Below are 144,179 nucleotides of genomic sequence, written 5' to 3'. Positions count from 1 at the left end.
AGGTCCCTGAAGAGGTCAAAGTCTGCTCTCCTGAATTCCAGGGTAGTGAGCTGGCTGCGTGCCCTCCTCACTGCCCTAAGGATCCTGAACTCCACCATTTCATGGTCTCTGCAGCCAAGGCTTCCCTTGAGCTTCACATCCCCCACCAGCCCCTCCTTGTTGGTGAGAACAAGGTCCAGCATGGCACCTCTCCTCGTCGGCTCCTCTATCACTTGGAGAAGGAAGTTGTCATCCACACATTCTAGGAACCTCCTGGATTGCTTGTGCCCGGCTGTGTTGTCTTTCCAACAGATGTCAGGGTGATTGAAGTCCCCCATGAGGACCAGGGCCTGTGAACATGAGGCTACATCTATCTGTCTATAGAGGGCCTCATCCTCTTGGCCATCCTGGTCAGGTGGCCTGTAGCAGACGCCCACTATAATGTCTCCTGTCCCTGCCCGCCCTTTAATTCTGACCCATAATCTTTCCCTCAGCTCCTCCTCCATCCCCAGACAGAGCTCCATGCACTCAAACTAATCATTGAGATAGAGGGTGACACCCCCTCCTTGTCTCCCCTGCCTGTCCTTCCTAAAAAGCCTATATCCCTCCATTCCAATGCTCCAGTCGTCAGAGTTATCCCACTATGTCTCTGTGATGCCAATAAGGTCGTAGCCTTGCAGGTATGCGCAAGTCTCTAGTTTCTCTTGTTTGTTCACCATGCTCTGTGCATTTACATAGAGGCATTTCAGTTGGGCTTGGCAATAACATCTGCCAGCTCCCTGAGTACTCGTGGGTGCATCCCTTTGGGGCCCATATATTAGTGGGTATCCAGTTTGCCTAAGTGTTCTCTAACCCTATCCTCCTCAACCAAGGCGAAGTCTTCCTTTTTCCAGACTTTCTCTCTTACCTCCAGGATCAGGGATTCCTGAAGGCTGGCCTTAGCAGTAAATACTGAGGCAAAGAAGGCATTCAGTAATTTAATTCCAAATTGGCCTTAGCCTTCCTTATCCCATCCCTGCATACTCCGACAACGTTCCTATATTCCTCCCAAGTGGCCTGTCCCTTTTTCCACATTCTGTAAACTTCCTTCTTCCATTTGAGTTTTGCCAGAAGCTCCTTGCTCATCCATGCAGGTCTCCTGCTCCATTTGTTTGATTTCTTGCTCATAGGAATTCACCAATCTTGAGCTTGGAGGAAGTGCTGCTTCAATATTAACCAGCTCTCTTGGACCTCCCTGCCTTCTAGAGCCCTAACCCATGGGATTCCTCCAAGTAGATCCTTGAAGAGGCCAAAGTTAGCTCTCCTGAAGTCCAAGGTCATGATCCTACTTATTGACCTGCTTCCTTCATGCAGGATTCTGAACTCCACCATCTCATGGTCACTGCAGCTGAGGCTGCCCCTAACCTTCACATCCCCAATCAGTCCTTCTTTGTTTGTTCGTACAAGGTCCAGTATGCCCGCTTCTTCCTGCTGCCTGGGACTGGAGTGTATGGGACTATATGGTTAGTTCATAAACCACTTAGTTTGTACAATCAGCTGGAAAAGTAGGACACGCTCAGCAAAGAGTGAGTTTTCAGTAATTCTTAGTTTCTCAACTCAGGTAAGTATCTACAGTTTCTAAATGTATGTATTTTTAATAACCGTGGCTGAATAACTAAAGTTCAAAGGCTAACCTGCACTTCCTATTCCAAAGAACAGAATTTTTCTAATGGAGGTCTTTCAGTATTTATCAGTCTTCCCTCTTGTCCCCTCATCTCAACCTTGCTCTTGAAAACAAACATGAATTCTGTCAGGCTGATAACGAAGACAAATGCATCCCTTTTCTTCCCAGACCTATGCCCCACCCACCAATTCTCCCTAGAACTACCTTAGACAATATGAACAGAATGACTGAAACTCGGCAAAGTCGCTAGCAAATGTAAATAAAAACCTGTAGTGAAAAACATTAGACAACACTAATAGATGGAGTTCAGCGATCCAGCTGCGAAAATATGTGAATTGTTTTGTTGTTTTTGGAAATATATTTGAATTATTCTATTTGAAAATCTGTATGATAACTGCTGTCTTGGAACCACATCACATTCTCTGTCTTTCTCTTATGACTTTTTTCCACCATAGGAACAAAAGTGCTTAATTCTTTGTCCAATTCTGTCAGTTCAACTTAAAAAAGCAATTCACACCAACAAGTTATGTATTTCAAAATACCAGCCCTCTGCCTCAGGTCATAAGCACTTTTCTGGTCACAGACACTCAACACTCTTATTATGTTACTTGTTCAGAAAAAAAAATGGCAGATTGATCCAACTTGCTGTCATGGAAAGAGAAATATTACTTCAAGAGACTAAATAATAAATATGTCCTTAATGAGTTGTAAATAGTAATTATGAACTGTCTTTCTTTGTTTCAGTAGAATACAGAATACAAAACTGAGACTTGGCCTCAAAGCAGCTATCATCGAAGTTTATGTCAAGGAAACAAACTTTCTCTGCTATCTGCTTCAGAGTGATGGCTGTAGCCTTTATTGTGTTTAACTGCAGGTCTTTCATTTCAGTTGACAAAAATGGCATCAAATTGACAAAGAGGGTACTTTATCTATTTTGAGATGAAAGTAGGTTTTTTTTTTCTTGATCTTATAGGAAAGGTATATCTCATGCTAAAGCATCTCATAAATTCACTTTGCCCTATTCATGTTTTGCTATAATATTTTAAGGTAAGTGACATTTAAAGAGTCATATCTTATCTGCCAGCACAGATAAATTAGTTCAGAATGTACATTGAGGAGTTAATTTATAAAGGACTGCCTGTATCACTGAAGAAAGGTGACTGTCATCCAGTGAAGCTATGTTCCTAATATTAACTGGTATATGATGAAGTGTCTGATATTCATAGCACATTGTTTCATGTATCATTCAACATAATTCTCTTTTTTCCTAACAGTTATAAGGATGTGCATAGGCCTTCAAGGTATAGCTGTCAATTTTCATAGATGTACAATGTATGGAAGAAAGAAATGGGAATGTATGGCTTGACTGAGGTTTTCAGTCACTTGTGCCATTTAGAGAAAAGGTGTTGTGGCAGCTGGTGTGTCTAAGTCAGAACAGTAAGAACAAACCATGAATTTTGTATACATACATAGGAAGAGCTGTTGTATGTCTGTTTTTTTATTCTGCCTTGCAGAATAGAAATATGACATTATTTTCACTTGAGTGGCCCCTACTGCAATTTGTGTGCTGTTTGATAATCTAAACCCTGGAAGATGAAATAAAGCCAGGTCATGCCTGAAGTTTTGCCTGCTCAAGTGTATGTGAGGGTTATAGTATAATCTTGTCCACGTTCTACATATATTTATATACATACGTGTGTTTATTATAATTGAGAAAAATAGTCACATTAATCTTAAAGTATGTCTTAGATCTTTCAAATATGGAGTGATAGCTACATGACACCATTCATTTACTTTTCTTTGACTTTTACACACAGTAATTGATCTGTCTTTATTGTCTATATGGTCTTCACCCACACAAAATAAAGCATGTTTAAACCATCAAGGCTGAGCTGACTAGAGGAAACTCATTAAGATGCCTGGAACATAATCCTTCATGAATACAGATGTGAAAAAACTGGTGCTTGATGGGAGGGGTTATGGATTTTTTGGGGCATGGGTTTAAGTTTCCTCAGCGACTTCCTCATCCTTACCAACTGTCATTTTTTTTCTGCTAAAATAAAATAGAATCCTGCTTCCCAACACACCTTTTGCATGACTTCAAAAATTTGTTATGGACACCTAAATACAGCCTGAAAGTGATCACTTCATAACTGACTCTTGCTTGCTGCCTCTCCCTTTCAATAAATGTTTTGAAATTATGTTAAAGTTTCTTTTTTTTTTTTAGTAAGAATGGCTGTTTTCATATATTATTAAAGAGAAAATTATTGTTGGAGAAGAATTACTGTTTAAGATTCTGAACAGTCAAGGAATGGCACAAATGCAAGAGTGAGAATCTAAAGAGGGCAATACAGAAATCCATGCTAAGGTTGCTTAATGTTACTTATCAACAGAATAGGTGCACACCTTTGCCATAAACCCAGTAACAGTTGTATTGTTTTTGAGGATGTCTCTGACATATATCTGTTTTCAAGGAAAAATTGCCATGTGGATGAGGATTTTAATCAATTTTTGCTTAAATTGTTGAAGTTGGAGGACTAGTTACTCTAGGAGGTGGAGTATCCATTTCATTGTAGCTGTCTAAGAGTGGTTTTTTTGGCATGCTAGGACAAATAAGGCAAGTAGCTAGTCTACTACTTGTAAGAAGGTTTTATTAAGTGAAGTCAATTTAACTCCTATCTCTGGTAGGTTTTCGGGATCTGCATTGTCTTATTGGCTAATTATTTCCTTTTTCCTGCCACAGTCTTCCCTGCCCACTCATACACTTCGTGTTTTTTAGAGTTTGCTCACAACATGCATTGTTATTAAAAGCCAGCATTTACAGCTGGAGACTGAGGAGTAGGCTAAATTCTTTCACTGCAAGAGGTACAAAATAATTTAATAACTGATGTTACATTTTTCCACCTAACTGTTCTGATTTCCATGCAGGAAAAAAACTGGTTATTGCATTCAGTAACTGAATGCAATCCATTATTGGTCAACAGGAATCCTATCTACTGCAGAGCAAGATATTTTTTATTTTATTGTATTTTCAGCTAAACTGTTTAATGACAAAATCAGACTCTTTTTGGGATAGCATCGTGTGATGCTTATACTAAGTAGTCTGTAATAATGAATTTTTAGGCAGTACACACATTTTGAATGCCCCAAGAGAAGCAACATTGTTTGGTCTCAGAATAAATAAAAACTAGCACACTACCCTAATCAAATTACTTCAATATTGACCTTCAACCTAGTAATAATAAGTGATCAGATTATTGAGACTGTAGGTTACTTACACAGTCTAAATGAAGGGAAATAAAAATTTTCAGTGCAAGGTGCCATCCTTGTTTTGGTCTCTGAATACTGCAGAGAACTTTGAGAATGCACCTGCCAGTGTTAAATAATTTATGCCAATCCGAACCTATATTGAGCAAATGTGTGCCAAGGTCCTTTCTGTCATTAAGAAATTCTCCATGCAACTATTGGCAGTGCAGTGTTTGAGGTATCTCCTCTATTTCAAAGAAGCCAGCTCGGGAATGAAAAGCATTGTAGCCATGGTGCAGAGAGTCTGTGGTTAAATTACCCAGGGTTTATGTTCACACAACCATGGCTAAACTACTTCTAGTATTCAAGCCAGCTGGTTTACAGCAAACTCTGGTATCTCTGTCCTACAGTCAAAATTGCCATGTGGGGCCATTAAGCTGTGACAAGCTGATCATTAAGGCAGTAATTTGCATCAAAGACTGAAGAATTTTCATGACCTTTTTTTGCATGATACTACTTGGAAACAGCTGAAAATAAAGCCCAAGCTATGTGAAATTTTTTAAGGAAAAAAATGAAAAAAAAACCCTATTGTGTTTTACACAACTCTTTCTCTCTATATATGTATAAAATGCTACTTGTAATTTATCTTATTTTTTGCAGGTCTTCTGAGAGGCTTTACAGGCATGTATTCATACGTAATTGAACATATAAGTAGCATTTTATTGAGTAATTTCCAATTTGCATTTCTTGACAGTTTCGCCTTTGCTGTAGAAGATGTTTTTTTCTGAGTAGTCCATAGCTATGCTCATGAAAAACTGATTCTGTTTCAAGGTATGTAAAGGTTAATTTGTAGATGCTCTGAGAGGTAGAATGAGGGTTGACTTTTTAAAGATGGCTTGAAAAAAAATGGAAATGTATTGCTTATGACACTGACTTTATAGCCTGTTTACTGTATCCTTTTTTTTTTACTGTAGCATTTAGTTTATTATCTGCATGTGTCTTTTAATTCCTTGACCATATTCTTTAGTGTTGAGTGACTGCTTTTTAATTACATTTGTCTCAGAAAAATGAAATTACTTGAAGATAATTATAGACTCTAATTTTAAAACTGAAGTGATCGAAAGTAATTCTGTTCATTATAGCCCTGATGTTATATATCGCTTTTCAGTATTGGAAGTGATTTTTCTTATGTTAGTAATTTGAGTCCAATGCACTTAAAAATTTCCATGTTTGCAGAGAAATTTCCACTTTTTTGTTATGCTTATTTAGAAAACGGCTTTGGGATTATCTGGGTCTGGAAACAACTTAGTATACTACCTTTTTATATCTCATTAGCTGCTGTCCTGCTTGATGTGTGTATTACCAGGTTGATTCCATTAGTGACAGCTATGGTAAGCATTTGTTATTTTGTTGTGCTAACGTCTGTTGTATTCAGAAAGATTAAGGTTTTCCTCTTTAGATAGATCTAAGATACCTTTCTGCCAGGGTTTCAATTGCTGCAGTTCTGCTATTGATACTTGATACAATGTACATGAAGAGAGGGACTGTTTTTATTTTCCCCATGTTTCTAGTTTTTCTCTTAAACTGCAAACACCTGCTCCTAAGTAAGGTCTTGTAAACTGAGGGAACTGAAGGAAGAGGTGACGCAGCTTTCGAAAGTTATTACTGGAATGAACCTTGGTTTTGAATTCTCTCTCTTTCTCTCTCTTTCTCTCTCTTTCTCTCTCTTTCTCTCTCTTTCTCTCTCTTTCTCCCCCTTCTCTCTCCCTCTCTCCCTCTCTCTCCCTCTCTCTCCCTCTCTCTCTCCCTCTCTCTCTTCCTCTCTCTTCCTCTCTCTTCCTCTCTCTTCCTCTCTCTTCCTCTCTCTTCCTCTCTCTTCCTCTCTCTTTCTCTCTCCTTCTCCCTCTCCTTCTCCCTCTCCTTCTCTCTCTCCTTCTCTCTCTCCTTCTCTCTCTCCTCTCTCTCCTTCTCTCTCTCCTTCTCTCTCCTCTACTCTCTTTCTTTTTCTTTCTTTCTCTTTCTTTCTCTTTCTCTTTCTTTCTCTTTCTCTTTCTTTCTCTTTCTTTCTTTCTCTTTCTTTCTTTCTCTTTCTTTCTTTCTCTTTCTCTTTCTTTTTCTTTCTTTCTTCTGTTGCATGGAATGTAGCAGTATTTCTTTCATGGTTCCACAGAATTTCTTTTTTTTTTTTTTTTGAAATGAGAGTGAGAATTATTGGATTTGGACATCTGTAGTAGACAATTAGGACTAGTAACTGCCCGGCCAAGTAATCTGATTTTATGGTAGAGGTCTATTATAAGATGTTCATTGATGTATTTGCCAACTGCATGTTCACAGACTAACATTTTATATTTGGTGGTGACCACAGTTAACAAGAAAAAGTTCTTTTCCACACAAATGTTATTTGAAAGTTCTTCTTAAAAGATCCACTCATATTCTGCAAAGTGTTGCGTTTAAATATTTGGCAGTGACATTAGGATACAGCTGAGTAACTGATGTGAGAAACAAACTACGGTGTCTGAATGTAAATATCTCTCCTATCTCCTCCTAGCTGTTTTTTCTAGACTGAAGAGTCCTCTATGATTTCTCTGTCAGTTGTACAGAATCTCTTTCACCTTTGGCCATCCTTTTCCACTCTTCTCTAAGCTTTATCCACTCTGCTACATCCTTTTGAAGGTGGGGGAGAGAATATTGAAACTGCACACGATTTAAGGGTGGTGGGTCCCGGGAACTTAAACAAGGCTGTAATGATGATCTATCTATCTCTTACAAAGTTCCTTCTTAATTATTCCTAAAACCTGATTTGATTCTTAGACTACTTCTGGACTCTGAACTGATGTTTCTTTATCTATTGTACCCTAAAGTGTTTTCCCTGAATGCCAAGGGCTAGCTCAGGGAGAATAATTTTATGTCAGGGTAGCATGGTTTGTTTTTTTGGTCTGTGAGTATTCCCTTCACATCTATCTGTGTTATATTTAGTCTTCTACTGAATCCTGCAGAAGTTCTCTGCAGTTCTTCACAGATGTCTTTTATTTTTACTGTTCTGAACTACTTTTCATTATCAGCAAATATTGTGATCTCACTCTTTTCCTTTCTCAGTTTCTTTACCAGTCTATTCAACAGCACTAGTTCTAGCAAAAATCCCCACATAACCCCACTGGTGACCACCTCCACTGTGAAAACAGATAGCTTACTCTCACTTTCTGTCTTTTCAACAATTATTTATCCATGCAAGATCCTTTCCTCCTATGGCGTAGGTACTTTATCTCCTAAAGAACCCTCAGTGAAAGCTTTCAATTAAAACCTTTTATAAATTCAGACTGCCTCAGTTATTTTGATCTGCATTGTTCATAGGCTTGCTGAAATTTTCAGAGAAATACAGTGTTTCTGTGGCACATGATTTTCCTTTTAAAAAATCCTTCTGCTTTCTTTCCTAGTATATCATACTTAGTGTTTGTGTGTGTCCTTATCCACATTTTAATTTGTCTGCTTATCTCCATATTTTTGATTGTATTCATGTAGGTTTAAATGTGGTTTTATATCAGATGCAAATGGTACTGAAATCCAGTTTGAGATTTGCTGTGTTTCTTTTGTTTAGGCAATAATTTATGCAAGAGATGTAACAGATTAGTCTAGCATGTTATATGTAAAGCCTTCATGGATTATGTTATGGTTTTTTCTATGTATTTGCACATTATTTTTTTCAAAATATGTTTAAAAGTATTTTATGCCTTCCATTTTCCCTGCTCCCCTCAATTTGTTATTCTCCAGTCACCTGCTGGTGACAAGTTGCATTCTTTCCAGAGTAATTTGTGTTATTTGTTCCTGAAGCATAAGTTCTATGCAATGGATGCAAAGTGATAACTTGATATTAATAGTTATATTAATACAATTAATCTTTTATTAGTTGGTAATTGAAACATTCTTCAGCAACCAGCTTCAGTGGTCTCCTCTTAACTTTTCTAAATTACTACGTTCTAAAACTCAATTCTACATCCTATTAAAGCATCCATGTGTATTGTCACTGGACTATATTAAATGGGTTGATTTAGAAATAAGGCTGATAAAAGATGGACTAAAATGTCTTATTCCTTGACTATTTAGAAAGGAGCAATTTGTGGAGGAGAAAGAAGAAACAATGAATATGTCCATCAGTTTTTCCTTTAAGATTCTCTTTTAATCTTCTGTAACACCTTGAAACATGGCTATTTAATCTGATTTAAAATTTAATGTCATCATAAAATGCCTAAATGTCCAGTAATTTTCACTGAATTTACATGGCTCTAACCAGGTCTGCTTGGCCAGCCCTATTTAACAACTGCACAACTGGCAACTGGAAGATATCCATATTTCAGCTCATTCTGCGTAAACATTCATCTTCACATCACAAACCAGTATTTCAACAGGAAACAAAATGCAGATGAATATAGATGTATCCTTGGAAGGTTTCTGAGTGAATAATGCAGCACTGTGACAGAAGCATGGAGTGCTTTCAGGACTTAAGTATGTGGCTGTGTGAGCCGACACAGGCAGGGTGCAGGAACAGCCACAAGACCACGGAAAAAATGTAAAGAGCAAATTTATTCCCGTTACCTCGCAAACAGGGGGATCTCCGAAGCAGCACCCGGGGCAAGGCACGCAAGCGGGGATGCAGGCACCGCGGAGCTCGGTTCCTGCTAGACAGAGAGTGAGAGATTCTGGGCCTGCTGCTTTCGCCTGAGATAAAGGATTTCTAGCAGGCGGTAGTTTTCCACTGTGCTTTGATCTTCTTGCAGCAGGGCCGGAATCTCCGGCCTCAGCAATTAGGTGCCCCTGAGTCTTATCACAGGCCTCTATTATCTAACTGCAGATGTTCTACTTGTCGGGCACACAAGACTAAACAACCGTTAGTAGTATGATATATGTGTTTTTCGATACCCCACGTGCAAGTCACTTGAGCATGTTTACAATCCTCCTCGCCAATCTTCCGTTATATTCCCATAGTGGTGCATGTTGTAACTGAATACATGTTTGTGTATGTATTTATATATATACATCAGGGAATTAGGGTTTGCCTTGATGGGAGTGCTTAAAAGTCTGACAAATGAAACCAGTTAAAAACGTTAAAACAACACTTCACTGGATTGACATTCTTTAAGAGTACACATGGGCAGTGGTTAGTTTTTAATGACTATCAATCATTACATACTCAAACAATTAGTCCTTAACTAGCTTGTCTTTGATTAGTGGTGAGTATACAACACCAGGGGGCTGATGCTGGCTATCACTGCCAACTGATGGCCTCAGTCCTCAGTGGTCTTAGTCATGGAGTTTGGGGTCATCAGGCCTGAGAGCTGGAAATAAAGCTCACATCATCTTTCTTCTCTTTCTTCATCCATTTTTTTTTATATTGTTTGCATCCTCAAAAGAAAAGGGGAAGATCCACCTGTTTTAGGCCTGGTTCACGTCTTTTTCTGCTTTTGCCAGACATCTTTCTTGCTCCTTCTAAATTTTTCGTTCTTGAATTGCACATTTTACTGCACACATGTTTTTCTGCACTCTCTTTGTGCAACTATAGTACAAGTCCTGTTACTATGAGCAAGTAGTAATTACAGCTTGCTTAATCAATATCTGCTTTACAGGTGCACTAGCCCCCTGCTTTAGCTACACATGTGTTATGGAGCTCCTTCTCTGGGTTTAAGGGCAGCCGGGGATGCCTGACATGTCCAGACTGCTGTGCTGACCTTGTCCCAGCACTCCCGGGTCATAGCTACTCTGAATATTGACACAGAGGAAGCTTTCACTCAGTAATGAAATGAATATACTCAAAATCATCCACAGATTTAGAAAACAATAGCTGGTCAAGAATTTCTCCTACATTATTTCACTGGAAAGAACAATCGTTCTGCCTCCACCTGCGCCCCTACTTCTATACTTTTTCTTCTCAATTTGCTTTTGTATTTACGTATCCCCTCTATTTTAATGACTTCTCTGACATTTGAATAAAGTTGCAAATAGTTGAATAGACATTCCTATATACACATATAAGATATTCTTTCCCAAAAAGACATGACAGATTTGGAAGTGAGTAGGCTGACCTTTTTAGGTCATAAATTTAAGAAACGTTTTATCTGCAGAAGTTGGTTCGTTACTACTGGTACTACTGATAACTGTGTTTCCTCTGTCTTTTTTTTTTTTCTTTCTTCTGGCTTGCTCCTACTGACCACTATCTCTGGTTAGTATCTAAGAAAGATTATAGAACTTAGATATGAATACACTACAGTAAAGCACATTTTACAGTACTGATTTCTAAGTATACATTAAATAATGATCTTATTTTAAATGTTCTTCATTTTAAGGAATGTTAGACTGACTTAATCCTGGTGTAGTTTTCTTCATTCAGGAAAACGTTTTGCCTTTTATGTTTAGTGATTCTATTGTGGGTATATTATCCAAAAACTAAAATATGTTTCATATATAAGATTAACTTTATGAAAGCCTGTTTACATTTCTCCCAATGTTTTATAATTTAGTCCTTTGGAAATGTCTGACTCCTACAAAGAGGATTTTATGTTGGATCATTTTGCCAGAAACTTGTTTTTCTAAGTTTTTAACTTTCTAACGTGCTACTCACTGCCAGAACTTTGCTGTTGATTTTTAAAGACCATAAGTGTCATTTATGTTTCTAGTAGCTCATATTTATTTCATGAGTGAGTAGCAGAGAAAATGTTTTGGTTGATTCAGCATTTGGAATCCAGCGTTGCTGGCATGCATACTGTGGTGACTTTCATTAAAGGTTATCCTAAAATTCTTCAGAAAGCATGTGGATATAGATAGTAGATTGGGTAGTGGGAAGGAGTGTTTTGAATTACAGTACTCTAGATGAGCAGAAAGCAGAAATTACCCTTTTCAATATATACTCAGAATGCTTTTGGCGCTTTTTCAGGTATATTATACACAGCAAATGCTAAGTCAGAAGCCTGAAGAACTCTGTGGATCTTGCCAGAAATATGAACCTATCATGTCCAGAAGATTTTTGTGAGGAGTCATACTGCTATAATCATATTAGCTGGCAATGTCATGTTTTGATTTGCCCCAAGCTGTGAGAGGACAGGTTTAGCCTATCAGTGTCTTAGGGCATTGCTGCTTTTCTTCTGTTTTCACTAACAATTTTACAGTCCCATAATGTGTCAGATCTGTCCAGTCATCTGGATGAAAATTTACATAAGAAAAGAAAAAAAAAATAAAAACAACCCAGGCTGGGTTGCCAGCTGGAAACTGTTCATGATTGGCTTTGACAGACTGTGAAATTAAGTGTCAGAGTGTGATCTGAATTTTTCAAGGCATCATTAAAGTGGTATTCTAACTTTAAATTCCAAAAAGCTCTAAGGAATTCACTTTTAAAACTGACACACTTCAGTCCCGAATCAGTTTATGAAACACTTGATAGTATGAATGAACTAAGCTTTAAATATATTTAACTTGAAGTTTTTCCACATGGCTTGAAATTTCTTTTTTCTATTCTCCTATGAAAATACACAAATTTCAGAAATGAGCCATAAGGTCTGATAAAACTAAACATATCAAAAAAAGTAGTTTTAATAAATGAAAATTGATCTGATTAAGATCTAAAGACTAAGGATAAAATCCCAGAGAGATTTATTTCCCCTGACATAGAACTCTAAAAATTTGCATGGAGAAATTCCTTTTAAAAGTATTTTTTAAAGATTGACCATACACTCCTTAAGTTACTGTTGTAACTGATTGTATACAGATATAATATTGCTATTCTTACCCCATTTTTGCTGGTTTTATTCTTCTCTTTTATCTACTGTTTCTTGTTAGTCAGTGTAGTTATTGTCTTTTTTTTATAGAAACTGGCTTTTTAGATGGAATGATAATCGTAATTATTATATGTTATCATAAGCTATTATTCCTCTCTTAAGGAAACAGAACTGGAGCTAACATTGTTGAAGGGGTAATGGCTGTGTATTCCTAAATGTAACATAACAATGTATATACTTTAAAAATGTTTACATCTTTAATTATCTAGAAGACTAATCCACAAAAATATGGATTCTTCTCCCCTGTCTGTTTAGAAAAGTCTTCTCATGTGAAATGACTATAGAAATGCTCTAGTTAAGGTAAAGAGGAAGACACCTCCAGACTGGATTCTTTTCATCCCAAAGTATGGACTTTCTTCTGTTGTCTTCCTAAGAGTGGTCCTCAGTGCATTTTATTGGTTTTACAATGGGATGTGTTGTTCAACAGTGAAACAGGACAAAGACTTAAACTATCAGTTTTAATAACAATAGATTTGTTCCATGACTCTCATGACATGCCACTGCTCATAGTTGTTTTCTCCTGCTATTACTAAACCACAAATGCAAAATAGTATAACAAGCAATGGAAACATAGGCAGAAATAGTTAAATGTTCATTTTGTATGACATAAAAATATAAAAGGGGATAATTAATCTTTTATAAAGTCCACATATTCTGAATTAGGTTCTTCTTTAATTCTCATTAAATTAAAAATGAGGAGAATTTAGCTATACAAAATTCTATGGTACCATTAGATCTTAAACTGAGACAGCAGTCTTTAGATATCTATCTTTTTAAGGAAACAGAGGGTACTGAGCCCTGTAGAACTATTACCTCCAGATATAATTCCAGGTATGTTTTCTTCCTCAAATACAATTGCATATAACATGTACAATCCCAAGCACAAATACAGGCTGGGCAGAGAATGGATTGAGAGCAGCCCTGAGGAGAAGGACTTGGGGGTGATGGTTGATGAGAAGCTGAACACGAGTTGGCAATGTGCGCTTGCAGCCCAGAAAACCAACCATATTCTGGGCTGCATCAAAAGCAGCATGGCCAGCAGGTCAAGGGAGGTGATTCTGCCCCTCTACTCCACTCTCATGAGACCCCACCTGGAGTACTGCATCCAGCTCTGGGGGCCCCAACATAAGAAGGACATGGAGCTGTTGGATCAGGTCCAGAGGAGGGCCAGGAAGATGATCAGAGGGCTGGAGCACCTCTCCTATGAAGAGAGGCTGAGAGAGTTGGGCTGTTCAGCCTGAAGAAGAGAAGGCTCTCGGGAGACCTTCTAGCAGCCTTCCAGTACCTGAAGGGGGCCTCCAGGAAAGCAGGAGAGGGGTTTTTTACAAAGGCAGGTAGTGATAGGACGAAGGGGAACGGTTTCAAACTGAAAGAGGGTAGATTTAGGTTAGATATTAGGAAGAAATTCTTTCCTGTGAGGCTGGTGAGACACTGGAAGAGATTGCCCAGAGAAGTTGTGGATGCCGCCTCCCTGGCAGTGTTAAAGGCCAGATTGGATGATGCTTTGAGCAACCTGGTCTAGTGGAAAGGTATCCCTGCCCATGGCAGGGGTGTTGCAACTAGATGATCTTTAAGGTCCCTTCCACCCTTAACCATTCTATGATTCTATGATTCTATGTACTTTGCATTAAGCACGTTCCCATGGAACAAAGGTAAGGTTTTGTGTATGGGAAGATTTTAAATCATGAAAAATGCAGCTACCAAAATCTGTACTGTTGGAGGAGATATAATAGTAGAATAAAGAAGTCATCAGTGTCATTGGAAAAACATCCTGGGACAGGTAGATAACCACATTTTTGTTGAAATATGTATAATACTGTTTTATTAAGAAGTCAGGCCTCTTATCACAGTACATCTATAATGGTTTTTTCCTTCTTTTAATGAATAAACATCAAAAAGTACACACTGTAATTTGTTATAGTTAGTATCACTTCACAATTTCTTTTAAATCAGAGAGGTGATTTTTAGAAATATTTTATTACACAGAAAAAGTGATGAGTTTTCAGGCAAATTGCTTAATAAGTTTGCTCCTTTTTTCTTATGCAATTTATTGCTGAAAAAAATGATATTAACAAATTTCTTACTAGCACATTTGATATAATCTTTAAAAGCATATAATCTTATAATGCTTGGTTCATTCGACTTTTGCCAGTCTAAATTGTTTATAAATCAGTATTCTATTGTTCTGTAGAGCGGAAAACTCTCTACAAAGCCCAAACCTGTTAGGTTTGTGTGTTTGTTAGTTTTATATACTATCAAAATTAATACCCTTCACCTTAAAGGAGATTTCCCAGTCCTATATTAAATTACTCATGTTTATTTCAGTAACATTTTCAGTCTGACTCAGTTGAATTAATTTACAGTTTCTTTGTAAGGTAATTCCTGTAATGTAAAAAAATTATATGGATAAAAACTTCATTCTTACTCTGTGCAAAAGGATATTGCATTAATTTTTTTCCTTGAAATTTGTATTACATATATAGTACAGTTTCAGTACTGTTTATAGCAACAACATGCAACATAAACAGTAGTGCAATAATTTTGATTAACTTTAAATACTTGTAGGTCTTTGTTTTTTTAAAATAACTGTATCTGCCAACTGTTCTCTGACTTAGAAATCAACGTAGTTTGAACTTTATTCAATATGTTGAATAGCTGTCTCAGCAAAAACATGATTCAAGAGTGATTGTATTTGCCTCGGAATCGGTCATCTGGATTTGCACAGAAGTAACAGATACTGTTAATAATGTATGTTTCTTAATGTAGATTTCTGGCTCAACTTGTTCAGGTATTTATTAGACTTTTGCAAGGAACTTTGTGTGTATCTGAAATTATACTAGTCAAACAGAAGGCTGGTGTGAATTTGTATTATCCCTATAGGATGGATGAAAGTTTGGTAGCTATGCAAAACTCGATTTTAAACAGTGACCCAGTGTACTACCCTTACTATCTATAGAAACAGCCATGTGCCATTGTACACATCTCCAAGACAAATACGAATGACAGATAGGGAAGAGTGATATGCAAATTAAGATGCAGAACATTGAAAGAAGTTAGCGTGATGATACTGAATCTGCCCCAAGGAAGAAAGCAAGGGACAAGGGTTACCTGACGATCAAACTCCTATGCTTTCACTCCCTACTCGTCATGTTGTTTAAAATAGCCATTTCTGTGGCAGCAGCTGAACACTGTCAGTGGTGAGGCAGGTTTAGGTGGGGAAGGACTCATATCCCTAGGAAATCTTACTGCTCTAAATGACATTATGCTGCTACTTCTGCCCAAAACCAGTGTTGCAGGTACCTCTCTTCCCGCACCCTGGGTTGTGTTATCCTGCTTGTGTTCTGATGCCATTACGATTACCTGAATATTGAGCAAAATGCCTGTTAAATGCATGCAAAGTATTTCTACTTTTGCTACAAGCATCAAACAGCCTTTCTGAAGCAATAACAGCTCAGTGGAAAAGTTATAATCATAAAAAATATTTCCATTTCCCACTGCAGGCAAAACACAATTGTAAAGATATTGTATGTCTTTAAATCTAAGATTAAAATTAACAGAAAAATAATACAACTGTTCGTAAAAGAACCTTGGATAAGTGTTTTTTAGTAGAAAGAGTCACTGCTCCTTTTACTCTTTATTTTGTTTGTCTTGAGGAACGTCCTTTATAGTCTATTAATGTTACATTTTTAATGTGCTTTGGGAAAGCCTCACAAGGCTGTTTGGTTTCTTTGTGTGTGTTTGTTCTCTAAACTTTTTATATTTAGTGACTGAAAACCCAGAGAGAAAGTAAAATCTATTGGAAGGGTAATAGAAATAAATTGCACATTGAGCGGCTTGCTCTTTCCTAAAGATTTCAATGAAGGTTTTGTATCTAGCCAGAAATGATTGCTTCCAAATGGCTCACAATATCATACTCCTATTAATGCTAACTATGACAGCCTTAATAACTCAGGCGTAGTTGTTTGTGGCCTTTACACCATTTACTGCCTAATATGACTGCTCATAAGTCTCCTGGCTTTAAATAACTCCAGGGAATCCTAATGTCTTTGCAATTTGGAAGAAAATAATGTTTCCCTGAAATGACAGTCAGACTCACGTTGCGTGCTTCTACTGTTTTGTGAAAAAAATTGATTAGATATACATTTTTGTAATGTTTCATGCGTTGGAAAATCATGGGTAACATCTACGTCTATGATTCACACAATGTCTATATATTTGATTCTTTTAAAAGGTAAATTGCTCCTGAAGTTTCTTGTAAGATCATGCCTTCTATGTTTTTTAATTGGAACATCTATGAAAATATTAGAATATCTGAACCAGAGAGAGTTAATGAGCATGCATCTTGTCCTCTAGTTAGCAGCACAGAGTTTTATTCCAACAGTCTTCTCCTAAACAAGACATTAAATGACCATTACAGTAATCCTTAATCTTATTTTCATCCTGGTGATGTTGGACAAAAGTAGGATTTGTTCTGCACGCAAGACGTATTGTGTACCATTGTAGCCTGCAATATTCTGGTTCTGTAAAGGTGCCATCTTGTCCCTCTGAGCAAGTTTTAAACTCTCCTTTGTATTAATTTTCACACTTGCTGTATTTTGTTCTCTTCGCTTCACTGTTTTTCTTTCGGTTTTGATTTTTCATTTTCTCGTCTAAAAAGTGTAACAGGTATTTTGGAAAAGACAGTAACTGTGTAATGACAGCCTGATTTGGCCACTTCTTTGCTGTATTGTGCCTGACTCTCAGAATAATTTGATTTGAATTCGAATAAGTACTGGCAAGGAAAGTTAACATTTATGAATTTTAGGGGAAAAGCAAATGTCGCCTAAGGGTGCTTTCTTCTCCAGATTTGAATGTTCATGGAATAATTCTGAAGGAATTACCTATATTACATCAGGACTCAAAAATTTGAATATTTTTATTATATTGTTTCTTTAACTGAAAATTGAGAGACAGGGGGAAAGTATGAATGTTTAAAATTCAAATCCTAAAAGACAAACAAAAGTGACTACCTATCCTTGTAATTGAATCAAGAGAATAAAGTTATGAGTCCTTGCCTTTTTGTTGAGGTTTAGGGATTCTTTGTATTTAAGCACTGTAGTATCTAACAATTTGAGAAGCAAGGCTAGACTACTGAAGCCATAGAAGGAATCAAAGTGTTTTGCAGTGCTGGCAAAGAAAATGTGAAAACAAAATGATCTGGGGTATGTGACTCCATTGCCCTTCTACTACAGCTGTTTTTCCCAGGGAAAAGTTGTAGTGAAACAATAGTATTCTAATTAGTTTATCTATTACTTTTTCCTTGTGCTGTAGTCAGGACCTGACCATTCTCACTTCTTTACTCCATATAGAGTCATAAGGCTTCACAACAAGTACAGAGATCTCTTCAAACATGAGAACTTACATTTTCTGGGACCTTATAGAAGGAATTTGAGTTCAGGGAGTCTGAAAGATTCATTATAGAGTTTTGCGTTTTTTTTGGCCTCCTTATTAAAAGAATCAATGAGAATTTGGCATAAATGTAAATTCTAATTGGAGAAAATAGCACTCTCTTGTATAAACAAATGTTTGTTGAAAGTCAGGCCCTCTTTCTCAGCTGTTGAATCTGTAGTATCTCTTTTTCACAAATGCCTATCGAATCATGTATGTATTTGGATACATGAAGACACTTTCTTTCATTGTATTTACCTTAGTAGCTTTAGCATCTTGACTAAAGTGAGGGAACTTTCAGAATGTTTTATAGAGGAGAAAAGTTGTTAGGAAGCTCATTTCCTAAGCAGGAAGTAAGGTAGTCAGTCATATTGAATCTGGGTATTTAATATTAAATAAAATTATTCTTAACTATTGTGATGTGGACAACATTTATACGAAAACAAAATGTAATGATTTTGCTTCCTGACACACTGGATGAGGTAACAACTTTGGTGCTTTCTTTGGCTGTAGCTGTCAATTAATATACTGAGAATTGCCATTCTGATATACAATTTCACTCAGGAGGCGGAGGGGGGGAGAGAACAACCTGCCCTGTTTAAAGTCTCTTTTTCTTTATTTCCTTGTTGAAAAGAAAAATTCGAACATAAATGTCTGTATAATCTCAGATAGCTGAAGGTATCTAGATTAAATACTCAAGAAATGCTGAGTTTCATTTTGTCAATCCATTCATGCAAGCTGACACAGATAAATAATATTTCATACAAATGAGAAACCCTATGAGCACAGAAAATGTATTAATTTAATTTAGCATAAGATTAAGGTTCTCAGATAAATCCTTTTAATATATACAGTTTCCATTTTTCAAGGGAAGTCTCTAACTTCTGATTCACTTTACAGAGTGGTATTGCATATGGTCTACTGTAAGATAAGCTACTGTTCAGCTTTGGCTTGGCATAAAACAAGTTTACTTGTTTTAAATAATCAAAACCTAGTAAACTGTTGTCTGTTTAAAGTCATCTTGTGTGCATTTGCAGCACTTAAACATCATTGTATATAATGATTTCCTCTTGGCATTTTGCCACTGTAGGCTATTTAGTAATTCTCCCTCCAACCATTTGCCAATGGCAGCTGTCATGGTACTTTACTGTAGATGGAAGCTCCTGAAAACTAATTCTAAAAGGTAAGTTGGTTCACCTCCTTGGACCAAGAGCTATTTGAACAATTGTAGAAAAATTACCCCTTCCCAGAGCTTTGGTTCAGGTTCTGCTCCCTCTTCCTGGAGTGGTAACTATCAGCACTCACCTCTTCACTTTAAAACTTTTATGTCTGTTTCTAGCTGAAGTAAGATCAGCTTGTGCTTATTGCTTCAATTCTTCCACTTTCCTGTGCTTTCTATTTAATTCTTAAAATAATTTGCAATTTATTAGCAGAGGATTTTCAGGTGGGGTGGAGGGAAAGACACGAAGGAAAGGCAGAAAGAGCTCAACTCCGTTGTTGAACCACAGCTGCATCGAGTGGTAGTTGAGACAGTCCAAAGTAGCCAAGACCAAAGGAGAAAGCTAGGAAGGCTCAGACATTTTTAATTACACTTTTTTGCTTAAAGTTGAAAAATGGGTATGTTTAGGTTGATGCAACACTGCTATTTTTTTTTGCATAATATCCCCCAGGCTACAGAATCTGACAGTTTTTAGAGTTATAATTTTGGTTATCTATTTTTTTTCACAATAGACTCTTTATTGATAAATGTTCAAATGGCAACCAGACTCTTCTGTCCCTCCTTTTAACAATAACGACAAAGAGGAGGTGGAGGAAAAAGTACTGAGGGAATAGTTTGAGGAAACGTTTTATAACTGTTTTGGGGATATCACAGTTTAAATCTCGGCTGGCTATTACACCAATGGCAGACACCCTCTAGTAACCCTCCTCCCCCCGCCAAGAAGGGGAAGGGAAAGAGAAAAGGGTGAAAGATTTATAGGTTGGAAAGTTAAAACAGTTTTAATAAACTATAATAATGAAAAAGTGTATAATAATAATAATGGAAATAATTAAATATGTACAAATATATAAATATCCAAGATCAAGCTCCCCCGATGTCGGTCACGTCACCACCGGCACTGCAGGGCAGGCTCTGGGAAGGCCCAGACTGGGCCCAGCAACAGACAGGAACTGGATTCAGGAATGCACGGATTGGGATCAGGGGCAGGAGAAAGACAGACAGTCCTCTTTGGAAGCTGGCCATAGAAGAAGAGGGCGAGAGCTTTGTGATCCTCCCACTTTATACAGAGAATTATGTGTATGTGATGGAATACCTCGCTGGTCAATTTTGGGTCACCTGCCCCGTCCACTCCTCCCTGGAGGTACGACCCTTCTATGGCTCTTCACTCGTAATTAGTGAGGAATTTAGCAGTGACTTTGGTTCCTCTAGGAATAAGGACAAGCAAGAGCCTTTCTGCATAACATCCCTACCGTTAACGTTAGTGATAACTATAAACTTTGAGTGTTATCAGTCCTAGAAGCAGAAACTGTCCGTAAAACATGCAGTTAGTTTCAGAAAATGCAGTTACTTAGAAGAGACTTAACTGAAAGTAAAAATCACTGAAAGGAAAATCAGTTCTGTTTTAGACCAAACCAGGACAGGGGAATAACCTGAAACTAAGACCTTCTCAGACCATCAGCTTGGCACTTTTCATGAGCACTAAGAATTGCTACAGTAGATTGAGTGCTGATTATATTTGGAATGTATTACAGCTTGATTACTAGAAGACATTACGCTAATACAAGTGGAAATGTTTTAGGTTATAAATGTTGGAATCTTTGATAGTAAGTAATTTCCTTGTAGGATGAAATATTTTACATCTCCACTGTTCAGCCTAAACATTTCTGCCTACGTCAAGAGCCTTTTCTGATTTTCCTAAATCTAGAGTTACTTGGAATATTTCAGTAATGCTTCTAGAGGTATTTAAAGAGGGTGATATATTTAATATAGTAAGCTCCCTTTTGATCGTTTTTCCCTAGTATTCGGTAATACTCAACGAATCATGGATAAACAAGGTAGTTGCAAATCAACAGGCAGTCTCTAACGAAACTTGTTTGTCAGATTTTCACATATGTTCCAAAGAAGCATAGGGTTTAAGGAGGTGTCATCAAGTAATAGAAGTCAGGTGCTAGTGATGTCAATATGGACACTAAAAGCTGTGTCTAGTGAAATGATTTTTTTAAATGAGACCAGTTGGTTAGAAAACATTAGATCTCTTATCCAAAGACTAACATACCATAGAGAAGGAATATCCAGACTATAAGAACACAAGCTGTCTTGCCACTGAGCAGCTATTACAAATTTCAGCAAAGTCAAGGAGAGTTTTCTTGGTCATCCTTATGATTTTCTTAGGCTAGGAATCATGTATACTTGTTTTTGTCTGTGTTCTGTAGTAACAAAGAAATCTTTTTTTTTTGTTACACTGAGAACAAAAACTGGAATAAAGAAACCAAACAGAATAAAAACAAATGTATTGGCAGTGATGTAGAAACCAGAACAGCAGGTAACAAAATCAAGCTACCAATACCTATAAAAGTGGAAGAAATGTGTACATTTTTCAATTACTCGCAGATTATACCAGGCTCAAGGGAACAACAAGAGAAATAAAGTAGTTATTAGCCTATCAAATCATATAGAGAAGGAAAAAACTGCAATAAGGTGTTGACATTTCTGTTTAGCCTAGAGCTGGAGCAGTTTTTGATTGTTGGTAAGAGTCAAAGGAATGTACAGTAGAAGCTGATGAGAAAGCAGAGTACTGGAAAAGTTCAAATACTTCTACAGTTGACAATCTACAATATGGGGTAACAGTAAGAAAAATGTGCTTGTTATGTTGCTGGACCTTTATCTTAGCATCCTCACTCCTTTGGTGACACAGACAAAGTGTTAACAGAATATATAGATCAGCCGGTAAATGTGTGAGAACCAACACTGCATCTATCACTTTCACTGAAAGCAAGTGCAGGAGGAAACGGGGTGGGGGTGAGGACCAGTCTTGCAGGCTAGCACTGAAGAATGAGTGAAGCAGCCTTGCCATGCCACTGGCAAGTTGGGATGTTTGTTCCTCAGCTTCAGAGAGCTTTTCCAATCAAAGCAGTGACAGCTAGGTGACTCAGAATACAGACCTTATTGAGCTGATATCTATCAGTTTTCCAAAGGCTTGTCCCAAAATGCAGTGACTAGTTATAAAAAAGCTGAAAAGAATTTGTTAGAAGAGAGATTACTCCTGACTCTACATCAGGTATTAGAACAGGATATTTTCAGAGAGTCTGTGTGTGTCTCAGGACCAAACATCTGACTTAGATGAATATGTTGTTAATAATTGCAACTGCTTTTACAGTCAAAAAATCCAAGGATATTAAATGGCTTTATAATTGTGTATTCTGCACTACTGGAATGCATATTTTTTCTGTAAATGTCAACAGTAGAAATGGGTTTGGTTTCATTAATCTTATTAATTCTTTAGAGTATAGTAATTATCATTATCTCCTCTAGGACTAATTCTGATTCTGACTATGAAAATTGTACCATCAAAAACATTCCTTCTGAAGAATGGCTCACACTCAGATAAAACTTTCTTAAACTGAGATATTTAAATGAATCTCCAGGAATGCTGGCATCATAAAAGACTTTAATAGTTGCCAATCCTTATTAAATTGAGGTGCTTCTGAAGCTGATGTAAATGTGAGCTTACTACTATACAAGAAGATAATAATTGTTACCATAGGATTTTTTCCCACAAGGTCCTCTGATTTTAAAATACCTGGGGGAAGAATACATACATATAGAGAAGTCTGAATCTGACATATTTACCATGGAGTTCCTCTGCATGCCCATAGCAGCCAGCTAAGAAAGGTTACTCAGAAGAGCAGTCCCAGGGGTTTGCTCCATATGACTTTATAGATAAGACTAATGTTTTTTACTATGTAGGGAGCCTGCAAAATCTAGCTGGTTCAATGAGGTGCATAAAATTGAGTGATATGAAACTTCTGGTTAAAAGAAAAAAAAGGTGAGAATGCAATTAAACCATGGCAGTTACCACCATAGATCTCATTATGGAAGTCACAGAGAGCAGCTGTTATATTTTCAAGATACCTAAATAATACTGTATCATTTCTGCTATTCTTCAGTTTAACAAGTGAAAATGTTAAACAGATTTATTTCTTCAAGTACACTACAGACATATCCAAGTGTTTGATATAGCAAGAAAAAATTGAAAGGTCACTAATAGAAGTTGGTAATGACCATTTGAATGGTCATTTAAAATTCTGAGTTATGATTGTGAATGACTTTCAGAATATTCAACCATAGCTCCTCATTCTTTAGTCCTGCAGGGAATCGATATTTTTAAGCTTCCTTCTCCAAAATGGAGAATTCTATCTTAAAATATTACATATATCTAGCAAATTATAGTTAAATAAATAGTACATTTTCCTGTAGTAAAGAATTATTATTAGTTTGCACTAGTGGATCTGCAGGTATTCCTGCAGGAACCTATTTTATTTATGTGTCAAAAAACAGTGTTCAGATTTCTCTTGTGTGTTACGATTGCTTGTCATAGCTAACCCTGGCAGTTATGATGTATTTGCACTTACTCATAGACGAAACGTTTTCTAATCTTACAGATAGTACTGAAGAGCCCTACTGCACTTTCATTACTTTAATTTCTTCATTGTAGCTAATACTTTTTGTCTTTCCCCTTACTGAAACGTGTATTGATCTGACAATGGCAGTAAAAACAGACATTGGTGTATCAGTGTTGTGAATGTGTACACTCTCTTCAGTTCCAACTTAATTCTTAACGTTTTTTTTGTCATTTAATTTACATGCCCTTTGTGACAGACAGAGTTTGTATGCCTTAAACAACTTGTTTGACAACTCTGGCTGGAGGAGGGTATGTGTACTACAGAGGCCTGCAAGTCTGGCAAGAGATAAGGGCCTTGGGAACAGAACAATACCCCTGCTGTGCCTTAATTGTTGCGATTTACAACTCTGGCTGGAGGAAGAGATAAGTCCTGCGGAGGCGGGATGGTATCTTTTCCTTGGGGCCAGCCTACATATGCAACAACTTTGCAAGGTATCAACCACGCTTGTGAGAAGTGAGGTCATACAGCAGACACTACAACTAGGGGGGATCACGACCACCACACACCTCTTGGGGGACCACCGACTCATTTCGAGAACAATCTAAGACTACAAAGCGCAGGAGTCTCAGCATGAGAAGCAAGCAGGGGAGGGGAGACAAGAGGGATGTTACCACCCTCTCCTATCTCGCATGCAAATGACCTAAAGTATTTAGACCTTCTCGCTTGGGATGGTGGTGTGTGCTCCCGCCCGCCACCTGAGGACGGATCCTGCAAGCGATTTACCGGAGGAGCAACTCTGCAAGCAGCGTACCAACTCTACAGATAACTTACATCGCTGGGTCCAAGGGCGGTCATCTCTCTTTTTCCTCTCTCTCATAGTCTCTATCCTCTTTCTCTTTTCCTTTTTCCTTTTCTCTCTTTTCTCAATGCCTTTAGAAACCCAAGACACTTACAGCCATGCAACTTTCCCTGTATTAATAAATTGTTCTTAATTTCATACCAGTTATTTGGTGTTGTTTCACCTTAATTTACTCCAAGGGATTTATGAACTAGTTGCGACCAGGTTGTAACACCCTTGTAGTAACCCAAGTAGGGAGGCTGAATTCTTTACAACTCATGGACAGGATGCACAAAACAGTGGATGCCATCAACGCACTACAGTCAACAGGGAAGGAAGAAAAAATGGAGTTGAGACATAATGTCACCCTGACCCAAATCACAAGCCAAGCACGGCTAAACTAACATCATAATTTTTGCCACGAGAGGTCAATAGCAAATTTACTACCTACCCAGAGAAAAAGGAAATCAGAAATGAAATTTCAGAGGCACAATACTTCCCCTGTGTTGTTTTCAGGGCAGCACAGCTACATGAAGACAATTTATATCAGGTTTGCTTCCATAGGCTTATACTGACTATTTTAGCAGGAGAAGGAAAAAAGAAAAAAGTACTTACCTTCCATTTTAGAAATAAGTTGCAAATTAAAATGAAGAAAATGTTAATATGTTAACTGGGGTTTTTTGGTACTTTGATCCTCACTATGCAACTTGAATAACGCAGAACTGTAATGGGAAAATTGTTTGAAAGGCAGCTTTCTTCATGTCTTTATAACAGTTCTAATTTAGCATCATTTTGGCTTTTGACTCTCTTTGACTTTACTATAATCAAATGTGATGGAGTTGTGTCCTGGTTTGGACTAGGACAAACCTTTCAGTTAAAATTCTTTTAAGTGGCTATACTTTCTGAAGTTGACTACACACACTTGTTGCCATGGAAGCTAGGGTCCCTGTTGGGTCAATTTGTTCCACAAAGGAAAGGACCGTAAAAGTGCCGCACCTGCGGGGAGGAGCGAACAGGACAGGTGACCCAACCCTGACTGACGGGGTATTCCATCCCACCCATGTGATACTCAGTTTAAAGCTGAGGGACCACAGGGGTCATGGTCTCTTCCCCTATGGCTGGTATCCGGGGAAGACTCTGCCCACGCTCCTGCCTTCACTCCTGAATCTGGTTCCCACCAGCTGCCATGTCTGGTTCAGGACTCCCCAGCGCCTGCCCTGCAATGTCAGCAATGACGTGATCATCGCCGGGGGGAGGTCAGTGGTGGTTTTGTATATAGTTCATAATTTATTATAATCTTTTCTTTGTTATTATTTATTAAAACTGTTTTAACTTTCCAACCCGTAAGTCTCTCTCACTTTTCTCTTTTCGTTTTCCTCTCTGGGGAAGCAAAGGTTTAACAGAGAGCATCTGTCATCTGCTTAACTGCCCGCCCAGCCTTAAAGGGTGACAGATTGTTTCTCTGTAGTATTTAGGTTTGATTATTATGGAAATCTGATGCAAAATAAGACCAATCTGTCTCCTTTTCCATTGACTAAAAGTAAAAATAAATAAGTTTTCCATTAAAGGTAAAACTTTAAGTTCACTTGTTTCTCTTTCTTTGTTTCTTTTCATCCCTCCATGCCCTCTGGCAGGGCCTGCACTAAATTAATAAAATGTTTTCATTAATAGAAGATCAATATTTGAAAACTAACTTAATTTTTCTTTTGCATCACAAAATGATTTGGGATGAAGTTGGTTAAGACTTTGTATGAACTGCATTCCAAAATTTTAATGTGAGCAAAAGTCACAATACACAAACATCATTCCTTGAGAAGAAGAGATTAAATGTTTTGGTGGAGCTAAATTCTGGAGTGACTTAATAAGCAAACCAGGGCAGTTCTTGAATTTGCCTTACTTGTTCTTAAGGCTAGAGATTTAGACAGGTCTGAGCAGCCTGCAGCACCACAGAACCATCACTGGACAAATGCAAGGGCCCTAGGATGGGAGCTGTGCTTGGTCTGCTTGTAAGGTCTAGCTCCTATATAGGACATTACGCTTGGTTTTATTTGGGCACTCTTGGGGTGTTGTTTTTTTTTTTTTTAATGTTCAGTCTTAGTAAACACTTATTGTCTGTCTCACTATTGATTGCTAAATGTCTGTCTCTCTTTTTTTCTTCCCCAAACCAAACAGATTTTAACTGTCAGATGAAAACCAGAAGAAAAAACCCCACATGTTAAAAATATAGTGCACAAGTATGTGTTCAATAAGCAGAACAACTCATCTAACTTGACAAATTCCATGTCTGCATTTTATAAAGTTTAGACTTCAAAGGAAATTTTGTGCCTTTGGGGAAACTAACTAAAGTCTAGAATTTCCTCTTTTTCTCTAACTCTTAGTTCTTAAACTTCTCTTTTCCCTTGGTTGATATTTTGGGGCGAGTGAATATTATCTAAAATATACATTATAATATCAAACAGAATGTCCTTAGGCTAATGTTATTTAGCTTCACATTTTGCCATTCCCATGTGCCCATCAAGACACACAATATTCAGTCTTTTCTTCATTAGCTTCTGATTCTTTCAAGTTTCACTTTGCAGGAAAGCAAAGATACCCTAATGTGATAACTGTTATTATGTTCACAAAGGTGGAATGTTTTCATCCCTGAAACATGGTAGATCTAGTAGACTGTTGATTACGATGGCAGCTCAAAGATAAATTTTTGCTTGTTTCTACAGAAAAAAAAATTATGAGAGCACCAAACTAGAGTAATATTTCTTATTTACATGCTTATTTGTAATGCATAAATGTTAACCAAATAATTGTGTATAGTACCTATACACATAATTATATTATATTAGCATGCACCTATTATTTGTCGTCTATTGAGCATCATACAATAAGATGAGAACTTCATTTGAGAGACGTTCCTCACAGTTACTAACAATGGATATATGTAATGACTTCTGAATAAGTTTAATGTCCTCCAGGCTTTTTCAGAGTTCCATTTCAGAGTTCTGAATTGTAAACCATCCACACTTTTCTTATTTGGTGAGCTGTGAATTGCTGTGTAGCAGATGTTTTCCACACTTGGAATTATAGTCATGTTTACCATAGAGCATTGTAGCACAGTATGTATTCTGCAAAAAATGTCTTGTTGGGTGACTTTGCTTAAAATAAATGTTACTTTAGTATCTTCTCCCTGTGATGGATTCAATGCAGAATAAAAGTTCTGGGTAGCTAAACAGTAAAACACATATACACACAGACACGCTCATGCACGTGCACACATCTATTTTGAACCTGATGGGTGTTTACAAAGCATTCCGAAGTTGGAGACTAAGATATGACTTGTTCTTGTAGAGCTGTGTATTTGCTATTAGGGTAATTTCTGTATTGTAAATAACTTTTTATTAGGTATGACATGTTTTAAGAACTCAAGTAGTCATCTTTGTATTATGACTGAAAAGTTCCATGTAGTTATAAGAAAATCATTATTCAGAGAAATATCATTCATTCATTACAGGTTCCTTCCTTCAGTTATGGCAATGGCATTATGTACCTTCTGAACATGAAATGTGTTTGAGGTTCATAACATTGAAAAGTTGCATTAAGTATCTGGCAAAGTGTTTGAAAGAGTTTGTCATAAGATAGTGTCATGGTTTAACCCCAGCTGGCAACTAAGCACCACACAGCCATTAGTCCACTCCCCCCGCAGTGGGATAGGGGAGAGAGTTGGAAGGGTAAAAGTGAGAAAAATCGTGGGTTGAGATAAAGACAGCTTACTAGGGAAAGGAAAAGCCACATGCACAAACAAAGCAAAACAACAAATTTATTCACTACTTCCCACGGGCAGGCAGGTGTTCACCCATCTCCAGGAAAGCAGGGCTCCATCACGCATAACGGTGACTTGGGAAGACAAAGGCCATCACTCTGAACACTGTGGGGTTCTGCTCATTGATACGCCTTGCCCCACCCTTCGGCATTGTCTCAGAAACCGTCCTATCCCATGTGCTCGGAGGCCATCTTCTGGGAGGAAGGACTACCTGACCTGGACGCCATTTTCTGAGGCGAAGAATTACCTACCGGCTAAGGGTGAATGATATATGGTGTCACCGCCCTACAGTCCTCCACCCCCTCCGAGAGATCCATCAAGGAGATCAGGCGACAGCCTAGTGACAAACCAATCCTACGGCGCAGGAACCGCACGTGCCAATTCTTCATGACTGTGAGTGGTGCGAAACGATAACCACACCTTTGTGACTGTGACTGGCGGCTCTGCATCAGCATGACTGTGCAAAAATTCTCTATAAAAAGGAGCCATTTTGTCACACCATGTGTGCATCCACCACCGACTGCTGAGGACTAACAGAGGACCCAGGGGATGCCACGGGATCCAGGGTGGTGACTATCCTTTCCCTCTCAACTGATCTCTTTTCCTCTCTTCCTTTTACTTACCTCTCTGTCTCTCTCTCTCTCCCTTTCTTGTTCACTATATCCTAAGAAGTTGCCTTGTTGTTGGAATCAATAAAGTCAAAGATAGGTTTATCGATACCGTGCCTCGGCTGTGCTTTATCCGAACTCAAGGATCTCGGATCTATTTTATTTTGTGTCAAGATTTTTGGGGATGCTTTACCTGCGTACCGTGAGATTCAAAGATGGGTTCCATGTGGAACTGACTGCAGTAGCTTTACTTGGGGTTGCTGCCAAGAGCCAAAGGCCGGGCAACCATTAGAACTCTAGGTTTGCCGCGGTAAGTGACGAACTTGATTCGGAACCTGACAAACACCCCCTTTCCTTCTTCTTCCTCTTTATATGCTGAGCACGATGTCCTATGGTATGGAATATCCCTTTGGTCAGTTGGGGTCAGCTGTCCCAGCTATGTCCCCTCATGGCTTCTTGTGTACCCCCAGCCTACTGGCTGGTGGGGTGGTGTGAGAAGCAGAAAAGGCCTTGACTTTGTGTAAGCACTGGTCAACGATAACAAAAACCTCTCTGTGTTATCAACACTGTTTTCATCACAAATCCAAATCATAGCCTCATACTGGCTACTATGAAGAAATTTAACTCTATCACAGCCAAAACCAGCACAGAGAGTAAAAGAATTTTGTAGAGGAACAAAAGTTTTTAAATAAAGGTGGAAAAAACTACTCTTTTTAATGTCTAGAAACATTTGAAGGTAAAGGTTACAGCAGGACATTCTGATGGTGATCTTCAATCATATTTCATAGACAGGACATGATGTGTTAAATATTGTTTTTCAAAGACACTTGAATTACAAATGAAATATTAAATTGGTTGTGTCTTTACGCAAATTATTCTTCAGATCTTTCAAATGGTAATATAGGTACATTTCCTGGCTGACACTTAATAGAAAATTTACATGGTTTTGTGCTTGTATGTTCAATGCACACTGAAATGAGCTGTTGGTCCTGCTAAATATGACTAGAGCAACAGCAGGAAAATGTTTCTGTACAAGTTGCCATCTAATTACAGTTTTCAACTTCTTGCTATGTTTTGCTTAGATTTTTCTCATATAAAACATAGTATTACCTGAAGGAATTTGCTAGCAAAATATTTTTAATTTCCCAATTGAGAAAATATTGCTGCTGCTTAAAAATACATATTGACAAATATTTTGTTGATTTCTCTTTCATTTCTTCTTTTTCTTTTTTTTTTTTTTTAGTTTGTAAAAATTGTACAAAGTTTCTGAAAGATAGCAAGATTTCTGTCACCGAGGTTTAAGTATAATTAAACAAGCATCCATTGGAAGGGATTTAAGTATAATTGACGGCAGCTTTGGCCAGGGGAAGGCTAGTGCTCTCTTTTAGAAAATGTTCTGTTTAAACCATGCAGAGGAAGCCAGTGAAGAGATTTATGCCTGCATGAGGGGCAGGTTGTGCAACACAGTACTGTAATGACTTAACAGTTCAGGTTTTTTAAGCAGAGTAGCCACATAATTTGATTTGGCTTGACCACAATCCTTCAGAATATGTTGCTTCTAAACTTGATTTGAACAGCTCAGTAATCTGTAGGCAAGATGTTACTTAAGGTAATTATTTTAGAAACTTGCTCACTTATTTAAGTACTTATTTAAGTACTTGAACGGAGTAATTTTAAGACTGTGTCCCTAGTGCAAGGTGTTAGCACCTTTTGAAAGGGCTGAGTGGAAGAACAAATTTTGTTAATATATTTTGCAATATGAGAACACTCCCTTCCTGAGTCCCTAATAGTGTGCAACTTTGAAATTGATAAAGCAAAAGGAAGAATAGAAATGCTTTCCTGAGGAAATGTTAACAAGGGATTAATGATGTAGATGCAGTTCTCAGCCTTTTAGCAGCTATCTACATGCTGTTGCTTCTAGTCATGTGAATGTTTTGCAAGGAGTTTTAGCTCATTCTAAAACATGTATCTAGGTTTTTCCCTTCCATTTGCTTCATCTCAAGCCTTTTCTCAGCATATATGGCCTATATATGCAAATACTTCAGATGGACACACACGTGTGTTGTTAAATCCACATCCACACTTCCAAGTTAGGGGTTCTGAAAGTAACTCTCACTGCGTTCATGAACAGATCCAGACTGTTCCAAAACTCAGATAAACTGTTGACACTCAAAGTCTTGTGCCCAGGAGTTCTATGGCTCATCCACGTGTTGCCTGAATAATCACCTCCTTTTATTTCTCTTCAGTTCGGATCTTACTGGGTTAATATAGTAAGTTCTACTATTACACTATTAGAGAGAAAACTAATTATTATCTGCCATCTATTATCTGTTTATGATTGCTAGTCACTCTGCCATCTGTTATCTTTTTTTCCAGGCTGAGACGTACAGACTGCTTAGCCATTCTGATGAGAAAATACTCCATATCTTTGATCATCCTCATTGCCCTGAACCTCTCTGAACCTGTCCTAGTTCTGTTGCACAATTTTTGAGATAGAACCAAGCTTCACAAAGTATTCAAGAGGCAGGCGAACCAGGGATTTATTATAAGGTGTAATTATATTCTGGTTTTTCCCTCTGCCTTTTGAAATAATTCCTAGCATTTGATTCGTTTTTTTTGATCCATCTTGAACAGTAAGTTGACTTTTCTCATAGAGCTCTGTATTATAATAATAAAATCACATTTCCAAGACGGTCTCAGAGTTGTCTTTTTCTGCATGAAGTAAATATTTTTTTTCCCATGTGGACATTTCTTCATAAATGATGACTTTTACTTCAGGTTTTATTGCCTAGTCATTCAATTAATAAGTCTCTCACCTTGAGTTGTTCACACCTGTTCTCATCCTTTTTATTCTGAAAAAAATAATTTTAGTAGAAAACTTTGTCACTCTGTTCCGCACCCTGTTTTCCAGGTGTTAAGCAGAACAAACCCAAGTGAAAATTCCCCAGTGGCCCTTCTCCACTCCTGAACTTTGCTTCCCTACCTACTAATCGATTATCCATCTGTACAGTGACATCTTTTTTACCAGAGGGCTGTTTAGCTCACTTCAAAACCTTTGGTGAGCAACTTGTGAAGGCTTTTTAGAAATCCAGGTAGATTGTGTGAAATGGATGATCCTTGTTCCTGCAGCTGTTGGCCCATTCAAAGTGTTCTAGTAGGTCTGTATGGGTGACTTCCTTTTATGAAAGTCATGTTGAGTCTTCACTTTGGACATTTTCGTAGAACGTTTTAAAGATGTTGAGCCCGATGTTGCATGCTGTTCAAGACCAAATCTGGGGTTGTATCTGATCTCTTTAATCTAAATTCTCCCTCAAAAAGGTATTGCTATTATCTGATAATCTGGTCTTCTGGCTGTATTTATTATTATATTTGCTCAGTCTACATAGGATAATTAAGATTTCTTCTTTATTATTGCAGTCTCTTTGATCTTCCTGCAGTAAGAATTGTTGTCCTTTTCAGGTGGACAGTAAAGAAGTCAGTATTGTACTGTTCCCATTTAAGCTCAGAATTTCTGTCCATGTAGATCCTGAGCTGCTTGTTGAGTTGTTAGTTTGTCCACTTGATTTGATGCTAACTTCTGTTTTAAAATGTAAAAATCATGTTTAATGTATTTCTAATCTCTGTTTAGACATATGATTTAACCCACTAGCACTTAGGTACATCTTTAAGCAAGGTGTTGAATCAGACCACCAGGTGAGGGCTTAGTAGCTGAAGAAAAAAATGGTGGTTGTGATGATTATTGCTACTACCCACTTTATTATATAATAATTCAGTCATTGTCATATTTGCCCCAGAAAACTAGAAAACAAATATTCCTTGCCATAGAAAACCCTTACCTTCTTTCTTCTCCAGTAGCACCTATCACCTAACTAAAATCAAGTCTTGAAACAAAGGCAGTCTTACTTTGCTGCTGAAGCAGTGCTATTAAGAATATGAGACTGATGGACACAAAATAAAATTTGTGACCTAGTGATGCTTTTTCAGGGCTTTCACCCAGCAAAAGTCCTAGATTCCAGTGCTCAGCTCCAGTACTTGCTTACATTTATTGCATTTTATTCAGTGGCTGATAAGTACAAGATGTGTAAGCACTCCTTGAAGCAAACAAATTTTCCCTTTTACAGCAGAGACGCTGTCATCAGTGGGCCACAGAGTCCTGTTCTCTGTTGTTGGTTTATCTTCCTTTGCTGGGCTTTGAAATGACTGGGGCTGCTCTCCTTATGCATGGTGCCAAAATCAGAGTTATATTTATATACTAATTTTGCTCTGAATGTATTTTCTAAATAGGGCCCTGCGGGGGACTTAGATAAGTGGAGGCCTGCTTTGTGCATTTTGAATTATTTTACTTATGCCAAAGTAACATCATCTTCAATACAACCAGTAGTGCAGCTTTAGTTGCTTACATAATTAACGCAAATGGAGGTAGCAAGGGCTTTTAAAGCAACTAAGTTTTCAGGTGAGGAGTCTGTGTTTTTTTTTCCTTTGGACTTTGTCTAAACTCCCCATTAATATCTGTTGGAACTTGTTCTTATTCATCATCAATTAAATGTAAGCTTAACCTCCAATTTCCTCTTGTATTTTTAGAAACCTAACTTTTTGTGCTTCACTTCCCCATCTGAAAAATGAATGCACCATACAAATGCACAGATTCTTTGCATCTATTAATTTACTATCAGAATATAATGCAAATAATAATGATGCCACTTGTTGTTTTACACAATACAGCACTTTTTGACAGTTCAGAATTTTAAATGCATTGATTCTGCTGAAAACAGAATAATTTAGGTTAAAAGAAATGTGCTGTTCTATTAGTTCTGTCACAGAAGAAGAAAACTGTCATGATGTGATTTTGAGGTGGACTTTTTCTTGTCTTGCACCAATGGTTCCATAGAAATAGTTGATGTTGCAGTATCTCCCACACTTGTTCCTGTCCAATATCTATGCCAGCCATCTCTCATATTCTTCTGCACACAAACTTCTATTTTCTCTTCTGATCCACCTCTAATTTAGAGTGTTTTTCATACTCATATCCTGAATGGTCCAATAATAATGTGTTGATGTTTATCAGATTCATTGTCTCTTACATGACAATCTCGGTAGAAGAAATTTCTTCAGAAATTGCTTTTAGATGGTACTGATTTTCTTCATGTATCTCTCCCCGCGGGTGATCAAACATTACAGATGCTGTGAATTAATTTGGTACTCTGTTGTGTATTCAGCCACAGTGATACTGCAGCACTATTTTAACATTATTTTTTTTGATCACAGCATGAATGGAAAAATCCAAATTATTTTAAAAGCCTCAGGAAGGGAGTAAGAATAAAAACATGTATTAGATATGGGGAATCATGAGTTACAAATATAATGGTCTAAGGTCAGGGAAGTTAAAGTGAAGGACTTGAAAGATCTTTTTCCATGTCAAAGGCACAGAATTAGTCTCTAGATTCTGACTTCAGTTAAATATTTCTATACAATCTTGAAAAATGTGGGCAATAATTATAGGCAGAATGCAATATCAGTAATGATAATTAAGAAGCTCTGAGTGAGCTGGGCTGTTTGCAAGACCTTCATCTAGCATGTGTGCATGAACAAATTGTTCAAAATGAAAGATACATTTTGGTGCTTTTCAACATTCACTGAACTGCAGTAGTCCATTCAAAATCTCTGGGTCTCAGGGATTAAGACATCTTTCTGTATTTTCTCATACATCATGGCATTCTAAGTAAGAATATTTTTGACACACTATGATAAAACACAGAAAAGAAATACTTCACCGGGGTCTCAGGGTAGCACAATTTCAGGTTTTTTGTAGGGCTTGCTTTTGTCAAAGTAGATGATGTTTCATCTAGCCTTAAATATAAAAGGGAAAATTTTACTTACTTCCTCCCTTCTTTTCTGTTTACCAAAAGCTGAACTGAAAGAGAGATCTTGCCACTTAACAGGTACGATACCATTTAAAAGTAGTAAGAGACCACCCCTAGTAATTTGCTTCTTTTTCTCCTTGTTTTCTATTTGAGCTCATAATATTTTTTAAGTGATAGAGAAGTGATTAAGATCCTTAGCTTCTTGTTTATTTTCTGCAATCATTTAGCTTCTTGTTTATTTTCACTGTTCAGTACTAGCAGTTCACTGTGCTTCTCTGTCCGTTTGTTCTTTATGAGTATGAATTGATCGAAACATTGTTCCCCAAAGCATCCCAGAACTTCTTGATATTTAAAGCACGATGCATCACCATTTCTCAAAATTTTGAATACTCTATTTTATTGCTTCTTTTCATGTTAATAAGACAAAGCTCTTATACATCAGGAAGTTTTTAAATCTCTCTCTTTCATCTCTGATCATAGTTCCATACAAAAATAAATAAATAAATACAGCCCAAACCACTGTTACACAGCCTTGATTCTTTTAAGTTCTAGTTTTGCAGAACTGAAAACAATTATGGGCAACTCTCTAGAATCTGAAAACTTGAGGAGTAATGGTAGATTTTTAAAGAATATTTTCCTACTAGGTACAAAAATCTGCAGTCTAATGCATAAAAATAAGACTGGTTAAACACCCCCCTAAATCATCCCAAAACAGGAGAATTTGGAGGAAAAGCCAAAGCAGCAATAAAAAAAAGTGATCAGCATGAATGAGAAGATAAGAACTGTGGAACAGTGATAAAGGGATCAGAACAATTCAGAAGGACAAATTATGAGGGCACTTAACTGTTAACTTTGCTGTTAGCTATTTATTAAGTTAACTTTGTTGTTAGCTGTTAACAAGGTTGATGATAAAATTGTTCGAAAAAAAATCCTAACACTGCTGTAGAATCACTTCTTGAGTTGAATAATACAGTCAAGAAGGGGTAGATTTTTCAATAAATTTTGATTTTGAGAAAAACAGCTGACACAGTCATAATAAAGGATGATTAAATGCTTTCTCTTTCAACAATATTTCAGAAAGTTCAACAGCACTGATTATATTTAAACATAAAAAAATCAAGACACCAAGGCAATTTCTATCCACAATCGTTTAAAGATCTTTATGATTATAAAAAGGTCTGCAATTCATTAAGATTGATTTTTAATAACTTTTGAAACACTAAGTAGAGTCAAATTCTTTATTCCTGGTAGATATCAAACCATGCAGTCCATTTCTGATGTTCAAATAGGATATTCACAAGTATAACTGAAATAGGGGAAAACATGTTATACAGTGAAGAGGTCCAGAAGGTCTGTCATGTCAGCCAAATCAAACTCAATAGCTTAGTGTTTAAGGCTGAAGAGCTAAGTTTGGATGGTAGGCTGATTGAACTAGGAGACAGAGAGTTTGTGTTGTCCTTGGATGCAAAAATATAATCTACTGAGCATCAAGGATAGAAACAAGGTGCAGCTTTTCAACACTGAAGTAATTTAATATTTGTCACAGTTTAATAATATTTAGAGTGTGTTCTCAGTCAATGGCAGCTTGCCTATATTTCAGACAGTTTCTGTGAAGATTTGTTTGATTCAAAGAGATGAGAGAATCACTCATTTCTTTTTTTATTTTCTTCCCAGACCTACTTTTTTTTTCTTATGCCACCCTTCCAATTGTTTCTTCTCCTCTCTTTTTACTCTACAGAAGCAGCACCAGGTACTGTCATGCAGCAGTCCCAATCCCAAACATCTCCATAGTTTTTATGTCTCAGAGAGAACCAGGAATGACAACGTACTTCAGATGCAGTTAGAAAAATAGAAAGGGAAATGATAGGTTTGCAATGTCTGTTTGTAATTCAGCATCTTAGTCTGTTGTGATCTAATCAGCTTCACCTGCTTACTTGGTTTAGATTTAGTACCTAATCTTGCTTTCTCAAATATCCTAGTAGTGTGACCTCTGTCAAATTTTGAATGACAGCAACACTCAAAATTCATGATTTTGTAAGCATTCTAAAAAAAAGAAAATACAGATGATCTCTTGAAACTTTGACTGAATTCTCAGCCAATAAAGAGTGATAAAGTACTTATAATTATACTTTCCCTGTATTATTCAACAGACTTTTTATGAGAAAGCATAGGCTTTATGCAATAAAGATTGCTCTGATTGCTACCTAAGACACCACTGAAAAAATTAATATAACAAGTTAGTAGAAGTTGCTGCTCATAATGGTGAAATGAAGGGAGTATTGATAACTTTTAAATTGGCTCTTTGCCAGTTATCTGCCTGCCACAATAAATTAGGTTAATACACAGGATGGATATACCATGTCAGGAGCACCATTTGTTGTGAAACACTGTGGAGAGAAGGACTTCCTAAAGGCAATAGATCAACTCATGTCAGGGCTTTTAAGATCTAATGTAGCTATTTACTTTAACTGCCTTATCCTCATGAGGACTTTTAATTAAATCTTTATTACTCTCAACTCCTAATGGGGGAAAATTTCAGACTTTTTAGATTGGCACTTTGTTTGTTTCTTTGTTTTTTTCCCCAGGACTGGTTTTGGCAGCTTAAAAAGGTGATTTTCTTTTCTTTTGAAACCCCATGATTTGTTTTCAGCTTGGATTGTTTGAGTTTTTTTTCCTTGTAGGTGAACAACAGAAAAAAATGGCAGCTTGGAGTAGCTTTGATTTTTTTTTTTAATACTTTTGCACAGCTAGTTCTCGTTTTCTTTCATCTTATATCATATCTTATAATAAAAATGTATTGTGGATTAAAATCTAAAATCACATGCCAAAACAAAATTAAGTGGTTTCTGTCTCTTGTGTAATTCATTGTCCTACAATATTGTAGGTCTTACTGTGGATCTAGTTTTGCTCTTATGAAATCTTTGGAAAAAAATGGATTCAGGAAAGTATTTTAAATAATTTCCTGTAAGTCATTCCTATGTCTACCCTTCTCCAAACAGCAAAAAAATTATAAAAACTATGTTTTTTTTCTTTTTCAAGATTTCTGGTTTCTTCTGAAAGCTATTTTTGGATGGAGATATAAAGGTATATTATCAGCATGGCTTTTATCTTACAGTGAATACACAAAAACACCTGTCTATAATCTTTAGAAAAGGTAAAGTTAGTAAAGTTGAAAGTCCAACACCTATGTATTTCTTTGCTAACACCTATCTATTTGATGTTTTGTGACCCTTTTTGAGATTAGAATTAAAATATTTACACTTAAAAAAAATAAAATTCTTTTTGAGATAATGATGTCTTATTTTCTCACAACCTTCTCAATGACTTTTTTTTAACTTAGAAAATTTATTTACCAATTAAACCAAATTGAAATACATCTTTAAATGTCTTCTATTGTAGATTGTTTTCCCATCCCTCCCAATATGAATGGTCAGTTTGAAAAAAAAAATACAACTTATGCAGTTGGAAAAAAATAAGGTGTATTATAGATACAGCAAGCCTCCTATGAAACTTCTTCTGTGCAACCATAGCTCAATCCTTTCTCTCTTTTTTTTCCCCCCCATACCTTGTTATTATATCTGTGGCTGTAACCTGTCAGTGGTCCTTATTTTGTTCTTATGACTGTTCTGTGCAACAACCTGGACCCAGTTTTGTAGCACATATAAATTAATGCAGCTCTACTGATTTCAGTGCCAGCTAAATGGCATGGGTATTTTCTTCCATCTGTCTGTTCAACTGCCCATTTGTTGGTGCTCTTTTTTGCTTCCTTATTTACACTCTGAATGTATGCAAAAATCAAGAAGACGCCAGCTGGAAAAAAGCCAAAAATTTATGTGTATGTAATACTAACTGTAATTCTTTCATTACATCATAAACGTCCTTGTTCATGTTTTATTTAGTCCTCAGAGGACTTCATCCATTCTCCCAGTCAGAAAACATGTACTTACTGAAGTCCAGTCTCTCTATTTTATTTTCCCTGGTCTAGTCTCCATGACTAACTTATAACAATAGAATCATACAATCATCTAGGTTGGAAAGGACCTTTAAGGTCATCAAGTCCAACTGTTAACCTAACATTGCCAAGTCGACCACTAAACCGTGTCCTTAAGCACCACATCCACACATCTTTTAAATACCTCCAGGAATGGTAACTGGTTAAGGTTTTCCTTTTATGCTAAAAGAAGATGAATAGAAGGACATTATCAGCAAATAACAGGGATTGCTTCTGTTTAAAAAAAAGAGGGAAATGAGCCAATGAGTTATTTCTCCATAAACTGCTTTTGTACAGCCTCAGTTCCTATTGTCTTTGTTGTTAGTTATCGTCACGGTGTTTCATCTTCAGCAGCTGGAGAAAACTCAGTCTTTAATTTCTGTTTTTGTGCTTCCGTCCCTCTTGAACAGCAGGTTACATTTCATCCTCTGGTCTATTCAAAATGGTGGAAAAATCTTTTTCCTCACTTGACTTAGACTTCTCTCTCTGAGTCTTTGTTCTTGTTCACTTTTGTTTGCCACCTTTTATTTGTTTTCTTTTGACCTTTAGAGAGTCCAGTGCATATTTTTAACTATATGTAAAGTATATATAGGAAAGCTTTATGTATAACCAATAAATTGAAAAGATCAATTCATTTCCATTAACCTCAGCATGACTTTTGTACGTGTTAGGTCAGATATCAGTAGCAGTGCAGCTGCACCTCTAACAGAATATAGGCATCAAAATGCACCAAAAAAAATCATTAAATACTCTGGTGGTTGACTTACATTGAATACTGTGGTTTCAGCTTGATTGCTACTGATATTTAATATGCTAAAGTTAGCTTCCATATTAATAATTCATATAAACAAAAGCTAGGAAGTGTAGTGCAGTCATTTTGTAATTTGGTCTAGATAGTTCCAAGAGACAGGTTAAAACTGAAGATTAATTCTGAACTTGATCCACATGGGCAAAGTTGGAAGATGCTCTCAACTCATTTAGAAATACTGGCGTAATTGAGATATGAACTACTTCTGTGACACTGACTTTCTCTAGTGTTCTTTTCAGATCAATTCTCAAGCCTCTAAGAAAAATCTTGTCCTAAATGTTAAAGTACAGGAGAACAATGAATCATGAATGCACTGTAACTAAAAAAAATTCAGGAAGAAATGATGACAAAAAAATGTAGTGAAAATTATCTAGAGATTTCAAAAATAATTTCAGACTCTGTGTAAGAATCAATTTCTGGTTCAGGGCCTTTCTCCTTGAACTCATTAACTTGAGAGCAAGTGAACCATGGTCCTTGGGAGTGATTTTATAAAAATGTAGTGGCTATGAGCAAAAAACCATCTCAAAATAAGCTGTTTTTCAAAAAGAAGTGTCAAGCTCTCTGTATTCTAAGTCAGCTTGGTCTCAGTCATGAGAACACTATAGTGATTACTAGAGACTAGCATCAGAAGAGGGGTACTTTCATTTATTAAATTCTTCTGAGTGTTGTAGTTTAAATCATATTATCACAGCACAGAATGTTTTCTTTGTTGTAGTTCTTGAGATGAAGCAAGTATTTTTTTGTTATGCTATTACTCTAATTGTCCTATATATCACATTTTATATCTAAGTGACTGATTGGTTTTTCTGTTCAGAAGGACATTACTGTACCTTGGCTGTTGCTTAGAAGATGAGTTTTGCTTTTCGCTTTAGAGAAGAACAAATTTTAGTTCTTTCTGTATAATTTCTGACTTGTAGGATATCTTATGACAAAGGCTGTAATAACAGAGCTTATCTATTCTGCAATACAAACCTAACTAAAAATACATCAGGGAAATGAGGGCTAGTGTTGGTGAACCTGAAGGATGGTGATGATAAAAGAAAAATACAGAAGAAAACTGGCAATGGCTTTGCCCAAATGTTTGGTATTTCCTTGCTATAAGAGCAGTGACAGTCTGGAGCAACTTTGCAATAGGAAAAATAATACTGAGAAGCCTGGATAACTTTAAAATTTGAGATTGAATAGAGGTCAACTCGTTTCCCAAAGTGATTTTATAAATCAGTCTTGCTGGTGCAGATTTCAAAGACCCAGGAGTCGTGGAATATTAAAACCTAATTTTCCTAACCAACTACCTAGTTAATTACTCTCTTTTTACTGGAGATGTTTTATTAGAGTAGTAGTAATATGGAGAGTGAATAACCCCACAGAAAGGTAAACACTGTTTCAATGTTTGGTACATAGAAAATGAGACCATGAAACAAAGTTATTTTGTAATCTCAATTTTGCAGCTGACTTTATCTAAATTCTGTTAATTATGCTGTTCTCAGTGACCCCTGAGTGGCATCACTATTACTTTGATAGCCATGATTGGCAGTTTTAACAAAAAGGCTGAGAGTTGCATGCTTAATGAGACTGAACTTTTTCCATCTCTGGAGGTAGTCCCCTTCAGGTCAGGACTGAGACACATTGATGGGCTAGTCTAAGGGAGCTTGCATTATCACTCCTAATATAATATTCGTTCTCTGGATTTATTAGTATAGAAGTTATTCTCCCAGGCTGTCAATCTGACAAGTCTCATTAGTACTAAAGTTTTTCTACTGTGCATAGGAAAAATATAATACCTTTATTTTCATTTATCCTCTTGATAATATAAGACAGAGCAAGGTAAATACTAAGGACAAGAATGTCCTTCCAAAAGGTGCTACATTTCTAATTTCCTTTTTTTTTTTTTTTTTCCAGATAACATTTTTAGACTTCTGAAAGGTATATGAATCACGTTTTTAGCTATTAGAGCAGGTGGCAGGTTTGGCACTCAGAAGACTGAAAGTCATTGGAAGGACTTCACAGTTTAACCTTTGTACGCAGCTACGAATCAATTTTTAATGTAGTGACTATATCTCTAACTACTTCCTGTTGTACTGGATGATAGGATCAAAAATGCAGTCTCATCTCTCTCCATCACCAAAATTTTAGTATATCCTTTCGTGATGATTAGAGCTAGCATTAATAAGAGACTCCTAAAATCTTATTCTGGTCCTTCCAGCTGTCAATCCTGTAGCTACATCCTGGCAGAACTCTTACATGTACAGACAATTTCCTCTTTCTTTTTAATCATTAGAGACCAAGCAGTAATCTAGGATGATCTTATTTTTCTGTACTAACATCTGCCCAGTCCTACCCTATCATTCCTACATTTGCCACCTTATAGCTCTTTAGGATCTCGCTGACACTTTCCTCACCCACAGCCTTCACAATCTCAGAATCGATTTCACACATTTTGTGAAGCATCCCTAAATCACTGCATTGCTTTACTCAATTTACAGTATCCTCAGCATAAGTTTACTCCATGCAAATTTTTTGAAACTGTTCATTGTATATTTACCTGATTGAGGAGAACAGTTTCACCAAAATATTTTGGGACAGCAGTTGAAGAGATTAATTCAATTTAATTTCTGTCTTTAACATGTATGGTTTCAATTCCTGAAATATCTATAGTAGACAGAATGGGATCAGAGAAAAAAAAAAAATCACATCTCATTTCATAATTTCTTCAAATTAATTTTATTGACTTAGAACTGCTTAAGAAGAGGTGAGAATCCACATGTGTTAAAAACCTAAGCAGTCTGAGGAGTCCTTGGTGCTGGCAGCCACAATTAGAAAACTAGGAGAAAAATTATTTCACTGATCTCTGAGGCTTCTGCAGTGGCCTGAAATGGGTTGGTTGTGGTTGGCCCAAATAATCCTAGCAAACTACTTCTGCTCTCAGTACTGAGAGGACTGAAGGAATCAAAACACTTCAGAGAATTCACCTAGTGTCACCTGGCAGTCAATTTCCCATTGAGAATCAGAGCAGGTATCCTCAAGGTAAACACTAGTAGTCACAGGTCCCTAATGTCAGCTTACTGGCTTCATCTATTCTGGTTTCCAGTAGTAGCTGCGATCAGAATCTGATGGTTTAAAACAAGAGAGGAACGAGACACATAACTTGTCTAGCCAGATTGAATTACAGGAGAAAATGTCCTTCCTGATCTGAGTATGAGTAGGTATCTGCCTAAATCTGGAGTATTTAGTATCTGACAGGGTTTTTTATCTCACCTGCTGACAAATCCTTTCTCCTTCCATCACAAAGAAGTAGTGCAATTGTATTAGAAAGGACACCAATTCATCTTGTCTGCTATTACTGATTCAGTGTAGCATCTTTTTGTATATTTTTCTTTCTGATTAAACTGCATGATGCATAACAGTCCAGTGACAGTGGATAAGATCATTCAGTGCTAGTATGTGCCATACTTATTCATATGCAAGAGTATTTTAATGTACAAGCAATACCATTCATACAAATCACATCTGCTAAGAAGTATGGTGCTACTCACTGCATTTAAGCTTCAGCATAAGAGTGACCACACGTTGATAGAATGGAGTAAATTATTTGTATAAGTTGCATTGCCTCAGGATGTATCCTGGGCTCTCCGAATCTAATTGTCTTATTGTCTCATTTTTACCACATTTTCCTTCCTTCCTTCTTTCTTTCTTTCTTTCTTTCTTTCTTTCTTTCTTTCTTTCTTTCTTTCTTTCTTTCTTTCCCCCTTTCTCTTTGCTTACGAACTATAGGACATGTACTTTTAAAAACAAAACCACTTGTGTGTTACAAATGCTGACTGTGTCAGATGCTGCCTGGTTTCCAGTCTGATCTCAGTGGGGAGAGAAACGAACAAAACAGTCATGTAAGTAGCAGTAGCCTCAATATTTCCACTGTAAATATTCTTTTTGTTATCCTATTATGGATTTATTGAACTTTCCTGCTTTTATCTGAAAAAGTACAAGGTTTTACACTGTCTTTATTTCTGGTATATGTCTAATTTTTATTACATTTATGACTGAGCATTCACTGTCACAGATAGTCTGGAATTTCATTATAGCAAACACATTTGAAAAGAGACAGTACAGTTGAAAGTAATATCTGGGGCTCCAAAGAAACTATGGAGATTGTTAGAATGTTAGATTTAGATAAAACAAAGGCCAAACCAAAAAAAAAAAAAAAAAAAAGATGGAAATCTGTTGAAAATATAGAGATCTCAGTGTCAGCCTAGAGCCACATATACTTGCATTATGTGCTGTGTCTGGATTTCCAGCTATGCTAGTTAAATAAAATGATTTATGAACCTAAGGAAGGACTAGAATTGTCTGCCACTTCTCAACACAGGGAGAAAGTTGAGCAGACGTAGTGAAAAAACTCACCTGAAAACTAAGACTTGCACCTACCTGTACATCTGTGGATCATGTTGATTAACAAAGGTTTCCTTTAACCATATCACTATATCATCTACTGAAAATCAGTGAGTCAGGGAAGCAGAGGTGGGAATCCTGAAAGAACAAATTTGGGAGATGTTATGAAGCTCCATGGACATCTGAATGTCTTCATGAGCACTGGACGACCAAACTGTTCTATCAGAGCTGATCTCATAATTCAAGTCCTGGCCCTGCTTCCTTCATCTATTCTGTTCTCAGCTTATCTCAATTCTGGCCACCCTCCCTCCACTCCCCCTTCCCCCCCCCCACCCCTTCCCCTTTATTTTTCTCCCTTCTTGGCAGGACATTTAGATATTTCCATTGTTTCCACTGTTTCCTGACTCTTCTTGCACCCTTCCATCTCTGTTGACATAGAACAAATTAAGCTTTCTGCTTTTTGAACCAATATTGAGTCATTTTTGTGCATACTGTATGACATTTTCCCTGCACGTCTAGATGACAGCTCCCCGTATGTGACAGGAGATGCTCACATATTAAAAATCTAATCCACCCTGCTGACAAGCTTTTATGCTGTAGCTGTTACTACTCTGTCTTTTTAGGCCATTATTCTCTTTGATTTCTGTTGCTAAGAAGTGGCTGTAGCAACCAAGCTGTTCATGTATGTGTGCTTTAAAAGGGAATCAGAACTGTTAAAAGCCTTTATTGTTTAAATCCTCCTGTTAAATATAATTCAGATCCTCTCATAATAGTGAAGGTTACAGGATCTGATCATAACAGTATGGCCATGAATCTCAGTCATGATATATCTTGTAGCTGAGCTGCATATGTCTAAGAAGCATTCAGCTCCTGGTGTGTTTGTGCTCAACATCTGAGCCACAAGAGAACTCCCCATAATTCATATCGCTACTGTTATCATTACCAATATTAAAACTTGATGATTTTAATGCTCAGATAATGATTCTTCATCGTTATATTGCCATTTGATATACAGTTTCTGTCATCATAGATTTAGTGTTTTTTAATCAAATAAAGGCTTTTCTCTCATCTGCTGATTCTGGTATAATTAAGTAGTACATTTGCCTTTGGATGTTTTACTGCAAAAATGTGACGGGTAGTCAAGTATGCCATTTAAGAACATTAAATAATTCACTCTTCTGAAATTTTATCTAACAGCAGTCATTTTGAAACCCATTAGAATGGGCTGCATCAATAAATAAAGAGCACAACAGCCACGTTTGTTATTATGCTGAAGTAACTGTTATATTTTAAAACGTTCAGATATATCTGCTTTCTGAATTCCATGCATCAGAGATCTTTATGTTCCTCCATAATCTACACTGCATTTTAATTTACTAAATTTCTTAAAAACAGAGAACTTTTCCCATGCTTTGTCATTGCAGACCCTTCCTTAACTGGTAGAATTATTTAGCTGCCATTTCTAAATAGCCTATGCTTTTTATTAAAATCATTAGTGAAAAAAAGAACCAAACAACTGTAGACCCCCAGGGAAAAGGACCAAAAGCGACTTTGAAAGGTCATCTGGTCCAGTCCTCTTTCACTAGGAAAAGATTTTTACAAGTTTTCACTGGTGCTTGCTCCAGGTATGAATTGTGCCCTGAATACTGCAGCAAAATTGGAGTTTTCACCAGTCTGTCCTCCTCCTCCTCATAGACATATCTACACACACACATTATGTACACCAGAGTTTCAGAGGTTGTAAGACAGCTATACATATTCTGAACAGGACCACCGACTCTATGTCTGGAGTCTAAGCCTCCAGGGTATCCTGTGGCATGTTTGTGCCCTTGGTCAACATCCTTCACGGAAAGGGAGTAACAGAGTCAGGGATACAGCAGTCCTCGACCCACCCATCATTCATATCCTCTCTTCTTTGCCTACCAAGGCAATACCAGTCATAAGAAAGAGTCAACGGGAACTGGTTAGCCTTAGATGATATGTCATCTCTTTTTTTTTGCACTGGAAGGTGATCAGACTTGGGTTGAGCTCTCCTGCATAAGAAGTAAATAAGGGGATAAGGAGTATGTCACTACTTTTCCTGTGCTGAACTTGTATTGTCAGAAATTTAAATATCATCAGAGGAGGAGAAAATGAAATTAACAGTTGTCTACAGTTAAAAAATTGTCTTCTGCATTGTGCTTCACCTGGGGATGTCCAGGTCTAGGGTTTTATTTTGCATGTATTTGTGGTATGAATCTGTACGACTCAAGGGTGAGCAGAAACCTCTAGTGAAAGTGCAGTGAGAATTTGTTAGGTAAAAGGCAGATAACAGAAGAAAAATTTGGTCAGAATTTCTAACTTCTCTACCCTTTCAAAATGAAATATTATACTGACCCTAGTGATGATTAAGTGCCTTTACTTCTCCTCTCAAAAATGGTGACCCATAAAAATACAGCATTCCTTTAAACACAGGAATAATCTTTTGGCACCTGTGACACAAAAGCTTGTATTACTGCTGCAATACCTAAGAACTGAAATATGCTGAGAGTCTTTACTCTCCCAAAAGTACTGGTAAGTTTCCAGAATCTGGGTTTGGATTTCTGGCACTTGGATATTTTTGTAGAAAAATTACTAACCATTTTACAAGTTTGTAATAGTCCCTTTGAAGTAAAGCAATACTCTGCACATTCTGAAATGATAAGAACAAACTGGGTTGTCAGAGCTTTTATTAGTCTTTCTCGCTGACAACACATCTCACTGACTGTTAGGCAACCTACAAAATAATTTTGTGCATGATCTGAGACATAATAAACTATCTCTCCATGTTATTGCGGTTCTCTCTCCACTCAGAAAGGTGGTGTTAAATCAGTTGGAATCTGAAAGGCAAGCTACTCTTCAGCAGTACTAACACTTGGTGTGTCAAATGGTGCAAATTATGTGGTATGAATAAGAGCATGACAACAAAAGGGAGTTCAAAGCATATGCAAGGGAGAGAAGATTTGTTGCTCACTCAGTGAAATCTCTTGGGGCTACTGGTGGTTTGCTTCTGTGGAGCCACTGAACAGTGTCAGAACTCTGTGGAAAAGTAAATTACTCATTCAATGAGGTTTTAAGGTACCAAAATGTAGAGAGCATTCCGGGTCTTGACCGCAGAGAGCCTGATGTACATTGGCTACATGGAGATGGAGACATACATTGTAACTTTAGGACCAGTCATCTCTGTTGCTGTAGATCAAGCCTTTCTTTTCATATGCATGATGATTTCCTTCCTTGGAGGGGGATGGGGGTGGGGTGTGTGTAAGTAAATTGATTTATGTCCTGTCTTTTCTTTTTTAGATGGTGGTAGCATTTACCCCTGAGGCTTTGTAATTTTACTCTCCACTTGTAAAAACTGGTAATAAGGCATTGCCTTCCAGATTTTCAGAAAGTAGATTACAAACGACATGCAAGTTACCACAATGTACAGGACATTTTGAAATTGGCCATGCTTTACTCCTACACTGAATCTGTGTATAGTGCTGCTTTTGCCATGGCTGTGCTATCCTTGCTGTGTAGCTAAATACCATTAGACAGATGTGGCATATACCAATAAATGTCACTCTGCTAATGTGGTTTATACCAGCTTTCTCAGTGATATACATTAAACCAACAAACTGCCTCACTGATAAGCTTATCTCTGTACATATAAGCATGTTTTCCAGAATAAGCGTGCATGAACTTCTCACATCTACCATAGCTGAGTTTCATATCATCAAAACTTCATATTGCATAGAGCACGTAGCACAAATAGTCTTCAAGAAACTAGGTCTCATTCTACCTAATGGATTGGGGCAGTAAATCCAATGTTGCCACTTCCGAACTCGTGCAAGGACCAGAAACACACAAGCTTGTGGGCACAGGTATTTGCTTCGGTGAATCTGATCCAACACTTCTGTAGCTGATAAGCTTATATGTGATGTGTCATAGGTTGCATTTTTCCCTTGGTTAAACAACATTCAACTGTGAGATTATAATACCAATACTTCTGGCAAGAAAGTGGTTTGGGTTTTTGTTCTTAATTATTATTGGCAATGGGATATGTTGTAACATTGATTTCTGTAAAAATCTTCAAAAGGGGGGTTTTGTTAAATAGCTAGCATCATATGGTTGAAGAAAACAGCTGCAATAAGAAAGGACAAATGGAAGGTTAAGGGTGTGAAATACTTTTTTTTTCCAAATAGAAAAAGTTTTTTTAATCTAAAAGTGTATTTACCAAATAAAAGTTCTATGGATGCCAGATGTAAATAAGAACATAGTCTAACCTATTAAAATATGATTGTTTCAGATAAAACTGTTTCCCATTATGACATTATTTTTATCACATTAAGGAAGTGATCACAGAAATATTATAAATGCAACAGTGATTGAAAATACTAATAGAATGCTAATATGTTTCTTTTTAAGGCCTGTTCTTGCTAAATGACTTTTCATGTTTCCTTATAGAAACAGCCAAAAAAAAATTAATTTTACTTTACTGATTCTTGTGGTTAAGCAGTGAATTAGAATTAAATATTACAGAACAGTAATTAAATCTTTTAAATACAAACCGGTTTCTTTTCCTGGTCTCTGTAACTGTAACATACACTGGGTTGATGTGGAAATGTACATGATTTCATAAATACTTGTGTCTCCTCTCTCCCTGTTTGCCCCTATGGATTTAACAGCAGGAAATGCCAAAACTTCGTTCAAGATTTATCTCATTTCATATCATATTTGTTTGAAGGTCAGTGTGTCCATATTTACTACGGAGATGTATGTCCTGTAAGAAGAGATTTATCCAAATTCTCTATAATATAAACCTTGTCTTTGAGCTGTGGAAACAACTCACCAAAATACCAGCTATTCTGATAAGAAGAAAATTTGGAAAAAAAAAAATTCTTCAGATTTCAAAACCTGGGCAGAATACAGTGCTCATGCACTGTAAGTATTAAGCAACATGATCCTACAAGTCTGACCTTACTAAGTTGCAAGCATATGCATCTTATGCTCAGATATGCAATGCCCTGAATGCCTTTGAGAGCTTCCTCTGGCTGTGTGGTGGCTCAAGGGCAGGCAGCAGAACTGGTTTAAGGGTAGAGTTAGGCACCCTGAAAAGACAGTCAGTAACACAAAAGGGGTTCCAAGCTGGATAAGTGCTGCTCAGTGGGTACATCTTTACTTTCTTCTGTAGGTTTGGTTTGTCCAAAATCATTACTTTAATGCATGTTTGCTATGATTTCCTGCACATCGCTAGTCACAACTTCCAGCAGTATGGTAACAGTGAACACGCAGTTGATAGCTTACTGTAATAAGTAAATTTTAAAAGTCTGAAAAATCATATGGAGAAAAATGTAACTCTATAGTATATGTATCAGTAGAGGGCTCTTCATAAAGGCAAATCACAAGGAAGCAAATTGTTCTTAACAAGGCATTTTGCAAGCATGTGCGTAGTCAATTCATTTACAGTATATCTTTGATATAAACCAGGTGTGTCTTAATTAAACTCTTTCATGACCACATTTTCATTTTAGTGTCAGTGTTCCTATTTATTAAATAAAACAATAGAATTTTAATGTACTGCAGTTCTACAGATGCACCCTTGTAACTCTCTCATATTCCTGTAGTTAAAATTCCATTACTAGTTCTAATGTAATCTTCTAGTTTACACAAATGTTCACAAAATATTACAGTTTAGTGTGCTGTCACTTAAAGTAAATACAACCACAGTAAAAGCTGCAACTGAATTCACCAGTTACAGGGAAGTTATTTCCACCTCTTTTTTTTTTTTTTTTAGTACTTTGCATAAAAAACAAGTATAGAAGTAGAGCTCCACTATTAATAGTGTTGCCCCAACAGTCTGAGTAGTTTTTATGAGGTAAGTTGTCATACTCTGTTGTGTGATCCTGCTTATGACTGAGAAGTATAAATGTTTTTTTTTCCCAGGAATGGCGAAAGAACAAGCAAGCAGTAGGCAGTTACTGACTTTGATCACTCTATTAATAAAGTTCTGTCTGTCTTCTGCTTCTCTTCTTGTTTACAACTACTTCATGTTTTCCAGTGTATTTCTCCACTTATCGCACACAGATTTCATCCCATATAGAAATCACTATTACGGTGTCTACATTGGAGGAAATCCACAGTGTGGTGCTACCTTGTCATTTTGTTTTTATAGACTATAAGTTTTTTTTATTGCTCTGAGTTCATTAGCTGAAAAGTAGTCAAGATCCTTCATGACTTTAAGGAGGAGGGTGATTTGTCTTTGGATGAGAGCTAAGATAAATTCATTTTTCATATATAAACAACATAGATATTTATTATATTATATATAATATAATATTCCATATAATTATTGCATATTATATATCATAAAATAATAGGAAATAATTATACATAGTATATAAGATAATTACATATGAATTTATACACAGTATAGTACATATGATATATACATGTATCATATAAAAATATATCTACATATATATAATATAGAAATATATGATAAAATCTAAATTCCCAAGGTGTTATTCATAAGACCTTCACACAAAAATATGATTTTTTTTTGTCAGATACTTAGTATTGTAGAGCAAAACAATTTCAAAATATATGAATAGTGGTGTCTGCTTATAATAATAAATATTCTAACTGTAGATTAGTTCAAAAATAATCCGCTTGACTGTGTCTCTTAAAAACCCCTCTCAGTGTTGCACAAGAATAGAAAAATGTGAGCTTTAGCCAGTAGATAATTAACTATTCAGAAGTTAAATGAGGAAACTATGTTTTCTTTTTCTATGTTCTTCCATATCTCTTCCTGTTTTTCTATGTTTACTTATTTTTTACTGTCCTCTGTTAATTATCATTTACATAGAAAGCAGTAGGTTGTGACTTTGAAGAGTTCAACTGCCAGCTAGCACTGTGCTCTAGGCATGTTCACTTTTCATTTTTCCATCTTTTTTCCATTTCAATGACTGATATGTGTTTCCAATACTTTTATTCTAATCCAGAAACAGACAAGGGCCTGTTTCCAGGGAAATGAGCACCTCCTTTTAATTCATTGGTTCTTAAGGATGGGGAATCAGCCTAGACATTTAAACCCTGGCGTGGGTGTGCTTTTTCAGATCTCTTCTATACGTTAGAGTGAGATGTATGACCTCAGCAGATATTCTCAGCAGCTTCCTTATTTACATTGGTCTATTCCAATGAGACTGGAGGCTTGAAATTCCTCTACCATGAAAATAAATCTAGTGTTTGGGTTTCGTTTATTTTTTTAGTTAATGGTAATAGATATTAGTTCTTTTCCAATACATATTTTATTCACAGATCTTGCCAGAATGGCTAGATTCAGCAGCCTTTTAACTTACAAAGTAGTAACAAGAGGAAGAAAAACAATTATCTAAGGTATCTTGTTTGGGAATGTTTCATATATGGGATTATACATTTTAAGAAAAAAGAAGCTACAACTTCATAGCTACAGAAAGCAAGAGGTGGTGATAAGAGCTAGGAATCCAAGAGGGGCAGAAAAGAGGTACAAGGAAAGAGTGCTACTCCATATACCAAAATAACTTGTAACTCTTTTGTTAATAATATTGTGTTGAAACAGATTATTTGGGGTCTGTTTTTCAATTTAAAAATTAAGTGAATTTGTGCTATAGAATGATAATGAAGTTATTTTGTATTGCAGTGTTGTCCTTTGAACCTGCAGGAGGTTCCTCTGAGCTACCAATGCTCTTATTGATGTCTTTATCAGGGCTGTAACATTGCCGATTTCTTTGAAGTCTTTCAGAGTGCTGGAACTCAGTACCTTTCATCTTTTTCTGTCTGCTGAGCACTGGCATGGGCTTTCCTGTCTAACAGCCAAATGCCCACCCAGTCAGTTGCTCACTCCCCCTCCTCAGAGGGACAGGGGCAGAAAACAGGATGAAAAAGCTCATGGGTCGAGGTAAAAAAGGAAGATCACTTAGAAATTACTGTCATGGGCAAAACAGGCTTGATTTGGGGAAAATTAATTTGATTTATTGCCACTAGAGTAGGATGATGCAAAACAAAGACGATCTAAAACACCTTCCCTCCACCCTCCATTTTTTCCCCATCCTCAATTTCATTTCTTCATTCCCAATTTCTCTACCTCTTTCTCCCCAAAGGGCACAGAGGAATGGGGAAATCCCAGAATGGTTGAGCTTGAAAGGAACCTTTGGAGTTCATCCAGCTAAATACACCATAAACCTATGGAAGAAGGCAGCTTATCACTGAATCCATGTTTGGTACCTATGAGTCATAAAAAGAGAGAAATAGTAGCATAAACCATCCTTATTTTTGTTTTTTTTTTGGGGGGGGGGTAGTTTTTTTGGGGAGTTGTTTATGTGGGGTGGGGTTTTGGGGGGTTTTGAGAGGGGTTGCTGTTCTTCTGAGGCTTTTAACAACTCTGTTCTTTTATTTGGTATTTTCTTTCTTCTTTTATAGTCCTAGCATCATGCTGACTTCAGTGAGCACCCAGTGCTTAAGGCTCTGGCAAGAGACCTGCTTTGCTCTCTGCTGTATGCAGCCATCTGGAACAAGACAATAAAAATTTTCGCAGTTCTCAGCTAAGAATACGTCTCTTAAGCTGAATTATTAAAGCCATAGATGCCAGTGCAGCAGAAAAGAGAAGACAAGGAAGAAGGGCAGAAAGGAGGAGAGACAGAGAAACAGCATGTAGTTGAATGATGGATGAATAAATAGTAGAGCTACAACTGAACATAGAATAGCCATGTTTTGCAAATATATTGGAGAAAAGACAGCAATGAAACTGGGAAGCCGAAAGATCTTGGCTTTGGTACTAAAGCATTTCTGGTGCAGTGTCCTCCTGATGCTCAATGAGTTGTTGTTGATTGTTCTCAAGCTCTCTGGTTGTTAGGGACACAACTTGTACAGTGCTGATCCTCCAGTCTCAAGCCATGCTGGGAGTCAGCTGCCAATGGTTAGAACAGGGATTTCATATCAATTTCTGTCCACTGTGATATGAAAAATCATCCCTATACAATCCCTTTCACTATGAAAAAATGAGTATAGTGAAGTGAAAAGGCAAGCAGAAATCTGACCCTCCCACTCTCTCTCATCCAAGATAATTAATGCGTCTATCACTGGGACCATGTAGACTACATCCAAGGAGTGAACATCATGATTAAGATTAATGTTTCCATGTCTTAGTCATAGTAACTTTTTTTTTTTAACCAACTAATGCGATCTGGATGGATTCCCTACGTATAGTTTCAGAATCCCCTCTTCACAGTATATTTTGGCTATTTATTCTTTATTCATCCACTGAAGTGACATAATGTCATAACATTCATGTTGTATCTCCTCAAAACCTAGTCCACCATCAACAGTAGTTTCATGCAAAGTATTTGTACAGTTTTTCTTGACATTGAATGTACAATTCTTTGACATATTTCTAAATAATTTCATATAATTTTGTTTCTATGCTAACTAGTATTAAGCTTTACTTTCTTCTTATCTTAAGTGCTTTCAAGGACTTTCACTTACAGATGAATTTTCCAAGTCACTGGTGTAATAATTCACCTGCATAGCATGCATCCAGATGAATGAGTTATATTAAGTCACTCATTTCAGAGGTCATCAAGTGTTGGGGAAATTTCCTTGAATAACTGTCTGTGACTATGTTGCTGAAATTAGCAATGAATATTTCTCACAACTAATTATTTAGAAGTTGTACTTTATGCTTAATTGTACTATTCCTTCCGTATGCAATAAAAAGCAAGGCCCACAGCAATTTGAGGTACTTCTCCCAACATAAGTAAAGAGGCACAGGGTCTGAGTCTGTTCTCACACATGATAATGTCAAGCAACTGAAAAATAAGTCTGGGTTTTCATTTGTTAAAATTTTCACAAATACAAATGGCTAGTTTCCCTGACACAGAACCCACTTACCTCCTAGAGCAAGACTTGGGAGAAGGGAATAGGCAGTTTAAAATGATTGTCCTTGTAATCTCAATATTTCACTCACTTTTGCCACCAGCCAGTAACTTCCTGGTTTTTATTCTCAAGGGAGCACTTTTTCCCCTTTTTCCTGTGGGTGTAGTAAATTGAAATAGGAAATATTCCTTTGGAATACAGTAAGGTACTAAGTTACCACAGGTTGTACATTTGAAAATAAAGTTTCCAGCAAGTGTGATGAGATTGCTGATGTATGTTATTAGAGGAGAAAACAACTATGACTGATGATCTCCCTAGGGCGACCCGCAAATGGCGAAAACAATCAGGCAAGACTACTGGAAGAAGTAGGAAAACTTTTCTTTTTTTTTTTCAGGAGGTCTTTACATAAAACAGAGAGAAAAGAAAGAGGCAAGTCCTCTCAGCAGCCCTCTTTTTTTAACCAAGTTGTCTCTTTTGAAACTGATGGGTCAGATTCTCTGTTCCTTGCTTTCTACACTTCCACAAGTATCTCAAAAACACAGGGAACCACAGTACCACCTGCTCCAAACTGCATGTTTAGGAAGAGGGAGGACAAATGCATAAAGACATCGGAGGAGAGGCAAAGTCTTAGACGTGAAAGACAGGGAATGGAGTAGATCTGACATATGAAGGTAAAATTGTCTGGGACAAAATGAATAGGCTGATTTGAAGCTGGCTGTGGTGATCATGGCACACATAATTTTCCATTTTCTTTAAGCACTAAGAACAGAAGAACTTTTCTCCTGTGATTAGCCTTAAAGCTTTCCATTTTTAATGAAAGTAAATACAATAACTAGGAGCATGGCCTTGAAACGTAAGCTACAGATTGTTACAACCTCATTTCTATAGTTAGAAAAATTGATAAAATGGAGAAATGAGACATTGCTCACCAAATTTAGGTTTCTAAATTCAGTTGTCTTGAGTCTAAGTGAGTTGTCTTTGTCTCCGTCTGTTTTCAGTAGAGAGAAATGGAGTTGTTCCTGAGCATGATTCATGTTATTCTAAGTATCTAGGATACATAAGATGAAACCTCCTGGAGAAAGCTTTTCTCTCAGATGTCTGTAAAGAAAACACTGGAACAATCTGACTTTTAGTCTAGCTTTTGAATGTTTAAGTGAAGTGAGGTGCAATCCACTCCATCTTTTTCAAGATGTCCAGGTAGACATCAAATTTTCTCTCCAGCTGACTGGTTCATTATGTACATTAAATCATTTTCCCAGAAGCGAATTTTAGTAACACTTTCAAAAAATACAGATTTTGGAAACAATGGTTTGGAGATTTGTCTGTAAAATTTTAAAAGCCTAAGTAAATGAAAAGGAAAAAAATATTCTTGTCTCTGGCCAAATGTTAGTTAGACAAAGCTAATGTCAATTAGACATAACTAGTGAGTACCTAGATCCCTAAGTTTATGTTTTTACTGAGGATGAGTTCTAACATTCTTGCAAAATACGTATCACCAGGATTTAGTTCCGAGTGAGAACAACCTGTAAGAAATTATTATTCAACTCCAAATGGAATGGAAGGCTTCTTTTTTTCCTCAAGTTAAATGAACTCTAAACTTTAAAATCTAAACTGAGAAATGGAAAAAAAATCTTTTTTCTGTGAGTAGTACACTTTCCCACATTCAGTTAAGAGAAATAGCTATTTAAATACAACTGTCTTTATTTTGCAATAAGGTGGAACCGGAATTTTTATTTTGCATTTCATATTTTTGTCACATCATATTTTAAATTAAGTATGGCATTCGTCATCAAAATCACATGACAATCTGCCTTTCTTGTGAGAAGTGATAAAGGTGGATTTAGGTCTGTAGTTTTATATTGTATGTTATCTTAAAAAAAGGCAAAGGTAATTAGACTTGAATGTTTCTTTTAGAATGTACAGTCTAAGAAAATCTATAAAGCACTGGCTTTTGTTCCAGGGGAAGAAAATTGAGCAGATGTCACTGTAGACTGACATAAGTAATTCTAATGCCCTATAAAACTACATGCAAGAATAATTTAGATTCATATCTCTGAAGCCCTAATAAATTACATGCAAAAATAATTGTCTCCCTCACATTGTAGGAATACAGATTTACTGAACTATTTTAATAGTTGATAATAATCTCTCTTAGTTTAGTCCATATGATAATTCTGCTCATTGATCTTGGCATGTGATGTAGTTTTGCCAGGTGGATGATGATAATGAAAGGTTCTTCTTTCTTGTTTTTGCTACAAATTTTTTATTTTATATTCCCAGCATAGTACTATTGCATTTGACTCTGAATGGTAATGTGAAAATATCATTTGTGTGACTGAGTTTGTGATTTATAGTTCTGTACTGATTCTTCAGAATTTTTTTTTTTCTTGTCGTGGAGGTTGGTAGGCTGTTGCAAGCACTTTTCCTGTTTTACAAGAAAGAGTCAGAGGCATAAAATCATAGAAAAGTCACACACTAAGACACAGCTGAGATGAGATATAACAGGAATAAAACTCACTTTTGGAATATAACAAAGTGAACAGTAATATATTTGTTCTGTGCAGAATATTCTTTTTATTCTTTTTATGTTTCTTTCCCTTTTATTACTTTTTGCCATTTTGCATAGAAGGAAATGAGAACTAAAAAATCCCCAGAAAACACTTTTGAATCCTCTAGCAAAGCATCAAGAAGATGTATTTACTTTGGAATTTTAAACTCAAGTTGAAAAAGAGAGGAAAGACATAACTTTGCAGTGGTGACCTTTGTTGTAAGCAGAACTAGGAGGACTTTCTTGGATTATATATTTTAGATTAAGATCTGCTATTTTCTTCCTTAGTTTTTGAGCCTGCTCTAGTCTCAAGTCTCTTGCATAGCTGAGGCAATAGACTGAATATACTCTAGACTGGTTACACATAAAGGACCAGACACACGTTGTCTTAACTTTTTTTTTTTTTTTTTGTCTCACTTGTAATAAATTTCCTTTCTTCTGATTATAGCTGGATCTTTTTCCATGTGTGTATTCTCTGGCTCTACTGCTGAAGAGCTGAGCCATGTTCTTTTTGGATTGCTTGAGTCAACATGGATATATCACAGGAAGTTTAAGAACTGCTTCATCTGTGATTAGTAAAATCAAAACTCTCTGAAATGGATTATTCCCTGTATAAATTGTCAGACAGCAAATGGAGAATAAACGGCAGTACCATCTGCCATACCGCAAGCAGCATCAAATGTGGGTGACTAAAGAGTGTGAAAAGCAATTCATTTGCTCATCTTAACTTAGCTCCCCAGTAGTAATTGTCAACCTCTTTCTGCTGAACGAAGTTCCTAGATCAAACTGAGCAACTACAAGAATTGTCCAAAGAACAGTCTTTTCTCATTTGTCTTACATTTCTGTACAAATTTTTGCATATAGTATTTAGACTGGAATTTGGCATGATGAAACCAGTGGGAATGGGCATCTTCCTTTCTATCTGTCTTCATTAAATTTCCATTAGTTTTATATTATTTAAGATAGGCCCAGTCCTCTTAAATTAATAGTAAATTACTACAATTACTACTACCCTCCATGGAATTTCACATGTGAAGTACTAGCAGAAGCTTCACTTATGCATTAGAATACTGGTAGAAAGAATTAATCATGGAATCCTGTCAATAAAGAAAAGTTTTTAAATGTATATGGAGCTTCCCAGGAATAGCCTATGCCGTAAGTACAGAAGAAAATCAGGATCACATTTCAGCCGAGGCTGAAATGAATAACTGTATGTCAAATGTGCATTCTTACTTGGATATTTTAAACAATAGTGTTATGTTTTCTTAGGATTGTATGGCTATGCAAGCTGTGATTTTAACATGGATAGCAGGGATTTATTTGGGGGAATCTTGATTAATGCTGATGATCAGAACAGGAGACATTTTTAGAAGGAACACTTAGGCTGCTATATTACAGATATCACCATCAAAATCATGTTAGAAACCTATCAACTAGAGAAATGATTCTGGGAGAGTGGACATAAGAAGCAAAATAAACATTGATCTCAGATTTGGTTCAAGGCTTGAGTTTCAAGGGAAGGTTTCTGTTGACATAAGAAATGAGAACATAGTCATTCATATGGTTTATGATGAGCAGTAGAATTGTAAGGCTGACATAGTTTTGACGTGATGCTAGAGGTTTTAAATTTAAAATCTGTCAAGGAGAAGGTTAAAGCTTATGCTTTATTAGGAGTGAGGATAAGAGGGTACTGGAAAGTATCATGTGTATTAGTGGGCCTGTGCATGTCTTGTATGTTGAACTTGTTTTTCTGCATAACTTTTGCAGAAGTCTGACATCATGCATTAGGGTTAAATAAAATGTGCCAGCTATTCTTTTCAATGACAGCCAGCATAAAAGTTGTCAGAAAGGAATTAAACCCTGTGACAAAGACCATCAGTGATGTACCATTATGTAGCAAACTTTTGAAATGCCTTGTGAATTTTTTAAAGTTACTGTTGTGGGGTTTTGGAGGTGTATTTTGTTTTGTTTTGGTTTTCTTTAAGAGTAATGCACTAATTTTTTCTGTTGATTGTGGTTAGGCTGATGTGTAGAAATAAATAAGTACAAAGCGAACTCTCCACATTAGGCGCTTCTCACAATGGACAACTCAGTGACTTAAAAATTTCCTAAAAATTATTTTACGTGGCACAGCACATATAATTTTCTAAGTCCATAATACATTCCTTTCTCTCTTTCTCTCTTTCTTTTTCATAGAATTATCATTCTTCATTGCTAGAATGCCAAGCAGTTGAGCTGAAAATAACATTTCATAGAAAAGAGGATAAAATTTCTGAAGCTCTCCCTTCTTGCAGCTGTCAAATCTGAAAATCTGGTGGAAAGTATTGTACAATTCTTGAGTTTAAACGAATAAATAAAACAAAGATGTTTGCATTGTCATCTTCACTAATATCTAGATGAACACAGTCAGTATTATTTCAAGGATAAATCCTTTGTAACAACAATAGCTATTCATTTTTATTCATTAAAATAAAAAAGCATACATAGAGTATGATGTAACACTTGGACTTTTGGATAATACTGTATTTATTCATGAGGGACAATGCATATGCCAGATGTACAAAATAACAGGACTTCTTTTTTTCATGGATTTGGAAAAGTATTTTTATAAATATAATGCATGCTTATGTGTGGTTTTGTTTGTCATCTGTGTGTGTATAAATATAAAGTGTGTGTGAGAGTATTCTAAACACACTTACATGTGCTTGCTGTCTGTTCATATGTTTTCAGTCTATTTTGATAGTAGAGTCCAGTATATGTTGAAGGTTTTATAAACACAGATTTGAAAGCAGTTAGCTGGACAGGTGGCATAACAGCTGAAAAATGCTATTATACAATGTGAACAAGCCAACTGCTCTTCAAGTGGATACTTAAAATCATACTCAATTAATCTCATGAATTAACTGTTCAGAAAAAGCTGTGGCAGTTATTATTTTGTAGTTCTTCCTAAGTGCTTCTGCTTTTCATCAGTGCATAAGAACCTCAGATGGCGTTACATATGTAGAGATGATGAAAACAGTAAACGGTTTAAAAATCTGAGTTCACGTTGTCTGTATACTGCCTAGTCTTCCAGTATACACAATATCTGCCCTGAGACAAACCACAGAAGAACTATAAAAAGCTCTGTCATTCTTGTCTTAATAGACTGTAAGGCATCAGAATAACAACATTAAACACAGTATTCTTCCTGAGAAAATGGCTTAAGCCTCCACTGGCGGAATTAAAGCCTTTCCATGGCAAAGGAAGCTGTCTATAAACTCTGTGAGTTTCTCTCCATTTTTCATATTGGATTTGAGATTGTGATTGATTTCTAGAAGAAACATTACAGCAGCATATGGCTACATTTTCCATCGCTTTCACAGCAAGAGAATAGAAATCTGAATTCCAAACTTCTTTTCAGAATAGATATATACCGCAACAAATGATGCTTTCTTCTTTCTCACACATTTGTTTTCGAGTGTGCCGCACACAGACTGTTCAGATTTGATATTTTGTCTGTCCTTTAGCCTGTAAGGATAAGCTACAGAAACGTACTCACATGGGATATCACTGAATGAGGTGTTAGACCAATACATTCTGCACTGAAAGCCTATGTGAGTTTGAAGTTGTAACTCCCACTGTTCAACTGTGTTGTTTTACCCACAGATATTGGTAGCAGGCATTTGGATAATCCTTAGGAGTACAAAAGCTCAACAGCTAAGCTAGGCTTAATCTTTCATTTCACTGTTCAAGAGTCTAAACTTTGTTTTGATTTTTTTTTAAGCTAGATGCTATTTTAGCTATTCCACAAGAAGATATCATCTGTGAGATAATTTCAAATAATTCTTTCTTGTTCCAAATAGCTCTAAAATGCTACTTCAGGAGTCTCCTAAGACTTCCATTGTTTCTTTCAGACCTGGTTGATGTTAGACACTCAGATAGATGTGGGAAAGGTGATTGAACTATTTTGAACCCTAAGTGCATTTTTATTTAGTGCACTTGTTTTGATTACATATTAAATGATTCCACAGCTTACGAGTAACAGTGAGTATCTTATCTTCATGACCTACCTCATCTGCTCATTTCAGAAGCTGCTTAGACAAGTAAGTACTGCAGTAATGTGTCCAAGTGTACCTGTCCTGCACTCCTACTGTTCACTTATTTCTCACCGCATACTTGCAGAGCTGTTATTGTTCTATACTCAAATGGGGAATTCTTTGTGAGATACAGCCTTTGTCTTTCCCTGAAACATTACTGTCATGTTATTCATTAGGCTGCTGACAGTCCCTCTAGCATACACACATCATGCCTCTAGTGAACAGACCTACACTATTGAATTCTGGAATGAAGCATTCCTTATTTGAGTACAGCTGAATTTCTTCTTATTATAGTGTTAGTTTTGCAAACAGCCCCATTTCATCTGCCTCACTTTACATGCAGTTGCAGCACTGTGCATCTGCAAGTACTCATTCTGGAGCACAAATATGGAGAGCGCTGCACATCCTGACTTGTAATGTGTTTGCTTTCAACAGCATCATCCTTACCTGACTATTTCCAATACTATCTTCCAGCTAAGAAAAGGTAAAACTGTCTTGTAAGGGTGGTATGTTTACTTTATCCATATATTAATCTACCTTCTGCAATAGGAAAGGGTATTGGGCAGACTGAGAAACTGTAATTAGATGTAATTCAGTCTGGGGACAACTAATACAGATAACTTAAGAGCAAACACAGGACTTTGACCTGCTTTACTCAAAATCTGCATTGTCATATTGATTATTTTTAATGCTTAAAGTTTATGTCAGATTTTAATCAAATAGTGAGTAAGAAAATATTTTGAAATCTGTCTTTAAGAGCACATGGGACAAAGAAAAGATATATTTATTTTTAAGATCTCTTGCAACTCAGTTCACTTGTAACTCTTTCCACTTTACATCCTGCATTATCTTACAGTTTATCACACAAACATGTGCCCAGCACTTGTCTACAAGCCCATCACACTAAGCTTCTTGCAAGGTGAATCGCTTTAAACCTTTGACCTTATTGCACTTTACCTCTCTTACCTATCCCATTCTTACATTCACCACCATTCAACCTCCTCTCTCTGATCACATTAAAACTTAGTTGGCCATCACAGTACTCATCCTTTTCTCTGCCATACTTGACTGAAATATTTCTATATATGTATTGAATTGGACTTCCTCTCTCTCCATGAAACGTAATGAAGAACATCATAATATCTCCAGGTAGTCTTTAAATACCTTGTACATGTAGTCCCCTCCAGTATCTTCTGTGTGCTGTCCTCCTTCTTTCAAAGGAAGCAATTTACTAGTGAACTAAGAAACTCTCATTTGAAGTCTGGCTGCTAATTCAGTTTTGGACAAGGATTCATTGCAATCTATTTTAAATAGTCCCAATGACAGTCAGATTTGGGAAGACCATCAAAACCATGTCATTAAAATTATTAGATTGATGTGTGTAACGTGTAAACTCAAGCATAAATTCAGAGTGAGATTCAGGTTGGCAAACAAGGGATCCACTCCAGCCAGATACCAGGCAGCAGAACGTTTGTCAAGCAGCCCTCTGTTCTTTCTCTCTTCCCTCATGCCCCTCACTCCCTCTCTTCCATTCAGCTGCTCGAGGAAGATCGCGAACTGATTCTATACTTACCCAGCATTTAATTCTGTAGGACGAATGCAGTATACTGTTTCTATCCTTTTAGCTAATTGGAGATTTACACGTAAACTTGGTTTTTAATATTTTGTCTTTCCTCTTTTAATGCTTACAACACATCAGGCAATTTCTTGAATTAAACTTTCTTTTTTAATACCAGTTTGTTTATACATAACTTGTTCCCTCCTCCCTTACCAAAATCCTGCTTTGTAATTATGCACATTCCTGTTTTCTAGCGGTCCAAATAATGATAGAGTGATGATAAAGGAATCTCTCAGTGCTTCATTTTATTGTGATATGATTAAATCCAAACCTTTTCAGTAAGATAATCCCATAGTAAGTAACAGAAAGGCATAAGGAAAAACAAAGAGGTAAGTTGTGATCTCAAACTGTTTGACATGTAGAAGCTCAATGCCTCTTTTTGCTGAAGCAACTGATCTCAGAGATTGATTTCATGTGAAAAAAAATTGGGTACAAAAGATTTATAGCTTCAGGTCAGACTGGCCACATGATACAACCTGAATTCCTATTCTTCCTAGCCATGTTGTGGAGATATCCCACAAACTGCATTGACTAAGAAAACAAGATACACTGCTGCTATGGGAAACAAGTTATGATCATATCGTGTACATTAACTGGTGGGTATTGAGTAGATGAAGTGGCAGATGGAGAGAGAAGGCTCTTATCTGCAAGGGTAGAGGATAGCTGTGGGTCATTTCTGATCTTTAAAGTAGAGCTAATATTTTCCTCTGCAAATTTCTTCGGAGTCCCTGAGTGGTAGCGCCTTGTTCCTCTGGAAGTTCTGCTACCAACCTGCCTTTAGCAAGTGTACAGAATGTTATGGCAAAGCATGGCTAATTGCCACAGAGTGAATACTTACTGCTTGCTTGTTTCATAATATATATTGGAATTTCTAGTAGCTATTATCCTTCAGATCTTGGATGTGTAGGTACATTAGTACCTTGTTAAAGACAGGAAGCACATATTTCCAGGTTATAAGGAAGAAGGAGAATTAGACAGTTTTCTGTCACTGTGAGTATCAGCAACAATAAAAGCTTTATTTGTGGTAGTTTATGGGTTTGAACATATAAATGCTTCGCTGGCTTATTACACTATCACCTTCTAGATGCTTGTACAGTCCTCTCCCTGGCAGGTGTAGAGTGAAAAAGACAAGTGGATTTTTCTTGTGCACTTCATTCCATAATCTGGAAGTTTAGTTTGAGTTGCCACAAAGACATTTTTTTCTCTAATGGAAGTTTACAGACTTTATACTAAGCTGTTATTAGGTAAAATAGATACTAGTTAATTTTAATATAAAGCGTAAGAGCTAATGTTAGATGCAAGAAAATCTGTCAGAAAGCCAGGTTGTATGGCTATGAGCATCACCATGAGAAGATTTGCTGAGTACAGAGGATTATACAGCAGTAAGCCCGGGGATTTCTGAGCAGGAAAGCTGAAACTGCCTCTGTTTAGTGTTTGTTATTATTCAGGGGATCACTTCTCCATGCTTCCTTTACTTCATCCTCCCTTACTCCCCCAAACTCCTTCTGGCAAAGAATGAGTCCAAATAGACTATACCCACCTCTTAATGTCTTCTTGTTTATAATATAAACTATTCCAGCAAGGTGGTAAATAGCAGCTAACTTCTTGGTTCAAGGAGCAACAATACTAAACCCACAGTTACTCTTAAGTAATTAGCCAGGCAGGAAAAGTCAGAAAATTAGCTTGCAAATAATGAAAGGATGTTTTGTTTGCTTGTTTTCAAAAACATAACTGATGTTTCTTTCTTTTCTTTCAGCCTATCCATTTAACTCCTCTCAGTCTGAGTTTTTCAGGTTTCTGTTTTTTCAGTTTTTTTTCCTCTAGACATATATGTTTTTCTATTTCGTTGTGGTATTATTGGTTTCACATTAAATTGAAAGCTTTATGTAATTATTTAATAAAAAAAAATGGTTTCTAAGAGGCTCCCCAAACACTGTTAGAGGCAGCATTGGAAGACCCTCCCATGCTTCCTGCTTTAGTACCAGAACTAGACCATTACACCAAGTTCTGCAAGAGGCTTGATTACCTGCAAGAAGGGTCTGTGTTTACCTCATGTGCCTGATTGGGCACATAGCCAGGAAAATCCACTTACTTTTGGGATCAAACACAATATTCAGGTTTGGAATAAACAAACAAACAAACAAATATATTACTGTGATTTTTTCACTGGTTTTGAATGGTCTGACCTAAGAAGTATCACTTTGGATCAAATTATTACTAAACATTGTATGAGAAGAAAGAAATGAAATAAAGATCTAATTGACATGAGAATTCATTTTTTACTATATTGTGAAACAAACGTAGTCATGAACTCATTCTTGACTAATAACTTAAGGTGTTTGTTAACACCCAGTATTATTAATATAGTGCCACATATTTAGTTTGTTCCTCATGTTGTTTCCACTGCCACTGTGTTTATCATTCTTAAGGGTCTTGACTTAAACTACTTTTTCTTCCTGTATCATCTCAGCTGTCAGTATAATAATTGTTTATTTCTATATTTGGCTTAGAAATTTTCAACAAAAGGGCCTTTAAATACTTTCACCATTTAGATCCTTTTGTGTGAGTTAAAATATTTTATGCAAATTTGAACCAAATTAACCATGATTTGATATTAAAGCCATAGACATCTGCATGTGTTTCTTCCCATCATTTGTCAGCCCTAAACAAAAAATGAAAAACATTCTAAACCCTACATGACATAATTCCTAAATGAATAATAATCTTTTATTTTTCTAGCCCCTGATTTATTAATAGATACTTCATCTTATCTTTTGTAACACTAAAGAAAAAAAATGAAGCAACAGTGGCTTAAGGAAATTGCGTTTATAGCTTTGCTATATCTTTTGTTAATTAATGAAACAATACAACATCCATGAAGCAGGAAATGATTTTTTAAAATAATTTCTCTTAGAGCCAGAAATATCTTTAAAATGTAGCTCTTTTTATTTGTTCTAGATATTTTTAGGTTATGCCAGTTAGGAAGATGCCAGCAAATGAACAGTATTTATGGTTTGTGGATGACACTAAACTGAGTATTTGGTGTCAAACAAAGAGACCTTCACAGGCTTGAGAAGTGGGCCCATGTGAACCTCATGATGTTCAAGCAAGTCAGTTTAAAGGTTCTGAACCTGCATCAGGGAAATCCTCAGTATCAACATAGACTGGATGATGAATGGATTGAGAGTAGTCCTGTGGAGAAGGACTTGGGCATATTGGTAGATGAAAATTTAGACATCACCTGGCAATGTGCACTTGCAGCTCAGAAAACCAATTGTATCCTGGGCTGCATAAAAAGAAGCGTGGCCAGAAGGTTGATGGGGATGATTCTCCCCCTCTGCTCTTGTGAAACTCCATCTGCAGTACTATATCAGCTCTGGGCCCCCCAGAAGAAGGACATGGACCTGTTGGAGTGGGTCCAGAGGAAGGCCACAAAAAATGATCAGCGGGCTGGAACACCTCTCTGATGAAGAAAGGCTGGGAGAGTTGGGATTGTTTTGCCTGGAGAAGAGAAGGTCCCAGGGATACCTTATTGTGGCATTTCAATACTTAAAAAAAAATACTATAAGAAAGATGGAGAGAGACTCTTTACCAGGGTCCATAGTGATAGGATGTCTTCGTTTAGCCTGCACCCAGGGCTAAACAATAACAGTTTTTCCTCTCACCCAGTGTCCCTTCCTTAACCAAGGAAGGTAATTGGGAAAAAGAGGGAGACTCATGGGTGAAAATTAAACAGATTTAATAAAATAAAGAAACCAATATAAATGCTAACACAAAGCACACAAAAGTATACTTAGCTACAGAGTTGCAGAAGGTTGTCCAGGAATACCAATCATCACTAATGAGAAGCGGGGGAAAGGAAGGAGAACAGGGGGGGAGGAGGGGGGGGAGGAGGAGGAGGGAGGAGGAGGGAGGAGGAGGGAGGAGGAGGGAGGAGGAGGGGGAGGAGGAGAGAAAAAAAAGCCAAAAGAGAGGAGAGCAAAAACAGCTGCCACCTTACCCCAGCAAGCCCTCCCTTTTATAGTGGACTTGATTGTTAATGATATAGAATACACCTGTGTGTCAGCCTGGGTCAGCTGCCCTGCATTTAGCTGCTAATCCCCCTGATCACCATGGCTGGCCACAAACAGAAACAAAATCCCAATGAAACCAGGACATAGAATAAGGGGCAATGGTTTTAAACTGAAAGAAGGTAGATTTAGGTTGAATATAAGGAAGAAAGCTTTTACTGTGAGGGTGGTGAGAAACGGGAACTGTTTGGTGAGAGAAGTTGTGGATGCCCCATCTTTGGAACTGTTCAAGGTCAGGTTGGATGGGGCTTTAAGCAACCTGATCTAGTGAAAGATGTCCTTGCCCATGGCAGGGGGGTTGGAATTGGATGGGGAACTACTGGCTTGTCAGTCTGACCTTGGTGCTGGGGAAGATTATAGAGCAGATCATCTTGAGTGCCATCATGTGGTATGTACAGGACAACCAGGTGATCACACCCAGTCAGCATGGATTTATGAAAGGCAGGTCTTGCTTGACTAACCTGATCTCCTTCTATGACAAGATGACTGGCTTACTGGATGAGGGAAAGGCTGTGAATATTGTCTACCTGGACTTTAGTAAAGCCTTTGACACAGTCTCCCACAGCATTCTCCTGGAGAAACTGGCTGCTTATGGCTTGGACAGGTATACTCTTCACTGGGTAAAAAACTAGCTGGATGGCCAGGGCCAAAGAGTTGTGGTGAATGGAGTTAAATCCAGTTGGTGGCTGGTCACAACTGGTGTTCTCCAGGGCTCAGTATTGGGGCCAGTTCTGTTCAATGTCTTTATCAATGATCTGGACAAGGGGATCGAGTGCACCCGTAGTAAGTTTACAGATGACACCAAGTCGGGTGGGAGTGTTGATCTGCTTGAGGGTGGGAAGGTTCTACAGAGGATTCTGGACTGGCTGGATTGATGGGCCGAGGCCAATTTTATGAGGTTGAACAAAGCTAAGTGTCAGGTCCAACACTTGGGTTATAACAACTCCATGCAATGCTTGGCAAGCTGCCCAACAGAAAAGGACCTGGGGTATTGGCTGACAGCTGGCTGAATATGAGCCAGCAGTGTGCCCAGGTGGCCAAGAAGGCCAACAGCCTCCTGTCTTGTATCAGGAATAGTGAGGCCAGCAGGACTAGGGAAGTCATCATCTCCCTGTACTTGGCACTGGTGAAGCTGCACCTTGAATACTATGTTCAGTTTTGAGCCTCTCACTACAAGAAAGACATTGAGGTGCTGGAGTGAGTCCAAAGAAGAGTAACAAAGTTGGTGAAGAGTCTAGAGCACAAGTCTTATGAGGAACAGCTGAGGGAACGGGGGTTGTTTAGTCTGGAGAAAAGGAGATTGAGGGGAGACCTTATCACTCTCTACAACTACTCGAAAGGAGGTTGTAGCGAGGTGGGTGTCAGTCTCCTCTCTCAAGTACCAAGTGATAGGATGAGAGGAAACGGCCTCAAGTTGTACCAGGGGAGGTTTAGATTAGATATTAGGAAAAATTGCTTCACTGCAAGGGTTATCAAGCATTGGTACAGGCTGCCCAGGGAAGTGGTTGAGTCATCATCCCTGGAGGTATGTAAGACATGTGGATGTGGCGCTTAGGGTTTAGTGGTCGATTTAGCAATACTAGGTTAATGGTTGGACTCAATGATTTAAGGGTCTTTTCCAGCCAAAATGATTCTATGATTCTATAATCTTTAGAGGTCCCTTCCAACCTAAACCATTCTACAGTTCTATGTTTTAAGTCCTATGTGGGCAGCGAGACTTCAAAAATCTTCCTAGACTTTATCCTTGCTCTGTAGTACTGCACAGTATAATGTTAAATACACTAATTATTTGCGTTGTGCCTTCTGGACAAGAAACCTGTCAAACTCTTATTTCATGAATAAACAGTGAGTATAAATTGATATAGGACTTCAGTGTTCTTCAAAAATAATTATTTTATGGTACACAGCTGTTGGAAAGGAATCATCCATACAATTAATGTCTGTGCTGTTTTTCAGATGAGAAGCAAAAAGTAATCTTTCCCCTGACTACAGTATCAAAGCCATATTCCAAATCTTGAATTTTTCTTTCCTGTGGTGCCTTTCACAGCAAATGTATGCTCTCTTTATAAAGAAAAATTAATGCAGGGTGTATTATATAAAGCTTGTGTATAATATGCTCATTAGTACATGTTTTCATTTTATTTCATTTCAGCAGAAGGGGAAGGAGATGGACTTTTGCTTACATGTTGCGATCTGAATTAAGACATCCTGGGTTCAATTCCTAGCTGTCTTTTAGGCTCATTTTTAAGATACCTAGTATTTCCTTTTTGGATTTATGCTGGTTTCCGTTTGGTTAGCTAATTAGATGCCACAGACGCCTCAATATGAATTTACTTCAGGACAGGTATCTCATTCCCGCTCTGGGGAGGTCTCAGCCAAAGCTAGCTATACCAGCACTAAGGGAGGGGTGAGAGCCAGCAGGCTAATGTGGAATGTGAATAGGCACTTTCTGTTCAGGTTGAAGAGGTGGCCCTGTATGTGATTCAGAAAACACTCCAAGGTAAACACTGTCTTGAAAAAGTGTCCTTGCCTGGTGAACTCCTTTTAAGAGCTGTATTCTTTTGACATTATTTAGTAAGAAGCAGCTATATTGAACTGTGTGTTGACTGTGCTCTTTGACAGGGAATTGAGTACTTTCCAGAACTGGCTTTCCTGCCAGCAAAATAAAGTAATATTTACTTCCTGCTGGCCTTACTGTTATTTGGATACACTTGGCTGTGTCATAAGCCCATTTTCATGTTTCTCTGCTACTTCAAAATGATAGTGCTCTGACTGACATGTATCTACCCTCCTAGCTAGCTTGGCATTTTCGATTTGCCACTTGCTCAGCATACATGTCTTCCAGTTTCTTCGTGACAATGTTCAGTTTATTCCCTCTTGTGCAGAAACTTTCACTCCCAGGGAGAGTTCAGCAGTGTATAACAGCTGTGAATGTGTCCCTCTGCTGATGACAAAAACCCACAGTTCACCCTATAATGTTAGAGATGTGTTTTGTCAACCTGAAACAATGCTAGCAAGCAGGTTAGTGTGAAGCCACATTAGGTTGTTTTGGAGCATTTCAGAAGCCTAAGTGCTTTTGACCACAGATGGAGCAGAGGAAGGACAGAGATGTCACCAATGTCTACAAGAGTAAGGAATAGTTTAAATGAGACAGACTCAAATAAAAATACTGGACAGTTCCAGCATGTTCTTTCAGTGAAAGGTGAAAAATCTCCATGGCTTAGGCTGATTATTTTTATTTGTGATGTTTAACATCTGTAGGGGCCTGGACCGTGGGAAAGTTATAAAGAGAACATACCAATACACTGTTATGTAACAGCATGAGATAGCAAGAAAGCATAGGGATGTGGCTTGCTTAAGTTTATAGTAAGTATCCAATTAGAACAGTAGAGGTGGAACGCAGCCAGATTATGGACAATACTTGTAGCCAATAGCTTAGTGTGTGACCGTTACATAAGAGAGTATGTAGGTTATAAAAGTGTGTGTTAACCAAAATAAAGAAACTACTAGAGCACCATATTGACGTGCTGTAGTTCCTTCCTCGCGTGGACCCCAACATTATGGTGACCCCGACGTGATCGTTGCATCGGAGAAGGGGGACCAGACGAAAGACGCGAGGGTGACTGCTGTGCCGGCGGAGGTAAGCCGGGCCGTCCGAGAGAGGCGGGGAATCCGTCCGAGAGAGGCGGGGAATCCGTCCGAGAGAGGCAGGGAAGCTGTCCGAGAGAGACGGGGAAGCCGTCCGAGAGAGACGGGGAGGCTGTCTGAGAGAGGCGGGGAAGCCGTCTGAGAGAGGCGGGGAAGCTGTCCGAGAGAGGCAGGAGGCCATCCGAGAGAGGCGGGGGAGCCGTCCGAGAGAGGCAGGAGGCCGTCCGAGAGAGGCAGGAGGCCGTCCGAGAGAGGCAGGAGGCCGTCCGAGAGAGGCGGGGAGGCCGTCCGAGAGAGGCGGGGAGGCCGTCCGAGAGAGGCGGGGAAGCTGTCCGAGAGAGGCGGGAGGCCATCCGAGAGAGATGGGGAAGCTGTCCGAGAGAGGCAGGAGGCCATCCGAGAGAGACGGGGAAGCTGTCCGAGAGAGACGGGGAGGCCGTCCGAGAGAGGCGGGGAGGCCGTCCGAGAGAGGCAGGAGGCCGTCCGAGAGAGACGGGGAAGCCGTCCGAGAGAGACGGGAATCCGTTCGAGAGAGACGGGAATCCGTTCGAGAGAGACGGGGATCCGTTCGAGAGAGACGGGGAATTGTAGGTCTACGTGATTAACGGCAGGATGGAGGGTGCAGTATCTGCACTGGAAAAGGTGGCGGTGAAATGTATTCTGCAGATAGCCGCGCAAACTGAGATTAAGATAAAAAGAAAAGAAGTAGAAACTTTGCTGGAATGGGGCCAGCAAAGAGGTTTTCTAAAAACCACCGATCAGTTGTTTTCTGCAGCTTGCTGGGACGATCTAGGACAAGAACTTTTGAAATTAGTCACGGTGGGAGATAAAAAGGCTAGAAAGCTAATCTTGGAAGAAAGTGAGGGATATGCTGGAGGCTATGTCCTCTGAGGCGAAAGTGCGATCCGCTCTCAAAAAAGCACTAATACCAGAAGAAAAAGAGCAGTTACCGGCGTACCCTGTAAAGGCAGCCCCTCCCTACGAGAACTTTCCGATACGCCCCCCCCCGCCTCCCCCCGCCAGTTCGGCGCCCTCCACCGCCCCCCCCTTCCCCCTCCGCTGGGTCGGTGCCAGCTGTTTACCCTGCGATTGAGGAAGAGTTTTGGGGTGGAGAATCAACAGCCCTGTTAGCCCCGTTAATGCCTTATGCAGTGGGGCTGGAGGTGACATCTGGGGTCTCGGTACCCCCTCCGGAGGCTGACGGAGGCAAACAGCCACTGGTGAATCCTGAAACTGTACCCCTCCCCATGGAAGTAGAAACAAATAAGTCAGACGCCGCTGCCGAAGCGGACAGTAACGCGCCTTTGCGAGAGTTGCTGCAGTGACAAGAACAGCAAATGCAGGAACTATTGAAAAGAATGGAGAGGCTAGATGGAGGAGCTAGTGAAACATCGTGGCAACTCGCTTACAATGAAGCCTCGCAGGCGATATCTGGCGGGTTAGAGGCTCTCGGACAGGCTATCGAGAAGCAGGAAGCTCCTCCAGCAGAACCGGAACTTACTCCGGCAGAGCTAAAGCACAAAGAGGAAACAATCCGGAAGTGGACACCTGCCGGATTGTGAATACCTCCTACTTCAGTATCCACAAGACCTGGGAGAAGAAAATGATGCACGGGGCTTGGACAAAGAACTCAGAGCTCCTGCTAAATCACTCTGGTGGATGCTTTGATAACAAAGACACCTACCTTCAGAATCCCCACAGGTAAAATTAACAGAGGCTCGACAATCTCACCAGTTTTTTCACCAGTCTGCAGCAACATTGTGATCGCAATTCCAATTGACAAAGACTGATGCAAGGGCGATTATACCTTCTTGCCCCGATTGTGCTAGAATACCTGTGTTACAGATTGCGGGAGCAAATCCCAGGGGACTCCAACCCAGACAGATTTGGCAAACAGACATCACCGAATATGCTGCCTTTGGCCGACTCAAATATATCCATGTATCCATTGACACCTGCTCCGGTCACATGTGGGCTACAGCCCTGACCTCCATGACAGCTAAGGCTGCTAAAAAACATTTGTTGCAAGCTATTGCAGTAATGGGCCAGCCAGAACAAATTAAGACTGATAATGGCCCTGCCTATCGATCTGAATTGCTTGCAGAATTTATGCAGAAATGGGGTATTACACATGTATGCGGTATTCTATATAATTTTACAGGGCAGGCAACTGTGGAACGTGCGCATCACACATTAAAAGAGCATTTAGAAATTATTTGAAAACAGGGGGAGATGGGACCACAGGATGCACTACATAAAACATTGTTAGTATTAAATTGGCTAAACCCTAGGCAGAACTCGCAAACACCACCTGCCGTAGCTCACGGGCAGGGAAATCAAAAAGACTTCAGTAATACAAACGTACCAGTAAGGGTATTTATCCCAGAATCAGGCACTTGGGAAGGGCCAAAGCAATTAATAACCTGGGGCAGAGGGTATGCTTGTGTCTCCACAGGAAATAACTGCCAATGGGTTGCGGCGAAATGGGTGAAGCCGTGGCTAGATGAACCAGCTGACGCTACAGGACCAGACAACTCTAACACCAGAGGCCTTGAGGAGGTGTGATCACTGCCTTGCACGTATCATCTGGCCGTGACTCCAGAATCTGAATCCAGAACAGAAGATGCGGGAACGTCATGGGTTTTTTGGACGAACTGGTTGGGTGGTCTGGGTATTGGAGGGTGGATAGCCAGCCTAGTGAAAGGCTTGGCGCAAGTATTGCTATTCATTTTGTATTGGTATTCTGTACTATAAAAGGTTTTGCAGGGAATGATGTCAAGAACCATTGCCATTTATATTAAGAAAGAAAGGGGGAGATGTAGGGGCCTGGACCATGGGAAAGTTATAAAGAGAACATACCAGTACACTGTCATGTAACAGCATGAGATAGCAAGAAAGCATAGGGATGTGGCTTGCTTAAGTTTATAGTAAGTATCCAATTAGAACAGTAGAGGTGGCACGCAGCCAGATTATGGACTATACTTGTAGCCAATAGCTTAGTGTGTGACCGTTACATAAGAGAGTATGTAGGTTATAAAAGTGTGTGTTAACCAAAATAAAGAAACTACTAGAGCACCACATTGGCGTGCTGTAGTTCCTTCCTCGCGTGGACCCCAACAAACATCTTTGTTGGTGACATGGACAGTGGGATTGAGCGCGCCCTCAGCAAGTTTGCTGACAACACCAAGCTGTGTGGCGCGGTTGACATGCTGGAGGGAAGGGATGCCATCCAGAGGGACCTCAACAAGCTTGAGAAGTGGGCCCGTGCAAACCACATGAATTTCAACAAGGCCAAGTGCAACACCCTGCACATTGGGCAGGGCAATCCCAAGTACAAATACAGGATGGGTGGAGAATGGACTGAGAGCAGCCTGAGGAGAAGGACTTGGGGGTAATGCTTGATGAGATGCTCAACATGAGCTGGCCATGTGTGCTTGCAGCCCAGAAAGACAACTGTATCCTGGGCTACATCTAAGGAAATGTGGCCAGCAGGTCGAGGGAGGTGATTCTGCCCCTCTACTCCTCTCTCATGAGACCCCACCTGGAGTACTGCCTCCAGCTCTGGGGCCCACAACATAAGAAGGACATGGAGCTGTTGGAGTGAGTCCAGAGGAGGGCCATGAATATGATCAGAGGGCTGGAGCACCTATCCTATGAAGACAGGCTAGGAGAGTTGGGATTGTTCAGCCTGGAGAAGAGCCTTCAAGTATCCGAAGGGTGCCTACAGGAAAGCTGGAGACAGACTTTTCACAAGGGCATGTAGTGATAGGATGAGGGGTAAAGGTTTTAAACTGAAAGAGGTAGATTTAGGTTAGATATTAGGAAGAAATTATTCACTGTGAGGGTAGTGAGACAGTGGAAGAGGGTGCCCAGAGAAGTTGTGGATGCCCCCTCCCTGGAAGTATTCGAGGCCAGATTGGATGAGTCTCTGAGTGACCTGGTCTAGTGGAAAGGTGTCGCTGCCCATGGCAGGGAGGGTGGAACTAAATGATCTTTAAGGTCCCTTCCAACCCAAACCATTCTATATTTCTATGATTCTGTGATTTAGGTTTAAGCTGTAGAAAAATTCTTACCTGACCCCAAAGCTACTGACCAGGTTTTCCTTGAGCAGGACAGTGTGAGAGGTACTACTAAAGGTCTTATGCCTCAGACTTATTTCAGACACCTGCATGTCATTTGTTAGTCCTTCATCCAGCTGTGTCAGACACCAGGTGCATCATAAAAAGATGAGGACTCCTTTCTCTGATCCTCCCCTGCTCATTTGAATAAGTCAACACGACAATTTTAAATGTAGATAATGGGAAAAAAAATACCCTTCCTGGTCCCTGTAGAACCAGCTGAAGTCTTGAAGTGTGACATGCAAGTACTCTTTCCTTTTACATACCAAGAAGTCCAGTTTTCTTTTCCTGGTCTGGAATGGATGGGTGAAAAATAGAAATAACACAACTTTGTCTTTGTCATTAGTTGTTCCATATCACACTTTTCTTTGCTGGAAGTCCATGAGTTAGCATGGGGCATTTGGTGCTTAACAGCCCAGTAAGGGTTAATAAGATTCATCAAAGCCACTAAGTACCAGGCTTGGATACCTTGCTTATTTTATTGGCCAGTACATTGGCCAAAAAAAGCTAAAAACCTGCACCCTCTGCTCATGAGTCCAGGGACCTAGCGACAAAGGAAATGGAAAAGGTTGACATGCTGACTGATTTCTTTGCCTCCATTTTTACTGGAAAGATGTAGTCGGGCCTGCTGGGTTGCTGAACCTTGTGGCAGAGACTGTGGGAATGAAACACTCCCCAGAGCAGTGGGAGAAAGAGGTAAGGAGTACTTAAACAAATTGAACATACATCTACGGGAGCAAATGCGGTGCTGACAGAGCTCACCAGAGTAGATGTGAGGTTGCTGCTGCTTAAAAGATTACAGTAATGAGGGGAGGTTTGTGATGACTGGAAAAAGGCAAACATCACATCCTCTTCAAGACAGGCAAAGAGGGAGGCCAAGGAAACTACAAGACAGTAAATTTTACACTGGATCCTTTTCAGTTCACATATTACCTGATGCAGGACTAAATGTGCTTTCAAATGATGATACCCTCACTACGTAGGAGCTAGGTACGTGTGTGAGAATTAATACACATGCACATATTTTTTTTTTTTCTCAAACACAAACTCAAGTAAATTAAGCCTTGCATGGTCTGCTGAGAATATACTTGTGCTATAAGAAGTCTTGTTTTCTGAGTTGTATTCCTATCATGCCTCCACTCTTCTTTTGGGAGCAGGGGAGATAGCAGGGTTGTTGCTAAGCAGCAGCTGTCACCAGAAAGCTGTGTGTGTAATGTTGTGGTAGTGGATTAAGTGCCACTGAAGTACATCACTTCTGAAGCCTTTCTGTCTGTTATCTGTTGAAATGATTTATAGCCACAGTATTCAGCCCAATGTGTATATCCGTTTTCCCCTTTCTACCCATCCATATTGCCTGTGATGTCTGTTGAGTTTAAGGCTGACTGTATTTCTCATTGTTAGTATTCTGAGGAAGCCTGGCCCTAGAGCTACAGTGCTGGAGTAAAACTCTACCTGTGACTGCCTTGCTCCTGACAAATACGACCCCTAGTCTTAGCATTAATGGAGGTGCCTGTTAAGAAAATCAAAGTTAGCTATATCTCCTTAATCCTTGTCTTATTTTCCCATAGAGAATCTTTTTTTTTCCTCACAGATAGAATTGTTATGGTGAACTCCCAAAATACTGCTTGCAGAAAATACTTTTGAGAATACATTTTTCTGCTTGTGAGAAATTTATTTCAATTAAACAATGGAACTAAACAGTGATGCAAAATATTTTGGTATTTGAACTATTTTCAAAAATGCGATTTCTTGAAAAAGGTAAGAGAAGAGTCCAGTTGCTGTTTTGATAATGCTGTGTAAACACAAAGTGCCATTAACTTTCAGTGAGACTGAAGAAGTCAGGCTCAGATAAGGGAGAACACCCCTGTCTGTTCTTTATGCTGGCTATGCAGGAGGCAATTTTGATCCAAAAGCCTTTCATTGAGATTGGAAAGGCGTTGTTCACAAAAAAAATAAGTCCTTGCTTTTAGCAAGTTCATTTAATCCACAGTACAGGTAGAATAGTGCTGGCTCCATCTGCACGCATGCCAATAAGTCTTTCAAACTGTTCTTATGTGTTTGGAAAGTTTAATTTTTTACCTTCAGTAAAAAAAAACAAACCATCTTTTCCTTTCATTTATTTTTTTGTGCTTCTCATGTCTTGAAGTGGTACGCTCTTTGGTTAAGGAACTATGTTGTCTGTGCATTTGTAGAGCAGCTCTTGTGTTTAGATGTTAATCTGGTTTTGGTCTCTTACTATTCTAGCAGTGCAACTGATAGCTAGGGCAAAGAAATAAGCAAATTTGTGGCTTTGGAGCTGGGGAAATGGGAAACAAAATCCAAAACAGTACAAAACCATGTCTCCTCCCCAACTCTGATGCTACAGTTCTTCCAGTCATCTCTTTCTCTATGAATAGGTGCAACTGGAGTTCTTTACTGCTGCTCAGTGACTTGTCTATAAAGCAATCATCACTTCCTAAAATGACAGTCATTAAAACTGCAAATACTCAGACTGCCATGCTTTGGGAAAAGAAAATCACAGCACATAACTGGGTGATGTTACATTGTTTTCTGATCTTCTGAAACCTGTTAGATATGGATACAATCACCTCTGATGACTATTGCTAAGAAAAAAATTTGGCTGGCAGCTTCCAGCACTGCCAATATATTAATGTTTGTATTCACATAGACTCATTTGAGAGCACAACTGAAAGAAAAAAAAAACAAACATAACAAATGATGTTGAAGTCTTCCATGTACAATCATTTAATGATGATCTGTTCATTTTTAGAACCTTAAATTAGGCCTTAGATTTTAATGTAAGGTCAAATGAAAACTGATCAGTTGTCATAAATGTCAGACTGAAGAAGAATACGCACAAAAGAGAACCAAAATTATGCTGGCATGAAAAAAATCAGCTGGTAGTAGCTGACAAAAGAATATATTCTAAGGCAATAAATTAGCCAGAGTTCTTTGCAGAGTCTCTTCATATTTTATATTGAGTACTTGTTTCCATTTGACTTGGTGAAGAAGGTCAGTTTGTAAGTAGCACCCTGTGAAATTGTCAAGAATATACCGCCAGCCAGTGCAAACTGATGTAGCGCCACTGATATTAACAGAAATAAGTAGCGAGACATTGTGATGACTACTTATTATCAAAGTTCATTGATTTGAGTTCCATCTCTGTTGGTTTCGTGTCTTTGCTGACATTCTTATATCTTTCTGTGAATGTGTGTTTCTGCCTTGTGTATCTTCCCAGTATGTGAATGTGTTGGTGAATTGAAGTTGTATATTTATTCTTTAATGAGAGACAAAAAAAGAAATCAGCAAATACATTAGCAAATAGATAACAAAGAAATCAGATTAATAGCCACATTCTGTCACCTGTTACATGTGTGGTGCCCGGTTAAAAGTTATGGTAAATAAATGAAAATTCGTACTAATATAGTGACAGTAAGAGAAAGTACAGGAGGAGAAAGGAGGAAAAAAATTATAATCTCGTTTTCTGCATAAACACTGGTGCAACATTTGCTTCTTTGTAATGTGAGATTGTTGTCCCTGCACTGTTGTGTCCCTCTTGCATTTAGATAAGGATAGTCTCTACTCTTCATTCACTGCCCAGCCTAAGCCTGGGACTTAGTGGATATGGTCGTACTGTCCAGGTAGCACCTACTAATTACTGAGAAAGTAGATGGTTATCTCAGGTTTTGAACAGTATTTTTCAATGCACATATATAACTTTCCTTCCCCGGATCCTGATAAAAGACAATGAAGTAAAATAGAAGTCTCTGATACTATCCCCTCTGCCCCCCACCCAGCCCTGTCTTTTGTGATTAGGATGATAATTCACTTTAAATATACCACAGTTCTGCAAGAGAGTAGTCTGACTAGTTCTTCCAACTTCTGATGCTGGTGGTCTAGAAATAAAACTTGCAAATGCAATTCTACCACCTTAGTTCCCATTAAATTTTAAAATATTCCTCTGTCATCTCCCCAAGGGTGTTAAAGAATGCAGTAACATTAGTACGCATGTCTACTTTGTCTCACCGTTGCAGTGAAACAGTAAAGGTTGTACACAGAATTCAAGTCACCATCAGTCTCATGCAAGTGATAATAGATAACAGTGCCAAACAAGGTGTAAATAAAATTTCCACTTAAGTCATTGTATGAAATTATGTCCGTAAATGTCTTATTAAAAATTAATTAGTGTAGTTCATATTTCTGTTCCTATCAGGCCAGAAGCATTAAATTGTATGCAGTCCATAGTTACATAAAGGAAGGAAAAACTGGTAAATATATTATTTCTTGGAATAAGGATATGTGGGTGTGAACAAGATTTAGTGGCCATGTGCCTTACTATTCACAATACAGTATTTTTCCAGCTCAGATAAAGCTAGACAAAACCTAGATCCTTTTGCCACTAATGAAATAAGAAACCACAGGAAATGTTTCCTTTGTGAATTTATACTAGAAACCTCTGCATTTTCGAAAGTTTATTCCAATCTGAGAATAATTTGAAATTCCATGTAATTCCAGATTTTTGCTGAGATCATGTAAAGCATCCTCAGATGGGAAGTGAGTTAGAAGGAGATATTAATGTGAATGAAACATGTTAAAGATATTGGAGCCACTAGCAGCTGTGGCATTAAACTGCAGCCATTTAAGATCAGTAGACTTGCTGAACGTTGTTCAAACACAGCTCGTCGAGCAATAATACATGTTGTCTAGTTTGGAAGCATACTAGTAATTTGACAAATATTATTTGGCAATACCCTAACATCAGATATTTGTGCTCAGGTACATCGAGTCTTAGCCAAGACTGTTTGTTGTAGGACTCCATCTACTACATGATTTTTTCGTTATTTCATAAGGTTAGAACATCTCTTCAAGAACGGATTGCAGTCACCTTTAGTTGTGTCATAAGACTAATCTTTTTTAAATGGAAGAGTTTCTGTGATTTACCTGCAGAAAAAGTTTTTATTTCTTGAAATGACAGCAATTGCCTGATGCCAACATCTTATATACAAGGTAAATGAAAGAGCTGAAAACATTGGGAGATATACAGGGTATTTATCTCTTAGAAATAAAACACCAGTGTGCAGTGGAGCAGTACATGTGTTCACTGGAGAAAAAGTTCATAGTTTTCGTTTTAGAAAGTGTTTGTTTGCTTGTCCACAGTTTCTGATAAGTGACTCTATTTATTAATTTTAAAATTAATAAAGACGTTTTCTTTCTACTAATGATAATGGAACTTCTTATTTAGTTTAACAAAAATCTGTATCTCTCCCCTGTCTGTTTAACATGTTAATATGCTCAGATCTTCTAGTAATGTTATTTGGAGTGATGCTGTCTAGATATCCAAGGTTTTGGTTTCGGTGATCGTGGATCTACCTTTGAGAAGCTGGGTCTATTGGGAGCTGATGGGATTCAGCTGACCAAATGGAACTAAAGCGTCTTTGCCAATAAGCTGGTTGGACTTACAAGGAGAGCTTTAAACTAGATTTAGTGGCAGAAGGAGGTAGAATTTTGAGTAACAGAGAAGAGCCAGGGTCTACCACTTTGTTAGAAACCAACCGAGAAATACCTGTGAAACACCTCAAAGGAATTAAGGCTTGTTCCTCTAAAAAGGTGACACAGTTGAAAGCCCAACTTAAGTGTCTCTATACTAATGTATGTAGCATGAGTAACAAACAGAAGCAGCTGGAAGTCACTGTGCAGCTAAAAAGCTGTGATCTGATCGCTACACTGAAACTTGGTGGGATGAATCACATGACTGGAGTGCTGTAATTGATGGCTATAAACTATTCAGAAAGGATCGGCAAGGGAAGGAGAGGAGAGGGGTTACCTTCTATGTAAAAAAAAAAAGATTACACAGAGCTGTCTGAAAAATAGTGCTAGACAGGTCAAGAGATTACGGGTGAAAATTAGATGCTGCACTAAGAAAGAAAACTTAGAACCATAGAATCATAGAATTGTTTTGGTTGGAAAGGACCTTTGAGATCATCAAGTCCAAGCGTTAACCTAGCATTGCCAAGTCCACCACTAAACCATGTCCCTAAGTGCCACATCTACACATCTTTTAAATACCTCCAGGGATGATGACTCCACCACTTCCCTGGGCAGCCTGTTCCAATGCTCAATAAATGCAGAAATCTAAGTTGATTTTACAGTTTAACATCCAGCTGTCAATGAAATAAAATGTCACAAAACTTTGACACTAAGTAATTACAGTAATTTGGACCTTTAATAGTCTGGTCTGCTGATTGTTTTTGCCAGAACATGGAGCTAAATGTTCCTCAGCATATGTTTCTGGAGGAAAACAGAAAGCAAGTGGTGTGTATTCAACTCAGTTCCTGAGAGACTGATACAAAAGCTGTAGTATTTAATTCAAAGTATACATCCTGAAAATGAGTGGGATGTTCAGTGGAAAACATGGGTAAACTCTCTCATTTGTAATTCCAGGGCAGTGAGCTTAGAAGTCCTGAGGCAAGCTTAACCTGACTAAAGGTAATTGTAGTTATTCTTGTGTCCTGAAAAGGGAAGAGAGATTATCAAATATGTGTCTGTGTGGTATATATTACAATGACTTAGATTCTGCAATCCTCTAACTTTCCTTCTTCCTCTTAGTAAACCAGTGCTTATCAATCAAAGTCTGCATAAACACTGCTGATTATGAGGCCTTGCTACAGACTGTCTGTGCTCACATGCATTGATCACCTTGTCAGTCTTTAAGTGGATGTTGTGGTAAGGACACTGAATAAATGTATGGACAGCCACTACCTTCCTCATTGATTACTGTCGCTGCTCAGGGCAACCCTGGAGTGCACATCAGTAAGATCAAGAGGGGCTGACTCAATGCCATAGGAAATGTGTACTCCAATACGTAGCTCCTGTTTTAGTTTGTAAACCATCCTGCTTTAGCACAAAGGTTTGCTCAGGATGAGGTATTATGGTTGCTTTGTGTAATGCTTTCTGTGTTGGTATATCCACATTTTGTCAAAGTTAAGAAAGTGTGCCTTAGTCCCTTTTTAGACCACAGGGACCTGCAGGCTATGAAAGCTGATCTTTCTTTATCTAACTTTTCATTGAACAGAACTTGCACAGTTTTTTAATTTCAGCTGTCACTGGTATTGGGATCAACTCATAATTTAAATTTGAATTAAAGGCTTAAACAATTTCTCAGGCTAATCAATTTTATTTTTGCCTTGGGGAGTGGGGATGAAGGAACCTTTTGAATCTTAAAGGGGGAAAAAAAGATGAACAGGGCTCACAAAGAAGGTGAAAGTCTTTAGTTAAGACTTCAGTTTCCTAGTTAAACTAGTATAGTTTTAATAAAAATAGCTACAGGTTTCTATTACTACTTTTAGGAATGTGGGAAGACAGGATTAACATACGAAAAAGTGACATATTAAGATTTTTTAAAATTACATTCGTATTAGTGTGATTGTTATTTAGTTTTACAACAAGTTATGCATGCATATAGTACTCTTGTTGTTTACTACTTAGTTCATGGTTTAATATTTGGATATTTAATTCTGAAGTTGTATAACAGCAAATATTTTGGTGTGGAAACAACACATCTCAAAGAGATTCCTCTCAAAGAGGAAAAATATTGTTATTCAGAAATTACCTAAGTAGTCCTCCTCTCCTTTTCAAAAAACAATTAATCTCCTTTCTCTTTCCTGAACTTCATTACTATCTTGCACCATTAAGCTGCCTATGATTTTCTTTCTTCAAATTTTGGGGCAAAGACTTTTCTACATGCATTAGTATGTGAATGAAAACATTTTAATTCAATTAATTTCAGCCTTCCAGGAGCTTTCTTTGTCATCTTGACCAATTTAATATTTAGTTGTCCTTGATAATTGAACTTTGAACATTAAGTTATTTGAGACTTGGAGCTCTTGTATTGAATAGGTGATGGAGCTGTGAAATGTCCAGAGAATTCTGGAGGGTAAGTCATCTTTTGATATGAAAGGTGGGAGCTTCAGGAGTTCCTTGAGGCTAGAGGTTACTAAGATTTTGAGATCATTTGTGGCAAAAGCATTGAAAAAAACACCGAGACAAAACCCAATTGTAAAATGCAAAGTGGTTGGTAGAAGAAAATTAAATGGTTTAGCTGTTATCAGTGATCATTTGTGATAATTTCCTACTGTATATTTTGATGCACATGATGATGACAAGACCCTTGACTGTCTTGTAGTATCTCAAATGCTGTGGTAAATTTGAGAGATTGAAAGTTAGTCTGTGAGAAAGCTTAATTAATACTTAAGAAATTCCTTCCTACTTGAGGTTTGTTTTTTTTTTTTTAATTAGTATCTCTGGAATATCTCTGTCTTTGCTTTAATTTCTCTGGAACCAGTCCAGCTTCTAGTAGTTCTGTTGAGATTTTTCATTGCTGCTGCTTTTGAGAGAGAACCTGGGATAAAAAAGCATTGCTGCACAGTTCTTTTCAAGGAGATAATTTGGTTTGTTGCCAAACCAAAGTGGAAAGTGACACAGTCCCAACCAGCTGCTGAGCTCATCAGAGGGATACAAACGGTGTTCCAGATTCAGAAACTTATATCTGCAAACAAATACTATTAAAAGCAGAAAAAGGAAGGTAACAATACTAGATTCAATTTGAAAATAATAACAAGATTACTTCTGGTGTTTTTATACTCTCCGAGATGTCATTTTAAGGTGCTGTATGCTACCACGCAGCACCACCACAGGACTCTAACAAAGCAACAAATATTTTCATTGCTTCATTTCAGAAAGATGGTTTAAAATAATATAGACAAACCAGCTTCCTTATTCTGTTAAATTTCAACCATTGCTGTTATGCTCCTCTTTTTTTCCAGGTTTAAAAACTCTTCCACTGCTTCTGGCAGCCCCTGTACTTTCTGCTCTGCTGCAGAAGGATCTCTGCTTAAGCATTATGTCTGTCTCTTCTGAGAGCGTGCTGATTTGGGCTGGGATAGTTAATATTCTTCATAGTAGCTAGTATGGGGCTATGTTTTGGATTTGTGCTGAAAATGGTGTTGATAATACAGGGATGTTTTCATTATTGCTGAGCAGTGCTTGCACAGAGTCAAGGCCTTTTCTGCTTCTCATACTAAAGCTGAGGGAAGAAAGGAAGCGGGGATGTACGGAGTGATGGTGTTTGTCTTCCGAAGTAACCATTATGCATGATGGAACCTTGGTTTCCTGGAGATGGTTGTACACCTGCCTGCTGATGGGAAGCAGTGAATGAATTTATTGTTTTGCTTTGCTTGTGCACGTGGCCTTTGCTTTAGCTATTAAACTGTCTTTATCTCAACCCGTGAGTTTTCTCACTTTTGCTCTTCCAATTCTCTTCCCCATTCCACGGAGTGGGGAGTGAGAGAGTGGCTGTGTGGTGCTTAGTTGCTGGCTGGGGTTAAACCACGACAGTCCTTTTTGTTGACCAACATGGGGGTCAAAGGATTTGAGATAATGACAGATTTGATTGAAATGTGCTAGATTGAATTTATAGCTGTTATTGCTGTTTAGCTGCAGGCTCCTGTGCTTGCCATGGGGCTTGCTTGCCTTACTGTAAATTAGAGCATTGTGATCGTTAGTGGCTGCTTTTTGCTTTCGCTGCTTGCTGTAACTGCTGTACCACTTATCATCTTACTCTGCTGTTCCTGGGAACACTTTGATAACAGCAATGGTGATGCGTCTGGTCTGGCAGATGGCCAAGGCATCACTGCTGTTTCTGTGCTGGTCTACTGGACAGGCTGGAACTCCAATGTGCACTCCAGTCAAAGGGACTGTGACCTGTGGATGAGTCCATGCAGTAGCAGGACACCCCGAAGCATCTGTGGCCATGGGTATGTCTGTGCTGCAACAGGTATACCTCTGAAGTGATTTTGGTCCAAGGAGAAATCCACGCTGGAGAAGGTATACCTCAAAGCATCTGTGGCTGTAGATAAATCCATGCTGCAACAGCTACACCTTGAAGCATCAGTGGCTATGCATGAGGTCATGCTGGAACACCTCAAAGTGTGTGGTAATGGAAAAGCCCACAACAGAGCAAGTGCACCCCTGGAGGCACCTGCCATGCTGGAGCAGGTTTACTTCTAAAGGGTAAGGCCATGCTGGAGTAGGTATATCTCTGAAGGCATTGTGGTCCATGGAGAAGGTCAGGCTGGAACAGGTGAACCTCAAAGCAACTGTGTCTGTGAATGAGTCTATGCTGCAGCAGGTATACCCCTGGAGAGACTGTGGCTTATACGTAAGGCTCCACTTGGAGCAGATACACCCATAAGGGACTGTAGTCTGTGGATAAGTCCAAGCCAGAGCAGGGGCAAGGGGAGGAGTTCATTGTAATGTTAAACCCCATGGTCTGGTCCAAAGGGACCAGCGGTGGAGATTGTAATGGAAATACCTTTGAATTTTTGTAACCTGGGATATGAGTTGCATGTTATGGGTATTACTATAGCAGGAAGCCCTTGTTGCTATCCAGACTAGGAGCAAGGGGAGGAGTTCATTGCAATGTTAAAACCTATAACCTGGCCCAAAGGGACCAGAGGTGGAGATTGTGATGGATATACCTTTAAATTGTTGTAACCCTTGATTTGAGTTGCATGATATAGGAATTACTATAACAGGAACCACCTAAACCAATGGAGGACAAGCCTTACAAGAAGTAGTGCAAGTGCAGCAGTGACTTGGCCTGAGCTGTCTTCAGTAACTCCGTGCAACACACCACCTCTGTTGCCCTGAGTGACCACCGTAACAGATGGAACCCAAAGTCATGGACTAAATGAACTCAGTGGATATTTTGTGGACACTTGTGGACATTTTACAGACATTTTACAGGGGTGGTCCATAGACTAAGAAAATTATATCTGTGTATTATATCAAAAGATGGGAAAGGGGGGTGGTGGTTAATGAGGATATATTGGATAGTGTGGGACCTGAGCATGATGTAAATAGTATGGAATAAGGGGTGAAGAATATGCTTGTCTTGGCTGGGATAGAGTTAATTTTCTCCATAGTAGCTAGTATGGGTCTGTGTTTTGGATTTGTGCTGGAAACAGTGTCGATAATGCAGAAATGTTTTTGTTGTTGAGCAGTGCTTACGCAGAGTCAAGGCCTTTTCGGCTTCTCACACCACCCTACCAGTGGTAGACTGGGGGTACACAAGAATCTGTGAGGGGACACACCTGGGACAACTGACTCCAAGTGACCAAAGGGATATTCCATACCATATGAGGTCATGCTCAGTATGTAAAGGTGGGGGAAGAAGAAGGAAAGGGGGACATTTGGCATCTTCTCAAGTAACCGTTATGTGTGATGGAGCCCTCCTTTCCTGGAGACGGCTGAACACCTGCCTGCCCATGGGAAGTAGTAAATTAATTCCTTGTTTTGCTTTGCTTGCGCACATGTCTTTTACTTTCCCTATTAAACGGTCTTTATCTCAAAGCACAAGTTTTTTCACTCTTAGTCTTCCAGTTTTCTCCCCCATCCCAACCAGGGGGAAGTGAGTGAGCGGCTGTGTGGGGCTTAGTTGCTGGCTGGGGTTAAACCATGACAGAGAATCAGTCATTTCTTCTGTGAGACTTGCTGTTAAAGAAAGGTCCTTCAGACAGAATTCCCTTTTGCTGCTCTTCCCATTATGTTTTTGTGGACCAGAGTTATTAATATTTTTACCTTCATCTGCTGTTTATGGAAATCTGTAGGAAGACCATTATGCACCTCATGTGTGGTGCTTCGTAATGATACACGAATTCTTATAGATTCACAGTGCACTTGTAATTCTGTCAGAACTATAGTAGTTCATCCATTGAAAAGATGTACCTGTTTTTTTTCAAAGATTAAGTAATAGTAAGTCCTCAGATAGCAAGAACTTGTCTAAGATAGAAGTATTATAGTGCTTATAGATTGAGAGGATGATCAGAAGATATAGCAAAAGCTAGTCCACTGGTTCTCATAGAAGAGATATTTGTGCAGTTTATGACACTTTCACAGTGGGAAAAGATATGAAGACAACTTTTCAGCTCAATGCCAAATAAACAATTGTCCAAGTATGTATGGTCACTTGCACTTAGCTAAGATGCTATAGCCCTTTATTCCAGTCTCTGACATATTTCACAGTCAAATTCTCTCTTGCAAAATGAACTCTAATACAACCTGTGTGGTCCATACTTCGAAATTCTGTGGTGAAAGAAGAAGATTACTTCCTCTGCAATTACATTTTCCACACATAAAACATTAAAACAGTCCTGCAAACTGTCTGCTACTTATTCATTGTCTGGGTATTAGAAAGTGATTGTGTTAGACAGATTTATCAGATATGCAGCAGTATCTTGTCTTGGATGATTCTAGTAGAGTCAATGGAACCATACCATGAATTTCAAAATCAGCATTACTGGGCAACTGATTAGAGTTAGTGAAAATCACATCTTAAACTGTTTGCAGTCATGGTCTTTTCTCAGGTACTATAACAATTTTGTTCAAAGGTATTATTTCTTAAGCTTGCACCCCCATGAGTTCTTCTGTAGTGGAAGCTACTGAAAGAGTATTTTCAACTTCAATCCCTCACTGTAGAAAGCATCATTATTCTTTCATCTGGCTTTCAGAACAGATTAAGAGGTTCGCTTTTCACAAAGCTTTCAAAAAAAGAGGGAAATTACTGAGGATAGAAATTGTAGGATTAAGGAAGAATAGCATAAAGGAAACCTGACAAGGATTAACACACTTTATAGTGTAACACTGCTTTATTTCATGTGATTCTTGTTTGCAAGTGTAAATATACTGAGAGAATCTTTGGAAGCTCAAATAGTAGATACAAATAAAAATAAAAAACAGGAAGGGAAGGGAAGGGAAGGGAAGGGAAGGGAAGGGAAGGGAAGGGAAGGGAAGGGAAGGGAAGGGAAGGGAAGGATCTAGATCTAGTACTGAAAATATGGATTAACTTGATAATTTAGTACCTGGAGAATGGGAAAGTGATAAATGAATACAGGATTACTTATCCATGGCATGGTTTTATGAAAGGCAGGTCCTGCTTGACTAACCTATGACTTGGTGACCCGCTTAGTTCATGATGGAAAAGCTGTGAATGTTGTCTACCTAGACTATAGTAAAGCCTTTGACACTGTTTCTAACAGCATTCTCCCAGAGAAACTGACTGTTTATGGCTTGGACGGGCATATGCTTCGCTGGGTAAAAAAACTGGCTGGATGGCCGGGCCCAAAGAGTTGTGGTGAATGGAGTTAAATCCAGTTGACGGCTGGTCACAAGTGGTGTTCCTCAGCGCTCAGTATTGGGGCCAGTTCTCTTTAATATCTTTATCAATGATTTGGACGAGAGGATTGAGCACACCCTCAGTTAGCTTAGAGATGACACCAAGTTAGGAGGGAGTGTTGATCTGCTTGAGGGTAGGAAGGCTTTACAAGAGGAACCTGCACAGGCTGGATCGATGGGCCAAGGCCAACTGTATGAGACTCAACAAGACTAACTGTCAGGTTCTGCACTTGGGACACAATAACCCCATGCAATGCTACAGGCTTGGGGAAGAGTGGCTGGAAATCTGCCTGGGTGAAAAGGACCCGGGGGTGTTGATCAATGGCTGGCTGAATATGAGCCAACAGTGAGCCCAGTTGACCAAGAAGGCCAACACCATCCTGGCTTGTATCAGACTAGTGAAGTGATCGTCCCTTTGTACTCAGCACTGGTGAGGCTGCACCTCGAACACTGTGTTCAGTTTTGAGCCCTTCACTACAAGAAAGACATTGAGGTGCTGGAGAACATGCAATGTAGAGCAAGAAAGCTGGTGAAGAGTCTGGAGAACAAGTCTTATGAGGAGCAGCTGAGGGAACTGGGGTTGTTTAGCATGGAGAAAAAGAGGCTGAGGGGAGATCTTATCTCTCTCTATGGCTACCTGAAAGGAGGTTGTAGTGAGGTGGGTGACAGTCTCTTCTCCCAGGTAACAAGCAACAGGACAAGAAGAAACAGTCTCAAGTTGCACAAGGGGAGGTTTTCATTGGATAATAGGAAAAATTTCTTAATGGAAAGGGTTATCAAGCATTGGAACAGACGGCCCAGGGAAGTGGTGGAGTCACCATCCCTGGAGGTATTTAAAAGATGAGTAGAAGTAGTGCTTAGGGGCATGGTTTAGTGGTGGAATTAGCAGTGCTAGGTTATCAGCTGGATATGACGATCTTAAAGGTCTTTTCCAACTAAAATGATTTTATGATTCGATATATGAATGTGATGAAATAACTTGTATTTTCAACTGTCTACGATAACTGTAGAATCACAAGTAAAAAATGAACGGCCACTAGCAACAACAAAAAAAAACAACCCTTTAACCGTCTCTAAATTTCTGTGACTTCTGAAATTAGTTGTAGAAGTTTGTAATTTTGAGCACTTATAAAGAAAATAAAACCTTCCAGGATATTCTATGTTGGCTTTACTTAGAAAATAAATTCCTGGAGAAATGAAAGAAGATAACATGGTACAGTTGGATATGTAACTTATTTTTATATATTTTACAAAAGTATTAAATTATAAAAAAAATAACTTGATAACAACAAAGCATCTACAAATTTAGATATGTCTCAGGTGTTTTTCAGATTAAAAATAGATGACAGACTCAAATTTTTCCCCAGGACCAGGTGAGGTAATTGAAATATTTCATAAGTGATGACTAATAATTTTTCCTGCAGTCTTCTGATAAAATGTTTTTTTGAACTAAGCAAATCACTCTTTGCTTACTTTTTTTTTTGTTTTACTCATAATTTAAAGAGTTTTTGACAGGAACAGGATAACAAGGAATAGCTTAAGGGGTAGTCAAAAAAGCAGGATAATTACAGTTTAGAGTAAGCAGAAACGTATTAACAACAATGTGATTCACGTAGTAGAATTACTTGTTTTGTCAGCAGCTATAGTTACCATTAGTATAAATATTCATAACAGAGATGAATGAGAGTGAGAACAGATGACAGAACAGATATTGGGTGCTATACATTAATTTAGACCTCATCTCATGTGATTGTTTTAATTGGCACTCTCTCCTGGGTCAGGACATACACCAGTAATTGATTGTAGCATCAGAGCTGGAAAGGGGGGGACTTTTGCAGCTCTTAGAAGTGGAATGATGATACACATGAAAGAAAAGACAATTCTAAGTCCCCTATTCCTTTTCATATTCCAAAGAGTACAATATGAGAATATACGAGAACTAGCTGAAATTTGGAGGAAAATATCTGGAAAAAAGTTCCAAATGAAGTATACTCAAGATATGTCAAGAAATTCATTAATTCAAGCTAATGAAATGTAATAATTAAGAACACTAATAAAACTGAAATGCAAACTGTCTTACAGCAACATTGCAGATAAGATTTCCTTCCTTTTAAACAGAAAAAATGCTCACATAGGAGAAGTACAAGAAGATATTAGAAATAGCTGTCAGAAAATGAAATTGGTTTTGAGATTTAAAAAAGGATAAATAAATTGCAAAAAAAAACAAATTAAAGAAAGCCTCTCATTCACATTTTGGATTTAGCTGTGGAGCAAATTCAGTTTATCTGGAATACCATTACATTACCTAAAAGACAAGATAAGGCACAATGGTCCACACAGAAAAATAAAATAAAATAAAATAAAATAAAATAAAATAAAATAAAATAAAATAAAATAAAATAAAATATTTCTTTGTAAAGAGAGAGATTAACTTCTTTGTGAAAGTAAACCACAGGAATTACTCTGAAAACATTAACACAAACTGAATGAATAATTAAGTGGTAGATCCAGTGTCTTTATCAAAAAACAGAACATATTAAACTGTTTTGTTAATTTCTGTCAAATTATGACTATTTATCTGTCCCCCAGTGATAAGAAAAAACAAAGGAAGTATTATGAAACCATAAAAAAATTGAAGTTCTTGAACTAAATATTAGCAGCTTTTACTACTTTATTGGTACTTTTTTTTAAACCTAATGGGTCCCATAATTCAGTAATTACATGAGAAACTCCGCATGTATTTTTGTTTTTAACAGCCATATTATTTTTAATGCATTAATAAGAGAGGAGAGGGCATACATGAATCCCAAACCATAAATAATAAGCAGGCAGAAAAAAAACCAAGAGAGTTATCAGTTTAGAAAAGTCATGAAAAGGATGTGGAAAGCAGACTATGATTTTTGAAAGCTTAAATTTAGCAATGCTCAGGACAATTCAGATTTTCCTACAGGCATTCCTGCAAAGCAGTAAGCATTGTATTTCAACCAGAGATATTGCTTATTGTTCCTCCCATGAAGAGATACATGTCAGTGAAAATACAGAACACGGCATTTGCAAAGTTGTGACTCTTACTATTCTTAACAAATATTTTTTAAAAAATAAATATAAAAACCCCTTTACTTTTCCTCCTTCAGCTTTAGTATCACTTGAGGGCTGCTCAGTCCACATAGTTTCCTGGAGTGTTCTCATGACCAGGCTCGCTTTGCTTACCTTTCTTCTCTAAACTGATTAGGAAGAGAGATTTTCTTCTACAAAAATGCAGTTCACTCTTATGTGTGACAGATGATTTCTTGCAGTGGTTTCAAACACTAGTTAGGCAGGACATGGCTTAACTGAAAACTCCCTTATGACACCTGGCTCCTCTAGCACTCCAAGCTCAATCCTTGATCTGTTTTTGTCAAACTGCAGCCTGTAGACACTTTGAGGTCCACGTACAGTTTCTCTAGTGGATCTCAAAAAGTTTATGTCTTCTGTACAGAAGTCTGAATTTTTTTAAAGGCTAACAAGCTGAAAGTGTTTGAAATCTGCCAGAGGACTCTGATTCAAATAAGACAGTGGTACTTGACTCTTGATTATGCTCTCATCTGACATTTGCTAGGAATGCTGAATCTCTGTTAAAACTGAGATGGAAGGAAAAAAGGTAATAATGCAAGCTTTAGTTTGATGTACGTTTTCATTAAAGTCCTCTGCTGTGTTTACAGATTTGAAATGACATTGACATACCTTATTCTGAAAATCAATTTCCTAACCAGTAGTGTAATACAATTCTATTGTAAAGTTGGGCACTTTGTTTCAGTTGAAGCTGAGGCTTGTTTTGTTTATTTCCTCAGACCAGAAGAAAAAGTACAGCTGCTAAAATCATGTTAAAGATTATTGAATTTGCAGCACAAAACACATGTATTTCAGCAATTTGTCAGAAACAGTGGTTTGTCATTCCCTAAATAGTTTCATGTAGTCTCTTGATTGTACTGTTTGGTGGAATTAAGTTTTGTCATTCTAATGGCAAAAAAGCAAGATGTATTTTATTCCATATTTTAGTGTAGTGCAGTAACTATTACATTTCAGCAGTATTGGCATCCTCTCAGATTTAAATGTTGTCATCTTAAAGGCTATTACTTTCAGATGACATTTCAGTTCTTCATTCCAAATTCATTGCCATAATTAAAGGCCTTTTTAATTTTTCTTTCTTTCCTGAGATCACATTTAGAATTCTGCTTTCCCATTTGAATCTTTAGACCATTTACAGCTTTTACATGTCAGTATTTTTATTGGATTCGTACGGGCTTTAATATCAATGCCAGATGAACACAATTCCTTAGTTCTTACTTGCTTTAAGCAGTCTTTTTTTCTCCTTGAGAAAAACTTTGTTTTCCTCATCTATCTCTAATAGGAATGTGTAGAAGTTAGCATTAAACTGTCTTTCTAGTTTTGCCTGTTGAATAGCCAATATAAAGCAAAAATTCACCTTGTGATTTTTCTCTTCCTTTTGACCATGTTTTGCTACCACTCTGAGAATGCCTTTCACTATTGAATTTTTATTAATGAAAACAAATTCCTTCACCTTCCCATGAGGTACTGAGCCTATGTGGTTTTGTTTTCTTTCTTCCATGTAACTTTTGGCCTAAATGCTGCCTTCTGTGTCAGGCAAGGAAAGAAATGGCAATAATCCATTGGTAAAAACAACACTAGAAATAAGCTAAATATATAATTTTCAAATTCTTTTGATTAAGAATCTATTCAGAGATTACCTTGAGTCTCAGCAGCACAAAAATTTGGAAAAAAAACCACTAACCTTCTGCTGCTTTCTGTTATGTGACCCATTATGCATGTAGTTATTTTAAGACTCATTCACAAATTATCAATGTAAAAACCTATTGGTTGATTAATCTGAGGTACAGCTACTCTTGCTTGCTTTGAACTATGGAAATTCCCAATGTAGTGCATTAGCCACAACAGTGGCTGTTACATTAACTTCTTTATATTAGGTTTTGCTTTTGTTTTGGATGAAATTACTTGTAATACCATGAAAACAAAGTCATTGGAGAAATGTATGAACTTAGCTGTTTTTTGAAATCATATTTCAGTAATTCATTATGCTACACAAAATATCAAAAGCCAAATATTATTGCTGTCCTATATTTATGCCTAGTTTACAATCTAACATTAGCTGTTCTATGAAAAATCATAACAGTCTCCATTTAGCCTGCACCCAAGGCTAAACAATAAGAGTTATTCTATCACCCAATCTCCCCCCTCCCGCCCCGCAACTGAGAAAGGAAATTGGGAAAAGGAGGGAGATTCGTGGGTTGAAATTTAAACAGATTTAATGAAATAAGAAAACCAATATCAATACTACTACAAAAGACACAAAATTATACTCAGCTTATAGATTTATGGCAAGTCCCTCTAGGGATAGGAACCATGGAGAGGAAAGGAGAAGGATAGAAAGGAGAGCAGGGCATATAGCTCCCTCCCTCCAAGCTTTTCCATTTATAGGGAACTGACATTAATGTTATAGAATACACCTGTGGGCCAGCCTGGGTCAGCTGCCCTGTCTTTAACTGCTAATGGCCTTGATCACCATACCACAGCTGGCTACAAACTGAAACAAAATGTAACAGAAAATTGATTCTATATATTTTATCCCTGCAAAACCAGGACAATAACTTCATTTCTTAGGTTTGTGAAAGCCATACAACTGCATAGAAAAATAACATTTTACAGGAATAAACTTCATTCATCTACACAAAAGCTTTGGCTGAAATGCAAAGGTCTACATTTGTCACATGTAAAATACATTTCATGACTGTCACCCTGACACTGCAAAGGACAGATTCTATTCAGAGGCCTAAAACTGACTGACCAAATCAGCTGTCTGACCAAATATTATTCAGCGGAAAATCATTCCATTACTGTGCATGACAACTTTATTCACATAATCAGTCACTATGAGGCCAAACTTAATCCATAGGTGGAGGTAATGGACCGCAGTAAAGCATAATTATGTGGAAGAAATGAAAAGACAACAATACGTTTTGAAAGAGAAAGGCAATTTTTAGCTGAACACATTTGTTTGAAAAACTTTTTCTACAAACTTGAAGGGCTTGCATGAAAACAACAAGCAACAGAAAAACTGCAGTAACCAGTGGATTAATGTCACAAATATATATATATTTTAAGCTCACTCTTAATTACGTGCATCTAATAAATAGATATATAAAGGGCATCTTATAACTGAGAGAACGTATATGTATTTTGATAGGGCACCTCTCATGTCAGCTGTATGTATGTAAGCTTTCAGTGATTGTTCAATACCACTGGTAATTAAAAAATTTGTATTTTATAAATTTTATAAATTATTTGCTTCAGATGACTGCTAAAGGACGTTACATATGATTTTGTGAAGACCTGAATGAGAACAGATATTTATTTATAATACTTCTTGATGGTTTTTGCCACCCAATTTCTCTTGCTGTATGAAAATCACAATCAGGTGGATGTGCCTTCCATTGTGGTGAGATTAATATTTTACTTCAACTACAGAGTAACTTCTTTTATTGAGTTTAGTAGTGTACTTGTTACATATCAGATCTGGAAAACAATATTTATGGTTAAGAGTAAAAGCACATTGAAGAACAGGTTTCTTTTTTTTTTTCTGTGTATTACTAAATTCTCTTACATCATTTGCTGAATACACTCCCCAAACTACGTATAAAAAAATCAGCAATGCTAAGTTAGCTGTTTTCTCTGATAAGTGGAAACACTTAAAGACCTTTTCAGATCGCATATTTCTTGCCTAACAGAGCAATTTCTCTACAAAACAAGTTGTCCTGGTTTGGGCTAGAATAGACTTTCCAGTTAAGTTTCCTTCAAGTGACTTTACTTCCTGAAGTGGACTGCACGGCCTGTTGCCGCGGCAACTAGGGTCCCTGTTGGGTCTCTGTCCCACAGAGGAAGGGGCCGTAGAGTGCCACACCTGTGGGGAGTGGCGGACAGCACAGGTGACCAGAACTGACCAACGGGGTATTCCATCCCACTCACAGCATCCTCAGTATAAAGCTGGGAGACCACGAGGGTCACGCTCTCTTCCCATATGGCCGACATCCTAGGAGGACCCTGCCCGCGCTCCTGCCGGTTGATCCTGAACCTGGTTCCCCACCTGCTGCCGTGTGTGCTCTGGAACTGCCCTGCGCCGGCCCTGCAGCGTCAGCAGTGACGTGGTCATCATCAAGGTGAGCTCAGTAGTGCTTTTGGTATAGTTCATTATTTATTATACTCTTTCTTTCCCTTGTTACTGTACGTTAAAAGAATTTTAACTTTCCAACCCGCAAGTCTCTCTCCCTTTTATCTTTTCCTTTCCCCTCTGGGGAAGGAGAAGGTTAACGGAGACCATCTGCCGTCCATTTAACCGCCCACCCAGCCTTAAATGGTAACACAAGTCCACTAAGGTCAGTTCAGTTTTGCATTGCTGAGATTCTTTTTATTCACTGCTCACAAAGAACAAGAATTGTCATTGCCATACTCAGGAGTGATCAACAATTTTCCATCAAAACTGTCTTTTTAAGATAAGACTAAGTCTTTTAAAGATCTTTTTTAAAATATGAACTGTTCATGTGAGAAACATTACGATCACAAAAAAAAGCCCACCTTATTGTTTTGGGTTTGTGTTTGGAAGTCAGTGTCTCATTGAGCTCTTTCAGACTTTATTGCACCAAAAAAGTATTTGTCTTGGATGCTCAAGAAAGCTTGTTCAAATCAATTGAGTGTGGAAATAAGAAGGACAAACCCAACATGTCAAAGTAAGATGTAAATAAACGTTCAGTTTGCCCCATCTCATTGTAAGGCAAGAAGATTACCTTCAATTGAATTTTCTGTGGAGAAAGTATGTGAGCACAGGCAGCTGTTATAAAGAAGATTTTTTTTTTGCAGTTCCTGTAGTCCTGTGTGAAATTAAAACGCATTAATCCCAATGTAGACACATATTCAGAATTAAAGTGGCCCTAATTTAATTTAGCTTAATTCATTTTGAAGGCTGAAGTGGACTACATTGAATTAAAGCCATTGAGAATCTGAATAAAAGGATCAATACAAGGCTTTAATTTTAATTAATCCACTTTAAAAGTGTTTCTGCATTGACAAATTCAATAGGCCTTGAGTCTTTAGATGGGATCTTATAATGAATTATGAAAATATCAACTCCTTTCTCCACAACCTAAAGAGCTGATGGCTTAAGACATAGTTATTGTGAGACCAACACAAAGGACATAGAACGTAAGAACAGAATTTGTTAGACCCTGGTACTTTTTCTCTGGAAGCCTTGATATTCATTAAAAAGACAGTAGATTTATTTGACAATTAAAAAGTAATCTATTATTAACTGGAATGATGCAAGTTGTCCAAGTTGTTTATTCTATCATCCTTTAAAATTGGCTCTGTTCCACATGAGCAAAAGGCAATATATCTAACAATACGATATTTTTCGTAATGGTTCTCTTCCAGAAGATTAGGTTATTTCTTAGCTTATGGTGAGGATGCATAACTGATTAATTAAAGGTAGACCGGGGACATAAGGGGTTTTTTAAAATTTTTTTTTACAAGTACACCAGGAGTTATTCTAACATTCCATATGACTTTAAATTGGCAAAAAATTTGTGTTACTGAAGTGGTGTCAGCTGAAATAGCTGAAGAATTCAGCGTCATATCCATTTTTAGGCTTTTGTATTTCAAGGAAATACATTTTCCCCTTATTTTAGTGTATTTGAAACACCTCATAATTCAGTTAGCTGTTGCATGCAGTTTTCAACAATAACCCGTTCGGCGAAGGTGGCACAGAGGCATCCCCAGCCTCTGGGCCAAGAGAGCACAAACACCAATATGAGGATGCTGCAAATGGCGTTTATTTAGAGTGATACATTGCTTTATATACCCTAGAGATCTGTGTACCGCCCACCAGTAATTCTCCACTGGTTCGAGTCTTATTGCAACACTTATTCTGAGCAAGCTTGCTATTTCCTTATTGCTAAGCCGCAGACAATAACATGTTTACTCCGATGGTGTGGACTTAAGTGGTCAGCAGTTTTATTGCTGCATTGGCATTTTCGGTCCCTATTCTTTCCGTACACCTCGTGATCTTCCGATCGCCGATCCCTACAGTTAGCTGACACAGTTGAAACTTTTAGCAAGTTATTTCTACAGCCATTAATGTAAACACCTGTTTCCCTTAAACCAAGGTATGGCTCCAAAGCAATGGTTTCATGGAATTCAGAGAGATGTTGTTCAGTTTTCTTTGTTGGATAGTATTTATCTTTCTTTTAATCACTCAGAGATATGTTTTGAATCACTGTCCGAATTTAAGAACTTTTTTCCCTTAGGTTGCTGAAGCTTTATTTCTGTAGTAGCATTGCAGTTTGGGTCTTTCACTTTGGTTCTTCATTCATCTGACATTGTTGTGAATTAACTTATCTGTATGAATAACTCAGTCCTAGCAGTTGTCTTCTAGCATATATTGCATATATATATAAAATTGTATATATATAATTGTATATTGTATATTGCATATTGAATATATAATACTATATATACATCCCTTTTTGTCATTTACACCATCATAAATGTATGATGGTTTCTAGGGAAAATTAACAGGATTTCATCAGGCATGTAACAAGAGCAATATTCTATAGATGAATGTGACATGGCTGGAAGAGAAAACTCGATTCTAAACCAGTTTAAAACAGAAATAGTCAAAGGACCAGGACAAACTGTTAACGAGAAGCATTGTGTCTCATATTCCCTAGCTGCTGCAGTTAGAAGGAACGTGTCAGTAGATGTACAAGGTAACAATAGATGAAGAAAGATCTGTTTCTAGATGTCACAGAAATGAAGGAAACTGGAAAAATTAATGAGTGCTGTTGCAAGCAAAAAAACCATGCTAACACTGGTTGCTCAGTGGTCAGATGGAGAAGCAGGAGTGCAACAATAAAGAAGAATTTGAAACTGAAGAGAGAAAAGTATGGTTACCTGCTAAAAGGGTGTGTGGAGAGATGTGTATGTAATAGAGTACTGAGATATCAGCTATACTTGACTGAATATGATTCATATGGAAAAAATCTTTCTTATTCTGTTTTCTACTTTGTTTTTTTTTTTTGGTAAGTTTGTCTAAAAGGACAGATAAAGTGGTTTCACTGTCTGCTAGGCTGGGGTGTACAACTTTCTGCCAGGCAGAAGGCAGCAAACATTTCTTTAGGGAAGGAAACGAAGAGAAAGGGAAAAGAAGGGTGCTGTGGAGTATTCCTACACTTTTTTCTGTTTGTTAAGTTCTGTTTTGCTATAGATCTCCAGATCCCTCGAAAGGTTGAGCCTGAAGAAACACATTATTTTTCTGAACTGCAGTGTGTGTACTCTATTCCGTCTAGTTCAAAGGCTAATTATACTCTGGCTCTTACTCTATCTGCATAATTCAGAGTAGTTGTCCCAATCTTTTTTAAAACTACGTCACTCGTGAGAGATCGGCACATTTCACTTGTAGACTGGTAATATAATTTCCATTGTAATTTGTAGCACACAGAGAATTCATTAGTTTGTAACTGGTAAAGATTTTTCAAATGCTTTGTAAAAACCCACAGGGTGGCTGGTTTTTTTGTGGTGTTTTTTTTTTTTTTTTGTACGCAGACCTAGTGATAGGATGGAATAACTTAGGCATTTTTCTATTTCTTTTCTAGCTGCAAGTTTCATGCTGCCAATTGGATGAACTATTAAAATAATGATTTTCAGTGAAGAATCTTTTTTTGGTTTTTTTTGCACTAGCAGAAGATGATAGTAACCAGATGAGAAAAATGTACAATTTAAGTTTTTTCTGTTAAAGTGAAGAAATGGAGATAAAGGGCACAGTAACCCTTGCAGGGCCTTCACAGAGCCACTGCTATAAGCCTGACAAGTCTCCAGAAATCTCAAGGCACAACACAACTACCTGAGTTAACTTTTCACTGAGGTGTGCACAACTATAGCTGAAGTTCAGTACTGAGGCTCCATGGTGTTTCTTCTGTGTTGTGCTGCTGAGTCCCCAGTTGGGAAACCTTGGTCTAGAAACTTTGTACAGATAATGTAACCCTTTCCCTATATTATCTGAATCAGTTCATAGTTTAGTGCATAACTGAATAAAAAGCACCTTTTCAACAAAGCAAAGGACAGCAAATTTCACAAGACAAAATGTACGTGTTTCCATTGTTAAAACAGTGGCATCATTTCTGGATACTGCAGGTCAAAGCACCCAGTTTTCTTTTTGATAGGAACCATGCCACTGATTTGAAGAGCAATTTAATTATAGTGTCAGTTAACTGTATTTGTTCTTCAGACTTTATTTTTTCCTGGTTTGGACTAAAACAGAACTGATTTTCCTTTCAGTGACTTTTCCTTTCAGCTAAGTTTTTTCTAAGTAACTGCACTTTCTGAAACTAACTATATGTTTTGCAGACAGTGCCTGCTTCTAGGCCTGATAACGCTTGAAGTTTATAGTTATTACTGACATACCGGTAGGAATGGTATGCAGAAAGGCTCTTGCTTGGCCTTATTCCTAGAGGAACCAAGGTCACTGCTAAATTCCTCACTAAGTACAAGTGGAGAGCCATAGACGTGTCGCAACTCCACGGAGGAGCAGATGGGACAGGTGGCCCAAAATTGACCAGCGAGGTATTCCACCCCCAGTGTAAAGCTGAGGGATCACAAGGGTCTCACTCTCTTCTTCTATGGCTGGCGTCCTAAGAAGAGTCTGTCCATTTTTCTCCTGCCCTCGATCCCAATCCGTGCATCCCTGAATCCAGTTCGCATCTGTCATTGAGTCCAGTCTGGGGCCTTCCCGGAACCTGCCCTGCAGTGCTGGTGGTGACATGATCATCATCGGGGGAGCTCGATCTTGGTTTCGTATATATTTAATGATTTCCATTATTATTATTATACTCTTTTTCATTGTTATAGTTTATAAAAACTGTTTAAACTTTCCAACCTGTAAGTCTCTCTCCCTTTTCTCTTTTCCTTCCCCTCCTGGAAGGTGGGAGAGGGTTGACAGAGAGTGTCTGCCACCAGTTTAATAACCAGCCCAGCTTTAAACAGTGACAGATTTCACGTTTGAATGTATCATTCCAGTGTGTGATCCATCAAGCCTTTGTTCTCACATCTCATTTTTCTAGCAGAGATTCCACCACTGAACAGTAAGACTATATAGCTAGTACAGGATTTACTCATGTAAATTACTTTGACAAGGTATTATGTAAATCACACAGACTAGTACTATCTATGTTTCAGAAATCACCTTCCAAATATAATTTGCAAGGTAGTTAAAGGCCATCACAGTAACATGTGTTACTCAACATGTATTTTTTGTCAGGGACTGCTGTGTAAAACCCATTTGGGTTTCTAACAGTATTTATCTGTAAAATAAACTCCCTTGACTACAAATTCCACTAACATTTTAAAATTTGAAGTAAGCTCTCTCCGTGTATGTCTCTCAATCAGAAAACAGTATATGGATGCTGGCTTATTTAATTCTGATGGTGGTGATGTATCAGCAACAACAAAATCTCGTATATTTATATCTAGTAGTATTTTCTCCATGCTGCAAAATGGTGACTAGTTACATCTAGCAGAATTGTCTCAATGTTGCTAAATGGTGGCAAAACCCTAGTTCATTCATGAGTGGTAGAAGTACGAAGACCAGCTCTCTATGGTTTTGTAAATTCCCATCTCTTAATTTCCCATTGCTACAGCGCACTCACTCCTCACATGTCACTAACATTCATCATCGCTGCAGTGTCCTCAGCTCTCCACTGCATCGTCTGATGTCTGCTAGTGGAGTGGCCACATGTGTTATGATCAGGTATATATATGTATCTTGGTGACTCAGATCCTGTGCAACTTCTGGTTATGTAGCTGGTTTCTTCCTCTCACCATGGATAAAAAGCTTAGTTATAGCTTCCTTTCAACAAGAAAGGGAACTAAATTTGTTCTTTCTCTTCTATCCATTTTCCAGTTCTCTTGGTACTTGTAGGAGCTTGATAGTTTTGAGTATTCAGTAAAAAACTAATTGCAGTCAACCAGTAGCTTCAAAAATAGCAGTACTGATGCTAGCCAGAACTTGATTTCTTTAGGAAATGAAGGTGAAATACAAATAAATTGTAGACCATAAGATAAACTCACCATTCTCACTAAAATAATGTGGAATTTAATAATATGGTTTATCTGCTCTCTGCATGTATCAAAATAGCTCTTACAAAGTAGTCACAGGCAGGGGGAAGGACCTTGAGCTGGAATCAGATATTTCACCTCCCATTTGTGTGTTGTAAGGAACACAAAAGCAATTTGTGTAGGCATGTCCATTGCACTGAGATGCTTAACGATGTATTAATGGTATAAGACACTGTGGGGCATTTACAGGCATGCAGAGTCCTCCACGCTACACAGTGATCTCTGTCTACATTTGATATTCATTCTCAGTCTTGAGAGCAGCCTTGCAATGTTTGTTCATTGTTCATTTATATTTTTCTGCAAGAAGATGCCCATCCAAAGATTGTCAAGACTGATTTTCTGCAGCAATGAAGATCTTGGAAACAATTGTTTAGAACTTCACTTGTCCTTTTCACTGAAGACTATAGCCTTGTTACAAGCAAGAGAACAGTCTGACTGAGAGTTTCAGGCACAAGTGGGACCTGGTTAGTCCCAAGAAGCCTGTTCTGAGTATTCAAACATAGTTACTTGGGATTTTAATTAACTTCTATGAGTTGATATTTATGCTCTCAGTCTCCTATTCTGTCTTGCAAGAGAAGTTTTTGATCTGGATGTTTTAATTCAAGATCAAGATTATGTTTTAATTACCATAGCAGAAAAGCCTGCAGGACTTAAGTAGTATTGTAAAGGACTATGTTATATTAGCATCAAACCTGGTTCAGTTCTAAGTGGCAGGTCAGATCAGATGGCCTCTAGAGGTCCCTTGCATCATAAATTGGTCTATGATGCTGTTCATATTCAGGAAAGTCAAGTAGAATAATAAGAGAGGAGATGCTACTTTATCCACAGGGTGAGAGAAATAGACCCGCTGAAATTCTCTAAGTAATAATTAAAAGTTTTGAGACCTGTTGTTTTATTGATGAAAAACAATAAACTTGGAGTATATGCGGGCCAGTCTAAGGTCAAAAGGAATTAAGCAGAGCTGACTGTTCTTTAAGGGGATGAAACCAAATTATTCTAATACAAGTGAAGGTAAGTGCAGAGGACCAGCACTGGTAAATTGCAAGCTTGTAGTCTACCTTGACTAAAGCACATAAATAAAACACAAACAATTTCTAGTACAAAGTAAAAAGCCCAACCAAACATAAAAGAATACTACATATTTTTGTAAAGACAAAATCAGAAAGGTTGGACTACAAAATGCAATGCAGTTTGCAAGAAGATATCAAGGAAAGCAAAACATTTTATTGCAATGTGCATGTATTGTATATTACCAGCAAACAAATTTTCAAGGACAGTATAGATCCATAACTCAGTGGAAGGAAAAACTAGAAACACAAGGCACACAGAATGCCAAATCATTTTATTTTCTTTAGTGATGTCCAAAAAGATCGTCTGTGTTTAGCAGCTAGCAGAAGTAATATTGGTAAAAAAAGAGAAAAAACTCAGTGTAGACTAGGAGGAAAAACACAATATAAAACTTAAAAAAGTATTTAATCAGTCACACGTCTTCAGATTGCCTCATAGCAGTGGTTATTTTCAGAAACTCAAGGAAATTAAATGTTAATGTTTAAAAAAGTGTAAATGCACTGCTTACCTTAAAAAAAAAAAAAAAAAAAAAAAAAAAAAAGAAGGGGGTGGGACAGAAAAAAACTCAAGGAATTACGGGCTACTCTGTTAAATTAAAATTCCTTGAAGTATGGTAACAGTGAAATTATTTGTAAGCACCTGCAAAGTAGTAAGTAACTAACTGCAAACATGGATTTGCCAAGAACATCTTGTTACCAGTTAAAAAGCTTTGTGGAGAGGAAAAAAGCAGCAGGTATCACAGATCTTGACCTTAAATAGTGCTTCTGAAAGTGTTTCAGATGACATTCTGAAAGAAAAGACGTTTTCTATTGATTCGCATTATAGCACAGATGCAACACTTGTTGGAAAAAAACATTTCCCGAGAGTTAGTAGGATTTGCTGTCAAAAGAGAAGGCTATGTCCAATTCATTTTCAAAGAAAATCATCATTCTGGACACACATTATTCTTTATTAGTATTAATGGCTGGGGTGAAATATAAATGAAATATAAAGTATGCTTACTAAATTTGGAGTTGAAACTAACCTGGAGAAAGCTGTAAATGGGGGGGGGGGGGGAACAAGATTAGAATTCAGTGTGATCTGGATAATCTGGGAAATGGCCTGAAAAACAAAATTAATTTTGAGAGAGACAAGTGCAAAGTACTGCACATAGGAATAATTAGCTGCACGGATGCAGAAATGGGAGCAATGGCTTTAGGAACAGTTATTGACAAAAACATCAGGAAGTTAAAAGGTCACAGGGAGGAGAATGAATGTCAGCAATATTGGAAGAGGTATAAACACTGTAGTAGGATAAAACTAAAGAGATACTCTACAAGAAATTTGAAATAATCCTCCTATGAAAAAGAGCCTGCACATACAGCTTTTCCACAGACATTTTCTCCCTTCAGAAAGGCCTACAAAGTTTCCTCTTTGGAGCTCTCCCTCGTCCTTCTCACTTGACTGTGCATGTAGGCTATACATATCAAAGAGCAATGGTTACTGCTGAGTACACTGTATTTTGGTCTGCTCAGGGTTAGTACAGCTTTCCTGGAAACAGTGTAGCAAGTTCTGGGCACTGTCCTTTGAGAAAGTAGAAATTTGGACATTCCTCAGAAAATGCCTAATGAGATCAGTGAAAAGGATCAGGGCTTGAGAGGAGGTGAGGAAGGATTAAATGTGTTACAAAACTTTAAAAAGACTAGAGGGAATGCAACAGTCTTCAAGCAAGTAAAAGGCTGTTGTGAAAGGGAAGGAAATCGTCTGTTCTCCACATCTGCAGTAGCTAGAAGTAAGAAATAATGGACTTCTCTTGAAGCAAAGTGAAGTCAAGTAAGGTATTAGAAAAAGAAATATTAGTGAAACACTTGAAATGCCTGGGGAAGGCGCATCTCCACCACCAGTCATCTTGAGAACAGGCTAGAAAAATATCTACAAGTATTATCAAACATAGCTGATGCTGCCTTATTAGCTATGGAGGAGGGAGTAATGCTGTCTCATCAGGATGGGAGGAGAGAGTAACGCACTCCAGTCATGATTTTTCATGGTATTTGCTGGAACTCGCTGATGGTTGTTTTGAAGCATAACCCAAAATTTTGGGTTATTATGCTTTTAAAAGGAATTTTTGTTGTAATCAGGAGTAGTTCTCAGAGTTTTCTTAGTTTTAGTATTTTTTTTTACATTTTTGGCACTTGGGAGACATTCTCAACTGTTTTAGTCTTTTATATCAGATTAAAAGATTAGTGTAACATAAAAGGATTTTCCTCCAGCCGAACCTTGCATGAGAGCCATGAGATTACCTCTAGGGTCTCTTTTGAAATCTTTAGAGGGATCCAACAGACACACACAATTGTAAATTAAAACAAAACCTTGCGAGACCTTATGTTTTAGAAGCAGAGGTCTTCTGAATCTTTCTTATTGGGTTTTTCCATCTCCATTTAGATACTTCAGATAATACATTGTCAGCTTTACAGATGAAATCCTACAGCCATTGAAACAATTGGGATTCATTTTTCATTTACAAAGTGTCAATGTTTGGAATAATTTTGTTATGGCTGAAGTTTTTCAAAATATATTACTGTTATTTTCCTACATTTGGATGCCATTCTTTATCTCCCTTTTAATGTCATTTCTCAAAATAACTGAAACACTTTGACACTAATGCCCATATTTCTTCATATCATTCAAAATGTTTATATGTCAAGACTATATGTTATTGAGAAATTGGCTTTTATGACTAGACGGATAAATTATGTTTTTAAATAGCTTTGCCTGAATTAACTTTATATAATTCTGTAAGTCATAATTTTAAAGTTCATTTACTTTCATTAAAAATATTATGATCCAGAAAATACAAATGTGTAGCAAAGTAACAAAGGCATTTATAGATCACCTGAAATGAGTACATTTTCATGAAAGTATAAAACCATGAAGCTGTGTCTTGTAGCTCTAAAGTGAGTAAGTTTTGTTTTTTCTGATGTTATCCACAAGTTTCTTATTTCACGTGAACCTTTAATGACATAATGTAGCTGTATTTCTTTATTGCAAAAGTGTATTGGATGAGAAGATCAGAAATACACAGTTACAAAACAGACTCCTTCTCCTCAATACTCTTATTTTCATTTTAAGGTTAATGGAAATAAGTTTGAGTAATAATTTGAGTCACAGAATCTTTAATCTTGTCTATGCCATTTACTTTCATCCAACACTGGACGCCTTCTGTCCATTAAAAAGATGCTGGGTTTCCAACAGCTGGAAACTTCAATGATGTGTGATGAGATTATATGCATAATTTTTGGTGCTAGCTTTTCAGAAAAAAGAACAAACCCAAAACCCCAGCCAGAGCCCCCTAAATATGAAGTAAATATACTGCCCGTGAAGTTAGGATATTGCCATCATTTCATTCTTTATATAGCAACAAAACTGTAAAGTTATGTGTTCATTAAATTTGAGTAGGAATTTTGCACAGTCATTCACTTGTGGGGAAAAATGGCGTATGATCTTTTAAGTTGCAACTCATGTACAGTTCCTGTGGAGTCGTACGTAACTTTTGTCACCTTCTAACTGGCATTTCTTTTGAGTGTTTGCTTTATGTCCTCATTGCTCTGTAATGTTTTTGTGTTCCAAACTCTTTTGCTGGCCTATGCAATCTGAAGGCCTGCATGATTTTAATAACTTTTGAGACTTTTCCATGGAAGATACTACTCTGGGCCACAGGGTTATAATTATCAGTGTTTGTTTAAATCACTTTATTGACATTTATAATTTGTTTCATTTTATACTTCCTGCAGGCACTGCTCACAAAACATTTTTAATATAAGTGTGCTTTACACTGCCTGCATATTTATACAACTGCTATAATACAGATATTAATTGTCTTTGTTTTTCTATAATTCTTTATACATCTTGCAGTTGAGTACTTTATAAAACCGTGGTTTTTTTGTTTTTCATTTTTGAAGAATTTTTGCCTAGTACATCTTCCCATCTACAGATCCCTGCATTTTGGCAGCAGCTGAAATACAATGTGCGGGTCACTCATTGGTAGTTCTCTACATTTTTTTCTAGTAACCAGTAGCTAACCATGGATATTCAGGATCTGTAATTCCTGTTATAATTCCTGGAAGGACATGTATTTCATGAATGATATTAAAGTGAATGAAGGAAGGGGTATGAAAATGACATCAATAATGGTGAAGTATCTGTGATCTTCAATGTAAGCAAATGCATATAAACACATACTAATTTCCAATGTAGGCCTCTAATACAAACTTCTGCTTTAATCTAAGGGATTTGTTGCTATACTAGCTTTGATGCTGTGCCATGTGAGGAATTGAAGCCCACAAAAACAGTGGAGTTACTAGACTGGGACAATGAGTAAGTAATGTTTCTGGGTTGTTTGTTATCTTTTTTTGGTTGGGTGACATAAAAAAGAGAAATAATAAAATAAAGACCCTTTCTTGACTGTAAAATATTCCATGCATCTTTGATATGACTTTTTCCATAGAATAAAATCATCTACCACTAGAAAAAGATGTGAATTTGGATTTGTTTCTTTAGGTCCTGCCGCTCTGTATAATATATATAGATATATATTTAAAAAATTCTTTTATATTATACATGAAGAGTATGTAATACACATACATACAGAGTGTATAGTATATATAAAACATATCTTCTCTGTATAATATATATTTTAATCACTTTTTTGTTGTGGTTTTCTTTTCCTCTTCAGCTAACATTACCTTAATGCTGTCTTGAATTTTTCTCTACACTTAGGCAAAAACTCTTGTGCTGATAGTTTTGAGTTAAAGTTTTAATTTGCAATTGTTGCCACTTGGCAGAACATCTGTGCCCTCACATCTCAGCACTATTTTGAAACCCAGAAAGTCAAAACGGATCATGTATTTATTTGTGTATGCTGCGTGAATGTACAGTTACACGTTTCATTAAAATACCAGAGAACAAAAAGTCAGAGACAATTTGATTCACTTAGACAACTTGCACAAAACAAATCGTTCCATGGGCCTCAGAATTACTGAAGCATGGCTTCCTTCAGATTTCCATTTTTTTCACCCCCTCAACAGTCCCCTTCAGTAGTCCTAGCTACCCTGTGTTTTCTCTAACACTCTTGTTAACCAAGAACAACATATTATTTTCAATTACTCTGGAGCAACTTGCATGTTGATGGGCTTGTGAGTATGCTTGTGCTGATTACTGAAAAGAGTGTATCCTGATTGGGTTCATCTTCTCTTTCCTTTGGGTGGGCATTTTTCCATCCAGTAGTCTCTTTTCATAAGAAATGTAATGTATTATTTGGGAGTTTTCTGTGTGTTTTTCCAGTATGATTATAATCGACAAACATGAATACTATGGGAAATGGATGGATAAGCAGTCATGTTGTTTATTAAATTACTTTTGGGAGGGGGGGGGGGATTTTCATGTTTATTTTACAAACATCAGTTCTTGTTGTTTTTAATCTCACCAAGTAGAATATTGGATCATAAAGTAGGTTTTAAAGTGAGCTTACTTCTCTATAGATTTATTATGTACCTCCCTGCAAAAGTAAAGATCCCTATTAATCTTTGTTTGTCTTCTCTGGCTAAAAGTTAGTTTTCTCCAATTTTCAGTATGAAATTCTAAAGTGAGGAGAAGAAAAATAGATTTTTTATATTCAATTTATTTCTCTGATTATATGGTTTGATAAACAGCACATACATATACACACAAGCCTAACCTCCAACCACTTTTTAGACAGGAAATACCAGTTTAAGGAAGGTGGATTAAATTCATGAAGTGGATCTGAATTAGAAGACAAAATGAAATACACTATAGCACACTGCAGAATGTACGCTGCATTGCAGTAACTAATATCACTATGATTTCTGTCTAAGTCTGCACAAGTCATGTAACTCAGTATGTTTTACTTGTGAGTAATACAGACAATCCCATGGGAATGGTAATAAAATATTTGTATTATATATCATGCATTTCATGCCATAGTACCAAAAGAGTTAATACTGTGATTCTGTGATTTACTGTTTAAGTTTGGGGGGGAGTACTCTCACGTAATTATTCTATACCTGCTGTGAACTTATGTGCAAAGACCACAGGAGGTTTCGGAGTGATTAAAGTAGGTATTTTCATACACATGCTATGATTTGATAAAGAGAAGTGAAATATTTTGAAGTCTAGAAAGAGATTCTTTTGCGAATCATTCAAAAGCTGAGCTTTGTTCCCTTTTCTGTAGTAAAACTATACTGCACAAAGCAAAGACATAATACGTCACTGGCTCAGAACAGAAACTTGGTTGCCTTAGGAACACCTTCTATTTTGTTTGTTTGGTTGGTTGGTTGGTTTTTAAACGCACAAAAGAAGATAATAGATGTCTTTCTTGGGTTAACCTGCTTTGGTAGTTGATTTGCTTTCAACTGAGTAGCTCAAAATCCCTCAGGATCTTAGCATTCCTCAATGCTAGGTGATGTGTTAGTGCAAAGACATGATTTCTGAGCAGCCTTCCACCCTGTATTTATACACAGGCTTAGTCTATGTTGATAATGTGAATATATTTTATTACACAGACTTAAACCTCCATAAAAAAGTGTCTCTGTTTAGCCTGCACCTGGGACTAAACAATAAGCAGTTGTTCTATCACCCAACCAAGGAAGGGAATTGGGAAAAGGAGGGGGACTCATGAGTTAAAATTTAAACAGTTTTAATAAAATAAAGAAACCAATATCAATGGTAATACAAAAGACACAAAATTATACTCAGCCCACAGAGGTGTGGCAAGTCACTCCAGGGACAGCAATCATTGAGAAGAAGGAGATAGGGATTATAAAAGACACCAAAGAAAAAAAAAAACAACACCAAAGAAAACCCCCCAAAAAACCCCTTACATTTATGTTATAGAATACACCTGTGGGCCAGCCTTAGTCAGCTGCCCTGGATTTAACTGCTAAAGGCCTTGATCACCATGACTGGCCACAAACTGAAACAAAATGTAAGAGAAACTTGACCCTATAAATTTTATTCCCATGAAACCAGGACAAAAGGTTACAGAAGTGAATCATTGAACCATTTTGGAGAATTTTCTTTGGGTGAATGTAGAGGTAGGTAGCCAAGTCTGAGCTTCCACCTACACCCTAAAACAGCCAGTCTCAAGCCAGTTCTGGCCTGGAACTTGCATAAATAAATTAGCATTCTACTGTCACTGAGATGGTTGTCACTTCTCGAGATACAGGGCTTATTAATGTGGGTACAATACTTTCACATTCTTTGAGTTGTGTTAAGTCCTGATGACATGACAATAACTTCCCAGCTTATTTTTAACCTTTTAAAGGAAGATGGTTTTCGGGTATGATTAATAATTCAGCCCGACAACAGCTAAATAATGTTTTATCTTTTATGTATGGTGTTAAATAAAAATTAAATAAAAAGTGTAGTTGTCCTGATTTGGCCTAAACCAGGCCGATTTTCCTTTCAGTGATTTTACTTTCAGCTAAGTCTCCTCTAAGTACAGTTAAAACCTTTGTGGTATGGGGGGCGGTGGTTGAAATATAAATATGGGGAGGCCTGGCAAATTGACTATATCACACTCCCTCAAACCCGCCAGGGTAAACGTTATGTGCTTACCATGGTGGAGGCGACCACCGGATGGCTGGAAACATACCCTGTGCCCCATGCCACTGCCCGGAACACTATCCTGGGCCTTGAAAAGCAAATCTTGTGGCGACATGGCACACCAGAGAGAATTGAGTCGGACAATGGGACTCGTTTCAAAAACAGTCTCATAGAAAACTGGGCCAAAGAGCATGGCATCGAATGGGTATGTCACATCCCCTATCATGCACCAGCATCTGGGAAAAATGAACGGTATAATGGGCTGTCAAAAACTACCCTGAAAGCAATGGGGGGTGGAACCTTTAAAAACTGGGATAAGCATTTGGCACAAGCTACCTGGCTAGTTAACACCAGAGGATCTATCAACCGAGCTGGCCCTGCTCAGTCAGACCTTTTACATACAGTAGAAGGAGATAAAGTCCCCATGGTGCATGAAAGGAATCTGTTGGGAAAAACTGTCTGGGTTCTTCCTGCTACGGGCAAAGGTAAACCCATTCATGGGATTGCTTTTGCTCAAGGACCTGGATGTACTTGGTGGGTGATGCTGCAGGATGGTGTGTTGCCGCTTGTCTGCAGCAAGCTCCGTTCGGTTGCTGGCTGGCCTGAGGCTATCCGCACCCCAGGGCCATTGAGCACTGACACCAATGTGAGGATGCAACAAATGGCGTTTATTTAACTGCGCAACAGCCTTATATAGTCGTCTTGTCCCGTACGAACTCGCACGATAATGACACATCCTGCTCCTTTCGCCACGCCTACCTTCCGTTACAGCCCGAGATTTTCCAGTCGCTGTACCCTTATCTACCTACATTTCCCCCTCCCCATGCTTCAAGTCATGCAAAGTAAAGTGTATCGCTGATTCTGGAGCCTTGCATCAAAGCGTAAGCGTAGCTGGCGGATACAACATCCCGATCCCAGGTTCTCCAGTAAGATTCCCCTGCAACTCCTGAGATGCAAAGCAAAAGCAAGCTAATCATAAGCGCATTGTTTAAAGCTTTTGTTTCACTCAGCAACGGCCGCCGTTCCTCATCTTTCTTGGCACCCCGCCGCTTTACCAGACTCTCTGTACTGTCATGACTCCTCACGTCTGAAGGTCGAGGCTGGTGCTGTTTCGGCTTCCCCCACAGGTACTCTTAAACCTGGTTCCCTGTGTCTCGCAGAGCCCAGTCAGAGAATCCCAGCCTTGGTTACCCATAAATCCTGCTCTCTGTTGTTGAGCCACAAAGGTTGTATTGACCATTCGTTGCACAGTTTTCTGCAAACATGCAAACTAACAGGGTAACACAAGTAGGATAATGCCTATTATAAACATTCCCATAAGCAGACTCTATCTACAAAACATGCAGTTTACTTCAGAACATACTGTTATTCTCTATTATTCTAGCTGAAAGGAAAATTAGTGACAGGAAAGCTGATTCTGTTTAAAGGTAACACAGATCAGGCCTTTTAGAGCCTACTCTGAGGCCTACTCTTGCTAAACCATTGCTAAACCATCCGGTATCAATTTCCCCCTTTGGAAGTAGTTAGATTTATTATCTCACTACTTCCATATACTATTCTCAATGATTGCCTCAACACAACCCACGCAGATCCCTATGATAATTATAATCACAACTATATAAACTATTCCCTCTAATAATGTGGCTAATCATCCTTTTAGAAACAATACACCGTACTCCTGCGCCTGTAGAGACAGAAACATAACCTCGACCCATTAGTAATAGTTCCCCTGGTCCCAACCACTCGTTAGTACCTGATTCCCTATACCACACTTCACCTTTGTTTTGCACATAGCTTGCTCCCTGTTGAACTGCCTCCCAATGTATTACAATTGGGGGTCGCTCCTTATCTCCTGCTAAAGTTAAATGGTTAAGTACATAAACAGCTTTTGCAAGTCTCTCAGAAGGTTCAGTTTCCTCTCCCCCTTTTGTTTTTGCAGAAACTGTTTCAATGTACTATGAGCACGTTCCACAATCGCCTGACCCGTAGGCGAATGAGGAATCCCGGTGACATGTGTAATACCCCATAGTTGACAAAACTGACAAAAAATTTATGAACAGTATGCTGGTCCATTATCAGTCTTAAGTTGTTGTGGAACCCCAAGACTTGTAAAGCAAGCAAGTAAATGTCATTTGACATGACGACCTGTTTCCCCAGTTTGTGCTGTTGCCCATATTATATGTGAAAACGTATCAACAGATACATGAACATATTTGAGCCTTCCAAATTCTGCAATGTGAGTAACGTCCATTTGCCACAGTTACAACGCACTCAGTCCTCGAGGATTTACCCCTATTCCAATTCCCATGCCAATTTTCTGACAACTAGGACAAACACTAACTAATTCACGTGCTTGTGCCATGGTGAGGTGAAATTGTTTCGCTAACATTTTTGCTGATTGATGAAAGAATTGATGGGATAGGTGTATTTGTTCAAATAAATTTGGTGATATTTGCGTATAGGATACAAATGTGTCTGCTTTATTATTTCCAATGCTCAAATCTTGATCAAATTGATGACTACGAATGTGGGTGACAAAATAAGGTATCTCTCTGAGGTTTATTGCTTGATGCAACTGTAGCAAAATGGTGTAAAGTCGCATATTTCTTATTGGTCGTATAAAAGCTCTTTCAATTCGATTTACAATGCCTGCTGCATAAAGAGAGTCTGTTACAATATTTACAGGTAAATCCTTCCATTTTACAAAAACCTGATATATCGCAAAAAATTCAAGTGTCTGCAATGAGTCCTCAGTAAATTCCTGAGAATTTACAATGTTTCTATTGTCCATCCTCTTGCCAGGTAATAACTGCTGAATGTGATCGCTTTCCTGCATCAGTAAAAACAGTTAGTCCAGTCATAGGTATCTCTGATCTGATAGGTTTTTCTTCCCAATCCTGTTTGCAAATAAACTGTAGCTTTTTATCTTTTGGCAAATGTGTTAACAATTGTCCAGTAAAGTCCTGTAAGGCCATTTGAAAAAGAGTTGACTGATTTGTTAACCACTGTAGATATTCCTTTCTGATAGGTAAATAGATAGCATCTGAGTCTAGTCCGGTAATGTCTGTAATCCTTTTATGCACTTTGACAAGCAATTGTGCTATTGCTTCCACTCTGGTACAAAGTGTTGTTTTAGGATGAAAAACCAAAGAGTCCACTCGAGCATTGCCTTCTGCAATAAACCCAGGCAAATTAGTATGATTTCTTACATGTAAAACATAAAACAATGCAGTTCGGATTTGAATTTCTTGCCACAGACCTCGCAGCAATTCAAAAACACACTGATTATATATATGCTCTATAACAGATCTATCCAATTGCTTTATAATGCCAGCTATATATGCTGAATCAGTAATCAAATTAAAGGGAATGGGAAAATTCTGAAATATTTTTAATACAGCTCGTAATTCTACCACCTGAGGTGAACCCTTTTGTTGTACTACCATAGATTCCCACTTGCCATCAGAATACCAGACAAGGCCCGCCTTGCCTGTGTTCCCAGATCCATCCGTAAAAATGGTAGTTCCATCCACAGGAGTGTCTGCGCACCACACTCCTGTGGCAATTGGAAGTTCCACACTCAATTTTATAACAGGATGGGAGGGCAAGTGGTAAACAACCTGTCCCGAGAAATTCTCCATAGCTGTTTGCAAAGCAAAGCTATTAGCCATACACCACTCAAAATATTGAGCTGCAAAATAGGAACGGTTAGTGATGCAGGGATCTCTGGCCACAAGCTCCCGACATCGCATCCGTCCTTTGATGAATAATCTGTGCCAATAGCTCTGTAACGAATCTGATCATTCTGAATTCCATTGACCAATTATTGCATACGGAATTTGCCTATCAAACAAAGTGATAATTTGTATTTCCTGATTCAAATCAATACGATGTACAAATTTGGAATGTAGCCTGCTTTCTATTTCTGTAATCAGTTGCTATACCTCTGAAGTAGTGTGTCGTGGTGCTGTTAAAGTTGTGTCCCCTGCTAACAATTGGAATAGAGACTGCAATTGTGACGACGTAAGCCCCAAGTACGGCCGCAGCCATAACTTGAGCCTTATGTTCCACAGTACCCACTTTTGCACATGCCTTTATCATAGCATTCAAATCTGTTTTTCCAGGTAAAGCTTCAATGATCTTTTGACAATCATCATTAGCATTATCCCTGTTTGCCACAGGTCCAAGGCTTGGCAGCCGCACAGGTTAACCCCGTGTGGAAACACCAGTCCTATGCTCCCTGCGGTTTGGGCTGCGAGTTAACTGCATAGGCCTGGAACTGGTTGGGAAGATTCATTTGTGTCAGCATACGGTTCCCCCCCCGCGTTCTTTCTCCAGTTTCCCCGTATTCTGCAGCTGGTTGTTATCAGCTGACCTTGAGCATTATACTGAGACCTGCACAGCTTCACAAAATGCCCTAGCTTCCCACAGCAATGACACATCAAAACAGAGTTATCTCTCCCACTCAGCTTCAACTTCTTAAGGCAGTTTTTCTTAAAGTGACCTTCCTGTTCGCATGTATAACAACGATGAACTACCTTAATTGCCGCCGCAAAAGTTTTTGCTAAATGCTCCATCTGAAATGTGGTAGTTCCTACTTACTCACAAGCATCCATTAGCTCAGTTAAGGTGGCATTGCGATTTGCCATCCCTGCAACAACTTTTCCGCAGTCCTCACCTGTGTTGTCTTTCGCTAACTATAGTGGTAATGCTTCTTTTACAATTTTCCAATCTAACAGTTGCCAGATATTTCTTCCCTCAGGACCCGCACCCACAATCACCGGATATGCCCGTGGAATCACAGCTCCTTCTAATAACACATCTCGAATGACCCCTTTCCATTTCACTCCTCCCTCACCTCCCCCCCCTTCCCCTGTATACGCGGGCGGACGCTGACCCTCTCCCTCACCTCCCACATTACCAGATGGATGCAAACCTCTCCCCCCGCCCTGATCTAAAGGTGGAGTAGGGAGTTGTAAAGGAGGTTGAGGTGGCCCTAATACTTGTCCCGAACACAGAGGGGGGTTTTGGGGGAGACATAGTCACGTGTCCCGAGGCGTTGGCTGAACGATGCTGCTGCAATTCCGTCTTTAATTCTTCCAGTCGTCTACCAAGCTCTGTCATGTCAAGTTCGTGTCCATTTCGTGATGGTAACAGTCCTTTAAGTCCTTGTGACTCTGGTACTGCTGACTCCGTAAATGGCGAATCCGGTAAAGGTGGGTACAAAGCATGTTTACCCTCCTTCTTGTCCTCCTGCTCAGCCTCATCCATAGAGAGATCAATGAGAGGGAGGGGGTTTCGGAGGGGGTTTCTGCCAAGTCTCCTGTTCAGCGTCAGAATCAATTAGTTCAAATCGAGTTCGTGTTTTAGGGCGCACTACCGGTTCTAATGGATCTGTATCTATTTTTCTCGCTCCCCGCTCCTCAGCTTTTTTCGGAGCCGTCCGTACCCACGGTGATAAAGGAGCTGCCACCGGTACAGCCACCGGGGCCATGGGAGGTGTTGGTCCCGCAAACAGTGAGGGGGTAGTAGGCGCCTGTGGTCCTAAAGCCATAAAAGCTGTATGTGTGACTTCTCTCTCTGCTTTTATTCCTTTTAACGCTTCACTAACCAGCCTCCATGTAGCAGACAATTTAAAGGCTTCCTTATCACCACTTGACACCGCATTCCAGAGAGAGTCACCAATCTTCTCCCATAAAGGCACTTCAAAGACATCATTAAAGGTTGTAAAATGTCCTTTATCTTTTGCCCAAAACAGTAACTGCTTTAACGCAGCTTCGTCATATTTAATTCCTCTCTCAGAGAGTATATGTTGGAGGAGTTTCACCACTGTCACTTCTGTCTTGGTCAGGGTAGACCCCATGTAAACACGTCCAAGCCGCATCCCACGTCGCCCAGTCCTCCCGCGCAGTCCGTAGCAGCCACAAGATAACTCCCCATGTTTTTAATTCTTTGGCAGAACCCGCTGCCATAGCTCGCTCAGCGAGCTGCATCGAGCACCGCTCCCAGGTATTCGGCTGTAAACAATCAGCCGGTCCTGCCACCGCCCCCCCCTTTAACGAGACGGTCCACACACTGGGCTACGTCTTTCGATTTCACAGAAATCTTAAATTCCCCACCCAGTAACGAAATCACCTTTATCAAGGTTTCCATGGTTCGCGAACCCACTCCGACCGCCTGCAGTCCGCCAGCCCAGCAATCACGTCGGGGTCACCACTTATTGCCGCTTGTCTGCAGCAAGCTCCGTTCGGTTGCTGGCTGGCCTGAGGCTATCCGCACCCCAGGGCCATTGAGCACTGACACCAATGTGAGGATGCAACAAATGGCGTTTATTTAACTGCGCAACAGCCTTATATAGTCGTCTTGTCCCGTACGAACTCGCACGATAATGACACATCCTGCTCCTTTCGCCACGCCTACCTTCCGTTACAGCCCGAGATTTTCCAGTCGCTGTACCCTTATCTACCTACAAAGGTGGAGTCCGATGTGTCCCTGAAGGTGATCTAATCCTGGGTGAGAATACTTAATTCTGAACTGCATGATGTTAATTGCTGCATGATACTAACAGTGTTCATAAGTGTCTTTCAGGTTGAAGCAATGGTAACCTCCTCAAGACTGACATCTTTAACCTGCAACCCGTGGGCACGAACTGTGACAAAGCTCATACCATCTCTCCTACCCTGGGAGACTCCTAGCCAGATGGAAACCCACAATCCTGAACTAAATGAACTTGATGAACTTTTTTTTTGTATAGAGATGAATCATAAACTAATGTTATCTGTATATATTTTAAAATGAAAAGTTAGTGGTGATCTGAGTATGACGTGAATGGTATGGAATAAGGGGTGGAATGTCCTGGTTTGGCCTAAACCAGGCCGATTTTCCTTTCAGTGATTTTTACTTTCAGCTAAGTCTCCTCTAAGTAACTGCACTTTCTGAAACTAACTGCATGTTTTTGCAGACAGTGTCTGCTTCCAGGACTGATAACGCTCGAAGTTTGTAGTTATCACTGAGGCACCGGTAGGCATGTTGTGCAGAAAGGCTCTTGCTGTACTTGTTCTTGAGAGAAACCAAGGTCACTGCTGAATTCCTCACTGCTTACGAGTGAAGAGTCGAAGGGGGGTCGCAGCTGCAGGGGGGAGCGGACAGGGCAGGTGACCCAAAATTGACCAACGAGGGTATTCCATCCCATACACGTCATTCTCAGTAGAAAGCGGGGGGATCACGAGGGTCTCGCTTTTTTTTCGGCTATGGCCGGTGTCCAAGGAGGACTCCGTCTGTTTTCCTGCTGCCCCCGATCCTGATCCGTGCATCCCTGAATACAGCTCTTGACCGTCGCTAGGCCCAGCCTGGGCCTTCCCGGAGCCTGCCCTGCAGTGCCGGTGGTGACGTGGCTGACTTCAGGGGAGCTCAATCTCGGTTTTGTATATATATTTGTATATATTTGATTATTTCTATTATTGTTATTATACTTTTTTTTCATTATTATAGTTTATTAAAACTGTTTTAACTTTCCAACCCGGAAGCCTCTCTCCCTTTTCCCTTTCCCTTTCCCTTTGGTGGGGGGGGGGATAACAGAGAGCATCTGCCACAGGTTTAATAGCAGGCCCAGCTTTAAACCGTGACAGTAGTATAAGTTTTCAGGATACCAGAAGTGGGTAGTTACAGGACAAGAAACCTGCTTTTCAGTGAAGAATTATTTTTAGATTTTGCCAAAGGCTCAGCCATATTTAAGAATGTTTGTAGAATGAGAAGTTTCACCTACTACATTTCTTCTTCTTTCTCAGTTCAGTTTTCTGAATTCCTCAAGACCATCTCTAAAAAATGTTCCATCTAGAAGAATTTTCCTTAAAATCATTCAGATTTTCTTATTTCCTAGTTCCCTTACTGGTATTGATAATTGCAGTTTGTTTTTTGGTCAGGTTTCTACAGGAGTCTGGGTGATTTTTGTTTATTCAAAATTTAATGTGAATGCTAATGCCATTGCCAATTTTAATTGTTTAGTTTGAAAGGGCAAACATGATTTACATTAATTTTACCACCTTCATAACTAATTAGAATCTCAGTCTTACAGCTATGCTTTTAGACATCTTTGCACTTTATTGTGGCAGTAAATTACTGTTAGTCACTCTCTAGTGTGAAATTTTGTTCTGGTTTATTGACATTATAAGGGCATCTTACAATCTGAAGACAGATCAACCTTAACTACAGATTTCATACCCAGCGTGGCTCAAAGCTCTTCAATGGCTTGTTAAAAATATTGTGTGTCAGTGAGACTTTTTTCTCTTCCTCCTTCACAGTGGTTCTGTGTTAGGCCAATTATTACTGGTTCATTGGTCAAGGATTTTAAACATTAAAATAATATTTAATAAATATCAGAAGATGTGTAAGAAGATCTTTTCTGTGAATATAAATGTATGTAGATGATGTAAGATAGCTTCAGTGGCAATTATATTTTTGTTTATCAAATACCTTCAGTTCTCACAGCATAAATGTATATCCTAGAATAAAGTAAAATTGCCCTAGATGATCTTAGCTCCTGTACACTTAAACCATTGAGAATCTGCTGCTACTTCTTGTGAACAAAGTTGAAAGTATTTAGAAAAAATAATGAACTCATACCGTAGGCATGACTTTAATGATAAGTATTACAATAATAACAGTAGAGGGGACTTGTGGATGGAGATAAATGGTGATGTGTAATAGGGGAAGGGAGAAGGGTTAGAGGCTTAACTCAAGATGGAATGAAATCCAGTAGAACTGTAAGGAAGCTGGAAATAACATGGTGTAAGAATGATAGCATAGCTAATGATATGAAAAGGGAGGAAGAGGGGATTTAGCCCCTCATTCTCCTCTCTTACATGCGCATTCTTGATCCTATTCATTTGGCGCAGTTTGTATGTGGGCCAGATATAAAATTCTTCTGCCTAACTAATACTTTTTGGTACTAACTCCTGCTTTATCCTCTCCCTCCCAGAGAAAGTGGAAACTGGTTGTCTCTGTTCCTCTGGATGTGCTTGAGCCCTATTTCCTTTTCTGTGGATTTCAACACCTATGATTCATTCTTCTTCCATTGAGTCATCATCACCTATCACCGTCACTGATCAATTCCCCTGGGGAGGGTTGCAGGCATGGAGTAAATATAACTTTCCCTAGGTGTTACAAGTTCCCTAGAACTTACAGCTATTGCTACCATTTGCTAAGTAATAGACAGTGACTAGGAATCCTTTCGTTTTACATCATGCTTGGGTGGCACTAAAAAAACCATAAAACCTGAGGAAGTTGGTATGAATGAAGAAGCAGGGTCTATTAAATTTGGTATGTAAGCATCAGTAACTGAGGAAGGACATTGCTGAAGTGGGGAAAAAAGGAACTGTCTCATTCAACTATCAGAAAACAGGGACTGACGTAATTTGCTAGTCTTTCAGGTTTGCATCAGTGCTATGGAGGGATATACTGGGCTAATAATGCACTTAATGTTCCTCATGGCAGCCTAGCAGTCTAAAGAACCAACTCTAACCCTAAACCAATGTCATCTGCAGCTCTGCAACCTAACTTAGACTGCTAAGAAGGCTGACAGAGTTCATGATTTGTGTATAAAAGCTGACTGATCAGAACCAGCAAGGATTTTCTTCTTTCCTTTTTTTTTAATAAAAATGGAAGAAATCTTATCTTTCCCATGCTGTAAATAAGGAACTGAAATAAAACATTACTTACTTTGATAGGTAACTTTTATAAATATTAATTCAACAGCAACAAGGACACTGCCTGGAGTAAATCCCTATTACAACTATAGTTTGTTACCTGTAACAATTGCACCAAAAATGTTACGAGGAAGTGGGAAAAATTAAGTAAGATATATAAGTATACCATTTTCTTTTCTATTCCTTTTTATTTGCCACACAGTTTCTTAAATAAGTATTTTCTGTGCCCATACCATTCTCATTTTGGGTCATTTCTACCATTTTTATTTACATACTTATATATTTCATTAAAAAGAGGGTGGCATTTAACTCCCCTCACCCTTTCTCGACCGCTTCTCAATAGTAATCTTTATTTCTTTATTATTCCTTAATATTTTATCTTCAGAGTTTCTCATGACATTCTGTCTTAAATTATGTGTTCTTATTGATGTCACATTTCTGTGGTTTATTTAATCTTTCCTCTGCCCCTGCGAACCTCCAATCCTGTGTTCTGGTCTCTGTGTTGCTCTTGTGATTTCACAGCTTCTTCCAACCTTGCATACTTTCTTGTTAGTGTTCCTCTCAGTGTCTTTCATTTCATCCTTTCCCCCCTTCTATTACCTTAATTTTGTGGTTTTTTTTTTCTTTTTTTTTCTTGGATATCATCACAAATTTCAATCACGGTCTTCAGAGAAATTATGCTTTTAACAATCTATTTTTAAAGTTTCAGCAGACTAAAAAACTTTTGGAGAATGCTGTAAATTTTCTCTCTCTCTTTTTGTGTATTGTTTTCTTTCATTATAATTTGCAGCCAATGGCAAATTTCCTGAGTGGAGATATTCTCTAATGCACAGTTTGTACGCATATATGTTGTGTGTGTTTATGTCTTTCCAAGTCCACCTCACTGACTTTATGAAAGGGCAGAATCAACAGGAAGAGACTGGAAGGAGTCTTCATGTAAAAGTGCTTATACAGAGAAGTACAAAAATGTGAATGAAGAAGAACATGGTGCAGAAATACAAGTTTGTGTGTTATGCAAATGGATCTCTTAGTATAAAGAATAAGGAAGAATATATAGTCCTACTGAAACTTACAGAAAAGCTCTTGGTGACTGGATTCTTAAGTGTGTAAAAATTAAGTAAAGCTAATCATTTTAAAGAGTTCACGTGTCTAACTTACGAAGAAATTACAATGTGACGATCATTCATAATACTTATCCTCAAAGGAATTGCAGTGCATGCTGCCATAAAAAGTTTTTTTATCTTAGGGCGTTTGATTTGATATCTATATATGTCTCATTATCAATATATACGACTTAGTAAAGGGAATAATTTGTTTAAGCTGTTTCAAGTTGTTCTGATGAATGGTTGATGTCTGGTTAACTTTTATGTGTTCTTAAAGACACCACTTTGATTTATCACTAACTGAAGTGGGCATATGCACACACTGGAGAAAATTCGTTTTTTTTTGACAAGGACATGTAGAATATATTAAAAGATAAGAAAAGCAGGCACAGTTTGAAATATATCTTTAAGTGTCTTTCATGAAAGAAAATTTTAATCATACTTCTAAACCAATTAAAAACAAAATATGCAGTTACTTATTGACTGCACAGGTTATAGATATATTTTTCTGTATCAATGGATTATGAATTTGGCAACAGCTTAGTGGCTGTTCTCTTTTGACTAGTGGAACTGTAGTCAGTGCTGGAGAAAAGATTTGGACATAAACAAAAAATATTCTCGTTTAATGGCATTATGCCTGTCTAATGAAAGATGCTTCAGCATTAATACAAATAGCTTCACATTCAGCTGCTTGCTTTGGTGATTAGAATCTACAGCTCTAATTGGCTGTGCAGGACTGTTATTCCCCATTAACACTAGCCAGCACATTCTTCTGATATCCAGCATGAGTGAAAACTACAAGAGCGGCTGTTTCTTATCATCATGCCTACAGACTCTAAATTAGAATGGGTCCCATTATTTAATGAGTTGCACAAGGAAGTCAAGAGTCCTCTTTCTCAGAGCTCAGTATATCTTCCACAAAGCTTTGGATAATTTGGTTTATCGTTTCAGCTTGGTTTTTGGATATTCTGGAGAATTATTTTGAATCTAATTCTTAAGCAGCAGATGTACTCTAGATTAAAATGAGAATAAAAATAGAAAAGTATAGTAATGTAAAGGACTAAAGAAAGGACGCACTTCCTGCTTTTTTTTCCCCAGGTGATCAACATCCTAGTTACAACTGTATACAAAATGTAGCATTCTGCTTCCCAGTCATTGAGACAAAACAGGAGTTTTGTTTCTCCCTTTTTGTCTTGCATTTGAATGGAAAACCTGTGCTATTACAGATACAGTTTTGTGTATATTTTTGTCAGTTAAAAAGGAGAACAGTATCACTTTCCTGATGGAAAGGATAGTTTTTTGGGAAAGAAACCAATTCATTGCATCCAAGTCATAGAATAAATTGTTTGAATTCTCAAAATCTTATGAATAAAAAATGTTTGTACCAGTGCAAACCCAATAATTTGTTATTAGAATTAAAGCCTTAGCTGTCTAATAAAGAATTATTATTCGTTCGGTTACATGATACTAGCACTTCAGGTTCAAATTATGCAAAGTTAAAAAGACACATAAATGAAAGTTCTAGTGAATTTCCCTTTCTCTGGTGTCATGCTCATCCCACGTAGGTGAAAGCCTTCAGTCTGGGGACGTTTACTCAGCATCCTAAGGCCTTTGCTGAGAGGAGTATGATGATGTGTTGGTGGTTTCTCCTCACAGCAGGACATATTTGAGGGAATTTTTATATTTGCTAACAGAGTGTACCTTGGTCTTTCTCCATTGGTGTGCAAGTCCACACTATATCCAAAATTACCATCTGTGATGTGTTTTGCATGTGAAATCGATGTTACAAAGCTCCCAAGGGTGCCTTCCTTTGACGATTGATTAGCTACTGGTAAATTGTTTATAGCCCTGCAGCCACGAGTATTGTTCTGCACCTGTAAATTCAGGGCCCCTGCTGTTTTCTTCCACGCTGAATTTTATCAGCGTCATAGATAGCTGTTTCTTCACAGAGTAGCTTCTGACATCAAATAGGCCTGACATCACGGAACTGTACATATCTAAACAAAAGCTAAAACAAAAAAGTAATACTGAACCGTTCATCAGATAACTGCTGTTATAGACTAAAACAAATCTCACGACAGGCACAGATAAGTCTGGACAAAGCCTGACAGGTCCTGCAGCGTTTGTGTTAGCCTAACACAAAGCCTGTGTCCTGTTACAAGCAATGGCAAAAACCAAACCAAAACAAAAACCAAAACCAACCAACAAAAACCCCAGAGACTGACTGGGCTACGTAGTTACAAGTGAAATTATTTGTTTCTTATTTTAGGTCATCACCTGCTTCATTGCATGGTAAGCTGGAAATCTGCCTATTCCCTACCCCAGATTTTGCAAACACTGTCTAAACTTCAAAATGACCATATTTGACACCAGAGCAGAAGATTGTGATGAGTGTTTCATCAATCTGTAGAAACTATGATGTTTATCTGGCTTCATGGGCAGAGTAGGTGGTTATGTGGATGAGGGGAGAGCAGTGAGTATAATTTACCTTAACTTTAGCTGGGCTTTCAACCCCATCTCCCACATTTTTTTTTTCTTTTAATCTAAATTTGTACTGTATGGTCTGGATAGCTAGACAACTAGAGGGGTAAAAGACGGGATAGAAGATTTGGCCCAGAGGGTAGTGGTTAATGGGGTTGTACTCAATTCATGCTGGTGACAAGCTTATCAATGACTTGGAGGAGGATACAGCGGGACCACTTATCACGTTTGTAGGTGACAAATGCCAAGTGCTGCCCCTGTGGGGCACCAGCGCAAGGAGACAGGCTGCTGCCTGACTAGCTGGGAGCAGGTCTGTGGGAAGGGACCTAGAGACCTTTGCAGACACAAGCTGAGTGTGAGACAGCATTATGGCCCAGCTGCAGAGATGGTCAACAGCATGCTGGATGGTATTCCCAGGGGCACAGCCAGGACATTGAAGGAATGGATTTTTCCCCTCTGCTTGGCACCCATGAGATACTATCTAGATATTGCATCCAGTCTTGTGCCCCCATCCCAATACTATAAAGGCATTGATAAACTGGATCAAGTTTAACAGAGGGATCTCATCCTGGACAGGGTTGAAGAAGTTGTCCTGGCATATGAGGCTGAGGGACTGGGACTTGCTCAGACTGAAGAAGACATGGGTCCTGGAGGAACCTAACACCAGCCTCCCAGTACCTGTGAGGAGTTCATCAAAAAGACAGTCAGACTATTCACAGGGGTACATGACGGCAGGATGATAGGCAAAGGGGATAAGATGAAGCATGTGAGGTTCGAACTGGATATAAGGGAAAACTTTTTCTCATGGAGGACAGTCAAGCAGTGAAACAGGTTTTCCAGAGATGCTGTGTAGTTTCTGTCCTTGAAGTTTTTCAAGATGCAGTTGGATAAGGTCCTGAGTGACTCGGTCCTCAGATCTAACGCTGCTATAACCAGGATGTTGAACAAGAGACATCCTGAAGTCATTTCCAACCTGAAATATCCTGTGACTCCTATGAAGTACTCTCTGAAAGAACAGAACCAAGACAATGTAAAACAATGTATTAAGCCATAATTTTTTACCCAAATTCAGAATTATGTCCTTAAAATTTGCATATAGAAAGATATCTGTTGATATAGATACATCAGCTCAATGGAATTCTATTGATAGTCTCCAAAATATGTGATTTAATATGTGTCTAAGACTTTTATATTATTTTCAGTCACTTTAGGATGAAGTAATTAAAACCCATTCAACATACCTGAAAGTAGAGGTCAGTGAATATTCATAGCTCATTTATAAAGTTCTTATATCAGCTAGTTCTTAAAACTGTTTAGCATGTAGTTCAGCTAGCTCTTAAAACTGTTTGGCATGTAGTAACACCATGTAGCTCTTTGTAATCTGGAACTTTGTCTTATGTCTGTTGAGAAGATGATCTGTGTACCAGGATACATTTGAGTTTTTACAGCACTCTTGAGTGCTGCTTTTAATTAAAAGCATTCTTGTCTGATGGGCTGTTTGGAAGAAAAATCACGTGATTTTATACACAGATTTCAGTTTGTTACAGTGTTCTAGGTTTACAGAACTAGAATAAAGTATACACAACTACTATTAAGATCTCTACCTGAAGAACTATTGCATACTAAGTATACAATTTGCTTCTGTGCCAATATTGCAGAATCAAACTGCAATAATAGCCAGATTACTACTGCTATAACCAACCAATCAAGTGTACGGGAGAAAGGAACTGGTATTATACCACCACATAGGAGCTTACTTAAACTCATGAAATACATGAATGTTAAGCATAGCTTCACAAATGCATTTACATATTCTGCAGCACAGAAAACATATTTAGAAGTCTTTGGTCTTCAGTACTCCTCAATAAGAGAAAGTATTTATGCTTTTTTGAGTTGAAAGTTATTGGTGGTCAAGTAAATAATTGTGGCATTGAACCAGTGTGTTTAACTGTTCGTATCTGGCAGGTTATAAAAGGCAAGTATGTTAGGCTGAGGTGGAAATCTTGGAATATTTTGCTTGTGGATAGGGTTTGTTTTGAAGGACAAATCAGTGCTGTAAAATATGTATGTAATATTCTTAGTACAATGTGCTTTATTTATGCATGCAGAATTCTTATTCAGCCCATACCCAATCAATCACAAACAGCATGCAGGCAGTTCGTTCTTTCACAATTGTAGGCTGCAGGCCAATGTTGAATTCATTGGTCCCCACACTTAATTAGGAATGTCTGCTTAGAATAACTGTGAAGTTAAGTTTCGGCTGTTTGTTTCAGTGGACCACACATTAAACCCATAAGTGGAAACAGAACGACTAAGCACTCTGAGATTTTTGTTTGATGCCAAGATTTGATCACAGGTACTGAGTGTTGCTTCAAAATTTGCAGAAATTCTGGTGTTGAGTAACTTGTGCCCTAGCAGTTAACAATAACCACCCACATGCTGAAGTTCCTTCTATGTTTTTGGTATTTTATTTATTTCTATAGAACATCTGTATGAGAATTTTCCTCCCAGGAGTATGAAGAACATTATTAAAATATGTGAAGTTGATAACATAGTCAAGTAGATAATAATACAGCAAATAGATACAATATTTGTCTTCTGTATTAGGAGTGACATTTATAATTAACCCTCAGAACAAACAAACAAAATGCCTTACAATAATAATCTAGACGTCACTGTTGCAAAGTAGGGTGTATTATTGAGCAGACAAGTACTGTGAGATACTGCTAAATTGTTAACTGTAACTGCTAAGGGTACGGGTGTTTTTGTATAAGAATTCACACTCTTCTATTTAGCTTTCTTTGTTTTAACCATATTAGTTATTCAAAGAGGAGTAGGTGGAGGAAAAAATTTTGAGCAACACTCAGTGTTTTAAATCCAGCCTTCAAAATACAGTTAATTACAATTTTGATCATTACTCAAGAAGCTTGTTGTCCCGTCCCCAAGAGAAGAACTTCAATTATGAGACTAGTTTTGGCCTTATGAGACTAGTTTTAGCCCTTGATTTCATAAGTCGATTGATTTTCCCTAAATAGTATAGAACCTACACTTAGTTGCCACCATTACCTCTCCTGCAATGGAGCAAAAACTATATTTCTAGAGAGAGCAACTCATCCAATGTTGTGACAAGGCCTCTATGACAGGAAGAAGTTATCTCCCTGAATTGTATTCCATGTCACTGCTGTTTCCTTAGCAAAAATCCTGAAATAAATTTTTTAGTACTTCCATTAGTGTAGGTAATCCCAGCTTGGTCCTCTAACTTCATCATCTTTTAGTGCCTGGCAGCTGTTTAGCCTCGGCTCTTTATACTAAAGAAGTACAAAGAGTGGTAGTTTGGAATGGTGTATGTAATCTCAAAGAGCTCATCCTTGGGTTTCATGGTGGGAAAACTAACCTTTCAGTTCAAATAATACCTCTAGGTTTTTCTTGCAAAAATAAGACTGAAAGAGTGAACAGATATAAAACAATCACTAGACTTGAAGTGATTAATGCACAAGAGCTGGAGACTCAGTGCAGAGGTAAAACACATGTACATTTACCTACAGACAGTATCAGTTAGTTTTGACAGCTATGCTTGAAAAATCACTTTTCTAAACTCACTGCAGGTGCTCAAGGCAGGCATGTATGTTGAGGTGCGGTGCTAGTAGACTGATGTTTTCTGTTGAAGGAAAGATAAAAAAAAAATATTAATTCTGAGGCTAAAATGAGATATGTGGTGCTCATCGAATAGGAATTGGGATACAGCACTCTACTTCAGAGCAGCTGTTGCCTAGGAAAAGCTTGTTGAGGGACAGAGGCAATATTGTGCTGGATAGTAATACTGCAGGGATGACCAAGTGTATTTCAGTGAAAGATTTTCCTAGTATTACATTTCTGTTGTCTGTGTGATAAAATATGCAAAATGATACAGCTTGAAGGAAACTAATGAGCAGATACAGGAGCTGAACTGCAAAGCAAATTTCAGGAAATAACTTCTTTCAAACACAGGCAGAATTGGGTAATCAGTCACAAATGGCAAAGGCAATATTGCTTTTCAGAGTACATACTGCATTGCAGCACATAATTAACACCTAGCATTACAGAGCTCTGAAGGCTATTTTATTACAGTCAGAGGAAAAGAAAAAATTGATGATTTCAGACCTGGTTTGTGAATCTAAATTGTGATAGCATTTCTTGAGTGGAATAAGAACAGAAAGAGAATCAAGAGAATTCCTAGTCTTTTTATGTTAGTTATCCCTCTTTGCAAGCTTATATGAAGTCATAGAATCACAGAATCATAGAGTCATAGAATTGTAGAATGGTGGGTTGGAAGGGACCTTAAAGATCATTTAGTTTCAACCCCCCTGACATTGGCAGAGACACCTTCCACTAGACCAGGTTGCTCAAAGACCCATCCAACCTGGCCTTAAGCACTGCCAGGGAGGGGGCATCCACAACTTCTCTGGGCAACATCTTCCAGTGTCTCACCACCCTCACAGTGAATAATTTCTTCCTAATATCAATTCTAAATCTACCCTCTTTCAGTTTAAAACTATTGCCCCTTGTCCTATCACTACACTTCCTTCTGCAGGCAGGTCTGCCACCCTTCCCTGCCCCAGGAGAAAGGCCAAGGTACTTCCTGCAGCCTGACGTCTGCACTGCAGCCTCTCGCTTCAGCAGCTCTGTCTGGGTGGAGGCATCGGTCACCGCTTTGGTCGATGGTGCAGATCCCCGAGCAGGAGCTGCAGCCTTTGCTCTCAGACCAGTAATCACCATTCTGCCGTAAGGGTCAGGCAGTGTGTATGTGCTTGACTTGTACCAATGGTCACAGAACAGTGCCTGGTTGCTGGGTTCTGTGTACTTCAAGGCTCCCACCTGGCCAGTGGAACACCCCTCCTTCAAAGAGGTGCCCTCCCTGTGCATCCTCATGCGTGAACTGCCACACCACTCCCTGTCTGATGAGCCACACTCTGTTTGCCCGCTCTGTTCGCAGTGATCTTGGTCGCTGGCACTCCCAAGGCCACCTTATGTAGGTGTGGCTGTGGTTGTGCTGGCAATGCCCATGCCTCATCAGAGACACCCTGCAAGAGCTGCCGGCTTCTGGCTGGTCTTTCTGCTGCCCTGGCGTTTCCCTGCCTCAGGAAAACAGGAAAACCCCCTGTGAGCCAAGATCTGCCTCTCCGCTGCAGGCCGGGCTGGCTTCAGAGCTGCTCCTCTCGGCAACTGACTGTCTTTATAGTATTTTTATTTTCTCAGGAGGTCTGACTAGAGAAACATACATTTGTGTATTATCTTGTCTTATCTTGTTACTGGTTTGAGACCATAAAAGAAAGAGTAAATATTCTATTTCTTTTATATTTCTCCAGTGTTATTCAAACTGAATGCCTTAAAAATGGCAAAAAATAGTACTTTTGAAATATGAAATTGAATTTCATATTTATTCATATCACTAAGAACTGAAACATTTAAAATCAAATGTTGATCTTGAATACAATCATTCATATTCAGAATAAATTAATTGACTAAACACAATTGTGTACTTCAAATTTTCTCTGTCATTAATAAGAGAAGACTTTAATTTTTCAGATATGACACTATTTCTTTAAACTGCAAATTCCTAACACAGAATTTATTCAAATTCAATATTTAAATAAAGCTAAAAATAACTAAAGATAGTTGTTTGAAACAAGAAGATGAGGTTTCAATAAATAAAGGAAAATTATTTTAGAACATTAAAAGCTAATTGAAAAAAGTGAAACTAAATTTGAGTGTATAGCCCTGCGTTCAAGTAAAACTTCGTATTATATTCTCAGTAAATATCTGGTTCAGGAGTAATCAAATGTCTAGAGAACTATTAGCAAAGGATAAACTTACTACTTGGGTCACCATGTTCCTACTTATCATTCATATCCAATAATGTAAATTTTAGTGAAAGAGAGATACAGTTCTTCAGCTTTTGATATGATTGGTAAGTAAGTAAAGCATTGTTGGTTCATATGGAGTTAAGTTAAGTTAGACAGCACTCTGTACAATTGTGTTATGTGGAGACATTTAAAAATGTGATACACTGCTGCTTTTTTCACCTTTTCATAAGAACATAATTTATAATTTTCTTAATTTTTCAAAATCTGAAATAGAAGATCACAGTAAAGATGCTTCAAATACTCATGTCAGACTTGGTCTTAAAAATAAATCCAGAAACAAACTATTTTAAAAGACTGTCACTTTCCAGGATGAAGCTTTTGAGATATATAGAGTAGTAAGTGTGAACTTCCTCTAGTTCTTTATGGTATTCACCTATTGTATTTCTTTCCTCATTTCAGTCACAAAATGATATCTTCTCTTTAAGAATTAGACTCAAATAATTTTTTAGAATTTTCCATGCCAGTTATGGAAATGACAAACTAAATTTTTATTCCTTCCTTCTTTTTTTCTTTCTTAGAAGAGACTTAATTAATTGATATGTGTCAAGAACCGATAAGGTTCCACTGGAGTTGGAGGTTCACCAGCTACGACTGATCAGATCGCAGCCCTCCTTTGTCAGCATCGCCCAGCCGGCACAGGTCAGAGTCCCCTAAAAACTAAACGGTCAGCCCCCACCCTTATGGGTTAGAGCCCCCTTAAAAATAATTTCCCCCCCTTTTCCCTCCCGGTGCACTCGGGAGCAGCAAAGGATTCCCCTCCCCTATGAAAGGGTTCTTAATTGCTCCTTGAGACGAAGGTAAAGCACAAACGAGGCACGGTATTGATTCACAGTGGGCTGTTTACTTGGAGAAATGATAAGTGGATAACGATATTTTGGGAAAGAGAAGGAAAGACATGGAAAAGAAACCAAGAGACAGAAGGAAAAAATAGTCTGAGATTACGGACAGTATAGCAAGGATAAGATAGTCACCACCCAGTATCCAGTGACGTCCCGCAGGTCCTCTGTCTTCGGTGTTCAGTCTTTTGGTGGTCCGGCACCGTGTGTCGGGGGTGGTCTTCCTTTATACCATGTAGGTAAGGGAGTGAGTTTCGTCATCTTGACAACTGTGTCTTGACAACGGTGTGGCTCTAGTTTTGCATACGCGCATACATCTCACGCTCTGTTAACATACCTTAGGCCTCGCTTATCACTCTGAGTAAACAGGATGTTCTTGGTGGACTGCTTGCTCAGCCCCACTGATAGGCAGAAGGGTGGTATATAGCATCAACAAGGTTGTGGACTCCGCAGCCCCCGCTGTCTCACCAGCCAAGCTGGCTCCACAAGCAAACTTTGAGACAATCAATCACTTTACATTCCAGTCTCTCACAATATGAAAAAATAAATCTATAGTCTGTGCAGTTAATTCATAACTGTATAACTTGAATTGCTTTGGAAAAATAGTACTCTTTACACAATTGTTAATAATTTTTGTCAGGTTTGTCAGGTGTAAAGGAGGTTTTTTTAGGAGTATACAAAAGAAAGTACTTAGCCATCCACTGAACAGAACCATGACACATCCCTCAAGTCTTGTATCACTTACTTAAGATTGCAAATGAGTGAAAGAGCATGCTTTTAATCAGAAAACTCATTCATTTGAAACATGAAATATACTGGTTGGATTGCTGGACCACAGTTTTTAATATATGTCATGGGAAGCGGCAATAAATTCTCTGCCCTCCTCACCCCCACCCTGCAAGTAAGAAGAATATTGTCTAGAAAGAAGACTGTCATCTAGAATAGTATGAAGTAATTTTGATCCCCTTTGGTTATTGTGCAGACCTACTGCCATGTGACTGATCCACTCACTCCTGCCTAGATTGCTGCAGAGGAGCAGGTGGTGCATTGTTCTGCACCAGGGGCAGGGGGGAGGAGAGAAAGAGAGAAGGTGCAGGGCTCTTTCTGCATCTCCATAAGAAAGGCCTGACAACAAACAGCTTAATAAAACACCTGTTTTAATAAAAAAGAATAAGCGGATGTATATAGATAGTGAGTAAATTTTGCATCCCTTCAGATGTTGGGAACCCAGCACTGGACAAACCCCAGACATATTTTCCCACAGGGTGTTAGGCAGATCCCATCCATGGAGAGGTTCCTCTCTACCTCAAGGTTTCAGTTACCTAAATTGCCTCCTCTCCTGTAATAGAGAGCACAGCACGGTCCTTATTCACATTTTCACCCTGCATGCCTGATTTTTACAGAACAGATAAGCCAGGTTATGCATGAGGACTTGTCAGATTTGAGCCTCATATTAAATCAGGGTTGATTTTTGGCAAAGCTTTGGAAAGTAAAATGTTTAGGTTGCGGTAGTTTCATGAAACTCCTCATTTCTAATGTGTTATCTTTTTTCAGAACAACTTTGTTTCTAGGTAAACTACTGAAGACTGGATCAAGATTTTCTGGAGTAGGTACTTCTTGGGTAACCTTTATTTTTAAGTAAATAACAAGTGACTCAATATTTTTTGAAGCTTCAATATTTCCCAGGTTGCACACTGCCAAACTTTGAAGCTCAAATTTCTGTGTGCACCTCATCTTTTTTCTTTCTGTCCAAAAGTTTGATAGATATTATTTAAATAACAAAATGTGCATATTTAGATGGAAAATTGGTCATAATAAAAGTATTTTTCTCATTTATTGCATTCAGTATTGAAAAATAATAAAAATATAATCATTTAGTGTTATGAGGAGAAGTAACATTTAATCAAGTTCATAGAAAACAAATATTTAATTACTTGTTGAATCCCAGGTATCAAAAGCTCTTCATCTCCTTTTACTAATTATACATAAAGACATATATGAATATCTAAAATATGAATTTAAAAAAGCATATAATGGCAGAAGGTGTTGCTCCTGTGTTGAATAATACATTCAATAATACATTCAATACTTTATTTGTATTTAAGACTTGCCATTCATTTCCCAGTGCAGCAGTTAATAAGTTCTGTAAAAGTGTCTGTTTTGTTATAAAAGAGCAATGGGTCTACTGTAAAAATAAATTACTGAAAGTTGAGAGGAAGAGAAATTGTTGCAATAGTTTTTAAATTGTGATTTCTGTGTAGTCTCTTCTGGGCCCAAACTGAGATATGTCAGGTTTACACTGCCAGATTTTGAGCAGAACACATTGTTTGTAATACTTCTTTCACCCTTTGTTTTTTGATGTCGAGGCTGTAAGATATTCCAATGGAAATAATTTCATCAAGTTTTTATAAAATATATTATGTTTATTATATTTATAATATATATTACTTAGGACTTTCAGAAACAGTTTTGCCAGGATTTATAGATTCTACCACTATACAAATAAATAAGAGTCCTGTAACTTTTTAGTTTTCAGGAATCCCCTGGACAAAATGTGAAGCCAAGACACGTATCTCAAGTAAACAATGTCAGCATAAATAAATAAATATAAATAAATTTTTAAAAAATTACATCATTTATAAGAGCCATAGTAAATAGCTTGGGAAAAAAATATGTGCCATAACATTCAAATTAGAATTTTACAACAATGGTTAGAATTTGAAAGATTTCACATTTTGTTCCATCTTCAAACTCTTTTGAAGTTGCTTATTCTTTCTAAGTTTTCAATGTCTTTCTTATCAGTTACTTCATTGATACTGAAAACCAGTTTTCTCAAGTTTTCTTAGATGTCATGTAACCCACACCGCTTTCGGTTTTAGTAGAATATCCACTTTTTCATCTTTTTTAAACAGGTAGATCAGTAAGGATGAACTGTATCTATCTCATGTTCTTTGTTCAGGTCTTTAGATGTAAAATGGAGGTTCTATTATAAAAAACCTCTCTCCTCCTACAGCTGTAATTAATTACTTTTCTGGATCTTGTCAAAGTTATTGATTGCTTTATTTCTGTGCTTTACGAAGTGAATTACTACGTAGTTTGCTTCTGCTGGTTGTACAAATTTGGAGGCTGTGAACAAATAAATACGTAGCATGCAATTTCTGGTGCAAGAATTTTTCTTCCACTTTCTTAAATAAAGAAATTATTAATAATCCGATTGTGTAAAATGGAATGTCTAAAGAAATCTGACTTGAGGTTTCTTCTTTCTGTGTTCTCTGTTAGTCCTGTTTGTGCAGAAAAATTGTGAATTATTACTACAACACTACAATTGCTTAACGATGAGTAGAATCTATTCCAATAAAAACAAAATGAAAGCTCCCTTTTGAGAGTCAGAAACTAGCCAGAAGTTGAAGTTTCCTTTGCCTCCCCTGTTCTCTGTTGGCAAATGGCCTATGCTATCATGAGAAATACTAAAAGCAGTGAAGTAATTGACACGAAAAGGAAGCATAAATGAAAAGAACTGATAAGTCATGAAGTATTTGTAATACATGTGATTCTTCTGTTGGTTATATCAGCTGGAAAGATGAGAGAAATTCTTTACAAAAAGCCCATGCACATTGTTTTCAGTACTATTGGAAAATCACTTAACTACAGTAAAAAACAAAGATTTATTCCTCTTTTATTTACTGTCAATAATTGTCTGCTGTGAGACAACTGGGCTACATTAGTCAAAATATTTTGATTCTATTCATTATTTCTAAAACCACAAAGGTGGTTACAAGGACAAAGCAGTTGACCCCATAAAACAGACTTGTAAGTTTGCTCATGCTTGCATAATCAAGAGCATCTGGATCATCCCGAAATAAAAGGTAAACATGGGATGAGTTGTCTAGTCTGCAGAAGGTGGGAATTTTGCACATGCTCGAAAGACTCACCAGGATCTCTCACTCTCCAGAACTGAGTTCCAGATAATTAACAAGATCCATGATTACAGATCTCCAGAAATGTATGAATTTCAGTTCATACATTTGGAGTGAATTCCAATCTTTCTATGTTTTAGTGCCTCAGGTTTTAATGTGGGGACAAACTTTAAATAGTTTCATGGAAAAAAACCTTTCTATGTCATTAAATTAATTAGAACACTACTGTGAGTTGAAATATGTTTTGTTCAAAAGTTGCTGTTGTGAATGTTTTAATTGTCACCATTATGCTAAGACTCTGTTGAAAGAGATTTGTTATGTAAAGGGATCGAGGGGAAACAAATGAAAAAACAATGAGACTGAAGGAAGAAAAGTTTTAATTAGTAATTTTATTCCCATATTTCATTATATTCTGTTATGTTGCTCAATTTATTAATTTACCTAAAACTAGAATATTTTTGTTGGGTAAAATATGAATGTTTACAGTCACCTGTACTTGCGTACCACCTGTACGCAGCCTTCTACACAAAATACGTTGCCTGGGGATTTCTCTCTATGCGTACAGCATTTGGCACTATCTCTCTTAAACTTCACTTGCAGTTTGGTAGTGAGCCCATGGAACAGCTCTTGAACTGCTCACCACACATTTTGACAGGCAGGCAAGCTGTGTATAAAGGTGTTCTGGGCTAGCCCTGGTAGGCAGCTAAGCACTACACAGCTGCTCACTTTATATCCCCCAGAGCAGGATGAGGAAGAGAATCAGAAGGGTAAAAATGAGAAAATTTGAAGGTTGTGGTAAAGACAGTTTAATAGGTAAAGCAAAGCTGCACATGCGAGCAAAGCAAAATATGGAATTCATTCACTACTTGTCATCAGCAGGCAAATGTCCAGCTACTTTCCTGGAAAACATGACTTTCTCACATATAACAGTTACTTGGGAAGACAAATGTCAAAACCATGAACATTACCCCCTTTCTCCTTTCCTCCAGCTTTTATTGCTCAGCATACCGTCATACGGTCTGGAACATCCCTTTGGTCAATTAGGGTCATCTGTCCTGGCTGTATCCTGTAGAGGGGTTTTTGGAGCAGAATGGTCATGTAATGAGCCAGAAGTATGAGAGTATGGAGTGAAGGCCTAGCTGCGTGAGAAGATTCATGTAGCTAGTGTCAACAAGCCGACCTTGGAGAGATGAGGAAAAACAGCAGCTGAGCAAACAAGAATTGAGGGAGTAGCCAGTGGGAACCGAACACGGAGGAGAAGAAACAAGAACTGATGGAGCCAATTAAGGAAGGACCAGTGGCAGAGCAGTGACCAATCAACACATCAAAGAAGAGTATGTTTAGTAATATTAACGAATAGCAATGCACATGCTTACAGCCAGGGAAAGTACAAAATGTATAAAAGGGACAACTTATGCTTAATAAACGTCTTCACTTTGATTCACATTGGATTTTGTGGAGGTGTGTTCCTTCTCCTCAGATGGTGACCCTGATGAGACGCTGATCGACGGCAAGTTCGGGGAATAGCCCAGAAGGAGGTACACCGGCTGGAGCATGGTTCAGCGAGTCTGAAGACCAGGGCGAGACGGAGGACGACTCGCAAGAAAAGAAAAGAACGTTGCAACGGGACACTTAGTGAGGTGAGCAGCCGGGGGAAAAAGGAGATGGGCCAAAATATTTCTAAAGAAGAAAGTGCGATAGTAAGGCTTCTCCTACATATCCTCTCTAAGAGAGGAGTGAAATATGATGAGCATTTGCTCCGGAGACTGTTAGTTTGGTGTCGAGAGCATGGGTTCCCTTCGGACCCCCAGAGCGCTTTTAAGGTGGACACTTGGGAAGATATTGGAAAGGGTTTATGGGACGCGATAAGCAGTGGGGAAAAGGAGGCAATAGAACTGGCAACTGCATGGAGGGCTGTTCTTACTGCTCTTCAAGAAATGAAAGCAGAGAGGGCTGTTGCAGCAGGGGCTTTTACGGCTCTGCGTCCAACAGAGGTTAACCCTGGGGCGAGAGGTCTTCGTGTTTTTGGTCAGCCGCCAATACCGTTTTTTTCAACCCCCTCCGCACCACCAGAAGAGCAGGAGAAAATTGAAATTCCCCCTAAACCAATAGGGGAGCCCCCTAAACCGGAGGAAACGGAGGTTGATGAACATCAGCCCGAGCCCACCCCCCCCCCCTTCAAGCCTCCGCGAGCCGCCAATCTCGCAAATCGCGCCGAATACGAATATCCCCCTCTGCCCCCGTTGTCTCCCCCATCGCCTGCCGGCGGTCCAGGGAAATTTAAGGATCCGGTGGCTTGGGCGGAAAAATTGTTAGCAAAATTACAAGACCTGGAAAGACAGACGACCTTAACTGAGCGACAACAAAAGGAGGAGCAGAGGAGAGAAGAAGAAAGGGAACGCTTACGCGGAGGGGGCAGGGGGGCCGGGGGGGGTGCTGAGGCGGCTGGGACTAGCTGCATGAGAAACATGGATGGGAATGTTGGTATGCACTCTGTCATGGGGGACGGGGGAGGAGACGATCCGCGATTACGGTGGCGAGGAGCTATACAGAACGCGCTAGTGGAGGGGGAGATTCTGCCCACAGCTTTCCCAGTTATTTTGGGAAATCAGAGAGAACCACGGCGCTGGGTAGGATTACAGTGGGAGATTGTTAAGGAGGCATGGAAAGCAGTACAACAAAATGGGTTGCATGCATCTTATACCCAAGCATTTATAAATAGTATCTTTATGTCTACACTTTTAACACCTTTTGATTTTAAGCAATTGATGGCGATGATTTTAACCCCGATGCAGGAACTCTTGTGGTGGACGAGGTGGCATGACACAGCACAGGCTGCAGCAGTGGAAAACCTGGGGAGGGGAGATAATGATCCACTTTTAGTGATAACATTTGACCAACTGGTGGGAGAAGGGCAGTTCAGCGATCCACAACGACAGGCACGACTTAGACCAGAAGCCTTGGCACTTACTGCCACCTTAGCCCAAGAGGCTTTTAAAACCCTCCCAGAAGATGGGAAAGTAATTCCTGCCTATACAAAAATAAGGCAAGGTCCATCTGAGCCTTATATGACATTTTTAGAAAGATTGCGTGAAGTATTGGAAAGGGCATCGCTGACCGATGTAGCTCGAGAGGCATTGCTAATGTCGTTGGCAGTCGACAATGCTAATCCTACTTGTAAGCGCATTTTACAGACATTACCCAAAAATTCTAGCCTGGCAGAAATGATGGATGCGTGTGAGCGCGTAGGAACAATGGAAGAAACAGCAGGATACATGGCGTCAGCCTTTGCGGCTGCGGTGAAACCTCTAGTACGATCAGGGAGAGGCGATCAGGGACCAAAATGTTACAACTGTGGCAAACCGGGACACCTTAAGGCTCAATGTCGAGTAAAAAGTCACGGGTTTGCAGGGACCTGCAATCGCTGCCGGAAAAACGGTCACCGTGCAGATGAATGCCGATCTAGATTCACTAAGCAGGGAACTTGGCTGGGAAACGGGGCGGGGGGCGAGTGTGAGGAGACCCAGCGCGATGACACAAAACAGGTCTTCCACCCGGGCTGCCTGGATGGCGTCGCCACCGCCACAAGAGGGAGTGCTGGGGTGGACATTGCCACAGCAGTAGAGGTGTCTCTGATAGACCTGCAAGTACAATGTATACCCACCGATATGAAAGGCCCACTGGGTCACGGGTTGAGTGCCTTACTTATCGGGCGATCCTCTACGACCCAAAAAGGTCTTTTCGTTTTACCCGGTATAATCGATGCCGATTTTACAGGGGTCATATCTATTATGGTATGGACCCCCCTGCCACCAATTCATATACCCAAAGGAGAAAAAATTGGACAACTGGTCCCCTTTAAATCAGCTGTGCCCACAGCTGGGAATCAGATAAGAGGGGCTGGGGGTTTTGGATCAACAGGCCAGGCTGACATTTATCTGGCAATGGATATCAGTAAGGCAAAACCAACAGAACGGGTAACACTAAAAGAACCTGGTGGGAAAACTTGCGTGGTCATTATGCTGATTGATACTGGAGCAGACATTACAATAATCAGTCAAGCAGCATGGCCTCATTTGTGGCCATTGGAGATCCCCCCTACTCCCATTTTGGGGGTCGGGGGAATACAGACCACTAAAATCAGTACAAACGTGATTTGTTGCAAATTGCAGGATGGGAGTACCTGTACAGTAAGACCGTATGTGATGCCTGTCCCCATTTGTTTACTGGGGAGAGATGCATTAAGTCAATTAGGGGCACATTTGGTAACTAACAGTGAGGGTTTTTAGAGGCGGCCATTGATGAAGGGCGACCAATCCTAAAACTAACCTGGAAAACTGAAACACCAGTTTGGGTTGATCAATGGCCGCTGTCTGCAGAAAAAATTGCCCACCTTGAAAGCTCAGTACAGGAGCAACTGGAAAAAGGTCATATTGAACCCACAACAAGCCCATGGAACACCCCAATATTTACTATTCCGAAAAAAAGTGGCAAATGGCGTTTGTTACATGACCTTCGAAAAATCAATGAGATCATGGATGATATGAGAACCCTACAACCAGGGCTCCCATCCCCCAATATGATCCCTAAAGATTGGGACATTTTAATCATTGACTTAAAAGATTGTTTCTTCACCATCTCTTTGCACCCTGATGACTATCAGAAATTTGCTTTTTCAGTGCCATCAGTGAACAAAACTGCACCTATGAAACGCTATCATTGGGTTGTGTTATCACAGGGAATGAAAAATTCACCGACAATGTGTCAAATGTATGTGGCCTGGGCACTTGCTCCTGTGCGAAGGAATTTTCCAAATTTGATTGTATACCATTATATGGATGACATTCTAATAGCAGGGAAACAATTGGATAAAAAACAACTGTTTAATACACTACAGACTGAACTAGCAAAAGGTGGATTGCAAATAGCCCCAGAAAAGGTACAACAGGAGGAAAATTGGAAGTACCTTGGGTGGGAAATTACCAAAACAGCTGTTAGACCCCAAAAACTAGAAATTCGTGTGAATATCAGTACTTTAAATGATGTACAAAAACTGTTGGGAGACCTCAGTTGGGTGCGAACCCTGTGTGGTCTCACCAATGCTGAATTGGCACCTTTGATGCAATTGCTAAAGGGAGGAGGCGGTGTAGATGCCCCCCACACATTGACACAGGAAGCTGAGCAGGCATTGAAACACCTGAGTACCAAAATAGCTATGGCATACACTCACCGTTGGGACCCAGATTACAGTATTGGAGTATTGGTTATCAATCACGATCGCCACCCCCTGGCATTAATTATGCAGTGGGTGACTGACAAGGATCCTCTACATGTGCTGGAATGGATCTTTTTGCCTATGCAACCAAAACGTACCATCACTACGAAAGTAGAGGCCATAGCACAACTTGTAATGAAAGGAAGGCAGAGGGTTGTAGAGATAGCAGGCGTCGAACCTGCTTTTTTGGTTATTCCACTGGTTGCAGAGTATCTACAATGGGCATTACAAAATTCCATACCATTACAAGTTGCGTTATTGGATTATAGGGGTGAGTTGAAGGTACATCTACCCCCTCACAAATACTTCTCTGTGTTGCAATTGGGTCAATGGGAAGAATTACCAAAAAGGTCAGAACGTCCGGTCAGTGGTGTCACCGTTTTTACAGATGCTGGAGGCAAAGCTCAAAAAGCAGCACTAACATGGTTAGACAATGGGAAGTGGCATCATGTAATTTTATCTGACATTCAAGGATCTACACAACAATTAGAATTGTGAGCTGTGGTGGAGGTCTTCCGGCAATGGAACACAGCACCTGTTAATGTGGTATGTGACTCTATATGTCGTAGGGATTGTCCAGAGGATGGAGCGTGCTCTGCTCAAAGAAATAGCTAATGAACAACTATACCAACTTTTTCATGAATTATGGCTTTTGCTGACAGAGCGACTGCATCCATATTTCATCACACATATCCGTAGTCACACAGGACTCCTGGAAGGCTTAGCTGAAGGCAATGCTTGGGCAGACAAACTTGTCGCACCTGCCTGGGCTGCGCCTTCAATTGATCGCTTCGCTCAAGCACAACGGTCCCATGCCTTTTTCCATCAATCTGCTAAGGTACTGCGGCGTCAGTTTGGGCTACGCAGTGCAGATGCACGTGGGATAGTCCAGTCCTGTCCAGACTGTCAACATCTTGGGGGTGGTTTAGCACCTGGTGTCATCCCCCGCGGTACTGGACTGTTGGAGATATGGCAAATGGATGTAACACACATCCCCGAATTTGGACGGCTGAAATATGTCCACGTGAGTGTTGACTGTTTCTCCCTTGCTACCTGGCTACAGCACAAACAGGCGAATCCAGCAAACACGTTCAACGACACATGCGTTCTGCTATTGCAGCCCTGGGCATTCCACAGACGATTAAAACGGACAATGGCCCAGGCTATGTGGCACGTGCCACACAGGACTTTTTCCAGCTGTGGGGTATAACGCATGTAACAGGTGTCCCACATTCACCAACGGGACAAGCTATTGTGGAGCGCCTGAATCAAACTCTGAAACACCTTTTACAAAAACAAAAAGGGGGAGAGCCAGGGCTATCTCCTCCTGACAGGTTGTGTAAAGCGCTTTATGTACTAAATTTTTTACACTTGCCACAGGACTACTCTGTACCTCCAGTAGTAAAACATGGTGCAGGGTTAAAGGGAGGTATGGAGGCTTTTCAGAAAGAACAGGAACAAGCCAAAGTGATGGTAAAAAATGGGGTGACTGGTGTGTGGGAAGGTCCAACGAAATTAATAACGTTGGGTCGAGGGTATACATGTGTCGTTACAGATACAGGAGCCAAATGGGTACCAGCTAAGTGGGTGAAGCCGTGGCTACACAAACAACCTGAACTACAGGAGCCAACTTAGGACCTGCCTCGGAACACTGACCTCTCAAGAGATCCAGTGCCCTGACTGCGGGAAGTGTGAAAAAAGGTTTGCGTGGGAGGTATAGAAAAGGGAGCAAAAGGCGCAGTCATGATGAAGCAAGGGGTTGTTTTTTCTGTGTTAAGCCTGCTTTGGATCCTGGACCTGACAAAAGGTCATCAACCGATAGTCCTTCCACCGACACCGTGGAAGGGGAGTCACAACATTTGGGTGACTCTGACGCGGAGCTTGAACCAGACGCAGTTTTGTGCCTCCTTAGCTCAGCCTGAACAACCCTTTCATACATTTCTAGTGGGGGTCCCCTTAAACAAATCTGAAAGTAAGGAGATAGTGGCAGGGTTGAATGTGCTGAAACAGAGCCTCTGTGAGAATGCAATGAAATGTGGCGAACATTGGGATTTATGGGACGATAGCTTGCCTGTCAGTCCCTTAGAGCCCCAAGAACTTGACATCCTAGGAACTTTAGAGGCAGAATCCTGTGTGTTTTTCAATTACACAGAGGGATCAGACATTTATCAGAACAACATAAAGAGATTACAAAATATCATACCCAGTAATACATTGTGGCAAAATGAATCTACCTGGTGTGCAAACGTAGGGTGCAGTTGAACAGAGCCAGCACCGGATTTGGCCATGCCTAGAAAATTACCAGAAGGTTTATTCCTAATTTGTGGGGATAGGGCTTGGCCAGGGCTGCCCAGTAAAAAACTGTGAGGTCCGTATACCATAGGTAAATTAAGCTTACTAATGCCTACACGAAAGGTCATATTAAACCACACTAACCTACACAAGATTAAAAGAAGTGTCACTGCCTTAGGGAAAGAATGTAAAGATGAGGTAGAACTATGGTCTAGGACCAAAGTAGTTCTTTCTCCTATTTTTGCACCGGGTGTTGCTGCTGCACAAGGACTAACACAATTGCGAAATTTAGCTTGCTGGGTTGCAAAAAGAGCTGATCAAACTTCTAGAATTTTAGGAACATTAGCCAAAGATGTAGATAGTATCCGACATGCTACCTTACAAAATAGAGCTGCTATAGATTTTTTATTATTAGTGCATGGTCACGGATGTCGGGAGTTTGATGGGATGTGTTGCATGGATCTGAATGATCATTCCAGGTCAATTCATAAGCAGATCAAAGAGCTCATGGATGCCACACAGAAAATACGGGAACAGCATGGGTTCCTGGATGACTTGTTGGGTAATTTGGGAATTGGAGGGTGGCTGGTCAGATTGATTAAAATGCTATTGATGGGATTGTTTGTGATTTGTATTATCATCCTTGTATTACCGTGTTTATTCTCCTGCTTGCAAAGGGCCCTGCAGCGGACAATAAACACGGCCTTTCTGGCTCAAGAAAAGAAAGGGGGAATTGTAGAGGGGTTTTTGGAGCAGAATGGTCATGTAATGAGCCAGAAGTATGAGAGTATGGAGTGAAGGCCTAGCTGCGTGAGAAGATTCATGTAGCTAGTGTCAACAAGCCGACCTTGGAGAGATGAGGAAAAACAGCAGCTGAGCAAACAAGAATTGAGGGAGTAGCCAGTGGGAACCGAACACGGAGGAGAAGAAACAAGAACTGATGGAGCCAATTAAGGAAGGACCAGTGGCAGAGCAGTGACCAATCAACACATCAAAGAAGAGTATGTTTAGTAATATTAACGAATAGCAATGCACGTGCTTACAACCAGGGAAAGTACAAAATGTATAAAAGGGACAACTTATGCTTAATAAACGTCTTCACTTTGATTCACATTGGATTTTGTGGAGGCGTGTTCCTTCTCCTCAGTATCCCTGCCCAACTTATTGTGGACCCCTGACACTGGTGAGGCAGTGTGAGAAACCAAAAGCCTTGACACTGTGCAAGCGCTGGTCAGCACTAGCTAAAACGTCAGTGTGTTATCACCACTGTTTTGGTCCACTGCACCATACCAGCTGCTATGAAGAAAATCGACTCCAGCCCAGCCAAAACCAGTACAAATATTCCGCCTTGTGTGATTGTTTGTTGTTTTTGTAATGGCCTGCATAGCATCCTGTTCCACCTAAAAATTACACCTACTATCAGGCATGATTTGAGATAGTGTTCTATTAAGTGTTCTATGAATGTGAACAGTAAGCAGCAATTATAATGTTTAGAAATAAGGTTGCAAAAAATTAATAAAATAAAGTAAAACTTTGCCTGAAACCTTTACGTAGTTGCTGTCACCAAGTGTTATCTCCATAATTTTGTTCTGCTGTACAAACAGGGGTGCATTCGGGCCAGAATTCTCCCTCAAAAATTAAATCTCTCATGCTTTGATTACATCTTAAGACATATTATCTCTTTTATGCTCACAACCTCAGAACACTACTAATGGATCGAACTTTGGAACTTTATTGTGGTCTTAAAAGTTTTCAGGTAATTTTACAAATGCCAGCTTTAGACTGAGAAGAAATAGACTATTTCTTAAGTTCTCCCAGGACAAGAATAAAGTGCATTCGTTCTTTCTAATATCAGGTTTGTGGGGTATTATTTTGAATACTTGTTTATTAATTTCATTTTTCGCATTAATTTAATATTAATTTTGGCACTAATTAGACCACGATAATGTTTTTGTTTTAATAATCATGGGGAAAAAAGTGAGCATATTAGTCTAACTATTCTTGCTTATTGGTATGTATTTGTTAATATAATTTGTAATTTGTTTTGTACTTTGTGCTCATAAGCTGTGTTGGGACCCCTTTGAAAGAATCTCCTACTTGGAGCCTTGCACTATATTAAGACCATGGGCTGCAGAACTGTTGAAATGCTCATTGGCATGGGTATTCAATGGAGAAAAGTCAATAACTAAGAAGTTAAAACCTGTCTCTGTAATGTCTAATCTGGATTTATTTTTATATATATTCTTGCCATGGATGTGTGCCTGACACCAAGGACTAGTGTGGACCTGTTATATTTAGAGTTCTGACCAAAGGAAATGTTGTTGAGTAAAGCTCAATTTTTTATTTCTTCTTGTATCTGCTTCACTTGGGTTATTGACAATGTCAAGGCCAAAGGGAAAAATAATGTCAAAAAACTCATGGGGTGAGTAGGTCTTGAGGAAAAAGTAGGAAAATATTGATATTTACTGGACAGCAGCAACTAGGGATTGAGGAATGCACATTATGAGATAAAACTTTAGAGAGGAGAAGCAAGTTATTGCAGAAAGAGGCAAGTTAGAGAAATCTGATTAGATATCACCTGTAGAATATATAGGCTTGACAGATGTCAGGATAAAAAACAACTTATAGAAATAAACAGAACAATGACTGGACAGTAGAAGTGGTAGCATATAAAGTAAATTTGATCTAGGAAAGTTCTTGAATTTACTTTGCCCACTTGGATGGACAAGTGATAAAGTCTGAGAGAAAAGAAAAAGCTGGAATAAAATGTGCTATTGAAAGAAACAAAACTATGACAACTTCCATAAGTGAAACATGACCCTTAACTTGCTAGTAGTGTCCAACCACATTTGGGAAATGACACCATCTGCATTTGTGAAACAAAGATATTCAGTAGTAGGTGTGAAGGAAAAAAAAAACAAGCACCAATCCGGATTTACACAGCTGTGTATTAGCAAATCAAGTCATGATAAGAGCTATCATTTTAAACGTAAATAGGTTCTGCTCAGATGTAAAATATTCTTCTTTGGCTTCCACTGGAAATCAGTCAGTGGATATTTACTGAACTGGAATATTCTTAACATTTTCAAGTTTTTTGATATTAGAAAACTGAGCATCTCCTGCCTTCATATGTCTAATGCTTCTCCCCTGAACAGTAGGCATGAAGGAATCTTAAAAAGTAACAGGATTTGTGAATATGTCTGAAAATAGCTGACTGTTGTAAGGTGGTTCTGTTAGGATATATTTAACTGCATGAATGACAGGAATTTCCCTGATCCAGGTACACACTCTACATACTGGCCTTTGCCAGGGTGGGACCTGAACATACATATTCTTCTCTATGATTTAGAGAAAGAAAAGTTATAGCCTGCTGGGGTCAGGTTCCCAAACAGGGACTCCTGGAAGTGTTATAGGGGGAACCTGCCCTGCCTGAACAGGTGTCTTAAAACAGCTGTTTGAGCATAATATATAGGTTCCCTGTGTGT

Source organism: Nyctibius grandis, chromosome 3, assembly GCF_013368605.1.
Source record: "Nyctibius grandis isolate bNycGra1 chromosome 3, bNycGra1.pri, whole genome shotgun sequence".
In the NCBI taxonomy this organism is placed as follows: domain Eukaryota; kingdom Metazoa; phylum Chordata; class Aves; order Nyctibiiformes; family Nyctibiidae; genus Nyctibius; species Nyctibius grandis.
The sequence above is the reverse complement of the archived record's forward strand: the minus strand, read 5'-3'. Positions refer to the sequence as shown.